The sequence below is a fragment of the Gordionus sp. m RMFG-2023 genome, chromosome 1 (genome assembly GCF_954871325.1).
Source record: "Gordionus sp. m RMFG-2023 chromosome 1, tfGorSpeb1-WG-v2, whole genome shotgun sequence".
Taxonomy (NCBI): Eukaryota; Metazoa; Nematomorpha; class Gordioida; order Chordodea; family Parachordodidae; genus Gordionus; species Gordionus sp. m RMFG-2023.
This window is the reverse complement of record NC_088775.1, coordinates 18,794,056-18,938,234: the sequence shown is the minus strand read 5'-3', so window position 1 is coordinate 18,938,234 and position 144,179 is coordinate 18,794,056. Positions and strand designations below refer to the sequence as shown.

Genomic DNA, 144,179 nt, shown 5'->3' with positions numbered 1-144,179 from the left:
ATATTTTTTAGTGGTAGACTCGTATTCTAAATGGATAGAATATGCAGAAGTACATGGATATACCACAAAAATTGTTGTGAAAAAATTAAGAGAATTATATGCTCGGTTCGGTTTTCCGGACAAGATAGTGTCTGACGGGGGTCCCGCCTTTGTCAGCGAAGATTTTAAACAGTTTTGTGTTGAGTCACAGACAAAACACATTCTAGCTCCACCATATCATCCCAGCTCGAATGGACAAGCTGAGAGGATGGTAGCCATTGTTAAAAATTGGATCAAAAAGGCTGGAGCCCATAAAGAGGAGGCTTACATGTCTCAATTATATTACCTCAATTCTCGTAATCGAGAGGGAGTTACGCCTGTCGAGTTATATTTAGGTAGGCGAACACGGGGTCCTTTGGACTTCTTAAAACCAAAGAAGAAGACTATTACCTCAATGGAAGTAAAATTAGGGGTATGGTTTGCCGTGGGACAAAAGGTTTGGGCCCGATTGTTCGACAATCGGGCAACCAAATGGGAAAAGGGTCGGGTCATATTGAACCGGGGTTCGAAATTAAGTGAAATTTTGTTAATAACTGACCGTGGTTCGTCATCACGATCATATGAGATTGGGATAAATAAGAAGCGTCTTATTTGTTTGGGGTTCATATGGGTTCGGTTTCCGAATATATTTAGTCATATTGAAAATATTTCAATATAGACAGGTTGTTGGTCATTTGCAGTTATAATCATAGTTCTATTAGACGAGTTTAATAAAATCGGTTTCTGAATATATTGGTCATATTAAAAATAGGTCAATATAGACGGGTTTAATAAATTTGTCAACATGGTAAAGATATATATATTTGGTCATATTAAAAATAGGTCAATATAGACTGGTTTAATAAATTTATCAACATGGTAATGATATGGAAAGTTTTCTTCAGTTTGGTTCGTTAAGGAATGTCTTTGTCTGTTTTGTCAAATGAAGATTTGTGTTAATGTTGTCTTGTATTAAATAAAGTTTGATTTTCAAAGTAATGAAAACATGTTTGTATATTGTCCGTTATTAAATGAATAGAAAGTTTTTTTTCTTTTGTGTAAGGAAAAATTGTGTTAATGTTGTCTTGTATTAAATAAAGTTTGATTTTCAAAGTAATGAAAACATGTGTGTATATTGTCCGTTATTAAATGAATAGCAAGTTTTTTTTGTGTAAGGAAAAATTGTGTTAATGTTATCTGGTATTAAATAAAGTTTGGTTTTCAAAGTAATGAAATAATGTTTTTATCTTTCATTAGATTAATAGAAAGTTTTTTTTTTTAAAATGTAATGAAAAGATGTTTATCTTTTATTAGAATAATAGAAAGTTTAGTTTTTTTTTCTGTTAGTTTTAGGATGGCAAAATTTTTTCCTCACTTATTTTTATTGGGGGATTCGCGTGAATAAGTTAGAAAGTATGTTATTTGTTTCAATTGACGCTCCCACCAAGGGATATTATAATAATATTATTGAGAGGAATATTTTTTTTTGTTTTGATACAATATGCTTGCGCCGTAAATCGTGAGTATAAAAATAGTTTTTTTTTTATTAAACATAAAATTTTTTTTTAAAAAATAAGTTAAAGTAAATTAGTTTTATATTAAAAATTTAAAATTTTGTAAATTAATTTTATATTAAAAATTTAAAATTTTTTTTTAAAAAAAAAAGAGGTTAAAGTAAATTAACTTTATATTAAAAATTTAAAATAAATCTCCCGTTGCAGCTGATATCCACATATTCCGGACGATAAGATAAATGGAAACTACCAGTCGATTAGTCGATCTGGGATCATGCTACATTCAGATTACCTTGATACCCAAGAATACCGGCATGACGATACCAGCCACGATGGTACTAGATAATTCGATGATGTCTGGGGGTCCCCGTACCAAGAAATGCTTCCATTGTCGAAGCAATGACCATATTCGAAGCCAGTGCCCAAGTTTAGGAAGAGACGGGCGATCGCCTCTAGCCCCTATCAATGACAACACCATTGGACTATCAACCAGGCAGTATCGAAGGAGAGTGGAGGACTCAACGCGGGGGACCGCTCCATTTGCTCCTATACGACAAGCGCCGTCAGCCAACAGGGGTGCCCTGATTGGTACCTCCAGCGGAAGTTCCAGCAGCACGTCAAACCCCCCCCCCCCCCCCATCGACAACATTCTTCAGCGAGCGGTCGATAGCATTCAAGGGCCTACGCCGACGACGTCAGCTTTTTCTGCGGAAGCTCCACGTATAGATGACATGGACTTGTGGGAGAATCAATTACTCTCATGAGGGCTCCACAAAATATCCGCTGCACCCAGACACCTGTTAAATTTATATTTTTTTTTTGTTTGGCGTGCCACAGCCCATAAAGGGGTGGCATGTCATAAATAATACATTTATCGGATAATGTCAATCATATTTTTATCTATGTTTTGTATTTAGTTAGAAAAATGTCAGTCATTTTTCAAATATTAGAAATTAATAGATATCATATTTTTGTGAAAAAAGAAAATTACTTTTAATTTTTATCACTTTTAAAATTTTATTAATTTTTGATTTTTGTGACTTTTCAATTTTTGATAACCTTTTTTTTATAATTTAGCCAATTAAAAAATAAATATAAAAAAAACCATATAATAGTGGAATAATTTATGATTCCAATCAATCTTACCCTCTTAAGTAAAATATTTTACTCTCTATATACCTTTAAATACTCAAATAACTAAATTATGTAACTATGCCATAATATGCCAATCAAAATCACTTTAAAATATATTTAGCCAATCGAACATTAAAAGTCAAAATAAAACTTTTCTCTCACCATTAATATGTGATCTCTGGAATACCAATTTAGCACCAAGTGAAATCCTCTATTCTCCCACCTTTTGTTATTACTATTAATAAAAGTCAGTGTCAAACCTTCGATCATGTAGACACCTCAATTATTTAAAAAATAATTATCTTAATTAACCTTCAAATTTATTGGAATTAAAATGCTCAAATAACTACCCCAAGTAATTATTAAAATATTAACTAAAAAAATAAAGATTTATTTTATTTAACCAATCAAAAAATAAATATATAAAAAAAACATATAATAGTGGAAAAATTTATGATTCCCATCAATCTTACCCTCTCAAGTATAAGATTTATCTTTAGATAAACTAAATTATTTTAATTATAATATTTCACACATTATTATTTAAAGTCAAATGGACTCTATATACCTATTTATTTCATGGAATTAAAATACTCAAATACCTAAACTATGTAACTATGCCACAATATGCCAATCAAATTCACTACTCCTTAGTACATATTACATTTTAAATTTAACAAATATATTTAAATTATATTTAGCCAATTGAACATTAAAAGTCATAACAAAACCATTCTCTCGCCAGTAATATGTGATCTCTGGAATACCAATTTAGCACCAAGTAAAATCCAACCTTTTAAATTAAAAGGTAGTCAATTTCCTATTCTCCCATCTTTTGTTATTACTATTAATAAAAGTCAGTGTCAAACCTTCGATCATGTAGACATCTCAATTATTTAAAAAAATAATTATTCAACCCTCAAATTTATTGAAATTAAAATGCTCAAATAACTAACCCAAGTAATTATTAAAATAAATATCTATTAAAAATATTTAAATATTTAAAAAAACCATATAATAGTGAAAACATTAAAATTCCCATCAATCTTATCCTCTCAGGTAAAAAATTTATTTTTACAAAAAGTCAAATGGACTCTCTATATACCTATTTATTTCATGGAATTAAAATACTCAAATACCTAAACTTTGTAACTATGCCACAATATGCCAATCAAAGTCACTACTCCTAAGTACAAATTACATTTTAAATTCAACAAAAAAATTTAAATTATATTTAGCCAATTAAACATTAAAAGTCAATATAATACTTTTCTCTCACCATTATTATGTGACCTCAGGAAATGATATACAATACCTATTACAAATTCATATATTTTATGTTCATATATTTTATCATATATTTTATGTTCATATATTTTACATTCATATATTTAACATTAGATTTAATAAAATCTATATATATTCACAGAAGATTCTCCTTTATTTTATAAAAAAAAAGGTATTAAAAAAAAGATTTCTTATGAAAGTTCAAGATTTTTTTATTCCCGTCATACTTGACGGGTTATCCACTAGTTACTATATAACTATCATAGATTAATTTTAACGTTTTATTTTCATAAAACGAGAGATATTATTTTATATCGATCCTGCGAACATGGATGGGGAAAAAGCATTCATAAATGAAAATTTTAATCATTAGTTTTCATGATATTTTCGAAATTATTTAATATGTAAATAATTGCAAATCAATAGACGAATAATTTACCTGTTTAAATAAATCATTATTTTTTAAAATAAATCACAAAAAAATAATAAAAAGTACATTCACTTAGTGCAACACTTACACGGACCCCAAAAATACACAACTAACTTAAGATGATAACTTCAGATGATATTTTTATTTTTCAATTCAAATTCAAGAATAAATCATTATTTCATAAAAAAAAATATGTATTGATTGACGTTCATTAAAAAAATATTATTCTTCGCAGTACTTTATTAAACAACGGAGACAGTCTCCAGAGTATTTATTAATTAATGGATAACAAACCCTAATGCATAACCCAACACTATTAGTTATGTCGGCTCAGTGGCGTAGCCAGGATTTTATCATGGGGGGGGGGGTTGTATTTTTTTTTGGGGGGGGGGGTTTCACCCCCCAAACCTCCCATTTTTTTTGAACACTTAATTGCTTATATTTTTGGATTTGTAAAATTGTTTTATATTTTCATAACAAAATTTTAGGGTATTTTATTATATATTTTACATTTCTTTATTTAATCATGTATATATTTTTATTAATTAAAATATTTTCAAAATGTTGATATTTTATATAATACAGATTTTAATATTAAAAATTATATTGTATAAAGACTCTATTTAAAAAAAAGTAATTTTTTACAATTTATATGTAATTCTTATGCAAATAATGGTATTTAAAAAAATATGATGATATTATCTTATAAATAATATTTTTTTAAAAAAAATTGATTATATATTAAAACTAATAAAATTTTATTGCTATTTTTTGATTTGAATTTAAAAAGAGAGATCTACTTTTCTCTGAGATTTTGCTAATTCATCTAGAATCAAATTTTTATCTAAAATAATCTCCTTATAAATATTCAATAGGGCTAATCCATTTAAACGTTTTTCACCGGTTGTGTTTTTTAAATAGGTTTTAACTTTTTTAAAGTTAAAAAAGACCTTTCATTAGTGCAGGTACTAATTGGCAAGGTAGCTAAAATAATTAATAATGTTTTGATATTAGGCAGGGAATCTAAAATGCTATTACACATGGAAAGGGCCTGCAGAGAATTTTTTGGTCTCAAAGAATAACCTATTCTGTCAAGATTTTTATACAAATTCGACATCACAAAGTAACTTATCATATGAACCTACTAAATCATCAGCATAAAACTCTGAGATTTTTTTAATATCCTCTCGTATTTCAAGTGAAATCAACAGTTTAGACTCAACCGGCAAAAGAAAATAAAAGCTTTTTAAAATATAATTATGACTAATAAATCTTTCTTTTAATTGAAATAAAAATGTATCAATAAGGGGAATAAAAATGTTTAAAAATCCTCAATCGTAGATGCATCAATATTTGATCGATTGGATTGTCTAGAGACTACTCTAGGTTTAAAAATTTCAATTCCAAACATATTAGCAATCTCCTTTACTTTTTCATATATTTCATGAAATTTTTCATCCACATTCTCTCTGATATTTGTTAATATTTCAACAATATCCTTTGCTCTATTCATAATCTCCCTTAAATCCAAATCAATTTTTTGTAGCATTTTGCTAAAATCATATGTATAATTAAATAAAAAATAAATACATTGAATTGAAATTAAAAACTGTGGCTTAATAATAGCCTGCAAAAGATTTTCGGCATCTGCTGAATCTTTTTCCTTGCTTGATATATAAAATTCTAGTGCTGCAAGGACAACATCATATAGTTCAATAAAGAGTTTCACCGACTCTTGTCTCTCGATGAATCTTGTCGGACAAAATCTTTTTAGTTTTTTTTTTGATTTTTTGAATCAATATCATGATACGTTTGAATTAGGCCTATTCAAAAACGAATTCGAATCGAATAGTGCATTATTCATATTCGATTCGTTTAAACGAAACGAATAATTTACTATTTGAATTCGTACGAATAATAAAATCTACTATTTGTATTCGATTCGAATTATTCGAATAATTCGAATTAATTTTTTTAATAAAATAAATCATACTCAAATATATTGACAAACTTTTTTATTACAAATTTGATTTTAAACAGAAAAAATTATAATAATATGTAATCAATAATCTGATAATAAATAATATATAATCAAGTTATAAACAAAATTAAAATATATATTATTAATTTAATTTATATTTAAGCCAATTTTTAAGGCAAAAAGTTTTTCTTATATTTTCTTCCTTATATGACATGCGGTTTTTTGACAATAAATTAGTTCCAACTGAGAAAAGCCTTTCACAAGCAGTTGATGTTCCTTGTATAGATAGATAATCCCTTGCCATTTTCGAGAGTATGGGGATCCGATATGCATTTGCCTTCCACCACATTAACGGGTCAGTATCACTCTTTGCTCTTGGTTCACTCAGATAAAAATCTATTTCACACAGTTGAATATTATTTTGTTTAAAAACAATGTATAGCCTGTTTTGTTGAATTTTATCCTTATTTGTTTGACAGTTATAATTATGAGCTTATAAAATAAAATCATATTTAAATGGGGGTAAATTAAATACCTGTATATCTATCTCTTTAAATTTGTCCATTAACTTGGATATATCAATATCATAATCAACAGATATTGATTTAAAATATTCTACTTTAAGCCTGGGATCTAATATGTGGTTATTATTGCATCATCGGCAGTTAAATTATAATAGCCCAACAATTTATCACTGCTACTTTGAAACTATTGTTAAAGGATTTATGGAAACCAGGTTTTTCATTTTTTAGATGTTCAAGAATTAAAATATAATAAGGTATAACCAAATTATAAGTAGGATAATTCTCCCCACATACCATATTTGTAGTTTCATATAAAGGCAATAGTATAGCTTTAATTTTTATAAGATCCTCCTTCTTCCTATGACAAATGTTAGATTTATTAAACAATTTATTAAATATTACGAATAATTCGTTTTATTCGAATCGAATAAATGATTATTCGTATTCAGATAAAACAAATAATTTATTATTCGTAATTATTCGATTAGATTCGAATTATTCGAATCGAATATTCGAATTATTTTTGAATAGGCCTAGTTTGAATAAAAACTCCCTTTTTTGGGCGGTGTGAAATTCATATTGAAAATGAGAAATATATATTTTTATAAAATGGAATATGACAAACTAGACAACTTTTATGAAATGCAAAATAATATAAAATTTATTTAATAAATATAAAAATAATCAAATGTGTATATCTATTATTATTTATAATAAATTTAAAACATAAAAATCAAGCGTTTATTAAGAATTTATTAAATTAAAATTAAAAAATTTTAAAAAAATTAATTTTTTTTTTCTTTTTCATAAGGGGGGGGGGGGGGTTGCCTACGCTACTGTGTCGGCTAAAGTATGGGAATTATTTTTGCATTGAAGAATCTATTAATTATTCTTTATTTTATTAATAAATTCATTGAAATTTAGACATTCATATAAAAATATTAACTTCTTACATCTTGAATTAACTTTTAGGCCTAATTCTATTACCAATATCTTATTATTTTAAAGCGGACTGTCTGTGTTGGACCTATAAATTTTTAAATAAAATTAGGGATAGGTTTAAATTTTTAACTATAATTGTCAATTTTGCTAAATTTAATAATATATTTTAAATATTTTGGAATTTCGAGTTGGGCTTTTCGGGACAGATAAAAAATTTGTTTCGGTCCGCAGCCCGAACAAATTTTTTTAAAAAAATTTCAAGTCAGACTTGGAAAATTAGCCCCGATGTAGATCATCTTACAATACATATCGATATATTAGATTTGTAAGAGTCACAACTTTATTTAAATGGTAATATAAATATTGGGATAATTATTACATTCATCACAAACATTTTAAATTTATTTGATAAGGGTTAACAAAAACTATCTCCAACTTTGCCACCTTGTGTCGCTGTTTCCAGAGGCAACATTACTCTGCGCCAGAAAAGGAGTAAGATACCCTCATAGTAGAACTAATATAGGGTCTATAAGGCATTAACTCGCTGGAAATATTTCCTCTATACTCTTCTCTCTGTCTTATCTAATTAAAAAATGACGTGACTGTCAGGGCACTGCCTCCAAGAGCAAATAGAGACGGCATTGCTTTTTTATGTCACACTTGGGTGATCCCTACACTATGTTTAGGGGCCACTCAGCTAAAAAATAGGATCTCTCCAATCCACATATACAAGGACCGTTGCACATACACGCAGTCAGCATAAAACTGGCCAACAACGCCAGTCGCAACTGCTACAAGCCCACGTTATCAAGCAAGCCCAACTAGTTTTATTTTTTGAAAAATTATATATCAATATTATTTTGATTATTAATGTATTAATTTTTATTTATCATATAAAAAGGCTGAAATTTGCCTAAAATTGTAATCATTTTATTTTATTTAAAATAAACCAAAAAAATGCAGAGTGTAAAGTAAAGTATTCTACAGGAACAGGAATAAGTAAGAGGCACAAGCAATTGAAGAATAACTATTTGAAATAAAGGCAATAATTTAACTATGATAACTCTAATTTATTCTAAAAATATCAACAAACTTATTTACAGAAAAATTGGATCAGTTATAATATTATATCTTGACCATGTAATTATAAAAATGAAAGCTAATAATTTATCTGTCAGTTACTAAAATACAGGGGTTTTTTGATGTTTTCGAACAGTTAATCACACTTCGAAAGAATGGTAAAAATAAGAGTTATTAACTTTTCTTTATAATTTTTTTATCTATGACGTTCGAATTGGAACGACTCAGAACTCAGGTTCTAGTCGTAAAAAACGGCTTAAACATAAGCCGCTTATGGAACCATGTTAGCAGACTAATGTAGTCACTAATGAGACTTCCTTTGTCAGCTCACATAGGTTGTATTGTTTTTTTTAAAATATATTTTTATAAGTGATTGAGTTGTTGTTAAACAACTCTGGTTAAATTATGAGAATCATAACTGTGGAAATTTTAAAATTGTCGATAAACATAATAGATTCGTTTGTGGTAACAAGTGACAATTATGAGAATCTTGATTTTAAATGATGTTGAAGGACATTATGTTAATCATATATAGTAACAAGACAATAAAGTTGCAATTGAGAGAGATATCATGAGTTAGGATTATAATAATAGTGAGGGTGATATATATATTGTTATACATGTATAGTTATATTCGTTTATAGATGGCGTCGTATTTTAGAATTGGGAATAAGATCATTAAAATAGAAATTAGAGAAATAGACGGGACGGTGGAATCCAGAAGATGGTTAGACGCGGCTAGGGAAGAAGCTCAGAATCGTTACGGTGAGATGTTGCAAGAACCAACAAGGGTAACAGAGAGACGATGGGTGCCCGAAGGTTCCAAGAAAAGGAAGATCGATTGTTGGTCATGCGGAGGCAATCCCTAATGCGAGTTTGCCCGTCACTATATGTAGCTAATGACAGTTCGGTAGTATCCCGGCACATTCAAGAAGAGGTGATTAAAGGGAATTTATCTGAAGAGTCAATAGAATAGGAAGGACAAATTTAAGGAGGAAGGTGTCGTGATTATGTAGGTAGTTAGACAATATTATTTTATTTATGCAAATATTTCTTGTTATGAGTTCGTTTAATTATATTATAATACTTATCGATATATTCAAATTTTTCTTATTATAAGTACGTTTAATTATATTATAATATTTATCGATATATTCAAATTTTATTTTGTGTAATTTTCATGTTTAACGGTAGATTATATTTATGATAAACAGAAAAAAGCAAATTGAAAAGAGATGAACCAGCATCTACCATAATAAAGTACTTTTTCCTTTCAAATTCTAAAAAATCTACGTGTATTCTTTCACATGGCACATTTGTCTCTGGCCATTTATCTTCCTTATTTTTTGCCGGTAAATTAGCACACATATTACATGTTTCACAGCTCGTAGCTAATTCTTCTATTTCCTTATTCATTCTTGGCCACCAAATGTATTCTCTTGCATTATTCTTCATTCTTTCTATGCCTTGATGTCCTGTATGTACTGCTGTTAAAAGGTCTCTTCTTAACTTACTTGGTATCACTAAGCGATATCCTCTCATTAAATAATTGTCTTCTATATTCAGTTCACTCTTAATGTTTTTAAAAAACTGATCTTCATCTTTCCATTCTTTATCTCCCTTCAGACAAGCTCTAACTCTCATTAATTCTTCATCTTGTTGAGAAATCTTAGCTACCAGCTCTAAAGTTATCGGCCTTTCTCTTGTATCTATCTTTAAAGCTCTTATAACATTACTATTAAATTCTCTGCTTCACTATATTCTAAACTATATATCATTGGCTCTTTGTCTTTGTCTTCAAAGTCCTTATCAAACAATCTCGATAAAATATCTGGTAAACAATTCTGTTTACCTGCTCTGAATCTTATCTCAAAATCAAAATTCCCTACCAATATAAGCCATTTCTGTAGCCTTGGTGAAATCATCAACTTCTTATTGTTTTTCTTAAAGAGCCCTACTAAAGGTTTGTGATCAGTATATAACAAAAATCTTCGGCCTAACAAATACTCTCTACATTTGGTCAAACCAAACTTGACAGCTAATGCTTCCTTCTCTATTGTTGAATAATTCTTCTCAGTATTGCTAAATTGTCTTGACACAAATAAGATAGGCTTTTCTATATTGTCAACTATTTGTAATAAAATTCCTCCTATGCCTTCATTAAAAACGTCTACTGCAAGAAAAATATCTAATTTCTCAGCGAAGCAATTTAGTATAGGTTTACTTACCATCTTTATCTTCAATCTTTCAAAACTTTCTTTTTGGGCTGTTCCCCATTCAAACTTATTATTTTTCTTCAATACATTATATAATGGTGTAGGAATTTCAGCAAAATCTTGTATAAAACGATGATAATAATTCGTAGCCCCTAAAAACGACTGTAATTCAGATTTATTATTTGGCGCTCTCATATTCACTATCTTGTCTATATTCTTCGAAATTGGAGTAATTTCATTTCCTTTAATAAAATGACCTAAATACCTTATTCCTCGTACTCCAAGCTCTTAAGCCATTTTCTAATATTATATCTAATACATTAACTAATCTAGTATTATGTTCTTCTTCGGTTCTACCTGATATTAAAACATCACCTAAATAATACATTATTCCATCTAAACCTTGAAATGAAGAAGCCATCGTTCTTTGAAATATCGTAGCTGATACTTTCAATCCAAACGGTAAACGACAGAAAGCAAATAATCCTCTATGAGTTGTAATAGTTAATAATCTACTTGTTTTCTCATTCACCTTAATCTGTAAATATGCATTCGAGAAATCTATCTTCGAAAAAAAAGTAGCTCCTCTCAGGTTCGCTAATAACTGTTTTATCCTCGGTAATGGATAACTTACTGTGATAATCCATGGATTTAACGAAACTCTATAATCTATGCATAGTCTTAAATTATTATCTGCTTTTCTTATGGGGACTAACGGTGTCGCCCAGTCGCTATGCACTATAGGTCGTATTATACCTTTCTTCAACCAATTATTTAATTCCTTATCAACCTCATCTATCCAAGAAAACGGTAATCTTCTTATTCCGCAAAATTTAGGCTGGTAGTCTCTTAATAATCTTATATCTACTTCAACATCTTTTAGCGTACCTAACTCCTCTTTAAAAACCTCCATGTATTGATCTAAATTATACTTATTTCATGGCTGCATTTATCTTCAACAATCTCTTCCTGTTCTGTTATCTTCTTAATTCTCTGCTTGCAGATTTCAACTGGTGTTGCCTCAATAGAATATATACCTCTAGAATATTCTCTTCGTCTCTATATTCAATTAAAAACTCTGGAGTTCGATTTCCAAGTTTATCGAGAACTACATCTTGTTTATCTACTATATTAGGCAACTTAAGTTTATCGAAATCACTCTCTATCGTTTCCTTATTTTCATCATTCATTCTCAAGATATTTTCAATAAAGACCGGATCTAATATTTTTACATCTCCCCAACCTAAAATTGGCTCAATATTCAAAGTAGTTAACCATAAAGTTATACCTCTATTAATTCCAGGTAATCTTATTCTGTAATAACCTAAAATTTTCACTACGCTACCATCTAATTGTTTGTATCTTATCTTTTTTATAACAAATTCTTTTCTTGGCCAAAATTTATTAAAATCTTTTATACTCATCAAACTAATTTCTGCTCCTGTATCTAATAAAAAACATATTTCAGCTTCCTCAATCTTTATCTTTATTCTCGGGCATCTATTTTTCATTAAAAAATCCTCTTATTCAACCTTTCGTTCTACCAAAGTTGCATCTTTCGATTTATATATATCAAAATTTCTCCTCTCTATCTTTATGTCTCTCATTTTATCTCTACTTCTCTTAATACCTGATTTATAATTAACAAAATTAAAAAATTTATTATTATCACCAAAATTATCAATTAAAATATTATTAAAATTATCATTCAAATTATCATTACAATTAACATTTCCTTCTACTAGTCATTTCTTACATCTCTCTTGTGTGTGTCCATCTTGACCACACGTATTACATCTTAATATCAAATTGTCTAATCTGCATCTAATAGCTACATGGCCATTCTTGCCACATCTCGCGCACTTTAAATCTTTCGTTAAATCACATTGTCGCGACATGTGACCCGGCTGACCACAACTAAAACAAATTATTTGTCTATAATTATCTGTCCGTCTGTAATTATCTATATTTATCTTCTTCTCTACATCTCTCAATATATTCTTAACTTTTTCTAATTCTATATTCTCTATATTAATATAAGCTGTACTTCTCCCTATGATTAAACCTAATGTAAAAACTAAAATCATAACCACAAAAACTATTAAAATTATATTTTCTAAAAATAAATTCCAAATACTCATCTGATTAATATACATTGTAACGTGCTTAATAAAAATCTAATTAAAAATAATTTAAAAATCCTAGCAAAATTAATTAAATATAAAACAATTATTAATATTATAATTAAAAAGTAAAATAAATATATCATGAATATAATTTTTTTTTTACCTTAAATATCCTGGTATAAATTAGATTGAATTTTCTTAACGCTTTAGTTCCCCGAAATATTATGTAATGGTTTAATTATTAGACTGAAGATCTAAGGTACAGGGTTCGATTTTTTTCTTCGGCACCAATTGTTGCAAGTGAGTGTAAACTTGAGTTGAAGTTGTGTATAGAAAGTTGATTAATTTATTATCGATGTTAATTAGATCTCTCACTTAGAATTCTTATTATAGTGGAATCTAAATAAAGAAAGAATAAAATATATTTAAATAAATTAGGATAAATATATATAATATAAAAAGAAAACGAATTAATGAACTTGACGATTTTATTTCGATAATGAATAAAATATAAAATTTAGAAAAAATTATAATAAAAAATTTAATGATGTCGAATGGTAAAAAATTAGAGTTTTTATACTCATAAATAAAATTATTTACAGTTATCGCTATTCAAAAATATATTTAGACAATTTATAAACTAAAAAAAAACTAAATATCAAATCTCTTTTCAATTTGCTTTTTTTGTTTATCATAATAAATATAATCTACTGTTAAACATGAAAATTTCATAAAATAAAATTTGAATATATCGACAAATATTATAATATAATTAAACGTTATAATAAGAAAAATTTGAATATATCGATAAGTATTATAATATAATTAAACGAACTCATAACAAGAAATATTTGCATAAATAAAATAATATTGTCTAACTATCTACATAATCACGACAATAAGGTGGTTTGTTTTCTATATTATATAATATATAATACATATATATATATTTAAAATTTTACAGGTTTTCTTTATTTATTTTAAAAATAGCAAGATATAAAAATCAAATAATTTTTTAAAAATTATATTTTTATCCATATTTTGAGATAGGGAAAAACAAAGAATTCAAAAATTTGACCTCCAAAACTTTCCAATTTAAAAAAAATAAATAATATTTAATATCTTTTAATTTTAAAACAAACTGTTATTATTAATATTCAATTTTTTTTTAACATTTACAATTTTCTAATTAAATTTATTAAATAAAATAATTAAGTTTTTTTGGAAGAAGGACCTTTTTTTATTATTACATTCTATTCCTTCCTTTGCTATACTCACTACTAACATATATATAAGGCTCGTATGTAGTTCCCTTCATATGCTTCATACCTGGGTTACAAGGTTTGTTGGTATCCTTGAGTAAAAAAATCAGCATAATTATATGCAGGATGGGCCTACATATAATTCACGTACGCTCACCTTTGGGCAGGTCTATGACCAATGTGCAAATAAAGATAAAGATAAATCATGCAATTGTTTATTCTGATTCTGATGATGAAAATGATTCTTATGTGAATATAAAGAAGTATTTAACATAAATTTTGAAATCAATCTATATAAAATGATCGTTTAGATGTTTAAAGCAATTTATAATTTAAAATTTTAACAGATTTTTGATTAATTAAATAAAGTTTTTCCTAATATTTCATTTCTTTCAATTTTGTTCCATTAATTTAAATTATATATAAATTTCAGTTTAACCCTTTGACGCCCAACTTTTTAATAATTAAAAAAAAAAATCATTTTCTATAAATTATTTATTTATACACTCCATAAATGCCCAAAATGTTTTCAAAATTTTATTTTTAAATACACAAAAAAAAATAATGATGCAATTTGACATTATCAGGCTTATTGTAATACAAAAAAATACAAATATCTATTTATTATAAAAATCACAAAAACAATTTCTATATTGATTAAAATATAAATTTATTTTATATTTTGCACATTTTGTTCTGGAGTATGCATTTATGCATAACTTGTATCTTTGCTTCTTTTCGCAGGGATTCGGTCAATGACCAATGTTGTCATATCTGATATCAGATATAGGAGCCATTATAGAAGAACTTTTTTATTATTGTTTATTCAAAGGTATCTACGATTTTCTTTTACAATTTTGCCTGCCGATAACAATGCGTTGACAATATGTGTTTTAAATTTGATAAGTTTCATGAATTTATTCTCTTTTTCATGGCATATTTGCCGCCTATACAAAAAGCCATGAATTTACTACATACATATCAATGAGATGAAAAATGATTCTCAGGTAGAACCTTTTACCTTTAATATCTATAGCATTCAACAAGCATATCATGTAAATCGACTCCTCCCATACCTTCATTATATATTTTTAATATATTTGGTTGGCACATCAATATATTTTTTGCTACTTAGTGCATCTTTTTACATTTTATATCGGATGAACATCGACAAATGATGAGATGACGTGCACAAACTTATTGTCATACCATTTGGCAATTAATATATTTTCTTTTTTATCAACTTTACATACATAGCTCCCCACTTATTTCTAATTCTGATGATGTTGGATTAGTTTGATTTCCCGCATAAATCTTAAAATCATATACAATCCCGTATAAATTTTGTTCACATATATTATTTAGTATATTATCTGAAATAAATAATTTAAAGTAGATATGGAATTAATATATTGGTTAAAGTGGAAAATGTATTAGTATAATTTGTGTCCAATTGATGGATATAACCTGCTCTCCATTTCATATTATTTTGGATGATAATATTATCATTATTTTCTGGATCTTCTATATCGACTTGAAGATTATTAAATGTTGGTGTTGATGAAGTTGAAGGAGAATCATCGTAAAAAGTGTGCAATATCTTCTTCATTGTCTGATTCATTGATGTGGGCTTCCGAAATGTCTCCCTCGACTAGTATTAAATAATTTGTCATCTAATAATTATACAGATTTATTTAAAAAAATATAATAAATGTAAAATTATATTATAAGTCAGAGGAAATATGTCTTATTAACGTCAAATTCAAAATTGGTGTGGTCTGGTTGGATTAAGAATAATTATGGTGAAGTATAATTATAACTTTATTATAAATATAAAATAAATGTTTAAAAAAGGTATTCTAATATCACAATGACTTATTTTGGCATCATGCACTTTAGGCTGTGTCCTAAATCAAAAAAAAAATTTCTTAAAATTTTTGCGAATAGCAAAAATTACGGGAGATTTGGGAGATACGAAACATGTCCCGATTCATACATTTATTTTCAATTTTAAAATGTTTGATATGAATGATTTACAATTTCTATTTTTTATATTATTTGTTGATACGACTGAGCGTAGAAGAAGGCATAGATTTTTAGAAGGCCGGTATATATGATATTATTTATATTATATGTATTAATTCTAGAGATCAAGGACTTTTTAAAATATTTGATAGTATTCCATCTTATCCTGACAAATTTCGTCAGATGTTCCACATGCATGTGGAAACATTCAACTACATTCTTATAAATTTGGAGTCTATAGACACCGCTATAGTTAAACATAAAAACATAAATTTTATTAAATTTTGCCTTTATTCCAGAAAATTTTTTCTTTATTTCTTCATATGTAAGATCAAAGTTCTTCCCAATCTCTTCTAATTTGATTTTGCTAGCAGCGGTGTCTATATTTAAGATCACCAGTGCACCATAAATATCTATATCTTCTAATATTTTCCATTAATAAATATTCGGTTGCCATTTTAATCCCTCAAATTGTAAAAGTTTAAGGAAAAAATGATTAAAGTTTTACGAATCGTATAACTTTTAAGAATCATGTGATTTGCGCAAAATCGAAAAAATCATTTAGGCCATCATTTTAATTTTCCATTAAAAATGGCTTATATTATTTTTTTCGTTAAATTCGCGCAAATTGCGCGAGATAATTTTTATGCAATTTTTGATATTTAGGACACAGCCTTAAGTTGATATAAAAAAGAGCATATTCATTTTTAATAAAATAATTATTCATAATATTAGGTATCGGTCCGATTCGTTTTTCTTTCTTTTGTCATCAAACTATTTGGAGTCAAATGGCAAATTATTTTTCCTAAAATTATATATATTTTCTAAAAGCTAATCTTAGATATAAATATCACTACCCCAAGGCAAAGGTATTTGATTTTAATTATTATTTACATACACATTTTTGTAGAAAATTATAAAATTAAGACAAAACCAAGCTAATATTAAATATAAATATCACTATCTTAAGGCAAAGGTATTTGATTTTAATTAATATTTACATACACATTTTTGTAGAAAATTATAAAATTAAGACAAAACCAAGCTAATCTTAAATATAAATATCACTATCTTAAGGCAAAGGTATTTGATTTTAATTAATATTTACATACACATTTTTGTAGAAAATTATAAAATTAAGACAAAACCAAGCTAATCTTAAATATAAATATCACTCTCTTAAGGCAAAGGTATTTGATTTTAATTAATATTTACATACACATTTTTGTAGAAAATTATAAAATTAAGACAAAACCAAGCTAAATCTTTTAGAATTTTTTAAATAATGATACCTTCTACATATAGAAGGTCAAGTTGTTATAAAAATAAAATATATTTTACCTGTATTTCTCCAACCTGTCTCGGGAGAGGTTACACAGTAAATAACCTATTTACTGAAACAGCAGCATGCAACGGTAAATTATTTAATATATAAGATGTGATTTATTGTTTTCTAGATATTTGCAAATATTTGAGTGGAAAGGAAGTATTTTACAAAATTATTTTTAAATTTTTTTATAAATATTTAATCAAATTTTTCTTAATATATTTTCTTTTTAATTTTATCATAGTTAATCAAAATTTTGTTAGTAAATTTTCTTTTTAATTTTATCATAATTAATCAAAAATATTTTTTTCCTAAAGTATCATTGGGAAGAAATGTAGATAATGTGACTTCTGTGAATATTCATGAACAAGAAGATGGAAGTGCTGTGGGGATTTCTGGGATCCTTGAAGAAGGTCCGGAGTCGATATCCTTGATGATCAATCCTATTCGAGAAGATGCTGATTTTGGTTAATAAAATTTTGTTAATATATTTTCTTTTTAATTTTATCATAGTTAATCAAAATTTTGTTAGTATATTTTCTTTTTAATTTTATCATAATTAATCAAAAAAATATTTTTCCTTAAGTATCATTGGGAAGAAATGTAGATAATGTGACTTCTGTGAATATTCATGAACAAGAAGATGGAAGTGCTGTGGGGATTTCTGGGATCCTTGAAGAAGGTCCGGAGTCGATATCCTCGATGATCAATCCTATTCGAGAAGATGCTGATTTTGGTTAATAAAATTTTGTTAATATATTTTCTTTTTAATTTTATCATAATTAATCAAAATTTTGTTAGTATATTTTCTTTTTAATTTTATCATAATTAATCAACAATATATTTTTCCTTAAGAATCGATGGGTAGAAATGAAGAGATTGTGACTTCTGTGATTAATCATGAACAAGAAGATGGAGAGGATGATCTCCATGTTTTACCATTTTTGGACGAAAGTTTTATAGATGAAGAAGTTGTAATCGATATCTCCATTGCAGCTGATAGCTCTGTAACTTTACCAATATCAGTTAATAACATTCAATTCTCATATTTAAATGTAGAACAGCCATATAATTTTATTCTTTCCCAAAAAAAACTTAATTTGTTATATTCAAATAAATTTCTATATGTTCATCATAAATTTGGAATTTTATTTAAATGTAGACTAAGTCATTGTACGGCAAGAGGTACATTATTAAATATGCAGTTTACATTGACACATATTCACAACCATCCTTCTGAATCTGAGGAAGAGCATTATGCAATTTTAGTCACTATGAATAAACTTAAAGAACAAATTCGAGCGTACCCCTATCAAAGCAAACGCAAAACATATAATCAAGTTATGCGTATTAGAAAAATGGATCCCCTTGTTCAACTCCATCCTAATGCTCTACCAACATTTCTATCTGTGAAAAGTATTATGAATCGTGTTATTAAATCATTGAGACCTCCTTTACCTCTTATAAATTCTGATATCCAATTAGACGGCGATTATACGTTAACACTAGATAATAAAACATTTTTAATTTGTAATGAAAATAATGAATTATTAATATTTTCTACACATGGATTACTTGAATGCCTCTGTAATGCTGACAAAATTTTGATGGACGGTACATTTTTTTCGTGTCCGTTATTATTTAAGCAATTTTACACTATTCATGTAATGATTAATCATACAATAATTCCTTGAGCTTATATATTATTGCCAAATAAAAACAAAGAAACATATTTAAAAATGTTGGATCTTTTAAAAAATAATTGCCTATCTATAGGTTTTTTATTTTCTCCTCCTAAAGCACTTATAGATTTTGAAATGGGAGCACTTAGAGCTCTCGAAGAAATGTTTCCAACCATTTCTGTCAAGGGATGCTACTTTCATTATTGCCAATGTATTTTAAGACGTATACAGGGTAATAGATTGACAGCATTTAGTCGGCTTAATCCTGATTTTAAGAGATTTTATCGCAGACTCATGGCGATACCCTTTTTAACTGAAACGGACATACCATTGGTATTGTCAGAATTAAATCTTGAAGTAGAGGCCTTTAATTTAGATCCCATAAGAGATCTATTTACATATTTTAAAAGTACTTGGATTAATTCAAGCGCTAAATTTAAATATAAGATGTGGAACATGTATGATGTTCAAGGTGTAAGAACAAATAACCATGTTGAGGGATTTCATCGTTCTTTAAAAGAGTATATAACATATTCTCATCCTAATTTATATCTTTTTATTGATATATTAAAACAAATACAACAAGATATGGACATCAAATTCATTCAATTGCCTAATGGGAAAAAAGTTACTGAAAGAAAAAAAAAATACTGTATAATAGACGAGAAAATAAGACGAGAAACATTTTTATATTATGCTACTTATACACCAATGCAGTATTTAGATAAAATATCAAGATATTTAATTTCAAAAAAAAATAATGAGATACCTGCTGACTAAATTATTTTTATATTTATACTCAGAATTAGTGTTGTTAAACGGCTCATTTTGAGCCGATTTTTTAAAACGGCTAACTCAATATTTTAGCCAGAAAAATATTGCCTAAGTCTCGAGATTTCGAAAATATATGCCTAGACCTTTGTTCCTTCTATGAGCAAAATCTTGAGAATTGCGTAATATTTTTCTGGACGAAATATTGAGTTAGCCGTTTTTAAAAATCGGCTCAAAACGAGCCATTTAACAACACTACTCAGAATAATAATACATATTCATATTTTTAAAGAAATTATTATATTTAAATACTAGATTGGGTATAAGTTTCATAATATAAAAAGTTTCTATCAATGAACAGATATAAATTAGGATGAGAATATGTTATATACTCTTTTTAAGAACGATGAAATCCATCAACATGGTTATTTGTTCTTACACCTTGAACATCATACTTATTCCACATCTTATATTTAAATTTAGCACTTGGGTTAATCCAAGTACTTTTAAAGTATGTAAATAGATCTCTTATGGGATCTAAATTAAAGGCCTCTACTTCAAGATTTAATTCTGACAATACCAATGGTATGTCCGTTTCAGTTAAAAAGGGTATCGCCATGAGTCTGCGATAAAATCTTTTAAAATCAAGATTAAATCGACTATATGCTATCAACCTATTTACCTGTATACGTCTTAAAATACATTGACAATAGTGAAAGTAGCACCCCTTGACAGAAATGGTTGGAAACATTTCTTCGAGTGCTGTAAGTACTCCCATTTCAAAATCTATAAGGGCTTTAGGAGAAGAAAAGAATACACCTATAGATCGACAATAGTTTTTTTAAAAGATGCAACATTTTTAGATATGTTTCTTTGTTTTTATTTGGCAATAATATATAAGCGTAAGGAATTATTGTATGATTAATCATTACATGAATAGTGTAAAATTGCTTAAATAATAATGGACACCAAAAAAATGTACCATCCATAAAAATTAGGTCGGCATTACAGAGACATTCAAGTAGTTCATGTGTAGAAAATATTAATAATTCATTGTTTTGATTACAAATTAAAAATGTTTTATTATCTAGTGTTAACTTATAATTGCCGTAATCGGATTTCAGAATTTATAAGAGGCAAAGGAGGTCTTAATGTTTCAATAACACGATTCATAATAGTTTTCACAGATATAAATGTTGGTAGAGCATTAGGATCGAGTTGAACAAGGGGATCCATTTTTCTAATACGCATGACTTCATTTTATGTTTTATGTTTGCCTTGAACTGGGTTGCTCGAATTTGTATTTTAAGTTTATTCATAATTGCATAATGCTCTTCTTTAGATTTATCAGGATGGTTGTGAATATGTTTCAATGTAAATTTCATTTTATTACAAATTCAATTGTTTTTTAGATATTTTTATTATTAATTGTAAAAAATGCTAACATATAAAAATCGAATTTATTATTCTTTGGGAAAGTAAAATTATATTGGAAGTTCTATATTTATATTGAGATTGAATGGTGTTATATCTGTGAGGAAAAGATTGGTGAAATGGATTACAACTTTTCCATCTATGAAATTTTTTTCTCCATATTAATTAAGTTGTAGTTGTTTTAAAATGTCATATTACTGTTAATTATTTATTGTATTTTAATAAAGGATATTTTAAATTTTATTGTCATTTGAGAAAATCCATAATTTATAAAATTTGTAACATATCTAAACAAGTATAAGGAAGGAGATAATTGATAAAAGAAATAAAATTTAAATTTTGAATCCTTATTTTATTCAAATAATCATTTTTGAATATATATATTGCTGATTTTTTTAACTAAAACAATTGATTAATTTATTATTAGACTTTTATATGTCTTGGTCAATCATAGGTTTTAATTAAATAGATTAATAAATTAATCCGGTAACCGATAGATGTTCAACCCTAAGTATGATCAGAATAAAAATTATAAAATCTGCCTTCTATAAATATTTATATATTAATTTTAGCTGTAAAGTAATGTAAAAAAAAGTAACCTAGTTACTAACGTTGTAACCTTGAATTTTATTCATAAAAATATCTATTTCAGAGGTGATTATAAGCAGTGAATATTATATATTTCAAATCTTACAATTATTATTTTGCTTATCAAATTTTTTTAATTACAGATAAGAAATTATTATAATATATATAAATGATATATAAAAAAATAAGTTATATTATTCAAATGAAACAATATGTTCTCCAAGAAAAAATTAGGTAAGTCTCTTCTCTCTTTTAAAAAATCACATAAATTTTTCAAAATATTTTGTTTTGTATGTTATCTACGATTTTTAGGAATGTATGCCTGATTCCTCCATTGGCCGATTTGTCCATGTCGACGGCTATTTCTATCATCATCTTTTCAATTAGTTCCTATATCTTAGGTTTTTTGTGGAAAATTTATCATGTTTTCTTTCTTTTCCTGGAAATTATTTTCCTCTTACGATTATTTTTATTCATAATAAAATAGTGGCGCCACTATGGGTAGGGTGAAGAGTATGTTTACAGAATAATTTTTTTTTTAAAGTTAAAGAATAAAAAAAACATTTTTTTTTCTATATACAAACAGGCAACGCTGTCTTTCCCTTAGTTGTGATGATTTGATGAAACATGTTATCTTATCCATATAAAATTATTTTCTTTGCAAAAATAATTAAAATAAAACACTTGGAGACAATTATTTTTTTTTATGTACGATTTCATATTTTAAGAAAAGAAATAAAATTATCGATTTTCGTGTTTCAAGATAAAAAAAAATTGAAGTTAGTAAAAAAAAACAGATACATTAAAACTTAGTTGTTTGTTGTTGTAATACCTGAGTGTTGTTTTGATAGTTAAGTAACTATATATAAACTAATAATTATCATAGTCTGGAAGAGAAAAAATAGTTAAATCAAACAAACCGCCAAAATCATCATGCTTAGTTAGAAAATGGAATTAATGTAGAAAAAAATAATAAAGCCTACTAATTTATAATTAAATTTAAATGTATAATAAAATTTGAAAGATTAGTAAATGAGATTTATTTTTTCTTAGTTTACCCAAGAGTAGAACTAATCAAATTCAATTTAATTAAATCATAACTAAACCCGATTAAAAGATTTTTTATCTCGAAGCTGACTTGCTTGCAGGGCTATGCTATTTAAAAATTATAAACAACTCCGGGTCTGGACCCCATATTTGAACCTCGGGTTTGTGCTCATAGCAGGCTTGAGCACAAACTTGGTTCGTAAATTTTACGACCAAGCAAATTAACAACACTTGTGCCAATCATTTTTATATTTTAGACGCAACACGGCTCGAATTTTCTACAAGAGCTTGGATAGGAAAAGTTAAAATATATTTTTTTATCTGCCTGATTGATTAAATTTGAGGAGGCAGCTTATAATATTCGTTTTTCTCTCCCTTTTCTCATTATATACTATGTGTCCGCTTTAGACTTTAAATATTCTTAAAAATATTTAAAAATTAAAAACATTTAATTGTACTATAAAATTATTTATTTTATATTACTGTTGATATTGAAATAACGATGTACACTCTAAAATTATTTTAAAAATTACATTTTCTAAGTGTAAGCTATTATGGAATAAAATGGGGGCAATCTTCAAACTCTGCAGCCATTTTTAAGGAAAGCATGGGAAAGAAGGAAATTAATAGATAGTCATATTAAGGATAATTGCATATGACGACTCTTATGACATATCTGAATTACAAAGATTTTCAGATAAAGACAAGTCGTTCAATGCGCGTTTCTTTTTAAGGTAACCGTAACGGGTTCTCTTTTTCAGATGTAACGAGTAACTGTAACGCGTTTCTTTTTTGTAGTAACGTTTACAGCACTAGAAGTAATTAAAAAATTTTAATATGATATACTGGATTTTATTAACTTTTCAATTTTTAACTATCCACTTACAGATCTTCATAAATATATATACATTCCACTAAAAATGTAAAATTTATTTTTGGGTTCAGAAATTTCAGATTAATCTTTTATACTAACAATTAACATAAGCCAGATAGTCTACATTCTGTTATTAACAATAATCATTTATAATTAATTATTATTGTTAATATGACCGATTAATACTAACCTTTAAATTGTTTTTTTTATGTTGATATAAATTGATTTTTTTATAAATTGTGTAGATTGATTTTTTTTATATAAATTTTTATATATTAATATGAAAATTATTATATAAACCTGATTTTTTTAGTTTGATAAAAAAAATGTAAAATTTTAAAATATATTATATAAAATTAAATTAATAATTTAAAATAAAATAAACAATCTTTATATTAGAAAACTTTATGGTTACATTTTTTTATTTAGAAAACTCGTATCATTACATCATTTATCCTAAAAACTTTATGGTGGCAGAACTTTATTAATTATAAATTAACTAATTATTTTAGCGAATTTAAATACATTCTTCCTATATTTTATTTATTAGTTTATATATATTTAAGGTTTTTAATAATACTTTATTTATATATTTAAATATTACTTTTTAAATATTTTATAATATATTGCATAAATTATCATATAAATATTTTAATTATTTATATTTAAATATTTCTTTATATATAATTTAATATTACCTTATATATATATTTAAATATTACTTTATATATATATTTAAATATTACTTTATATATATTTTAATATTACCTTATATTTATATTTAAATATTACTTTATATATATATTTAAATATTACTTTAGATATATTTAAATATTTTATAATATATTGCATAAATTATCATATAAATATTTTAATTATTTACATTTAAATATTTCTTTATATATAATTTAATATTACCTTATATATATTTAAATATTACTTTATATATATATTTAAATATTACTTTAGATATATATAATTATTTATTAAATATTACATATAATTTAATATTTTAATTATACATTAAACATTACTTATATAATTTTATATTACCTTATATATTATTTAAATATTACTTTAGATATATTTAAATATTTTATATTTAATTAAATATTCATAAATATATATTGCATAAATTATAATATAAATATTTTAAAATTTATTAAATTTAAATGTTAAATGTGACTTGTTTGTATTCACCATCTTTCTTTCATTTGACTCCAAACAGCTGTGGGAATATTTCGGCCCCGAACCATAATATTATACTCTTATTTTTAATAATGAACAAAAAAGAATTATTAAATATTATCAACAGAATTCGTTATATTGTCGTTATAAAATCATATAATTCAGTAAAATGGTAAAGATAAAATTATGAAAATATGATTGGATGAAATTTAAAAATAAAACATTATAAGTTAATATTTTAATAAAATACGAAAGTATTTTTATTATATTTAATTATATGATGTTAAATTAATTCTATTGGCTTTTATATATAAAATATTTAATTATATTACATGATGTCAAAACAAATCGTGTGACGTCAAAGGATTAAAGACAAGTTTAACATCCAAAACAATTTTTAAATGGCATTTAAAACCTGGAAAGTTGTTTAAATGCAATTTGTATAATATTCAATACAAAATTTAGTATTAGCCATGGAGGAGTCCATGATGTAAAAAAACATTCAACAACGCAAAAACATATTTTCAATTAAAAAATAAGGAATCATCAAATAATATCCAACCATACTTCAAAAACAATGATTTATGTGATGATATACTGTAATCGCCAAAAGGCATTCATATATAACACGATAAAACATTCGTTATTAAATTATCGAAGAACATAAGCCTCAAAAACAGTGTTAAATATCATAAGTCCTAAAATTAAAAACACATCTTAGAGGATTCGAAGAAAAATCACCCATTTTTTCTATCAACGGAGGCATCAAATAATGGAAAAAACACTCCCAATAATGCTACGCTAAATTAAGAATTTCAAGTAAACTTAAATTTTTTTTTATCGGACTCGGAGAAATCGAAGGATATTGCTTCTTTGCTTGTTCAGAGCCTTGAAAATTCTAACCTTTCATTATCAAATGCAACAGCTTTTGTGACGAAAGTGTAATGACTGAATTAGTTTTGAATGAATACATTATCTCCATTGTTTCCTATGCCATTCAATTTACAATGCAAGAATAAATGAGCACGCTTCATTATCAATAGACGTTGAAATAATTGTTATAAAATGTTATGCCAAATTTAGTAGACCCAAAATTAGGGTGTCTGTTTTTAAAAAGAAATTTTGGATTTTCAAGATATTGTTCCGAACTTCTACGAAGTGTTCTTATGATGGCTATCTTAATACCGGCTTTCGAAAGTCTTTATAAAAATTATTTAGTTGTTAAATCTTATTTTCTATCCCAAAAAATTTCAATTCAATGTAATTTTTTGAAAATGAGTTGGCCGAGTAGGCCTAATTATTAATATAGGGACGAACTTAAACAACGTGGTTAAATAATTGTAATCCCAAATCTAATTGCGGTAGAGATGTTTTTACTAATGAATAAATTAGTCACAATACAACCAGAGATCTATAGGTCCAGTTCTAAGTTTAATTCTTTTAAATATACGTAGGCCAGATATGGCCTAAGAAATTATTTTTTTAAGATACCCAGATCGGGTTTTATTAATATTTTAAGTCGCTATTATTAGCTATAAAATAAAAATAAATATAATCTATTTAAAAAAATCCGGGCTGGGGCCTAAAAATATAAAACCCGTGCTGGGCCGAAAAAAATTTTTTTTAAAAAAATCCAGGGGCCGAAAATTATTTTTTAAAAAATCTCTGCAAGTCTCCACTTTAAAAGCTTAAGTTATCAATAACTTTTCATGTCTCTGTTGTAAGATAAAATCTTATAAAATGTGAATATTAAGATAAAATCACATCATTTCAAAATGATAATAAATTCATTAAAACTATCATTTATTTAGAAATAGATACAATCAGGCGAGTACGCAGGAATTTGGTCTGGGGGGGGGGGGATAATAAAATTTTTTAAGAAATATTAATGTTATTTAAAAATACTAAACATAAATTTATTAGGACTAATAACTTTTCTAATAAACAATTTTAAAGTAATGTGAATTACAAAAAAATTATATATATAAACCGGCATTGAAAAACTATAAAATAAATGTGAATTATAAATATAAAGTGGATATAACATCACTTAAATGACCCAAAATTGAAATTTGAATTTTTTGAGCCTTTAAAATTTATATATAAAGCATAAAAAATTTAAATGTTGGAAATATAAATTAATACACAAAAAGTTTCTTAGGAATAATTGTATTTTGTATGTTTTGAGCTAATTTTTCAATTATCTATCCTTGTTTGGCGATTAATATTCAAAAGATCCAAATCATTCAATCTACTTTCAGAAGTTGTATTTCATAGCTATGTTTTTCATTTTTTTAAACATACCGGGCCGGGCCCATAATTTTTTTTAAAAAAACACCCGGGCTGGGCCTAAAATTTTTTTAAAAAAAATATCCGGGCCGAGCTGTATATTTTAAAACCAAATATTTGAAATCGCCATTATTAGCTATAAAAATCAAAAATAAATATAATTTATTTTTAAAAAATTCGGGCCGGGCCTGAAAATCTTTTTAAAAAAAACACGGACCGAAAAAATTTTAAAAAAAAACACGGGCCGAAAAAATTTTTAAAAAAAATCCGCGCCGTGCCCTGAAAATGGTAACTCTACAGGGCTCTGTTATTCTTTTTAAAAAAGAGAGTGTTCTCTCATTTGTTTACTAATGGGAAGAGTTGATATATATATAACCATTTTAATACATTGGGAATATAATCTAAAATGTGTTTGAAATAATGCAAAGCATCCATAGCATTTTTTGGGACTGTATCAACCATAGTTAATCTTTTAATCATAGTTATTCAGCTAATAAAGCATCATAAGATACTTTAACATCTTCATGATAAAAATCTAACAAATATTTTTTTTTCTATCACCATCTGAAAAAGGTTGAAAAGGTTTTTGTGAAAGTAATATCTGCGGATTTGTAAGTGCTGCATGATGAATTAAAAACCATTCATTTATTTGGGTTATAAATGTATCTAAGCAGGGACCCGAACCGTTATTTATAACGGTTGAGTTTGATTACGGTTTAGTCTGTAAAAAATTATAATGGTTACGTTTTGGTTACGGTTCTTAAGAAAGAAATTTATAAAGGTTCGGTTCTGCTAATTATTAAGGTTTATAAATGTTCATTACGGTTAGAAATTTTTTTTTTATTGAAGCAACACCATCTTATAATTTATTTTTATTATAAGCATCTATGAATTATATATAAAAAAATATATAAGATTCAAAATAACTCATTTTTAAATATATAATTTGAACGTATAAGTATAAAAATGGATTCCTTTTGTTTGTTGTGCCGATAACACAAATTTTAGCCCCGAAAAAGCCCTTTCTACAGAAACTTGTGTTGCAGGAACCGCCAGTACTATAAGAGCAAGTTTATATAATTCTGGATATTCAAATTATTTCCATTTTTAAAATATAAAAACTGAACTGGTTTGAACCGGTTTTTTATATAGGTTCTTTTTACTCCTTCAAAAAATAATTATATCGATTCGGTTATGGTTATGGTTCAGATATTTATAACGGTTTATAATGGTTTAGCGGTTCGTTACGGTTCACTCCGGGTCCTTGTATCTAAGAGAGGGGACATTTGTTTTATAATACTCTTCTACTGATCCTATATTAATGTTTTGACAATGAGCTTGCTTGCTGCAAGTCGAGGGGGACAAATATTAAACACGTATAGCCTGCTTTTGACTCAACTATAACATATAAAATATGTTCTTCATCACATTAGCTCTAATTTCCTTGAGTTCTAATAAAATGCTCTCAGCTATTCTCATCTTCTTAATCAAGTCGTCATGTTTTTGAAAAGTATTACATAAAATAGTTGTATAATTAAATAATACATTCTAATGAGAAAAAAAAATTGGAATAAGTATTGAATCCAATAATTTCTTGCTTCTGAGGAAATATTTCTTTCAAGTCATAGTGATATTTCAGTAATAGCATCAATAATCGACCCTTCTAACCCCATAAAAGCTGTTATGCTTGATGGCGGAGACATCTCGTTGGACAAGCTTGCAATTTCTTTCTCCCTGTTGGACAAGGAGTTTCAGAGATAATTATTATTTGGCTAGAAATTTAGATAAATAATACGCCACCAAAATTTAAAAATAATAGGGAAATTACGCCAAGGAAAACTTTAAATCGAAATTAATTGATAAAATAACTTAGTAGATGAATGTGATAAATAAATGTAATTAAATATATATATGAGATATTAACTAATATAAATTAATATTAACAATAATATTTTTAAAAAATATATTTTTTGGCTTGGGGGGAAGGGGCAATTTGCCCCCCCCCCACTGCGTACGCGCCATGGAAAAATCTAAGTATTATGAGGCTTGATAATAAATTCAAATTCGAGGAACTTGAATTAATAATAATCAATTCTAATATAGAAGATATCTAATAATTATTTCAAGAATTTAAATACACTTATAGAACAAAATATATCAAATTTGGCCATGAAATCAAATGATTACATTTTTTATTAAAATTGCGCCAATTTTGAAAAATAAACAATATTATACTCTCGTTACCACATTCAAACGCTGATTCAGAGCGCATATTTACTTATATAAAATAACATCTGAAAGAAAGATCGTAATCGGATTTTTTTATCAGTTTTAAAAGCGGAATTAATAATCAAACATAATTATAATTTTCTTGTAAAGATTTTAATAAATCTGTAACAAAAAATAAAAATTTCATTAACAATATAAAATCTTCAGAAAAATGATACATAGCAGGGGCGGACTGGCGACAATGGCCGGGTTCCCTTAAATGGCTTCTTTAAATTATATATTTTTATTACTTGTTATTTTTTATAGGTTCAAACAATTTACATTTTAAAAAAAGAGAAGAATAATGACACGATAATCATATATTTTATTTTAAAAAATTGCACATCCAAAATCATATTCATTGAACACATAAAAAAATATTCATTGCACATATAAAAAAATATTCATTGCACATATAAAAAAATATTCATTGCACATATTAAAAAATATTCATTGTACATTTTAAAAAATATTAATTGCACATATAAAAAAATATTCATTGCACATATATATTTATATTAGATTTACAAGGATATTGCACAATAAAATCAAATCATACGTCACATGTTAAATATAATATAATACATACTCAATATATAAAATCAATTAATTACACATATAAAATTATAACAATTATACAATATTGCACAGAGAATAAAATTGTTGCACTTATAAAATTAGAGATCATATTGTAATAGATATAAATAAAATTTAAATAAATGAATTAATAATATATAATTTTTATGTTAATAAATCTCTCATTAACTTTGAACTTTTGCGTAAATAAACAAGAATATCTTCTATTTCAATCTGCGATAATAGTTCTCGTTCAACTGACATCATTAAAAACGCTTCTAATTTTTCTTGGCCTATATTAGCTCTCAGCCTTTTTTTTATAATTTTCAATTTGCTAAATGTTCTCTCGCAATTAACCTGCGTAAATGATAAAGTTAAAATGTATTCATACGCCAAAAATAAATTAGTGTATGCACTTATATGCATATTGTACCTCTTAAGAATTACATACACGCATATTAAACAATTGTTACATTTATCACACTTCGAGTTATTATCATATTGTAGTATTCCATCTTCTTCATTCGACTCCTCACTTGTACATAAGATATCATCGTCCGTTTCATTTAATTCTTCTATTAAATCTTTGAATACACTAGAAAATGAACACAGTTCGTTATGTAATTTATCACTCGATATATTTGCCAATTGCGCCAGTTTTCCAAGGCCATTTCAGAAATACCTTTACTATTTATGTCATCAAAATGCCTTGGATGCAAATATCGCACATTCAAAATAAGCTCTCTATTCGCAGAAAATTGTTCCGACAAACTGTTTATAATTTGATCAATTATAGGACGAAATACTTCAACCCTATAAAGGTCAATCGATTCTTGAGGACGTTTATCCTGGCCTTCATCACTATATATTCTCTTTGCTCGTCCTATTCGAAGGTAGAGCAGTCTGTACACAGATACTCTCCGTAAGCTTTAAATATGAAAGTGTATCATTTAAATCAGAAGCCATTTTTATTGCTTTATTTTGAATTGATGTAATAGTTATCGATGACACAGAAGACTTAGCATCTTCTATCATCTTCTATGCCGACAAAATATTTAAATTTTTGATTGAAGATACAATGACAATGGCTCCATTATTTCAAAAATTTCTAAATATATTACAGCTGTACTAAGAGTCATAAATTTACATAAACTAGTAGATAGCCCGTCAAAAATGACGGAGAATGAGAATTTTATTCGTTTTTTTAAGAAAGATGTTACCCTTTATTTAAAAATCATATCCAATTTATAAAATTTTTAACCCCCCCCCCTCCCCATTTATGTCAAGTCCAAGCAATGTCATTGAGTCCAACCCATTAGGACTAAGAGTGGAAACTATTATTTGAGTCAAAATATATTTAAATGAGCTTGTACCCAATACCAAAATTCTTTGTAAATATATGACTGGTTACATAAGACTAACATTTAACATTAAAAAATTTCAAGCCAGGTCCAAGCTTATAATATTTGGAAAAAATTTCCACGCGTTCAAGATCTTATAATTTATAAAAAAAATTCTCAAGCCTAGCTCAACCCATAATAATTTTGAAAATTGTTTCCGAAGCCCGGCCCATAATAATTTGTATAAGATATTCCCAAGTCAGGTGCAAGCAAATATTAATCTTGAGGAATATTTTTCAAGCCCAGTCCATCCCAAATTAAGTTTCAAAACTATTTCCCAAACCCGGAGATAGTTAAATTTCTAAATAATTTATCAACACATGAAGGGGAAATCTCGGATTTACCAATTAGTGGGTTAACTCTTTTTATCAAAAAATTTGATAAGGGCTATCTATATCTTTTGTTAAGTACAAAAAAATGCTATTTATTTAAATTACAAAAATGCCATTCAATACTAATGAAACTTATATGCAATTTATTTATATATTTTTTAAGAAATTTGTTTTTCTTGCCATATAAATTTAGGTAATTTTTTTAAAAAATGATGAGGAATAATTATTACTCTGTGTGTCTGGTAAAATTAAGAGCAAATCCTTTCAGTCGTCTTCAGAAGGAAAAATTAATGTATAATATCATCCCATTTAGGGTTGTAGGTGAAAGTAATGAATAATGACGGATTACCAAAGCAGTGTACAACACCCATTGCGTCCTGATAAAGCTGAGGCCCTGGGCTACTGGTAAAAGAAGAACGCAAAATGATATTTCTGCCAAAGTGTCAGTTTTGGTATCCCCCTCTAAAATAGAATCATGAACGACATTGTCAACTCAACCATAAAACGGTCCTAAGTATTGTTATAAAGGCCATGACAAACTACCGCATATTTTCCCATTAATAATGTTAATGAAATTGGCCGCACTACACATTCACGTTTGAACATCTCTCTAAATATTCATGAAAGTTCCTCAGGGAATCGGATAAAGTATTATTTATAATAACTCTTCTTCTTCTTCTCCGTTTTATGGCGATTTCCAGGTTTACCCGGGTAGGCCAGTTTTCCCTCTGATTTTTCTTTTCCATTTTTGACGGTCCTGAGCATCAATACTTGTAAGATTCAAGCTTCTCATATCCGCCGCTATCACATTTGTCCACGTCATCTTGCGTCTTCCTCTAGGTCTTGATCCTCCTACTTCCATCATTGTGCATCTCTTTACCCAGTCATCTCTTGTCATACGTTCCACATGCCCAAACCATCTTAGTCTATTTCGTCGCATTACCATACCAATCATTTCTATACCTAATCTTGCTCGCAATTCCTTGCTAGTTTTTCTCTCTCTCAGAGATACCCCACACATCCATCTAACCATCCTCATCTCTGTTCTTTCTAATTTGGCTTCGTGAATTGCTTTCATTGCCCATGTTTCACCGCCATAAACTAAACAACTCCTCACGCAGCTTACGTAAACTTTCCCCTTTAACTTCAGAGAAACTTTTTTATTTGTAAGAATAGATGACATCTCTCTGAACTTCTTCCAAGCTTGTCTGATCCTTGCAACAACAGCAGAATCTACACCACCATCTGCGTTTAGCATATCACCTAAATAACAAAACTTATCCACTTTTTCTAGGGTTAACCCATTGCCAATATCCAGACCACCATTTTTTAAATTATCATTATTATGTATCCCTTTCATGCATGTTTTACAAATAAAGGTCATTCTTTCTAACATCAAACTGCCTTTTTTCTAACTACATCTTTTATGTACCCATTTCTGGCTTCTGGTGCATTGGATAGAATTTCTAGCAACTCCTTTCCCACATACCTGATTCTTCTATCTTTAGATTTTCCCCACCAATCATCACCTTTGTTTTTGATGCATTCATTTTCAGGCCCTTTGCTTCCATAGTCATCTTCCATTTACTAACTTTATCCCTCAATTCTCCCTCACTGTTTGCCATTAATACAAGGTCATCTGCATATAATATCTCCCAGGGAAGTCCTTCACGCATTTCTCTAGCCACCACATCCATTACTAAGATAAATAATAATGGACTCAGCACGGATCCTTGATGAAGTCCTACCTTCACCTCAAAGCTGTCACTATCACCATGATCCGTCCGTACTGCTGTTTGTGCTCCAACATACATTGCCATCACTGCGGTAACTAACCATTCCTCCACACCGGATTTTCTCAAGGCCCATCTTGTAATCTCACGCGGCACCTTATCAAATGCTTTCTCCAAATCAACAAACGCATAATAGAGTTTCTTTTCCTTCGCAAGATACTTCTCCTGAATTTGTCTCACCACAAAAATTGCATCTGTCGTGCCTTTTCCCGATGTAAAACCAAACTGCATTTCATCAATTTTGATTTGTTCCCTTATCCGCTTTTCTAACACTCTCTCAAATACTTTCATTGCATGTTCCAAAAGTTTAATAGCTCTGTAAGACCCACAATCTAAAGGATCACCTTTCCCCTTGTATACTGGGATAATTATACTTCTTCGCCAGTCCTCGGGAATAGTACCTTCTGTGACAATCTGATTTGCTAAATTCATTAACCATTCAATCCCTAAATCATCAGAACCTTTAAACATCTCTGATACCACCATCGTTAAACCCGCTTCCCTTTCTTCATCTTTTTCACTGATCTCCTTATCTCGTCCTTGCCAAATTTACACCCTGGACCTTCTACCTTTGCACAACTAATATTATTATTCCATTCATTTTCTTCATTCAAAAGTCCTTTCATGTAAATCTTCCAGGTGTTCTTAATACCACTACTATCAATCGTCATCCTTCCATATTTTTCAAACACTTTACACCTATCACATCCTGCCTCTTTTTTGACATCTGTTTTGCCATTCTAACCATATTTCCAATTCCATCAGCGCATTTCATTTCTAGCAAACTCGTGTCTTTTTTCTTCTTGAGCCTTCGCTATTAATTTCTTAGCATTTCTTTTAGCCATCTTGTAAATATCATTATCACTATTTTCTTTGCTATTATACCATACTTTGAAACACCTCCGTTTCTCATCCACGGCTTTCGCTACCTCTGGGCTCCACCACCAAGTCTCCTTATGTCTAGGCGGCCCTTTTGTCATAACTCCTAATGAGGTAAATGATAGTGGAATTAAATGCTTTTATTTGTTAAAAATTAGGCAGAGGTGGCATAGGGATTGTGGTAGTGGTGATAGAAATATCATTTGGAGGCAACTGGGTGTATAAAATAAACATATAGATATAAAACATTAGATAAAAAACAAAATAAACCTCCAGAGGAGTTCACAGAGCCTTATTATCTTGGCCACCAGTAACTCTAGAACGGGTAAGGCGGTTGTTGAATCGCCATTTTTTTCTTTGCTTATCTTTAATAAAAGATTCATCATGTTTGGTAGCAATGTGAGGGATTAGGGTTAGCCTAGACAAATAAAGAAATCAGGCAAAAATATAAATATACTGTTGTTGAAATTAAACAAACATTAAAATAATGTAAAAACGGTTGAAGGGTCAATATTAGATGCATATTTCTAATAAGTTGGAGGGCTATCATCAAATAAAATTTTTGGGGGACTAATCAAGTCTATTATGATATTCTAAAAGTTAAAAAATAACATGATAAATGTAATGATCCAAGCATCCAAGATCTTAATATTTAAAAATATTTTCTCAAGCCCACCTTCCCTAATAATTTTGAAACCAAGCCCAAAATTTATAATTAAAGAAGAGGAAATCTCTAATTTACCAATTATTCTACAGGTAAAATATATTACTTTATAAAAATAATAACATAAGACTAACATTTAACATTAAAAAATCCCAATATAATTTTGAGAAAAATTATACTTGATAAATAAGAGAATGTTCTATTTTGTAGGACCTCGCTATCCCTAGTGCGTTTCTTTTTTTGATTGATCTGCCATCTTTTTCTTTTATTAATGACGGAATCACCACCTGTACTACAATCATTAACTGAGGTTAGGACATGGCTTGTTATCTAAAATAGAAACAAAAGAATAAATAAAAAAAATAAATGCATTGAACTTGATGAGGAGTCAATATACCACCTGTACAATCATTAAATATGGGTAAGACAGGGCTTGTTATCTAAAATAAAAACAAAGAATAATATAAAGAATATAAATGCAATGAACCTGAAGAGGAGTCAATATTAGGTTCAACTTCCTAGAAATAGTTGGGACATTATCAGAAGCTAAAATAGATGTATTCTATAATATAAAAGAGTATAAAAAAAAATATATATAAGGCTAACTTAATTTTGAGTTGTATTTTATTGGGCTTCATGTCTAAAAATATTTTCTGTAAAAAAAATAAAATAAAATCAATAAATAAAAATAAAAATAAGTACGTACCGATGACATGACGTAGCGATGACATGACGTAGCGATGACATGACGTAGCGATGACGTAGTGAGGACATAGGAAAATTATAATATAGATTATCTATCAACGACTGCGCTTCTGATGAGGTTTTTGCCTCAAATGATTTATTATCTATTATAACTCGAAGTGCACTTATCGTTATTAAAAGTAAGCTCTCTTTGCCATATATCCATTTAAGGGCTTTTTCACGTGCCCACCACCTTGTCTCACCTATTTTTTGCAGCCTTCTTAATTTATTTTGGCCAGTTGAGTTATTCTGTTTCACCCAAGCGTCCATCCTTTTATATGATTCACCAAAGAAAGTTGCTAGTCTGTTCAATAATCCAAATAAAATTTTGCCTTCAATATTATCGCATGAATCACATATACAGAGATTTAATATGTGACTATAACACCAAATATACAAGCTACCTGGAGCCTCTTGTCTAATAAGAGCTTGCAATCCAACAAATTCCCCCCGCATATTTGCAGCACCATCAAATGATTCTCCAATTATATTTCTCATTTGAATTGCATGTTTTAAAAAGCATTCACTCAAGATATCAAAAAATCCTTTTCCAGAAGAGTTCGTAACTTTTGTAAGTGCAAAAAGCCTTTCTGTTATTTTACCATTATATATGTATCGTAGGCAAATGGTTGCTTGATCATAAACGCAAATGTCTTAAGTACTATCCATTTGCAAACTAAACCGTTTGTTACCAATCTCCTTTTTTATTAAATTCCTGATTTGATCAAGAACAGCATCAATAACTTTGTTGACAGTTGTTTTTGACAACAAGGTTATGAGAGAACCTCTTCCCTTCGATTTTGATTTGTTAGACAGTTTAAGCGTATCTTTTCTACGTTTGCTTTTTAAAATAGCCTTCTCTAATGATCTCTAAGTATTTGATCATTCTTTGATATAATTCGGATCATTTCCAGGAAATTGCCATGATTTAAATTTTCATTATCAAAGAGGCTAAGTGTTTCGGTAGCATTTGATCCTCTGTATGGTAAGTTTTGTTTACCTAAAAACTTTATTATCTCAAATATTTGTTTTATTATGTGGATATTGTTATGAATTTGTCGATTTTTTTTATTTAATATTTTAACGGTAATTGAATTATTAAATGATAGTTTTTTGAAGCTCTGAGGTAGGCCTCGACAGCACTGATATGCACTTATGAATTTTCATGAGTGCATGTGGCGAAAATTTGTAGAGCCTGTTGTGAAATTGTTTTCACATACTGCAAATGGCAGTGAGCAGTACACAGCTTGGGCTTTATTGCATATAATTTTTATGGTAATCCATTTTCTAGTGTTGCATTATTCCTTTATCTTATTTTTTGTTTTTTGCATTTGAACTTTTATTATTTTTGTTATAATCTAATTTTATTTTATAAACGGCGTAACCTTACTTTTTTATATATTATTTTACTTTTTTGTATTTCGTTTTATATTCTAATTTATATGTTAGAAAATGTATAAATACCTTAACAAAAGAAAAAGAAATTAGTTAATAAAATATATTTTTACTGACTCGAACCTCGCGCAAAATAGTCACCATCCTTATTCTTTGCATGGTGCCCTTTGGGTGGTGGACTAGAAAAAGATGACTACCTAATCTGCTGAGATGACCATCTAATCTATGACGATTGCTTAATCCATTGAGATGACTCTATTTATATGACTACCTATTGTGTATCTAATCTATGACGATTGCTTAATACATTGAGATGACTCTATTTATATGACTACCTATTGTGACGATTGCTTAATCCATTGAGATGACTCTATTTATATGACTACCTATTGTGATGATTGCTTAATCCATTGAGATGACTCTATTTATATGACTATCTATTGTGTTGATTGCTTAACCTATGGAGATGACTACCTATTATGACTACCTTATCTATTGTGATGTTATGACTACCTTATCTATTGTGACTACCTAAACTACTGAGATGACCAAGAATCAAACCTTAGTACGTTCTTTCATGCAAAAAGCTTCTTTCTTTATGGTGTCCCGGCTCTGGATGTTGGACTGGAATATAATAGCCAGCACCTAACCTAATGTGACAACCTAGGAAGAACTGATATGGAAGTTGAACGATAGGTTATGAATTCTATTTTGTGAGACCAATGATGATTACTTATTATTCTAATCCACGTAAGAAGAAAAGTTATTAAAAATTAAAATTTTATGCCAGGATAAAGGCATGTTATAAATTTTTAAAATTACTAAAATGTAAAATCATAATGGATAATATTGATATTTTTTGATTTCTTGAATGATGACCAATTGTTGTAAATTAACATAAACCTAAAGATGAATTCTTAAATATAATTAAAAATATTAAAAATCCTAAACAAGAAGATAAAACTTAATTTTAAATATGTTAAAATGTAATTTTTAAATCACATGATTGATTCAAATAACCCTTATAAGTAATACTTAATATGATAAAAAGTTTTTGAAATTAAAAGCTTTGAAGACAAAAAGTTATGTAAAAAAACATTCATTTTAGAAAAATATATTTAAATTATGTGGTGAATTTTCAAAACTATCTTATGAAGAATTTTTTTTTTTTGAATTAAAATTAGGGTGTGAAATTTAAATTTTTTTTTTAAGAGAGGGAAATGTGCATAATATTTGCATATTTTAACCTCGGAGTTTGAAAATAAATAAAAATAAATTAAATATTAAAACGCTAGTAATTAAATAATGAAACGCTAAAAAATGTAAAACGTAAAAAATGTAAAACGCTAAAAGTATAAACACCTAAAAAATAATATAATCATTTATCATTCCTTATTTTGGATTTTATTCCTTATTCCTTAAATTATCATTCCTTATTACATATTATTACATATTTTATTGTTCCGAAATTCAAAATTTTATTCGTGCATATTATTCATATATTTGATTTGATCAACTATTCCAAATTACATATTCTGATTTATTCCAAATTCCAAACTGGAAAAATGATAATTAACAATTGAGTACGATCAAACAAGCTATGATTAATGGAGACAATTATATGGATATCAAGCTTGTGATTAAACAAACCAACGTGCAAAATCGATTTATACAAACCAACGATTGGACAAGCCAACGTTATGATGATTTGTGATACAACTTGATTACCAAAATTATAAACCACTTGAACAACAAACTCTCTATGACTTCTCCGATGAAATTATCAGAAGAGGGAGAATGTTGCATTATTCCTTTATCTTATTTTTTGTTTTTTGCATTTGAACTTTTATTATTTTTGTTATAATCTAATTTTATTTTATAAACGGCGTAACCTTACTTTTTTATATATTATTTTACTTTTTTGTATTTCGTTTTATATTCTAATTTATATGTTAGAAAATGTATAAATACCTTAACAAAAGAAAAAGAAATTAGTTAATAAAATATATTTTTACTGACTCGAACCTCGCACCATATCGTCACCAACCTTATTCTTTGCATCTAGGTATTTTTTGACTCATTACCATTCGATAATATAATTTATCATATTTAATGTTTATTGGTTGTATAAGATATTGCATTAAAAATCTAAGTTTTTGAGGTATAGTGGCTGTTAATTGCAACTTAAAATTTTCATGTGTATGCATATCCAATTCTGATAATCCACTTTGAGAAATATCTGAAGGCATTATTGATGTAGTTGCTTCTGACAAGTGTGAGGATAATGGCAATGATTGAACTGATGCCATAATACATGAAGATGTTGCAGAAGGTAGTTGTTTCAGGTAGTGGTGAATGGGAGGCAGTTGTTGATATCTCTAAAAAATAGTTTATTTACATGAAGTAATAGTATTTGAAATACTTGGTATTGATTTATCAAAAAAAGATAATTTAAGTTGTTTGGATCAGCACCAGCTGCTTTGAGACCAGCAGCATTTTTTTTTCTTAATTTTTCAGCTCCACCTTTAAATTTCCTTTTGGCATTTCTATGCATATATGAAAATATATCAATTCAACTAAAATAAAACTTATTATAATTTTTTTTAAAGAATTGTATTTTAATATAAAGCATAAAGTAATCTGTTATGTTACCGGCCAGTAATAATAAAAAAAAACATTACTATCTTTGGGTTATGAAATATAAATAAGTTTTTTAAAAATAGATCAATTCAACTAAAATAAAATTTATTATAATTTTTTTTAAAGAATTGTGTTTTAATATAAAGCATAAAGTAATCTGTTACGTTACCAGCCAGTAATAATAATAAAAAAACATTTAAATAAGTTTTTTACTTTTGACTATTTACACACATCTCAATTTACGTGTAAAAATAGTATATAAAGTTGATTCTTTTCTTATATTATGTTTGTTTGCTAATGATCAGTAAATTGTTGTAATACAAATATTAGGCGCACAAAAGTTTCCTCTACAATAAATTAATGTATAAAAATATAATATAATAAATTATTGAAAACTTAGCTTTCACTCAAGCCCAAGCTCAAAAGGATCAATGAATTAAGAACAAGATAGTTTCCTATATTACAATAAATTAATGTATAAAAATATAATATAAATTAATGAAAACTTAGCTTTCACTCTACTCAAGCCCAAACTCAAATGGATCAATGAATTAAGAACAAGAAATACAATCAATCACAATAGTTTCCTATATACAATAAATTAATGTATAAAAATTAATATAATAGATTAAGGAAAAATTAAATGACAATTTTTTTAAAAAATTTATCTTAGGCTTAGTTAAAAGTTTTTGATACTAGAAAGATGTTCTTACCTTTGTGTCTTGTAATAAATTGGCACTGCTGTTATATTTTACTCCACGAGCAAAATAGATTCTAAATTTTTTTAAGACGTTGTTATAAACCTAGTCTATTGTTTATGATATTAGATGTTCTAAAACCTTTGGGTCTAGTAATTATTTAGCCTACTCCACGAGGAACTCAATTATAAATTTTTTTTAAAATTTTGTCTTAAACTTAATTTATTAAAGTATATATTAAAAAAATATTCAACAACTTTTGGGTTTAGTAATAAATTAGCACTGTTATTATATTTTAATCCACGAGGAAAAAAATTGCAAAAATTTTATAAAACTTTATTTTATCCTAGTTAATAGTTTTTAATTTTAGAAAGAAGTTTTAAACTTATGTTTATAAATAAATTTATAGTGGCATTTTTTTTAACTCTAAGCGTGAAATGTAGAAATATAAAAAAATTTATTTAATTATCTTTAGAACCCAATAAAAAGTTTCTGATATTATAAAGATTTTCTAAAAGCATTGGATCTATTAATACGGTGTCACTGGCATTATAAATTATTCCACGAAGAAAAATTTTAATAAAGATCTTTGTTTTAAGCTTATTTAAATAACTTTGATATTAGAAAGATGTTTTAAAACCTTGGGTTCAGTAAGTAATTTCTAGTTCCACTACTTTTTAACTTCACGCATAAAAATCTGGAAATATAAAAAAAATTATATATTTGTTTTGAGCCCGGTAAAAGCTTTTGATAGTAGAAAAATAGTCCAATTAGGGTCTAGTAAAATATTGACACTGTTTTGAAACTTTTTAGGAGACTGACAGTTGATAAGAAAAGACGAGGAAAGTTGAGCAAGGATCCCATTTTAAAATTAATTTTAAAATATGCTAAAAATATTTTGTAATATGTAATTACTATAAATTTTTTACATCAACTTTGAAAAATTTATTTGAAACACAAGATTATAATTATTATATGATTTAAGATCATGGAAATAATTTCTAGCAAATTTTGAACTATATTTATAATTTGTGAGTTTTACAAGCATTTATTATGTTACTATTAATTACAATATAATAAAGTTGATTCTGTCATAATACGACAATTTATATATTCTATTCATTCATAATAATATTGTATTTTATTTTCATACATACAATTCTCGGACGACCATTATTCATTCATAATAAGTTACATCATAAAATAACAATGATTGGTTCCCCTATCCTATATCTGTTAGGTACTGACTTACAAATTATTATATTCATAAATTGATTTTTTTTTTCCTTTGGTAATTGTATGGATGACTTATCCAAAAGTATAATATTCGTGCTTAAGAATAATATTATAGTGAAAATTTGAAACATTTAGATCTTAAAAGACGTTACTAATTAGGAATTAAATTTTTTTTTATTTATGAACCCCTCCCCCTTTCTTTTTGGAAAATATAATATCTCTATTTTTAATTTATAAAAATTATTTATTTATCGCAAGTAGGTTCTTTTATATTTTAAAAATTTTCAAAAGCAAAATATATAATAAGCAGGGTTTCGAACCAAACCGAACCGTCAAACTGGAATGTGCCGTTATAATTTTCTGGCCCTAGCTGTAACTGAACCGTTATAAAAAAGTATAAAAAGAGCGAACCGTTATAAATATTTAAAACCGGTTTAAACCGGTTCAAAACGGTTTTAAATATTAATTAATTTTAAATTATTAACCTAAATTTAAAATTTTAATTTTCCTTGGGGGCAATTTTTAATTTATATTTCTTTTCAAATTAAATTTTTTTATATTATCTACATATCAATACAATGGCTATTCTGTCCAAATTAAATTTGAAAAAACCACTGATAGATTATTACACACGATGGAACTTAATCTATTTATGTTGGAGAGATTAGTAGAGTTTAAAAACTTTTGCCAAGAAATACCGCTCCAAAGCAATGATAGCGAAAAATGTCTATCAGAAATGAATGGAAAATAATTAATGATATATTAAAAGCTTTATATCCGAATAATATTTTGACAAAATATATACAAAGTGAACAATTGACAATGGGCGATTTTTATGCCCCGTGGATGAAATAAATTTGAAAAATGACATTTTTTACTCCATATATCTCGGCCTGATATATAATGCATTTTTAACATTTGAAGAAAAAGAGATCACCAAAAAACATCTTATTTTAATTTTTACAGAAGAAAATGTGTTTTGGCATACCAAATATTTGCAAACTTTATATTTATAAATAGAGCTTTGAAAATTTTAATATTGATAGGAAAGTTTAAACTCTATTTTTCAGTCTGACAAACTTTCAGAATCAATAAAAATGAATTAATATGATTTTGAATTATATTTATAAAGTTAGTGGACTCGATCATAGCTGGTCATAGTATAGTTGGGACTCGCCATTTGATCATTTTCATAAATTTTGCTAAAAAATTTTAAATATAGTTATTGGTTATGAATTACAATATTATTAATAAAATCCAATGTGTTAGTCTTACTGGATTATTGATTTATAAATTAGACCTCTATTTCATGATTTTCCTAACTATCACATATGTGTGTCCCATGCAGGGTTGCCATGTCTCCCCCCATCAGTGGGAGTCTCCCACAATTTTTTAGTTTACCCACATACATCTCACTCCCACAAAACTTCCACAATTAGAAATCTCCCACAAAAAGCTCCCACAATTTTTTAATTTCTCCCACAATTTTTTTTTAGCATTTTAATGTTTTTAATATATAAATAATAATTGTGAGAGACAGTATTTGATTATTTTTATATTTTTAAAATAAATTTTAAATATTTATTCGAAAAATATGTCTAGTTCTTTTATTTTATTTTTCCGCTCTAAAATATATTTTTTATAAAATTCTCCAATTCTCCACTCGACATTTCAAAATTTTTGTGTTAGAAAGAATAGAAGTTAGAACAGTATGTATAATTATTATAAATATATTTTATATATCGTTATCTAGAATTGCAGTACTCCACTCGACATTTTCAAAATTTTTGTGTTAGAAGAATAAAACTTTTAGAAGTGGATATTATTCTAATCTCTAATTCTTTTAAATAAAGTTAGTGGATGAATAATATTGATTAAATAATATTTTTCACTACTTACTTTTATACTATTCCATAAAGTATATGTCAAGCAAAAGATTATAAATATAATTGATATTTTATTCAACAATAGCTCAGTTATAACAAACGACAATCTACCAAATATTATTATTTTAAAAATATGCGTACCATCATGCAAAATGCATATGCACACCAAATAACGATTAATTATGTTGTAAATAAGACCACACGACTTGAACGATTAGTAAAGCTAAAAATTTGATTGGTCAAAATTTGAAAAAAATGAAATCTCTTTCATAAACCTTACTTGCAAGATTCTTGGACTGTAAGCATCTATACAGCCTTTATAAATGAATAAAAAACAGAAATAATACGTAATTCAGGATTCAATATCCCATATACCAAACTGATTTAAGTAATAAAATGTTATATTTTGCTAATAATTTTATCTTACTGTAAAATTAAAATAATATATTAAGCACTAAACATTGATAAAATTTTCTGAATAAATGATTTCAAATGGCTGTTCTGGCCAAATTAATAGATATTTAATATAACTTTGCAAGAATATATTCCCAGGGCATACTTTTTAATCACAATGTGGGTCGAATCTTTTCCCCATAATATTTAACGACGCCAAAATAAGTGCTAACTTTACTTGTGGTAGGACAAAAATGAGCAAGGCTATCACAAATGTGTTAGGACCTGAATCCAAGAGGTCAATTCTAAACGATTTGAAAGAAGGACATCCATATGCTATTTTAACAGATGCATCAAATAAGGGAAATATTAAAACATTTCCCCTGATCCTTCGCTATTTCAACAAGAATAAGGGCATTTCTATAAAACTATTGAAATTTTAGCTAACCACATAACGGTAAATATAGCTGATTCAGGGTTATCAATGAGTTGCATGTCAGCTTTCTGCGCTGATAATGCCTCTGTTAATTTTGGCAAAAATCAAAGTGTATTTACCGAATTGAAGCAGCACAATAATGAATTAATACCAATTGACTGTATATGCCATATACTACATGATTCTTGCAAGAAGGCAATGAATGTACTATCTGTGGATGTCGAAATAATTATGATGAGATATTTTAACGAATTTAATTCATCAACTAAAAGAGTTAATGAATTAAAAGAGTTGGTGGAGTGGTCTGATTTGGAATGGTGTGAGTTGTGGCGATATGTTTGCACATCTTTCAAATCGTCAAGAATTGACCTTCTGGATTTATATCCTAAAACATTGATGATAGCCTTGCTCATTTGTGTTCTACAAAGTATACTTTTCATTTATATTAGTCGTTAAATATTATGGGGAAAGATTCTACCAACATTGTGATGTTAAGTAGCTCTCTGAATGTTGTACTGCATGATAGGTATTTACCATTTCCGCAACTGTAGTTGCATCTGTATTATTTCTTATTTTTGAAGAATATTTTTGTTTTGCAATAGATGTTGATAGACTGCCCTGTACTGATTTATGCTTTGAAGATTTTTGATGCCTCAAAATATCATATTCCCTTCCCCCATTGTATTAAATACTGTAGAACAACTTCCCCGCACTGATTATAATTATTTTTTACATTGTAAATTTAAAATTGTTTGTTTTTTTTATAAAATCTTATTTATACATTAGCATAAAATATATTTTTTTACATTGTAAAATTACAATTTTTTTATAAAATTTTATCTTGTTTACATTCTTTTGTATTTAAAAAAGATCGTTGGTTATTATTTTTAACAAAATTAATATATTATAATAAATCAATATGTTATTTTAATAATAAAGATAGTATTTAAGAAATTTTGTGTCGTACTCGTATAATTACCTATTTTGAAAAATAGTTGCATATTTTATTTTGGAAAATTGTTACCTATTTTATTTTGAAAAAGAGTTGAATATTTTGTTTTGAAAAATAGTTGGCTATTATATTTTGAAAAATAGTTGGCTATTTTATTTTGACTATTTTATTTTGAAAAATAGTTAGCTATTTTATTTTGAAAAATAGTTGGCTATTTTATTTTGAAAAATAGTTGGCTATTTTATTTTGGAAAATAGATTCGATTTTATATTTATAAGGCCCGCAAATTTTTTTTTTTTAGCAATTTTCATATTTCTCCCACAATTTTTATATTACTCCTACAAAATACCGAATTTCTCCCACAATTTGAAAATTTTGACCTGGCAACCCTGGTTCCATGTACACATAGACTGTCATGGTTAGGACAAAAAAATCTTTTAAATCCAATTTTCTAAAAAAATATTTTCTTTATAAAATATATAATAATTATTTCAAATATCTTATACTTTTTGGATTCAGAAGATGTTTCACTTATTCAGATTAGTTTATTAATATTAAAATTATTAAGGTTTGAAAGAAAAATGTCCCAACCATCCCCGGTCTCCCCTAATTCGGTCATTTGAAATATAGATTAGAAAAAAATACTAATCTTTTGAATTATTGGGAAACTGTTAATAGTATGCCAGAAATTTATAAGTTAGCTATACCTATCCTAGCAGTTCCAGCAAGTATCCGTAGAAAGAGCATTTTCTAACCTTAAGTTTATACTCTCTGCGCAGAGAACTAAATTAAATCCTGAAATATTAGAAAATAATTTCGTTTTCCTTTCTATATCTCTTTAAACATAAATAGTATGAATTTTATTATATTTATGTGTTATTTTATTCCTCTTTGTATTTGCGCATGTTTAGTTTGTTTTATCTTATTTATTTATATAATAAAATTAATTAATTTGTCTAATATATTTACTAAGTTTTATAAAAATATCTATTAGATTATCATAGTTAAATTGAATAAGAAAATAAAAATACAAATTAAAAAGATTTTTCTCTAAGATTAATATATATGGTTTATGATTTAAGATATTTTTTTGGCATTTATTACAACCCTATTTATTTATAGATATTTTATAACAAATAAAGAAAAAAATTTAAAAAATAAAATTTGGTGATGCCAGCCAGTCGGCACTATTTTTTTTTTGAAAATAAATAATTTATTTTTAAGAAAATATCTCTAATATTATATTGATTTTAGTTTTATAATAAATGATATCTAGTTTTCTAAATGAATGATGACTGCTAAGAGGAAAATATTTTAAGAAAAGATATCTAATACTCTAATGACTGTTAGTTTCTAAATTAATGTTAAGTTTTCCTCTTACCGATATAATTTTGTTTATGTTATTTTATAAAGTATGATAAAGAGAGATATAAATTTGATTATTAGTTAGAAATAAACTATGTGAGAAGCAAATAAAACTATAAATTTTCTGATAAAATGAAGTTAAAATATTGTCTTTTACTTATTACATTTAAATGTTTACAAAATACAATACCTAAACGGGAAAATTTTTTAACTAGATAATTAATAGCAATTTTGTATTTGGAAGTTATAGTTTTTCTTTTTTTTTACCTTTTTCTCCTACCTCACTCTAAAACTACAAATTGGATAGGGCATGATTTCACTCATTTCGATAAATATACATCTGTATTACAAGGTTTGTTGGTATCTTGAGAAAAAAAATTAGCAAAATTATAGGGAGGGTGGGCCTCCTTATAATACACATTCGTCCACTTTCGGCAGGTCTATGACCAATGTGATAGATAAGATAAGATATAAAAAAATAAAAATTTACTTATAAATAAATTTAAAAAATTAAGCTGACCCAGCGAGTCGATGATGTGAGTATTTTTGATTTTATCTTTTATATAAATGATTTTTTCTACAAATTTTAAATTATAGTCATTATTTCAAAAATTACAAATTCTTCAAACATTTTTGAGAGAAGAGGTTGCGAAGGGAGGGATGGTTTAGAAATTTTTTATTAGCTTAAAATAAATTTTATTAATGTTTTACCTGAGTTTATTTTAGGCTTATTAAGGAAATGCAAAGATATAATTTCATTTGCAACAATTTTAATAAGTGATTTTAAAAAGAGGATGTCTAAAAAAGTATAGGGATAAGGTTAATAGATTTAATTAAAAGAGGATGATTTTATTTTTTAATGCTAATCGTATCTCGGTCTGATATATATTAAAAACTATATTATGAAATATTATATATATAATTTTATGTTTTTATTTTTGTTATCGCCTCGGGAGTCGACTCGAATCGGAGTAGTTTTTTCGACTAGAAACTAGGCTCGAGTCGCAGCTAAGTCGACTCGGCGCCATTTAACAACACTTAACTGCACATTTAAAATTATGGATTTCACTTTTTAAATTATTACATATAGTACTATATATAAAATTTAAATAATACAAATCATATTAAACGTTTAATAAGATTGATTGTATAAAATCACGCATTTCTCAAATAGAATTTAAATAAATAAATAAATTAAAAAAATGATAAAATTCTTAAAACTATTATATCTCATTAATTTAGAACTTTAGCCTAAATAAATAAAATTATTTCTAGCAACAATTTACTAAGGAATTCAATAAAAAATGTATTGTAGTCTGATCTTGTGTTGCATAATTGGCGAAAAACTATGCTAATTAGGCTTGGCTTAAAAATATAAAAATTTAAATCATGAAAATTTCCTTTCAAAAGTAATGAAAACAAGGATTATGTTAAGTGACACACAATATATTGCCAACAGAAGCTCTTCGTTAGATTTTAAAAAATGGGAAAATAAATATTATTAAGGTATGTAATTTACGATATTTTAAATTTTTTCCCAAAATTTGCACACAACTGATTATAATAATCTAGATTATTTTTATGAATATTTTAACATTATAATTTACACAATTGAATTGTGAAAGAACGTTTAGTAAATTTAAAGTAGGCTTAGCGCAAATATGAGATACAATAATTTTAAACTAATTAGGCATTGGCTAAGGTTTTCAGCTAATTATGCGTCAGCATTACACAATTTATATTTATAATATAACCCTGAGGGTGATTAGCAGAAATCCCTATCCGATGTATAATTTTTTATTAATTAGTTTTGATTATTTTTATCTATAAACAAGGCTGAGGTTAAACAACTTTGACTAGAAATTTTTTTTTATCATTCAAAGATTGGATATTTTATTTCCATCCATTTCTTCTAGAGAGTCTGACCTAAGATCCTCTCATTTCATGCAATATCTATAATTTATCTCTCAAAGCATCTACTTGGATTTTTTATCCATTTTTATTATATTCATTTTAAATATTGCCTCTACTTTTATTAATGGAAAAATATTTTATTTTTCTTTCGGTTAACAAATATTTTAATGAATTCGAATTAATTAATATTTTAATAATTGATTTTTTTTTTAATGAAACATATCCATCAAGTAATAGGCAAACCATAGATATGCGTTTTTTAAATCATTTCAAAAAATTTATGATAATTGGTGGATTGTTAATTGAAAGAAAGTAGATTTTAAGGCTTCATACATTTTAAGAAATGATATAAGAAAATAAAAAATTGATCATATTTTTATGATAATAAGTTGTTTATAATCAAGCTCAATGAATTCAGAAAGGTACATGATAGGGATACATAAAAAAAGAGGACAAATTTAAGTAAAATTAAAATAGGTACAGTACATCTTTTGGGGGATTTATCGTTATTTCTAAAAAATTTTACCCATTTCTCCAATGCTTTTAGACCATTTATTTTGGAGTATTCTGGAGAATAGAAAAAAATAGGGAGTATAACAATCTCCCCAAACAAGATAACAAGATCTTTTCCTTATCTTTCTTTTGGAAACTATTTTTGTCTAACTTTTTTTGACATCATATATGTTTGTAAAATTCATCATAAATTTTTGTAAAAATCACAAATTACGATAGTTCAAATTTTGCTAAAATTATTTGTCTTACATACATTTTCCAAATTTGATATTAAAAATTTGTAATAGTTAAATATTTCAAAATATTTTTAGTATATAGATGGACAATTTAAGATCTATTTTAGGATAAATTTATATATCCAAGTGTCTTAAATTTTAAAATGGGATGACTGGTCAACTTCCCCAATCTTTTCTTTTCCACTACCAATCCCCTAAAAAGTTTCAAATGGTAACTCATTTCTAATACCAAATTTTAAACTAATTTCAAGTTAAAAAAAATAATAAAAAATAATAGCAATATTAAATTAATTTATACTAAACACTAGGGCTTTGGAGCTTTTTTTTTAAATCAAAAACTTTTTATTAGGCACAAAACAAAGTTCTTAAAATTTTTCAAATTTTTAATTATCTCGTGGATTAAAATAGAATGATATTGACAACTTATTACTACACCCAAATTTACTATTGGGCTCAAAACATAAGTATATATATTTTTTAACATTTCTAAATTCTAAAGTAGGGAATTATAAAAAATAATGTCAATGGGAATCTCTCTATGAAATCAAAGGTTTTAAAAAAATTTTCTAGTATCAAAAACTGTTAACTAGTCTCATAACAAAGTTTTTAAAAAATTCATATTTTAACCTTCCTCGTGGAATGAAATGGAATAGCAGTGTGGATTTAATACTATATGAACCTTGCTCAAAACATAAATATATAATTTTGTTTTTACATTTTACATGGGGGTTAAAAATATTAGCACTAGAAATTCATTTGTGAACTCAAATGTTTTAGAACATCTTTACAGTAACAAAAACATTTAACTAGGCTTAAAATAAATTTTTAAAAAAATTAAAGAATTTATTTTTTCTCGTAATAATTTTTTTTTTCTCGTGGGGTAAAATATAATGGCGGTGCCAATTTATTATTAGAGCCAAAAGTTTTTGAACATTTTTTAGTATCAAAAATTTTAACTAAGCTTAAAGCATAATTTTAAAAAATTTTCGTGATTTATTTTTTCTCGTGGAGTAAATTAAAATGCTAGTGCCAATTTATTACTAGACCCAGAAGTTTTGAACATCTATGTACTATAAAATACTTAAGTAGGCTTAAAACAAAATTTAAAAAGATTTCATAAATATTTTTCTTCTTTGGGTAAAATATAATGGCAGTGCCAATTTATTACTAGAGCAAAAGTTTTAGAACCTCTTTCTATTATCAAAAATGTTTAACTAAAAATTTAAAACAAATATTTAATAAATTTTCGTAATATTTATCCTCGTGGACTAAAATATAATAACATGCTAATTTATTACTAAACATAAAAGTTTTTGAACACTTTTTTTAGTATCAGATACTTTAAACTAAGTTTAAGACAAAATTTTTAAAAAATTAATAATTTAGTTCCTCGTGGAGTAGAATATAGTGAAAGTGCCAATTCACAAAGGTTTTAGACAATCTTTCCAATATCACAAACATTTAACTAGGTTTATAACAAAGTCTTAAAAAAAATTCACAATTTTATTTTCCTCGTGGGTTAAAATATAACAGCAGTGCCAATTTATTACAAAATCCAAAGATTTAAGAACATTCTTCTAGTATCAAAAACTATTAACTAGGCTTAAGTAAATTTTTAAAAAAAATTCAGAATTTATCCTTGTGGAGTAAAATATAATGGCAGTGAAAATTTATTACTAGATCCAAAGGTTTTATAACATCTTTAATATCATAAACATTTAACTAGGTTTAAAACAAGGTCTTAAAAAAAATATAAATTTTTTCCTCGTGGAGTAAAATATAACAGCAGTGCCAATTTACTACAAGACCCAGGGATTTAAAAACATCTTTCTAATATCAAATTTTAACTAGTCTTAAGATAAATTTTTACAAAATTTTCACAATTTATTTTTTTCTTGTGGAGTGAAATATAATGACGGTGCAAATTTATTACTTAACCCAAAGGTTTTAGAACATCTTCCTAATATAATAAACATTTAACTAGGTTTAAAATAACGTCTTAAAACAATTCACAATTATCTTTCTCGTGGAGAAAAATATAACAGCAATCCAAATTTATTACTAAACACAAAGGTTTTAGAAATCTCCTAATATCATACATTTAACTAGGTTTAAAACAACGTCTTAAAAATAATTCGCAATTTTTTTCCTCGTGGAGTAAAATATCAGTGCCAATTTTATACAAGACCTAAAGGTTTAAGAACATAGTAACATAAATTTTAACTAGGCATAAGATAAATTTTTTAAAAATTTTTACATTTATATTTTCCTAGTGGAGTAATATAATGGCAGTGCCTATTTATTACTAGAACCAAAGATTTTTGAACATCTTTCTAATATCAAAAACAATGAACCCGGATTAAAACAAATTAGTTTAATTTTCTATATATTCAACAAATTGACCCAGCAAGCCAACCAAGCAAGCCAACCAAGCAAGCCAACCCAGCAGGCGACTCAGCAAGTCGACCATGGTTGCCAGGTCAAAATTAAATTGCGGGAGAAATTTGAAAATTGCGGTAGAAATATAAAAATTGCTAAAATAAATTTTTTTGCGGGCCTTGAATTAACTTAATTGTCCGCCTATTATTTTTTATAATTAGTTTATATAAATACAAAGTCTGTAACTATTTTTCAAAATAAAATAACATCTTGATTAAGTAAAATATATTAATTAAAATAAACCAATGATCTTTTTTAAATATAAAAGAATGTAAACAAGATAAAATTTTATATAAAAAAATTTTTTTTAATTTTTAAAAATATATTTTATGCGAATGTCCCGTAAAACGACCGCAATTGGAAATCTACCGTGTGTGTGTATAACATTATAGTGATAGGCGCTTAATTATGACGTATCACGTTTAAATACATAATAAGGTACTCCAAAAATAAGAAATAATACAGATGCAACTACAGTTGCGGCAATTGTAATCACTTATTTTGTAGTACAAAATTCACAGAGATACTTATCATCACAATGTTTAGAATCTTTTTCCCATAATATTTAACGAACTCTAATATAAAAACTATTGTAGAACAAAAATGAGCAAGGCTATCATCAATGTTTTAGGATCTAAATCCAGAAGGTCAATTCTTGACGATTTGAAAGATGGGCATACATATGCAATTCTAACAGATGCATCTAATAAGGAAAATATTAAAATATCTCCCTTGATCCTCCGCTATTTTAACAAAATTAAAGTCGTTTCAATAAAACTATTAAATTTTCCCCTCAAATAGTGAAAAATTCAAAAACATAGCTAACCATATAATGGTAAATATAGCAGATTCGAGATTATCAATAAATAGCATGTTAACTTTCTGATCTGATAATGCCTCAGTGAATTTGATAAAAACAGTGTGTATTTACAGAATTGAGTCAGCACAATGTTGGTTGCGATATGTTCCTAATACCCGCCATCGATAGAATTTTAAAATTTTATAAACCTTTAAAAAATATTTAAATAAAGATTATAAAAGCTGTCCTAACATTTAGAAATTTTTTTTCAATAATAAATGGCAGAGGTATATTTAGGAATGATTTCACATGTATGAAATCTACTACATGTTGTTAATGTGTAGTTGCAATCAGAAGAATCTTAATAAAGATTCACAATGCTGTAGATGTGTTCATCTTTACAGTTAATAATTGACAATAAATTTTATAGCGCCATTGCTAAAACTTAATTATATTTTATTTAAGATTTAAATAATAGAACTAAATGTTTACCGTCGTTATTGAGATATATAAAATTCCTGGCATGACATATTATATATTTGTTTAACCATTAGCTCGGCCTCTAATGTTGTTAAAGCAATCCGATTTCTCTTCTTTTTCCAGGCAGTCCTCATCAGTCTAAAAATGCGCTCGGATGAGGCATTAGAATGAGGTAAGGAGAAGACTGTTGCAGTTTTACTTTACAAAAAAATGCATTATGCAAATCGTAAACAAAAATAATGTTTTATTAAAATATCCCCGTCTATGTAAATGAGAAAAAAACGCGTGAGATTTGTAGATTTTTTCATACTTTAACAGTTTTAACAAGTGGGATGTAGAACTTGTTATTCTTCGCTAGGGAGACTATGTAAATGTTGATTAAAGAAAAAGGATATATAATGGAGAAATTATGATGCGAAAAGGGGATTATTATTTTAACTAAAATTTACTTTTAATTTTTTAATTTAATTTTATTTTTTTTATGATGTTTACTATTATAATTTTGAATAAAGAATTAAAGTTGATTTTATGATTTCGTGATTCCTAATTATTATTAATTTCCTTTATATATATATATTTGTTTTCTATTTTTATATTTAGGTTTTGATGCACAATGACAAGTTTGTCGTTGTGACAGTGGTGCCGAAGAGCGGAGGAGACCGGCCCTTAATAACCTTCAGTCTGTGACCGGCAACAAGGAGATGTGTCAAACTGTATTCTAATACAAAAAAAAAAATTCCAGAAGAACGTAAGAAAAATATGTAAATAAAGATGAAAGGGAAAAATTATGTGGTTAAGATTATGTTTATGTAGGAATATAAAATCTAAAATTAAAGACAAAGGTTTTGAAACTAATAAAGACTATGATATTTTAGATTTTAGAATTATTATCAAGTGATCACTAGAAATAACTTTGACAAAGAAATAGAAACATAAATTGCGAAAGTTAATATTTAACTAATAGGTTGCTGAGATATAATAATTAAAAAATTCGGTGAATAAGATTAGAATATAACTTTATTGTTAGGAAATAGTTGATTAAATTCTTATTGAAGATTTACGTTTAACTTTTATTTTAAGGGCTGCGAGAGATAAAACAGCCTCAAGGATTAATGTGAATTAGTATATTAGGTTGTAGATTAACCAAAAAATCTTCATAGAGAGAATCGGCTTTTCGTCATTAGAAAATTTATGCCGCAATCGAGCTCAATTTGAGATCGGATTTTTATTTTGAATCATGAATAAGATTTAAGAAGAATCATACAATATTATTCTAATAATACAAAAGGAAAAACATGCTTTAGAAATATACATATCAGTTTTCAACAACGGTTGTGCGAAAAATTATAATGATTAGATTTCATAAGTTCTTCAAAGACGTGGGGTGAAAACCATAGTGATTAGAAGTAAGAGGTTGTTCATAAACGTAAGTATGAAAACTTTTATGATTAGGTCATTGATTTCTCAACAACGTATGTATGAAAAGAGATTTATATATTTCAGCAGTTTTTTAAAGACTGAGTGTCAAAGAGTACATGAGGAAATAAATACACAATGATAATTTTTGTAAAAAAAAGTTTTGATATATATTTTAGAATAGGATTTTTAGATATAAATTTAGACATGGCTGAAAAGAAGATGAGATCAATAGCTAAATACAAGTAAATTTTTCATGAAAATATGGGTCTAGGCTTCATTAAGGGGAGAGGGGTGATAGAATGTGATATATTTATATAATTTATTATATTTTGCTACGTATTATAAAATTTAAGATTTAGTATAATTTACGCCATTTATTAAAGGCAGAATTAGTTTAGAGGAGATAAATTATGTAAATAGATTATTTTAGGTAGAAGTAGATTAGATGTGATAACCCGATATCTCAGCAAGGACAAACTGTCGTAGAAGACCCGAAAGTCTGAAAGATAGATACGATTACAAGAATTAGAGGCAACAACCAATCAATTACAAGAGAAAGGGGGAAAACAAGCAAATTGATAGAAAAGAGGGTCAAGACGTTATGCTGCAATCGTTAATCGCTGACCAATAATAGCCAATTATTCCGAGACTTTAGTCTTGATAAGAAAGCTACGATAAATTGTAAAAAAGATTAAGACAGACTAGCAAAAAACCAGAGAGGAAAGGAAACTGGATGTCATCGATAATCGTTATCAATCGTGGATAGTGGAAAACAGGCGTGTATCAAGTTCGTCAGTGGCTTACAGCGATAAAAAGCTGATCGTTTCACAGGGTGACAAGCGACAGATAGAATTCAAAAATTTCAAGCGACAAAGCCTTCGTTAGAACTTAGAAGACAGCAAAAATTAAGAAGAATAAGTCGAGATCGAAAGAAGATTGATTATTCGCAGATTGGTGGGTCTAACTTAAGTGGAAGGGTGTTGCAGTTTTACTTTACAAAAAAATGCATTATGCAAATCGTAAACAAAAATAATGTTTTATTAAAATATCCCCGTCTATGTAAATGAGAAAAAAACGCGTGAGATTTGTAGATTTTTTCATACTTTAACAGTTTTAACAAGTGGGATGTAGAACTTGTTATTCTTCGCTAGGGAGACTATGTAAATGTTGATTAAAGAAAAAGGATATATAATGGAGAAATTATGATGCGAAAAGGGGATTATTATTTTAACTAAAATTTACTTTTAATTTTTTAATTTAATTTTATTTTTTTTATGATGTTTACTATTATAATTTTGAATAAAGAATTAAAGTTGATTTTATGATTTCGTGATTCCTAATTATTATTAATTTCCTTTATATATATATATTTGTTTTCTATTTTTATATTTAGGTTTTGATGCACAATGACAAGTTTGTCGTTGTGACAAAGACATACTCGCATATTTTTTCCAAGCATGGGGATTTATCGTTATTACAAAAAATTCTACCCATTTTTCCTCTGCTTTTAGACCATCTAATTTAAATATTTTGGCGAATCATAAAAAATAGAGAGAATTACAATCTCCTCAAACAAGACAACAATGTGTTTCGGCATTTTTAATATATTTATTAAATTATAAAAACCATCAATTGATGGTTTCTGTTTCAAGGTCATAATATTTATACATTTGTAAATAGAGTTATTAAAATCAAATTTTGATTGTAAATATTCTAAAATTGTCTTAATAAAAATACCTGCATCATTTAAAATGTATTAATTAGAGTATTATTTGAACATTTTAATATAATATTTTTAGCACTAGCTCCATAAAATTTATTATCAATTTTTAACTGTAGAGATGAATAGAGCTGTAGCATGATTTTGTGAATCTTTTTTAATAAAGAATATTCTGATTGCAACTGAATATTAACAAGTAGATTTCCTACATGTGAAACGAATCCCAAATATGCTTCTGATTTTTCAAAATTTTAGGACAGCTTTTAAAATTTCTATTTAAGAAGTATTTTTTTAAGGGTTTGTAAAATTTTAAAATTATATCGATGGCAGGTATTAATGACAACCACCTGATAGGTATATATCGCAACAACTCACACCATTCCAAGTCAGACCACTTCACCAACTCTTTTAATTTATTAACTCTTTTAGTTGATGAACTAAATTCGTTGAAACATTTCATCACAATTATTTCGACATCCACAGATAGTACATTCATTGCCTTCTTGGGAGAATTATGTAGTATATGGCATATACAGCCAATTGGTATTAATTCATTATTGTGCTGCCTCAATTCGGTAACTTTGGTTTTTGCCAAAATTTACAGAGGCATTATCAGTGCAGAAAGCTGACATGCAAATCATTGATAACCCTGAATCTGCTATATTTACCATTATGTGGCTAGCTACATTGTTGGATTTTTCACTATCCGAGGAAAAATTTTTAACAGTTATATTGAAATGTTCTTATTCTTATTGAAATAGCGAAAGATCGAGGGAAATGTTTTAATATTTCCTTTATTAGATGCATCTGTTAGAATTGCAAATGGATGCCCATCTTATCGTCTAGAATTGATCTAGGATTCAGGTAATACTTGTGATAGCCTTGCTCATTTTTGTTCTGCTAAATTAAGGTTTACACTTATATTGGAGTCGTTAAATATCATGAGAAAAAGATTCGACCCACATTGTGATATAGCTCTGATGTTGAGCTACATGGTAGATGCATACGATTTCCCCAAATGTAGTTGCATCTGTATTATTTACTATTTTTGAGAATATTTTTGTATTGCAATCGATGTAGATTTACTCCCCTGTATTGACTTATATGAATGAAAAATTTATTCTTGGATAAAAATAAAACAGGATGGAAAGAAACAAACTAGACATGTTTTTCGAATAAATATTTAAAATTTATTTTAAAAATAAAAAATAATCAATTAATGTCTCTCAAAATTATTATTTATATATTAAAAACGTTAAAATACTAAAAAAAAAAATGCGGTAGATTTTTGCTGGAGATTTCTAATTGCGGTAGTTTTGCGGAAGAGAGATGTCTGCGTGTAAACGAAAAAATTGCGGGAGTCTCCCACTGATGGGGGGAGACATGGCAACCCTGAAGTCGACCCAGCAGGCCGATCCAAGCCAGCCCAACAAACCAACCCAACAAGTCGACCCAGCAGATCGACCCAGTAAGCCAACCTGGGTCGGCTCAACAGACCCAATGAGTCGGGCTGGGTCGTGGTCGATTTTTCGACCCTGGCTCAGAGTTAGGCCAATTTTTACGACTTCGACTTGGGGTCGTGGTCGAAGAAAACCAACCATTTAACAACACTAATCCAGGCAAATGGTAGTAAGTAGAGAGTATAAAATTAGTCGTTTTAGTTACAAGAGATCGTTATCGTTACAAGAAATCTATAGTTATAAGATGCCGTTAAAATATTAGTAGTAGTTATTATATAAGAGATCTTTATTATATGAAATCGTTACCTTTACATAAATTGTTATCGTTACAAGACATTAGTATCGTTAGCATCATAGAGGTCAGTTTTGTTACAAGAGAACGTTATGGTTAAGAGATCTTTATCGTAGGCAATTTGACAAGAGAAGTATTTAATAGTGGCCTTCGCAAAAGATAGGGATAACTCAAAAGTCATCACGTATAGCTAGCTATCCTGTATGAGCAGTTCAGAATGGATTTAGGCGATTTAAAGGAAGGGGTGTCTAATACGTGTATTAAAAAGATAAGTTAATTATAATTTAAACAGTTAATTTGAATATAAAATTGTAAGTAATGGAAATGTTTAAATTGTAAGCAAATTAAATGACAATTATAATTATTGATAGTATGTAAATTTAGTAGTATAAATAGTCAAATTGAAAATGTAATATTTGAGGAAAGAAAAAGAAAAGGAACTTTTTATAATTTTTTAGTTTGATTTTATATTTTTATGTTTTAGTTTATTTATGTTATTTTAGAATGATTTTGATTAACTATATATTTTAATAAATAATTTGTCTTCAATTCTGGATCTTAATAATCACCTGTGTTAAACAGAACTCTTTCATACTTCAACTTACTTCCTTTTATTATGTCTTGAAGAATTGCATTAATAGGCTTACAAAATGAAATTATTTAAAGCCATTTTTTTATATTATAATAGTTAACGTATGAGTGAGATTTCCCAAATGCATTTTTTCTTCTCTCTCTAAAATCGAAGAGCCGTAGGAACAGGTTCCATAACCTAAAAAATCATATATATAGGCATATACAATATTCATATATGAGCGACTTGTCATTATCTAAAAATCTCTGAAATTTAGATTTATTATAAGATTTGTCATATTTGTGGCCATTCTCCTTAATATAACCATATTTATTTCACGAAGTATTCGCAATTTATATTTTGATAATATTTTATAAAATATATTGTCAGCAATAATTTACCCGCTATTTAAATCAGATTGACCCGCGTAAAACTACATTCAGCGCAGGAAGGAAGCTTACACTCAGTAGCGTACGCAGGAATTTGGTGTGTGGGGGGGGGGGGATAATTAAAATTTTTAAAAAAAATTTATTGTTATTTAAAAATATCAAGCACAAATTTATTAGGACTAATAACTATTTCTAATATACAAATTTAAATTAATATGAATTATAAAAAATTAAATATATAAACCGATATATAAAAATAAATTTGATTTAAAAAATATTAAACGGATATAACCGGCGGCATATAAATACTTTAAATAAATCTGAATTATAAAATATTAAGTGGATATAACCAGGATTGACTATAAAATAAATAATCCATAATAGAAATTTAAATTTTTTTGAGCTTTTAAAATTTATATATAAAGTATAAAAAATCTAAATGTTGGAAATATGAATAATTATATTTTTTATGTAAAAGAAAAATATATAAGACATTAAAAAATGATAGCACAAAATATATTATAGAAACATTATATTTTTATAATGTAAAATCCAATCTTCGTTGGGAGTGAGCTAATTTTTCAATTATCTCATCCGTGTTTGGCGTTAAATGCCTATGAATATTCAAAAGGGCCAGACCATTCAACCTACTTTAATTCTTAGGTACGTTTTTAATCTTCTTAAAGAAGAGAATATTCTCTCATTAGTTGCAGTACTAATGGGAAGAGTTGCTAATATATATAATAATTTCAATATATTGGGAAAATAATCTAAAAGATGTTTGAAATGATGCAAAGCATCCATAGCATTTTTTGGGACTATATCAACCATAGTTAATCTTTTATACCATAGTTGGCATTCAGCTAATAAAGCATCATGAGATACATTAATGTCTTCATGATAAAAATCTTCCAAATATTTTATTTTTTTTCTATCAGCATCTGAAGAAGGTTCAGAGGGCTTTTGCGGAAGTAATATCTGCAGATTGATAAGTGATTCTTGATGAATTAAAAACCTTTCATTTACTTGGGTTATAAATGTATCCAAAAGAGGTATAAAGACATTTATTTTATAAATTCTTCTATTGACCCTATATGAATATTTGGACGAAAAGTTTGCCTTACTGTAAGTCGAGGGAGACAAATATTGAACTCGTATAGCTCTGCTTTTGATTCAACATTAACATATAAAATATGAAATTCCTCATCAGCATTAGCTCTAATTTCTTTGAGTTCTAGTATTACATAAAATAGTTGTATTTAAATAATTTATTAATACATTCTAATGCGAAAAAAAATTTGGTATAAGTATTGAATCCAGTAACTTGATTGCTTCTGAAGAAATATTTCTTTCAGACCATTGTGATATTTCTGTAAGAGCATTAATAATCGGCTCTTCTAACTCGATAAAAGCTGTTACTGCTTGATGTCGAAGACTCCATCTTGTTGGACAAGCTTTTTGCAATTTTTTTCTCCTTGTTGGGCAAAAAGTTTCAGATATAATTCTGTTCAAAATATTTTGACGCTTGGGGTATCTAAACATCTCATAGATGCTACATATTTTACCTGATATAAATATAAAAAATTTAATTTTAATAATTAAAAACCTAAGCAATTTGATATCAATGGTAAAGAACATGAATCCGATATTGCTAAGTTGAGTGAATGGGCAGCACAGTGGACATATATAGCTGTTGGGCATTTTTTTAATAAAAGCCTGAAGCCCATTGAATTGTCCACTCATTGCACGTGCTCCATCATACCCTTGCCCACGTATCATATTTATATGTAGCTTATTTTTGAAAATAATTATATAATAAGATTAATTATTACTTTTAATTTTTTAAAATTCACAAATATTACATCAGCTAAAGCAGACCCAGTCATGCTTGAAACAGGAATAAATTGGAGAAACATTTCCTTGATAATGTTGTTTTTATGAGTATCTACATATCGCGCACACAAGACATCTGCTAAATGCCAGCAATGTCCGTGGTCTCATCTGCCAAAATTGAGAAGCATGGGGCAGAATTGATTTCAACAATCAATTTTTCTAAAATGATATTGTTGCAAATATCAATTATCTCATTTTGTATCCTAGGGCTGAGATAAGTAGCATTTTTATTGGTACTAATGAGGCGCTCCATTAATACAGGATCTCCTAATGCTTTAAATTTTAAAAGTCCACGGAAATTTCGTTATCATTATTATTAAAATTTAAGCTTCCTGAATCCTTGTGGCCACGAAGTGCTAGGCCTTGCAAGCCAAAATATAAAATAGCCTCAATAGTTAGTTTTATCTTGCCTCTATTTTCTTTTGGAATTTTAACCCTATTTTTATCAATTATTGATGAAATGGGAATCATATCCCCCTTTTGAATTGATTCTTTTGAGGAAATCATCAGTTCACAGCTTTTGTTTATTAAATTATTATCCTATGCTTTTTTTCTTTTTGGCATGATTTTCACCTTCAGCGTTTTTAAAAAAAAGTCTAATATCCATGACTAGAAATTTGAAAATTATAATACCGGGAAATTTATAAATAATAGATAAATATTACGCCACAAGGAAAACTTGAAAATGAAATTAATTGATAAAGTAAATTAGTAAATGAAAAAGGTAATAATATAAAAATTTAAAAAGAAATAGATATGAATAATTATAATAAAATATAAAAAATAATATTTTTGAAAAATATGTCGGGCATCTGAATTTTGGCTTTGGGGGGGGGGGGATTTGTCCCCCTGACCCCCCTGCTGCGTACGCCAATGCTTACACTTATTTCCTTTTGAGAAAAGATCTTGACAGAGAAAAGACAGATTTGATTCCTAATCATATATATTATATTTTTAATAATATATATGTAGCATCACCACCTTATACCAGAGGAAGTCATATGTGTTGATAAGAACATGAAAGTCAAGGTCTCAAGGATGCTATTAAATAGAATATATAAATAAAATGAATTTTAAAAAGTTTTATAATACTTATTTTGAATATTTGCCTTATTGAATTTGTTTTATATTATAATAGTATTTGAATACAAAAAAAATATAAATCTAAATGCACACAAGTTTGTAAACCATCAATCTATAATATCCAGCTGGTTTAATTAATGTTTTAATTATGTGGATAAAACCTGAAGAAATATTAATAACTAATGCATTTTGGTATATTTCTCATTATTATAAAATTTTATATTTATAATTTTTATGTCTTAATTTTCTATCATTAATTTTATGAACGTTTTGTTATAATATTATGCTTCATTATTAACTTAACACATTGAATATTTTAAGAACATGGTTTTTATATTGACAATGTCAAATACTTGCATTAATTAAGTAGAACAATCTCTTATCTATGATTTTTATTGAGAAGAGGGGAGGAGGATTTAATATTTCTAAAAATATTAATTACTAATCTGAAATCCAGTATTCATAATTTTGAGGTAACAGATGTATATTTTTTAATTAAGATGATATTAGAAGATAAAATTATGATACTGGAATATAAAATCATTGTAAAATACATTTATTTATTTTTTTATGTTTTTATTTTAAGTTTTTTAGATTTAACATATTAATCATATTTATAAATAAAAGGAATTAAATTATTGGAAGCAATCATCCAGTTTATCCCCCCCCCCCAACTTCCTTAAATACACTAATAAAATAGAATGTCCCATAATATAAACAGTTCCTTATATCTTAAATGATAGTTTATGTATTTACTAAATTTTAAATAATTTATTTTCCAAGCTGTATATAGGCTAAGAAAATTGAATTTGTAGGATTCTAATGGGTGGTACTGATTTGAAAAAATGTTCTTTTTTAAATAAAAAGAAATTCTATATATAAAAATCACATCTTATTCTTTTTCATCATAATTAATTCATATTTATACCTATATAATAACTATGCAAAAGACATTTAAGATTCATTTTGAGGATTGAATGGACCATAAAATTATTATTTTTTGATAATTTTACATTGTATTTCCTTGTTTGCTAATTTTTATAATTCTTTTTTTGCTAATTTTTTTTTGAATGGGAACTAAATGAAATCCTTGACATGCCATTGATACTTTACACTATCCCTTAGTAATCAATATTTTGTTTAGCCTATCCAGGGCCTTGAATATCAAGGGCAAAACTTAAGATTTTTTGTTTTGGGTTTTCTTCTTAAGTGTATTATGTAGACTTAATTACACAAAACATTTACAAAACAAATATTATCTGTAATTAAATTTAAACTTAATCTTACCTGTGTTTATAAATAATAAATTTTATCATATTCATAATCTTTTTTAAAAAAAAATTGTAAAATTATTCTCATTTTGTTTTTTTAATTTGTAAGCAGTACTTACTATTTAAATTTATAAATAAAATATTTAAACTACATAAATTTTAGAATAATAATATTTTCCCTAAATTCACATTTTACAATAAAAATATCTTTTTTGATTTTCAGGTTTTTATTTTATAACAAAGATTTTCTATATATCAATAATCCAGCTGTTACTTATTTAGAATGGTTAGAATTTTTCTCTATTACTCTTAGAATTATTCTTCCCCATTCTCCATTTTTATCATCGTCCTCTTTTCTCCCTTACTTTCTTTTTATCATCTTCCTCCTTTCTCCCTTACTTTCTTTCTAACACTACAAAAAAATGTTCTTTTAAAAATATATTTAGGGCAAATGAACGAGCCAATCTTTATTTTAGCTTGCAAAGACGAAGGGGTGGTTCAGAGGTTCATCAGACTGGAAAAGTTGTTTTAACCAATTCTACCACTGAGAATTCTAATAAGCAGCATTTGACTGAATACAAAAATAATTTATCTGTGCACCAAAAAGAAAATAATGATGCTACCTTAATCGAAAATGCAAATTCTGGCCTGCCTCGAAAACTAGTGAAAGCCGCGGTTATCTCGGCCATTTTCAACAGGGGTTCCCAAGTGGCATCTTTGCTCTTTGGCACTCTCGATTCGGTTTTTGATACCGGAACTACGCCCCCTTTTAGGATAGTTTATCAGCACCCGGATTCCGATACCGGTTTTAAAATAGCTATAGGACTGGGGCTCGAAGAAGTAACGGATGAATATGAATGGTTAGAAAAACATGTCCTCTCTTTGCTAGGTCAGTATAATAATTTAAAAATTAAGTATAGCTATATAAATTTAGTATGAAGAATTGCATTTATTAACTAAGTATTTTTTTTTACGAGATGAGGTAGTAATATTTTTGAACTTTATTCGTTATTGCTATTTGACATGCTGTAGAATATTTAAAATTATTTTAACCATAGCGCACGGGCGATTTCGGAACAGAACAATTACACATTGTTAACTGAACCCTTTTGCCGTAAATTTCAGATTTACAGCATATTTTTATAAATAAACGACTATTTAATAAGGAGTAAAAATTTTAAGCCCCCCCCCTCCCAGACCCGATTTAAAAAAATCCATTTTAAGTCCGATATTTTTTTTTAAAAAAATTGTTTTTGCCACATACCGGGTTATTTTAAACCTAACCCGGATTTTTTTAAAATTTGACTGTATTTTAAAATCGTTATAAAGAAATTTAAAAATTTGAGCAATAAATGAATTTTTAAAACAAACTCTTCTATTATATAATTTTCCGAATAATTAATTAATATCATTTAATTATTTTTTAAAAATCGGCTCAGCTCGTTCGGACTTTAAAAAAGTCTAAAAATAAAATAGATAATAATGTTTTCGCTTTCTTTTTATTAAAATAAATTTATAAATGAAATTTCTCTAGGATTAGGACAAAGCAATTTTTTTATTTTATGTAACTATATAAAAAAAAGTATTTTAATTTATATTTCCAATTAAGAATTTCGGGCCTAAAATTAAATTTTGGACACCGTTCAGTTCTAAAAATTAGTAAAAATTTTGGTCTGGACTCGGATTTAAAATCCGAAAGCAAGGCTTAGGGGGTTTTCGGTGAAAATAATTTAATTTATATTTAGCTATATAACTACAAAAATACGAATTGGATAATTTCATATTCTTTATTTGATTAAAAAGGGATCCGAAAATTTAATTTTGTAAAATCAAAAATAAAAATGATTTAAGATTTGGGAAAAAGTTAAAAATTAAAAATAAGGAACCACTGATATATTTAATTTAAATTATTTAAGAATATTTTTGAATATTTTCGAATAATTTTTTAATTAAGAATATTTAAGAATAATTTGGAATAATAAAAGCGCTATTATTATATTTTTTCCATCATTCTCTCTTAGATTCCAATTTTCAAATTGAATATTTAAATACGAATCAATTAACGATTAGTTACATTTTCAGTATTGGTAGATACTTTTAATTTTTTTTATTATTAGAAATCATTTTAACACAGGGCTCCAACTATTTTTATTTTTTCCTAGTTTTCTCTCGTACCAATGAAGGAAGGAGTTAAATATAAATATGTTTTAAAAAATTATCATGAAATATTTTTTTGATAAAACCAACAAAAGATAGATATACTTATGAATATATTTTTACAGAAAGGATTTGAAATTTTAGGTGAAATTTGATCAAAAATCCTGCTTGAGCTTTCTCAAAAATAATAATCAGAGATCAAAAATCTTTGAAGATTTTTTATTTTGAAAGCATTTTAAATTTTGATTTTTAGGAATAACAATGTTGCTAGCTATAATTAAAAAAATAGGTGTTTTTTTATGAAAACCCTTTAGCCTTGCTTTTACGTTTTTCACTTCTTGTTATGAGAGATTAAATGTTAAATGAATTATAATTTTATATTTAGGCTTTTCCTTTGTATATAATCAAAAAACGTAAAAATTGCCAATTTATATTATCCAAAATGATATTTCAGACAATTAAATTTTTTATTACTAATACACAATCTTACAGATGAATTTATTTAATTTTAAAGTTTATAAAACAGTTGGAATAGACCAATAAATGATTGTTAATTTTTCTAAACGATGCAAAATATTATTCCATAAAATAGTGGTTTAGATATTGAATAATGATTTTAAACAAAAATTAATATATTTTATGTACTGTAAATTATATACCTTTTTGAATCAGATGCATTTAAATCACTAAGGCTAAAGTCATACCGGAGCGTTATAGTAAAAAAATATGTATAAAAAAATTACTCTACTGAAAAATTTTCACCATAACAAATTTTTTATGTAATTTCATAAAATAAAAATTTTTATGTTCAAGGGTAGATAAAAATATTTATGCCCATTTGAATATTAGATTTTTTTCTAGCAAAAATCTTTGAAGGACGATAAAATTTATGATTTTTTATGATCATAAATCATGAAAGATTTATAATGAATAAAGATTTATTCGGAAAATTTTTTTATACAATAAAATTTTGGACAAAATTTGATCAAAAGTATTAAAACCATGCTTACATTGGCGGGAGTGTAAAAATGCAAGTATAAAATTGCGTTAGTGATATTTTTTTAATATTTATTAATCCTATTTTCTATAGAACATAAAAAATTATAATCATAATATATTTTTTCTCCTGAATATTGCAGAAATTAACAAATATCTAATGATTTTTTTTAACCAAATTTAATCATTTAAAGACGGCATGGGAAACGAGGAGGATTGCACGGCTTTTATCAAATGCAAGATCGAGAGTTTAAATGCCGCAGAGTCCTTACCGAATGCTTCTTTCAAAAGTTACCTGAACGCGAGAAATAACTCTACTAATTCTTCCAGCTCCCTTTTGTCCTATTCTCAACTGTCCCCTACCCAAGATTGCAGTAATACCAATGTCAAAACTAATTATTTTACGCCTCAGCAGTATCACCAACAGCAAGCAGAGAACGCATATAAACCGTGTTTTAACGTGGATGAATACGAAGTAATTTTTCATCCTTACAATGAATTGCCGCATTTAAAATCGAATGATGGACAGGAAAAACATAGAAATCGGCTGGGAAGCGATATCAAAAGGACTAGGAGCCAATATTTAGAAAGGGATTCATTAGATGATGCCCAATATACTAAAAGGGGTGGTTCGCTGCCTCCTAAACGTAGAGTACACGCGCATAAAGACGATAAAAGAACGATACGCAACTTTAATGATCTCTCCAAAGACTTTAAAAGCTTGAATATTCATAAAAGTTTTGTAAAGAAAAGATCGATTAATAATAATGGTGGCCATAAAAATGATCGATTAATTCATAAAATCAAGACTATTCACCAAAAACAGCAGAAGGCCGTGGAAGATGCCACCCAATTCAAGATAGTAAATCATAAATTTCGCAAACTCTTCAATATGCCGACTTCCGAAAAATTAGTCAATTGTAATATATTCTTGTATATTTACTGCAGAAAGAGAGAGAGAGTTAAATGTTAAAAATACTTAGCCAATACCAATTTATATCTATTAACTGATATTTGGTTATTATATTATATTTCTGAGACCTTCCTACAGTTGCTTAAATTATAAGCTAAACCTAGATTTAAAAAAATATGATTTTAAAACCCTACCAGGATTTCAATAAAAAATTATATTTGGTCCAATGTGTTTATCGGGCTTTTTAAGCCCTGTTCATCTCGGATATTTTAAGTGTCGTTATTTTTAAAATAATTTTTAACTATTCTGCCAATTGTTTCGAAGGGAAATTGAAAATATGAGCAGTAAATAAATGTTAAAAAATTCCTCGGTTGATGAATTAACATCGTTTTGAAAAAATAGGCCAACCCAGACGGGTCCTGAAGGGGTCTAATGTTGTATATATATCTCTAGTAACGTAGCTAATTTTTATCAATTAGGCTTGATGGAATCAATACTCGTACGCTGATAAAAATATTTTTTTTTACAAGGGGCATACTTTAAGAAAAATAGACCTCTTATATTTTTTTTTCGCTTGCAAAGATTATTCGTGTTCATACTGGAAAGGATACGTACCAAAGCAAGGTTGGCTCTACTTGAGCCTAAACCACGTCTGTTTCCATTCCTATATCCTGGGTTCCGAAATCAAATTAGTTATCAGATGGACTGACGTTAACCAGCTAGAACAACAGCAAGCTTTTTTTTCTCCTAATACGATAAAATTGGCCACTAAATCTTCAGAAGTTTTGATATTGTTTATTTTTATTTATAAATTGGATTAAGATATTTTTTTTTTAAAAAAAATAGAGCATTGTATGATATATCATAGGTGTTTAACAAATTCAGGACAATACTTCATAGACCCTGTTTTTAGCAAATTAAATTTTTAAATTATCTATAGCCTTCCTTATTTTATTTTTTATTTTGGTAGATTGCCTCTGATTTTCAATTTCGCCATAAATTTTTGATTTAAAATCTAAAATTAATCTAAATTAAGGGTTGCGTTCGCTACTACAAACTCAACTTATTAAATATTATAATATTTAATCTTATTTAAAATCTAAAAGTTAAATAATAATAATAAGTGTGTGGTCTTGTTTGTTTTTAGCAGAGTATAGTAAACAACTACACATAGTCTTACTCAGAATCTGAAATATTTAAACTATTAATTATAAAAATTATTTTATTGTTTAATATTCAATGGATAAGTATAAGTACTCTATATTTTCTAGAATCGATTCCGGCATAATCACGTCTTTCAAAATTAAATAGCGCGAGTTTTAAACGATATAAGCTAGATTTAGTAAATATTCAGATTTGCTAAGCCGCTGCGACATTATATACATATTCCTTTTTTTAAAAAGATTAAAGTATAATAGAAAAAAAGGAGCTAAATAAATTAAGAGGCGATTGGCAAGTTGGTAAAATGCTTACTTAGAAATAGTTCTTTATGTCACTAGGGGTTGTCTTCCCTTTAAACGATGCTTTTATTTTTATAGTCATTTTGAAACTGATCGTTAAAATTGAAGGTAACATTTTTAGTTAAAAGACCATTAATCAATCAATGAGATTAGGTTTATAAATTAAGAATTTCAAAATTAAGCAAAACTCTTTTATATAATTCTAATATTTTAAAAGTAATTTGGTTAATTAGCATAATAAATATTTAAATAAAAATCATTCATATATAGTATACTCTTACTTTATGTAAATAATAGCTTTAAAAATGGTCTCTTGATGCGCGATAGATCGAATATTTTATATTTATTTCATGATTTGCAGATAGACCTATTCATCGAATAAGAATAGTAAATTTTAATATTCGCGAATATGAATAGTAAATTATTCTTATTTTTTTAAAGGAATTTTGAATAGGCCATATGCAGATAAGGTATTTTATTAACTTATTTTTAGTTTATATATAATAATAGTAGTTATCAGATCTAGGCGTCGGACATGCTTTTGCTACTGTCAAGACTTAGAAAAAATAACTGATTTGATTTTATTTGTTTATGAAAGGAAATATATATACACTATCAAAATTTTTTCGAAGTTAATTTTTTGAACAAAGAAGTATATTCTGGTTTGGGTTCCCACTCTAATTTTAAGCAATTGTAAAATATTTTACATCTTATACTTTCATATCTAACATGACAATTTAATTTTGTAGTGTTATTAACGCTCGAAATCTAGGTTTTAGCCAAAATACGAGATTTCGTGAATAGATGTTCGACTCTAATAATTAAAATTAATTGTCAAACAATCAGGATTCTTTTTTTTAACATTTAAAAACATTCCCCACTTAAGCATTACTTCTCATTATTCCTCAAAATTAACGAAACCTTTTCTGTCATGGAGCAACTAACGAATTTGGCTATGCGTCAATTAGTTTCCGACGATGTTTTCCAACATTTCGACACTATCTCCCTTTTTGTAAATAGTCACCGCGGCCGTAACACACTTACTTATCATAGCTGTGATTCTATCGAATTGGATATGAAATCTAATTTGGACCAATTCCTGCGAACGCATCATAATCTTACAGGTTGTTATAATCTCGTAATCTTACAAATCCCCGAGAAAGAAAAGAAGACAGAAAAAACAAATCTTAAAAACATTTAGTCTTGTAATTTAATTATCAGGAATCAGAGTCGTTAAGGAGCGGCGCTCCTTTTCAAAAACACCTGGAGCACCCCTCCTTTTTAAAAATGAGGAGCGGGAGCTAACTCCTTTTAGGGCTGGAGTGCGCCGCTCCACCACTCCTTTAAATTTAAGGTATAAATTAAATTATTTTTTAGAATATTAATAATATTAATAATATTTGTTAATTAAAATTCGATAAAAATGAAATTTTATTTTATTTAAATTTATCCATTATTAAATGTTGAGCCAAGTTTTATATTGGTTTTTCTTCTAACATTTTAAATATTAAACATCAAGTTTTTCAAATTTATATTGAAAATTTTTTGGAAAATCTTGTAAGTCAATATTCATTTTATAGATAATAAAAAATAGTTTTCGATATTATGGATTTAGAGATCATAGAAAAAGAAATCGAATTTCTATTTCCATCATGCAAAAAATATTTTAAACTTCTAAAAGATGTTGATATGTTTAAGTAAAAGTATTTCATTTTCAAAAGTGAGCAGCTCCAATATAAAAAAGCATCGAAAATTATAAAATATTTCTTTTAAATACGAAATGATAACTATATTTTTTTTTATTTTGTAATAATTTTTTTTTAAATGGTTATAATTATTTTGGGCAATTCATTATAGTTGAGCTTCGGTTGTTAGATATGATGCTTTTTTAAATATATTTTAATATTTATTTTAATTTTCACATTACTTGTTCAACCTCCTTTTTTATACCTGAATTAAAAATATCTTTATAAAATACAATACCCATCTTCTCTCTGGAGCGCTTATTTAGTATTGCAAAAGGGAGAGGCGTGAATGTTTTTTAGATTCTAATTTAGAAAATTTATTACTTTTAAAGGCTAATAAAGTATTATAAATATTTTGCGAGATCATTTAATATAAATAAAACTTTTTGAAAAAAAATATGATTTTGTTTCGTGTACCTTCTAAAAAATGAAAATCAAAGAAGGAGTTATGGAGTGACACTCTATTACATGGAGCGGGAGCTAGCTTCTTTTAAAAATGTAGTAGCGGGAGCGGGAGCTAGCTCCTTTTGAGAAGGTAAAAGCGGGGGCGGGAGCTAGCTACTTTTAAAAAGAAACGTTAACAACTCTGGTAGGAATGTTACATTAAATAAATATTATCTAATTTTGATTTGTGATTGGTTGTTTATTAAGATATTTTACTTAGATAAACAGTATCGACTTGGTTGTTTATTAAGATATTTTATTTAGCTATACAGTATCGATTGGCTTATCCAGAACCAGCTATTTTACAAAATTTATAATATGAAAAACATAATCTTTGTTAGATCAAAGACTAGTGTCCATCGCCGACACGCCTAATTTATCGCAATCCGCTCAAAAGTATGAATCAGAATTAACTAGAGCTTTTCCGCAAACAACTTTGAAGAAAAATCATGAAAAATCAGAGGAGAGGTATTTTTATTATTTGAAATTTTAGTTAATAAACAAGAACCTCCAAACCTTCTCCCGAGTTGTTTCAGTTTAACACCGGGGCTGTAAGCCTCGGGTTTAAAATTGAAATTATCGCAAACATACTATCGGTGCGACCCAAATCTTGATAAGCTCATGACCATTTATTTTTTTATAAATCCAATACCAGGTTGTGTTAAATTAATTTTTTTTTAGATTGCTATTTAATGCTTATTTTAATTCTTTTCTTATATCCATCTAGCTGTCTTTCCAAATCTGTGAAATATAAAATAATACCAGCAATGATCACATAAAAGAAATCTTATAATGTTTTTACCCTTTTTAAATTTCTTATATTAATTATTGAAAATACAAGTAACTATAATGAATTGTTAGGGAATCATTTGACCAAACTTAAATTATCTGAAAAAATATTTTGGTGCAAGCAGGGAAAACATAATAATTCGAAGTATATTTATTTTAACTAAACATTACAATATAAATTACATTACGACTGTAAAATTTAAGAAAAAGAAAACCGATTGTAGAATTCATTGAGGAAACGAGATGGAATATGAATTCCTATATTTAAAATTTTTGAGATTTTACTTAATTTAAATATTTAAAAATATTTTTATTTTCAATTTAATATTATTGCCGCTGATGGAGATAACCTATAATTAATTTTTAATGATATTCTTTTTCTCTTCTTTTTATTCTTTTAAAATAAAGTAAAACATTCAAAAAAGTGATCATTACAATTTTTAAATATATTAATAATAATCAATTAGCTCTTTCGAAACTAATATATCTTAAAAGAAATTATTTAATCAAAATACGAGTACATATAAAAATATATATAAAAGTTCTAAGTATCGATTATATTGGCCAATACCTTAAGGTTTCGGGTTATTTGGTCATTGTCTTAAAAAAAGTAATATATTTGACGTTATGAATTTACGGATATAGAATACATAACTCAAATCTATAATAAATGTTATAAAGTATTATGCGGCATCACTCCATAAGAATATAGTTATTTTATTGTATTTATTAGTTTATAACAGTGATCCAAATCTTTAAACTGGTATTAACCTTCATTTTTTTTTTCGAACCTGAACTGTTAAATTATCTTCTATCCAAATCATGAATGCTTATGAACGGTTTTCATTATTTTATGTTTAGAAAAGAATATTAAATCAAATTTATTACTAGAATATTGCCAAAATTCTACATCTGAATTGTTGTAAAAATTATTATCATTCCATTTTGATTGATAAGTATCAGTCACAATTTTTAAATTTTTGTTTGATGCTATTTTACAGCATTTTTAAAAAGTTTCCTTTTTTTATATAAAATTTTTACAAAGCTTATTAATGCCAATGATGTATATATATGTCGTATTGGGATATGTTGAATCCCCACGTTTTATTCGGAATCTTTTTTTTTAAATATTTTTTTTTAAAATATTCCGAATCCCCATAAAAAAAAATAATTTAATTATTTTTTCTTCTCTTTTTTTTGCGGCTGGCACCATATAATTAAAAGGCCAAAATAAGGGATTTAAAAAGGGAATTTTAAAAAAAGTAAATAGTATAAAATTAAGGCATATAATAAATGAAAAGGGATGAGGTTGACTTTTTTGTTTTAAAAAATATTAAAAATATATTTATAAAAAATCCGAATTATTGCAACAATTATTCAATGCAATATGGCATTTCGTTGAACATTTAAGTAGGGACCCAAATCGTTATTTATAACGGTTCAGTTTGGTTACGGTTCAGTATATAAAAAATTATAATGGTTTATTTTTCTGGATGTAATATTGAGTTAGCCGTTTTAAAAAATCAATTATTGTTACATCTGAATATTTATTATTGTAAAGGTTAAGATATATTTTAAAAGGACGTTATTTGTATATTATATTATAACTTTCCAACATGTAATATTATATTATCGAGGTTAATCAAACTGCATATTATTAGAAGTTAAATTGGATAATTATATAAATGTATATATACCAGAAGAATTACAAATAAAATTCATTATCGTTTTTTAAACTTTAATCGATTTAATAATTATGAATAAGGAAAAATACTATGTATCTTTAGGTTGAGCCAAATAAGGTCAGACTCATTTAAAGATTGTTAAAACTAAATTATTTATAACAACGAACAAATTTTAAGTTGAGATTATCAAAATGTTTTTTTAAAAAAAGGCTAAGGACCAATATATATTTTTATTTAGTAATTTTATATATTTTTACATATTTTTATATAGTTGTTTTAATATTTTAGTGTTTTATCATTTTTTTTTAAATTATACAAAATAAAATTTTAAAAAATAAAACAAATAACAATGGCAATATTTTGAAGTTTTGGAAGCAGGAAAATTTATTTCCTTTTTTGAGAAAATTAGAGTAAAATTTTGTCAGCCCTGGCAAATTCGGCTTCTAGTGAAAGGTTATTTTTTATAGCCAATCGCCAATTAGAGGAAAGGCGTACACAATTGAAATAAAAAAAAAATAGACATTCTTCTTCTTCTAAGTAAAAATTTGGATTTATTATGTATTTATTTTTATATGGATAATGGAATTAAAGAAATAAATAGAATAAATTCAAAAAAGTGTAAAAAATTATAGCATTCAAGTTTTGAAAAATTTAAAAACACCGTGAATTTTCGGGCGTGAAACAAAATATTGCCTTTCGTGAGCGGTCGGGTCGGGTCGAAATTTTTTTAGTGGTAAGCGTGAATGGGCGTGAATATTTTCATTGCCACATTTTTTTTTACATTTAATTTATATTAAAACCATTTTTTCGAGTATTTTATGATTTAAAGCATAAAAGTAATACATAATAAATATCTCTAAAAAATTAAATTTTCTGGTTCCAGCCAGCTAGGCGGCAAAAAAATATAATTTAATTGTTTTTTTTTAAAAAAAATTCCGAATCCCCTTAAATATTTTTTTTTAAAAAATTTATTTTTGTTATAAATATCTGAACCATAACCTTAACCGAACCGTTATAATAAGGATTAAAAAGAACCTTTATAAAAAACGGATAAACCGGTTCAGTTTTTATATTTTAGAAATGGAAATAATTTGAATATCCAGAATTATATAAACGTGCTCTTATAGTACTGGCGGTTCCTGCAACACACGTTTCTGTGGAAAGGGCTTTTTCGGGGCTAAATAAATGAGTTAATTTGAATCTTATATATTTATTTTATATATAATTCATAGATGCTTATAATAAAAATAAATTAGAAGATGGTGTTGCTTCAATAAAAAAAAATTTCTAACCTTAATGAACCTTTATTACCTTTATAATTAGCTGAACCGAACCTTTATAAATTTCTTCTCAAGAACCGTAACCAAAACTTAACCATTATAACTTTTTATATACTGAACCATAACCAAACTGAACCGTTATAAAACGGTTCGGGTCCCTGTTTAAATGTTCAACGAAATGCCATATTGCATTGAATAATTGTTGCAATAATTCTTTATAAATATATTTTTTATAACAAAAAGTTTTAACCTCATCCCTCTTCATACATTATATGCCTTAACTATTTACTTTTTTTAAAATTCTCTTTTAAATCCCTTATTTTGGCCTTTTAATTATATGGTGCCGACTGCAAAAAAAGAGAAGAAAAATAAAAATGTCTTAATCTCATCCCTTTTCATTTATTATATGCAATTTTATACTATTTACTTCTTTTTTAAATCCCTTATTTTGGCCTTTTAATTATATGGTGCCAGCAGTGGCGTCGCTAGGGGGAAGCGCAGGGGCTCGAGCCCCCTGAAAAATTTGAATAGCCCCCTGAAGCAAAAAAAATTTTTTTTAATGGCTACTTATAATATCCCCTTGAACTAAAAATAAATTTTTTTTGATTGCCCACTGAATGATTTCTTTTATAATTCCATTAAGTAATATATAGATATAATTTTATTATTTAGAAATTAATAAGACTATTTAAATTTTTATTAAATGAATATTATTTTAATTTTTAGATTAGATTAATACATATAAATTATATTTTCACTATGTCAGCTTGCAATCAAATTCTGTATTAAAAATATAATATCAATAACTCACTAAATATTATTTTAGCTTTAACAGTTGAAGCTTAATTGACTTTTATTATTTAAATTATTATTTAACCCTAATTAAATAAATATAATCATATATTATTTGAAAATTAACAAATTTAATATTGTAATTAGCCGAGTTCAAAATGACTAATCAACTGTATATTTATTTTGAAATTTTATTATCATACCTTAAAAATATTTTCAAGGTCCAAATAAAGAGATTTCTTTATAAAAAGTAAGTAGACATATAGTTTATAATCCTCTACTATATACAGTTGTTTATAAAATATTAGATATACTGCCACTTTTATAGACGTATTTGACAGTTACATGATATATTACAGTTAATATTATAATAAATTTTACTAATAAATGGTTTTAATAATAAATATATTAACAAATTGCATTCAAGTATTTAAGGCCATCTATTTAGTTATAAATAATTTTTAAAATTAAACATTTTATTATATATCCTGCAATAAATGTAATAAATTTGATATATTTTCTTCTCTTTTTTTACGTGTTTTTAGGAAAGCTATTTTTTTCTTTTTCGAAAAACAGTCTTGAGTTAAATTTTTAATACAAGTATATTTTTGATATTATTACAAACTACTATTATTTTAAGATATGGTGGTGCGACAATATATAAAATCTTAATTGTTTCATCATATCATTCTGGTCCTTATTTTATAGTTAGAAAATGTTTCATTTCTAATATGGTATTGCCGTGTAAATAACTCCAGGCTTCAATATATATGCATAATTATTTCTTCCAAAGATTTTTAGTGTTTTTATTTTATCAATTTATCCAAGATTATAAATTCTAATATTAGTTTACATAGTGAGTGCCATGGCTATTACTGCAAATAACCAGCATCTATTATTTGTGTTGCTATGTAATTTAAGATTATTACTATAACGGCTGAGAGCATATAATTGCATATTTTAGATAAACAATAATGGTCAACAATGTAGTCGTTTATATACCATTTAAAATGGAAGATAATCTTTTAGAAATTTAATATCTCACAATAATTTTCTCGATTACCTATCTAGCTTCCATAATGTCATCTAAGAGGAAGCTCTAACCACCATATAGTTTTATGATTTGGATTGGTCGTTTATACTCTCTCCTACAAAAATTGTTGATTTGGTTTAGGCCTATAAATTTTTCCTTATTAGTCCATTCTATAAAACATTGTCTAAAATGGTTACAGAGAATTATACTAGTTTGATAACCTTTTGTCAATGTAAGTTGCTAAGAATTATATTATTGCATTATGTGATTTTTTATATGTCAGTTTATTTTGTATGCATAGTATAATAAATGGCAAAATATGAAAATCAGAATAATTGTTCAGAATTAACAAATTTTAAAAAAGTATAATATATTAATATAAAACCCGGTCGAAGGCCGAGCAAAAGCGGGCCAAAGGCCCGCAAATTGGGAGGTTGGGGGGCGAAGCCCCCCATAAAAATTTTTTTAGTTGAGCCCCCTGAGATTGTGAAGGCTAGCGACGCCCCTGGGCTAGGTGCCAGCCGCCAAAAAAGAAAAGAAAAAGTAATTAAATTATTTTATTTTTTTTTCATGGGGATTCGAAATATTTTTATCCCGAATAAAACGTGACGTTGGGATTCCCAATCTCACATGATTCCATATCCCAATACGACATATATACTACTAGATTAGCGATTCATGCATTAAATATATAAAAGCTTATATACAAGAGAGTCAGCTATAGCGCCATTAATGGTTTTACAAGTCAATTAAATGACATTAATGTGCCTTAATATAATGATCAATAGGACAGCTATTTAACCTACGTACAAACCCTAAAATGTGGCTTAACTGACTCTTATGTATATACACCTTAATTAATAAATCACCAATCTAGTAGTATATCATTGATAATGCCTAATTTACGTATATATAGTATTATAAATGATACATTCAATTATAAAGTTACAGATTGTGATAAAATTATGAAAGGCCATCATGGTGAAATATTGAGCCTAACATCAGAAACCACTATCTAAAACTCAAAAAGCAAAGGAAATATAAAAAGGACTAGGACATCAAGCCAACAGACTCTTGAAAAAGCATGAACAAACATGATCATAATTGAAATCTATTATAAAAATCAGAGAATATTAGAAATAGTTAATTTTTCTAAACAACCTCGCCTAATTAAACAAATGAATATCTTATACTATTGACAACATAGTATATTGACAGTGGCAGCTTACTTGGTGTAGAGACATGTTTCTCAACAATAAAATTTTTACTTTCTCCATATTGAGATGAAATTTACTAAAGTTAAAAATATTTAAATTGTACGACACAATACTATTTTAAGTAAATAATGTTCAATATTAAAGTATATAATCATATTTATTTGTTATAAATATGCAATTAATAATAATAAACGTGTTATATATATTTTTTTTGATAAAATAAAATAAATATGCTTTTCCATACACAATTCTAATGTAAGTTTATATATAAAAGAGCTTAAGCCGTTTTTAGAAGTTCGAATTGAATATTTTCGAACAGAACCTGAACCTTTATTTTTATCTGAACCCGAATCTAACCGAACCCATATTCGTTTCTGATTAGATCCCTGGTTTATAAGTCATAATAATAATAATTATAACTAATATTTTATTTGGGAAATAGTTTCTCAATAAAAGCATTGAATGAAGGAGACCGGAAAAGCTACTATGTACCCATCCCTACTAAGAAATGGACACAACCACCTGTATCATTAAAACGTAATCTGGACTCAAGAATGCGATGCCAAGCATATAGGTTAAGTATATCATATTAATGAATGCTTATAAATTATAAAAAAATTATAGATATAGGTAGAAAGATAGTAGTTAGTTAAGTAATAGGTAAAAATAGAAGGAATTAGATAAATAGAAAAATTTAGATTAAAATTGATAGAAATAGGAAAAAATTAGATAAAAATAAATTAAATTGAAATAGAAATAGAAAAAATTAGATAGAAATAAAAGTAGAATTAGATGGAAATGAATCAAAATTTAACAAATTAGTTAGAATTACATAAAAATAAAATGATTTTTAAAAAAGATAATAATAGATAGAAATAGACAAGAATAGAAATAGATGAAAATAGAAATAAAAAATTAGAATAAAAATTTGTGGAAATAGATAGAATTAGATAAATGGATAGATATAGATAAAATTGTAACTTTTATGTGATGGGTAGGAAATTTTTGTTTATACTTAGTATAGGGAATCAAAATAGTTTGTTCAAATCATTTTTACCTTCTATATAAAATTTACCACGTATTATATTAATTAAATACATCGTCTAAAAAGTTATCCTGATACAGATACCATTTTTAGAATTTATCTAGATATAGATATATTTTTTTAATACTCTTATATAAGTTTTGCATAAACCTAAATTAGGATTCTATTGTGAAAATTTATGAAATGAGCTAAAACATTATTGACTAGATATCACATTTATCAAAATATAAGTAAAATAATGATTTTTAGATTTTAATATAATATATGATAAATTATTATAAATAATTATTAGGTTTCGGTATAAAATATTTTCAAGATTTTGGTCATTAAGGCATCCTCGTTTATATGTAAAGACATTTTTAACTACACTAAAAAGTCTTTCTACCAAGGTGCTTGAAGGGATTGTGGTGTTATATTTTGTGAATAACAATATCAGGATATTCTTTAAAAATAAACTCGACATTCATTTTTGAAAAAATTATTTAAAATTTGTTGAGTATCAAAATTGAAATCATTATTAACAATCATATCTATTGCTGTGGAGTACTGAAAAAAATCGGATATTCAATTATTTGTTTTTTTCACAGGTTATTTGTTTGCAATCGATAATTCATCAACTAATCTTTGTATTAATTGTTTTTTTCATTCTCTTAAAGTTTAAAATTACAAATGTAAACATTTATTTAGTATCTTAACCCTTAAATGTTTTACAATGTTGCAAGTTAAGGTAATGCTAACTAAAATTCGTATTTTTTTGTAGATATGGCAAACATACTATCAGAGATCTGTTTTCTTTATATTGAGATATTATTTTAAAATATGCTCTATAAATTGTTCACGATAAAACAATGTCTGTACTTGTTGATGCTTCATTGATTATTACTTCTTCCTCTTCTTCACTTTTAATATTAATCTAAAATAAATTTTTTATAGTATAGTAAAATAAAATTAACCAATTCCATTGAAAATAAAAATGGCAGATTCTTTGAGTTGCATTATAATATAAAAATTTGTCTGGTATTTAATGAATATTTATATATATATATTTAAATTATATGCTCATATGAAATAAAATAAATTTTGCATTCAAGTTTATTTATATTATAAAAAAGCGTTAAATAAAAGTATATCTAAATGTATCTTAAAAAGTATCTAAAACAGATACAGATACGTCTAAGATAATATCTCGATACAGATACTTTAATTAAAAATCTATCCAGATACAGATACCACATTTTTATATCTAGATTTAACAACTCTGATAATTATTATAAAATTGTTGTATACAAAATAAGAATAAAAATATATAATTAATTTAAATAATATGTTATTTTTGTTTGTTTATTTGGTACAATATGCTTTATTTGCATGACGTTGGATAATGTCTTCTTTAAATTTATCAATATTGTGAACAGTTTTTAATATTTCATATATTTTAAAAGGTTATTATATTTAATATTATATAAAAGGTCAGTTAAATTGAATAATTATAGAATATTTTACATATACAAGAATTGAGAATAAAAAGTTACCATTAACCATATATTATGAGTTTTCTTCAAGTTATAAAATTGGCAACAAGATAAAAAAAAGATGTGATCTTCGGTCAAGTTAAATATTAAATAAAATTGTATAAAAAAAAATTTTTTTCTTTTTTTTTAAAAATATATTTTTTTTCAGACATTATGGGTGATATTTCAAAAATTACATTAGCGAATTTCGTAAAGAGCAAACTTCCCTATTATATTAAATATATTTTGAATAAAGAATATTCCTCGAACAGACGCAACTTTGAAAAAATTATCCATAGCATATGGAAGGATAAATATAATAAAAGATATAAAAAAATTACTATTTCCAAGGAAAATTTATGATGTGGTATGGGCGATTTATATAAAATGCAAAACTACTTTTTAAAGACGAAAAAACTGTCTTGGCATCAAGAATTGATTTCATTAGATTGAGTCGCGGGCCAACAGAATCAGTAATGATATTTAGAAAATATAAAGGAACTAGCCCGTAGATGTGAATTTGAAGATAATATAGAACTACGATGATCAATTAGTCGCTGGATTAAAGATGCCGCAACTAGATAAAGAACTACGATTAAGATACCCAGATACTAGAGACGAAGAGCAACCGTTAAGCTTAAGCAAGGTTATAGAAATGGCTTTAGCAATTAGAAATAAATAATACTAAAATGGTTTATAAAATCAAAGAGACGACTAAACATAATGATAATAACGATTAAATCAAAATTATAATAATCGGCAGTATCAAAATGATAGTAAAACATACGTAAAAAAACCAGTTCAAGGTTATAATAACTACCATACGAATAATAATAATACAAGAAAAAAAAATGGAAGAAAGTTTACGGTACAAATTACAATAAGATTTCTCAAAGTCTATAAATATGAACAACACCCAACAATTATGGTATTAATAAACAACCACAAAATGAAATATGATACAGTTCATCACCATCATTAATGCAACAATATGGAATTAAATTGGGAGGCCAAAACTTAGAATGGTTAGAGCTCCATCTACATATGGAAACAATACAATAAAATTTGTGGTAGAAGCTCATGTAAAAGTCCAATAAGACGATTAAATAACATGGCTACCGTTATTAGTGACAAAAACAAATGATGCAGCACTATTTGGATTTCCATGGATTATATAATTTGATCTATCGTTGACAACAAAAGTAAAAGTCAATATGATTAGCAAAAAATATACTAGTAATGATAATGGAAACAATGAATATTGAAAAACTATTAAAGGTTTGCTACTGTGTTTGATAATAAATTATGATTAATAAAAATGTAGAATCACTAAAACTACAATTAGAAGAAAATACAAAACCAATAGCTCTACCAGCAAGAAGAGTACCGTTGCCTTTAAAAGTAGAAATTGAAAATGAACTGAAACGTTTGGAAGAAAATAACATAATAAAGAAAATAGATCCATCAACAACAAGAGTAACCTGGAGTACTCCAATGGTAGTGGTACGTCGTAAAACTTCAGGTGAACTACGATTATGCAAAGTAACATTGAATAATTTTTACTAAAAGACTAAGTATACAACATTAGATCTAAAAGATGCATTTCTATAAATGAGTATTGACGAAGAATCGCAAGAATTAGTAATTATGGTAACACCATGAATACTACCGCTATTTACAATTACCAATAATATTTCAACGATATATAGGCGATTTACTGGTTGACTGTAAAGATACAGCAGTTTATTTAGACGATTTTATAATCAGGAAAAAATGATATAGAACATGTAGAGAATATAAAACAAACCCTCAAAAAATTACAAAATGCGGGATTAAAAGTTAAAATAAGCAAAATAAATTTTATGAATGAAAGTATCATATTTAGGATACATATTAGATGAAAATAGAATACATCAAGATAAAAAGAAAATAATAGTATAATACAAAAATATCTAACTCAAAAGATAGACATGACATAAAATCATTTTTAGGTATATTAAACTATCATACACGGTTCATACCAATTTACATGCGCCGAATTACATAATAAAACTAGTAAAAATGTTTAATGGAATTGGACTAAAAAAGATCATACATTATTTGAAAGAGCAAAAGGAATAGTAATACAAAAACTATACATTTTATAAAGTGGATCTCGAGTTAATATTAGAAACAGATGCATCTAACCAAAAATTTGGAGCTGTACTTCTTCAAAAATATATTAACAGAGACGAATTTCCAATAGCTTAAACCTCAAAAACTTTACAAAACACTGAGAAGAATTATTCTACAATAGACAAAGAAGCTAAATGAATAATAAACGGTTTAGAAAAATTTCATAACTATTTTTCAGAGTTGTTAACGCTCTTTTTAAAAGTAGCTAGCTCCTGCCCCTACCTTCTTAAAGGGAGCTAGCTCCCGCTCCAAGTAATGAAGTGCCACTCCATAGCCGCTCCTTTGATTTTCATTTTTTTTAGAAAGTTATCAAAAAAGTTTTATTTATATTAAATGATATATCAAAATAGATATAATCTTTTACTTTTAAAAGTATTAACTTTTCTAAATTTGAATCTAACAAACATCCACGCCTCTCCCCTAAACCTGTATAGCAATGCTAAACAGGCTCTCAACATGAACACTAGAAGGAAGCGGGGTATTGTATTTTATAAAAATATTTTTTAATTCAGGTAATTTATCAAAAATAGTAATTTTGATATCATTATTTTAAAATATTTGTTCAATATATTATCTTCCTGATAATCAATTTCATGGAATCCAAAAAAATCTTCCAAATCATTGCAGTGTTCCCGTAAACTAGTAGCTACTTTTGAATCAGGAATTTGTTTTCTTAAAAAATTAATTAATTTGTATTTTAGTTCGATATTTTATGGATTTTTTTATCCATTTCCAATTTAATTTGGATGAAGGATGGATAATAGCGGCAATGATATTTTCATCAATATAAACATTAAAATCTGCAATAAAGTTATTTAAATAGATAATTAATTTTTTATTTCGATATGATATCTGGAACCATGATATCAAAAACTATTTTTTTATCATATATTTATATGAATATTAATATGACTTACAAGATTTTCCAATTTTCAATATAAAAAGAAAGAAAAACTTGATGTTTAATATTTTAACTGATTAGATGAAAAACCAATATAAAACTCGGCTCAACATTTAATATTGCATAAATTTAAATTAAATAAAATTTCATTTATTGAATTTTAATTAACAAATAAATTGATTTATTAATATTTAAAAAATTTAATTTATACATTAATTTAAAAGAGTGGTGGAGCGGCGTTCCTCCACTCCAGCCCTAAAAGGAACTAGCTCCCTTTCCCGCTCCTGATTTTTAAAAGGATGGGCGCTCCAGGTGTTTTTGAAAAAGTTTATGGCATATAAAGAGATTTAAGTTTATTAACAAATCAAAAATTATTACGTTGGGGCTATAGATTATTCGCATATGATACGATATTATGTACAAGAAAGGCGTTAATAATATAATTGCAGATGTTTTATCACTAAATTCATTATAGAAAAATGATGATAGAATAACAAGCGAAAATAAAACAGTGATTTATATAAGAAATCTTAATTATGAAACATTAACTCTATCTAGAAAAGAACTTAGAGAAGAAACCGCAAAAGATCCAATCTTAAGATGAGTATAAATATTAATAAATGGTAAAAATATACAAAATCAAGCGCCAGAATTACAAGATTTTAGAACAAGAATAGATAAAATAGTAAATGACCATGGGTTGTTTTGGAATGGAAGATTGATCACGTACTCACTTCAAAAAAGAGTTTTACATATATTGCATACTGGACATCCGAGTATTACATCAATGAAACCCATTACGAGACATAATATATGGTGGGAACAATTAGATAAATATGTGTAAAAACTAGTTAACAGCTGTATAGAATATCAAAAACAACACAGAGATATACCAGGTGTTGCCTTATACCCGTGGAATCCGTCATCGCAACCCTGGGAAAGGGTACATCCGGACCACTGGACGGATTTTATTGGATGGTAGGAATCGATGTATACTTAAAATGGATCGAGATCAATAGAATTAAAGATGCAACAAGTAAGAATTTAATAGATAAATAAGAAAAATGGGTTACTCGATATGGTAATCTATTTCAAATTGCAACCGACAATGGTCTACAATTTATTTTGAATTTGATAAATGGTGTAAAAAACAAGAATATGATAAAAACTACACCGTATCCGAAAAGTAATGGTTTAGTAGAAAGATGCATTCATATCGATATTTCGCAAATAGAGAACAAACAAGGGGAAAAATGCCTAAATGAAGTGTCATTTACATATAGAAAATCAGAACACTCATCAACAGGGTGAATACCAACAAAACTGGAAGGAGACTAAATACATTATTGGACTCAAACATTCTATTATTGAAAAATTAGAAACTTCTTTAGTGAAACCTAACCAGCTAGACAAAGGAATACATAGATATTTTGGAGAAAACGATTTAGTGTAGATAAAAAACCCAATTGAAAAAGGATGGCATAAAGGAAAGATAATAAATCAACAAGCTAAATTCTCTTTTAATGTAGGCGAAAAAGAAAAAATAGTACAAAAACACGCCGACCAGCTACGAACAAGGGAAGAACTAATTGAACACGAATCAATAATAATAGATGACAATATAAATTTAGGAGAAGATAAAAGTAGAAACAATTAAACCAAGTTAATAACGGGTCCGATTGAGAATATATAGGGCTACTTTAAAACGACATGAAAAAACGGGAATCTGTCGAGTGAATATAAGAAAATATTTTATACCTAAAGGTGTCAAGACTTGATTGAAACTCTGCCACTGACAATCAAAAAATTTTAACACGCCATTTCTCATCCTCAGATATTAATTTCAATTATTTTATACCTCGTGGTATTTCTTTATATTAGTTATAAATACCAAGTAAATTACTTAATTAAATCTAAGCAATATTTTACTCGAAAAATTTATATGGTAGGTAAAATTGTTTGAGTGAACTATTCACAATTGTCCTCGTACAGGTTATTAAATACTAGTTTAAAAAATAATATTTAATTCCTATTTTTTTCGATCTTTAGGACATTATTTTGTCTACCATCTGAAGAAAAGCTAGACGGCACTGCTCAATGTTATTTACTAACTCCGTACAGGAAGGCTCCCTCAAATGCCTCTGTTTATGGCACATTTTATCTGTCTCATAATTACATTTGTTTTGACAGCAAAGTATTTATTTTATTTAAATATTTTATTGTGTTGGGTAGATATGATATTTTAATCGGAATTAAAAACTATTTAAAGGTACTTGGTATAGTTCAAATCGTTATTCCCCTCATCCATATACGTGATATTAGAAAATTAAGCAATGAAGAAGAAGAACAAGACAATGCAAAAAACCATGATCAAACCAGTTTTTTCTCAGCTACTACGACTCAATCGTCATCACCTATGACGGCGAAAGCAATGAATTTTATTCATAACGTTGGTATGTAAACATTTACTTTTTTTGAAAGATAGTAGAGAGAAATATAAGGCAATATAATAATTTTTTGTTTATAATATTATTTTGTCTTGTAAATTAATCTTTAAGTTCGAATTTTCATAAATCTGTGCACATGGGCATAACTTGTGTTTTACAATGTTTTTTTTATTTATTCGAAAAATTTGGATATTTTGATCGCCTGCATAATTATTTTTTTGACTGTATATTAGTTGTATTAATTCCGAATAATTTTCCATATTTTAAAGTAATAAATGTATATATAAAGTTACTCTATACAGATCATTCTAGTGTTTGCCAAATTAAATATTTAATAAAATATATTATATATTCAACTATAAATTTTAAATGTGAGAAACCTATTACTTTAAATAATGGGAAATTTGGGGAATTAATTCATCTATTAAGTAAGTGATAAATATTGTAATGTACAAACGTGCGAAATAGCTAAATTTTTGAAATCAATTTTGCAACGTTTGATTTCTTAATTTTATTACCGAGTAAAAAAACGGTATAAATTAATAATCAAATTTGTAGGGATATAATTTTTTTGAAATGCTTGAAGGTTAGAAAATTTGGTTGGCCAATCTTTAAGGATCTCATGTATTGTATTCCTAACTTATATAAGTGTAAAATATTAAAAATAATAATATTTATCTGAAAAAATTAAATTATATGCATAAAATAAAATAATTCAGCTACTAACAGTAAATTGGTAAGCAATGCTAAACTCAGGCGCTCTAAGCTGGAAGACGATATCAACGATGAAAACGATTTCGTGATAATAACGAAATCCAAGATTGATTTTAATGTCCATGAGGGTATCGAGATTACCATCCCAGCGAATTATATCCCGATGGGTGATAATACCGCCTGGTTTTCCAAGAAAGAATGGACAAATAACGAAAAGGGTCAAAAAAATGCCATCGGCCTAACGCCTGTAAAAAAAATTTACTTTTACGATTTTGCCAATGCCGATATCATCATCAACAAAGTTCGCGAGTTTTTGATCAAATGTCGAGAAAAAAACAAAACACGTGGATCATACAAAAAACATAATGACTCTATAGACAATTATATTATAAATGATTCCAGGTAGAATATATAATCTCGATATTAATAAACTTCTTTCTTATAGAAATGAACATTCCAATCCCATGCAATATGACCACGGAAATACTATATTAGATAAGGGTATAAAATTAAAATATTATCTTAGGTGTTGGGAAATTACCTATCTGCATTTGACTCACTGAGTGATTAGCAGAGTTTTAAGCGATTTTTTTTTAGCTTAATCTCGAAATGGCTTAACTTCAAGGTTCAAGACAAAACCAGTCGATTTCCTAACATTCATTCTATTTTAAATAAAGATGTTTAATTTATCCACAACCACAAATATAAAAAAAAATATCCACAAATTATGTACTCAATTCTTTTAATTTTTCCCCCCCAATTTTTGGATATTTAGAATTACTAAAATTTTGATAACTTTTATAAATTTGCACTTATATTGCCCCATTAAATAAATTCACAGATTCGGGGTTTTTATCAGACAGGCCAGGGGTAATTTTTTTTAATAGGGTGTACCTAACAGAGTTGTTAAAAGATACTTTTCAAATGGATTTAGACACCGACATTGTCTAAAACTTATCTAGACACAGATACATCACCCAAAAATATATCTAGGTACAGATACATTCTTTCAAATGTATCTAGATACCAATATAATTTTTATTATACTTATGTAAGGTATGCAATATGCCTAATTTAATATCCATTGTTAAAATTCAAAATTTGAGAGTTGATATCTCATCTATATACAAAATATATAATTTAATGTGTATAAATAATAATTGTTAAATTTCAATAATAGAACATTCTCGAAATTTTCTTAATGGAGGCATCCCCTTTTATCTGTAAAGACAGTCTTAGTCAAACTAAAAATTATTTCTATCGAGGTACTGACAGCAGTATGGTGTTAAACTTTATGAATAACAATTTTATGTTGGGACAAATATACAAAAATCCCGACACTCATTTTAAAAAAAATCATTCAAAATTTGATGAATGTCAAAATTTTATCATTATTTATAATCATATCCTCAAAGAATGCTGAAAAAAACTACATATTAAGTTATTTTTTTCTTAGGTTAGCTGTTTACATTTAGTTGTAAACTTTGGTAGTTCATCAACTAATCTGTATTAATTGTTTTTTTTAATTTAAATTTTACATATCGAAGTCCAGTCAAGTTTGAAATGAGGTGAATTTTGAAATAGGCTTTATAAATTGGCCAAGGAAATCCACTATTTGAACCCGCTGATGCTGGATTAATTATTTATTCTGCTTCTTCATTATCACTTGTAATACTGATCTTATATATAAATTTTTTTTAAATTAATTTAAATATCAAATATCACTTACTATGTTGACGTCTAAAATAACATTTGTCTGGTTTGTCTTTATAATGAAATAAACTCGGATTTTTTTTAATATAGAAAAACGGAAAATAAAATTATATTAAAATGCATGAAAATATATCTAGATTTTTATAAAAGTGTATCTAGATAAAGAACATATGATAAAGGCTTATCTAAACACAGTACCACATTTTTTTATCAAGATACTTTAACAACTTTGGTGTCAAAATAAAATAAGATGGTCTTTTCTTTTTTTGTAACTTACCCCCTTCATCATTCTCTCTTAAGGTTTAATTTATTATTTAACACTCATTTTTCTAAATTTTACTTTACTTATAAGACACGGATAACTCTACGAAACCAATAGATGCCACCGACTCATTACCATCTTCTGGGACCAATACGATGCGTCTTGGTAGTTTGCCTGTGACTGATGTGAAATTATTGACAAACCAAGAAATAAGTGAGTTCTATCTAGTTAAATTAATTAAAAATTTTATCGGTAAAAAATAATATAAAATTTTTTATATCATAAAATAAATAAATAAACAATCATAGCTGTCATTATTCAAAATAACTATCAAAAAGTGTCCTAACCACTTTTTTGATTATAACGCTGTGTTATCGGTCCTATGCAGTTCAGACCTACACAGATCTTTTTTTAAAGTTGTCTGCAGGATGCATATTGATTCGAACCGATCAAAATGAATCTATTTCATTTTAGGAGATCCTGTTTATAAAGAAATTTTAATTTATTTTTAAACCCCACCCAGATTTAAAAAATATATAATTTTAAGATTCGGATCGGGCATGTAGATCTCTATTCAGTGGTCCCTATTTTTTTTGAGCGATGGAAGCAGAATATCTCCCTGAAAAGTATCCCATCCCACTCGAAATAATGGTTAATTATTTTTTGACCCATAAATTTAAAAAATAATTTTTATTGCATCAATCTTTAATATATAATACAAATAAAATGTAAAAAAATTATTTACTTTAAAAATATTAATTTATAATTTCATCAATATTTAATTGTTTAAAAAAAAAATTCCCATTGATAAAATAGTTAAATTATAAATGGGTCTTTCATGGTACTACGAAGTCTTGTTTTAATTAACTTAATTTTACTCATGACTCTTTCGGCAAGACATCAGGTAGTAGGAATGGTTAATAAATATTTATATAAAATTGTTAAATTAGGGAAAGCTGAAAAATTTTAAAGTAGACGATAAGGTAAAATAAATGAATAATTTTTCTGGTTTGAATCATAAGTCTCAGAATTATTATCATATAAAGAAGAAGCTAAATATTCGAAGTATTGTAAAAAGTGGTTAATAAGACGCTACTTTATTGAAAAAATAGCGGAAACTCTTATAAAAACAGGCTTTGAAATACTAATTATAAATAAAATCAGTTTTCCAAAAATAAATAAGTATTTATATGAGATAGTTTGCCACCATGAACCTTTTTCTCGGGTTCTTCTACACTAAAATATTAATATAACATGTTTTACAAATAAGATTTTTACTATTTGATTAAATAGAGTTTAAAAATAATTATGACTTTTATCACTTTTCTATGGCTTTTATTGAAATTTTAATTGACTAGTTTTTATATTTTAACCATTTTCTTCAAAATATTCCAAAAAATTATCAACATGGCTATTTTAATTTTTTCAAGGTTTTTCATCACTGAAATTGATTTAACATGTTTACAGTATATATTTTTATCTATCTGCTTCAATTAAATTGAAAAAGTTCAAAATTGACGAATATGACAATTGTCACTTTCCTATGGTACATCTTCAACGATATTTTAATTTAACATGTTTGCAAAATATATTTTTACCCATTTGTCTAAAAAAAATTCGAAAAAGTTAAAAAATGATGATTATGATAATTGTCACTTTCCTATGGTACATCTTCACTGAAATTTTAATTTAACATGTTTAAAAAATATATTTTTACCCATTTGCCTTAAAAAAAATTTATAAATGACGATTATGACAATTGTCATTTTCATGGTACATCTTCAATGAAATTTTAATTTAACATGTTTACAAAATATATTTTTACCCAATTTCCTTAATAAAATTCAAAAAAGTTCAAAAATGACGATTATGACAATTGTCACTTTCCTATGGTACATCTTCAATTAAATTTTAATTTAACATGTTTACAAAATATATTTTTACCCATTTGCCTTAAAAAAATTCAAAATGACGATTATGACAATTGTCACTTTCCTATGGTACATCTTCAATGAAATTTTAATTTAACATGTTTACAAAATATATTTTTGCCCATTTGCCTTAAAAAAATTCAAAAAAGTTCAAAAATGACGATTATGACAATTGTCACTTTCCTATGGTACATCTTCAATGAAATTTTAATTTAACATGTTTACAAAATATATTTTTACCCATTTGCCTTAAAAAAATTCAAAAAAGTTCAAAAATGACGATTATGACAATTGTCACTTTCCTATGGTACATCTTCAATGAAATTTTAATTTAACATGTTTGCAAAATATATTTTTACATACTTGCCTTAAAAAATAAACTTCAAGTCTGAGTCGGAAAAAACGACCCAAACTTCAAGTCTGAGTCGAAAAAACGACCCATATTTTGGGTCGAGATCGTTTTTTCCGGCATGGACTCGGGTCGAGGTCGGAAAAAAGACCCATATTTTGGGTCGGGGTCGCGACTCGCGGCGTTTTAACAACACTATAGGGTATTGTAATATTATATCAGAACGACTTTTACTTTTTCAATTTGAAAAAAAAAATTATTTCATAGATTTTTAATGCTTATAATAATTGTGTAAAAACATAAGTCTGAGGGGCATCAAAATTTTGTGAAATAAAAAAAAATATATAAATCCAATATAAAAAAATAAATTATCATAATTTTGTTGTTGGAAAAAAAAACATAAACATAACTTATGCATAGAAAAAGGAAAAAAAATTTTATCCACAAGCACAAACAAATCCCTTCCCCTTTAAAGCCAATGTAATTAAAGCCGTAATACAAAAAGGTCATTTATCAGCTTTTTATATCCTAATCTTGAGGTGATCGTTATGCCTCACCACAAGAACCCCATTGTCCAACCTGATATAACTCAATTTCACCCCCATATTCTGTACTATGCTTCTATTTCCCATTTTTTTTTCTTATTATCGAATAAACGTGCCCAGACCTTTTGTTCCACAGAAAACTTTACCTCTGCTTTATCTACCAATGAACATTGTCTTTTGATTTCAAGAAATCTAGTTCGTCTACCTAAAAATAACTCCACAGGCGTAACCCACTCTCGATTGTGAGAATTAAGGTAATATAATTAAGACATGTACGCCTCATATTTATGATTACAAGCCTTTTAAATCCAATTTTAACAATCTCTACAAACATCTCAGCTTGTCCATTCAAGCTGGGATGTTGATGCACAGGTATTACATGGAACACATTTCCTGGTAATCTTTTCAATATCATTACCCATACCAGGCCACCATGCATATTCACATGCCCAAGATTTCACCTTATCTCGACCCTGATGTCCAGCATGTAATAAATTAACAATTTTACCACGTAATTTAAAAGGAATTACGGCTCTATTTCCCTTCATTAGCAATCATCCACCACAGACGATTCATTTTCAATCTTTTTTAAACTTTTACAAATATTTCTCCACGGATTTTTTCCCGTTAAATAATTTTATCTGACTCAATTCTTTATCTTTCAAAGTACTGAATTTAAGGTCTTCCCAATTGGTAGGACCCCCTTTCAGCATATGGGAAAGAGAACAAACCAATGCTTTCTCATTAGCCATTACTTGATTTTTATTAGATTCGAGATCATCTTCACCCGATCCCAACCTGGATAAAATATCAAGCAAACAGTTTTCTTTGCCTCGACTATATCTAATTTCCACATTGAAACTTCCCACTAATAACAACCAACGTTGTAATCTGGGAGATAACTTTAATTCCCTATTATCCTTTTTGAATAAATGGATTAAGGCTTTATGATCGGTATAAATTACAAATTTTTCCCGATTAAATATTCCCTACATTTGGTTAAACCAAAAATAACGGCTAACGCTTCCTGTTCAATAATATCGCGTTTCCACTTCCCTAAAAAAAAATAAAATCGGTCTTTCCAAACCATCAACTAAATGCAATAATGCCCCTCCAACACCTTTGTTAGATGCATCCACGGCTAATATTATTTCCAAATCATTGTTAAAACACCAAAATTAATTCTTTCCCGTTTCAATGTTTCAAACGCAATTTGTTGTTCCCATGCCCAATCATAAGAACTACCTTTTGCAATAATTTATATAAGGGTACGGCAATCCTAAAAAATCATCCAAATATCTATGATAATAATTAACCATACCCAAAAACGATTGAACCTCCCCTTTATTGGTTGGCTGCTTCATGTTCGAAATATTTTTCAAATTTTTGTCCAGAGGTTTAACCTTCATCCCATTAATTTGATATCCTAAATAGATAACCTCGGTTACCCCAAGAACACTTTTTTCTCTATTGGCCCTTAGACCTTTATCATTAATCCTCTTGAAAACTTCATTCAATCGTTTATTATGCTGTTACGACGTTACTCCAGTAATCGACACATCATACATATAATACAAAACTCCTTCTAGGCCCTGGAAAACTGATGCCATAATACCCTGAAAAATCGGCGCAGACACACTTAATCCAAACGGTAACCTACAAAAGGCAAATAATCCTTTAGAAGTCGTTATCTTTAACAATTTACTAATTTCCTCCCTCAAAGGTAACTGTAAATAAGCCGAAGAAAAATCAACTTTGGAAAAATATTTTGCACCCTTTAAATTGGCCAAAATTTCTTCAATTCTAGATAATGGATACTTAACTTCCACAACCCAACGGTTTAAGGTGAAAATCAGCACATAACCTCAATTTTCCATTGGATTTCTTCACGGGGACCAATGGTGTTGCCCATTCACCATATTCCACCGGAACAATAATGTCATCTTTGACCCAACGGCCTAATTCATCCTCGATCTCCCTTTTCCACTCAAAAGGAACTCGTCGACATGCTAAAAAATGGGCAAAAATCTCTTTTTTAGTTTCACATTCACTTAATAATCATTAAGACATCCTAAAGTGTCTTCAAAAATTACCTCATACTTCTCCATTAAAGGAGATATATTATCTTCACACATTTTATGTAATTCATTAACCTCAATAGCAGCCTTTCATTAATTTCAATATTATTGTCAACCAAAACATTATCGGCCATAATTTTTCGGCTAACCTTATTTATTGCCAAATCATTCTTTATTGCAAAAATATTCCAATAATTATTGGGAGGACCGAGTTTGGTCCAATCCCATCCCATAATAGTTTCAACATTTTTCTTTTCCATCCATAAATAAAGAAAAAATGTGGTATCATTGAGAATCACTTCCAATTTGGTTTTCCCCAAAACCACAATTTCAGACCCATCGAATTGTCTGACACATTGACTTTTTTTCGAGTGTACCTCCAGGCCAATACTTATAATACTTTTCCCTAGACATTATCGAAATGCTAGCCCCCGTATCAAACAACATATCAATGTCCCTAGGATCAACCCTTACTTTAACCCTTGGACAAGGACATTGCTTGATTACTCTCTCAGTCATTAAATCTCATATGTTCTAAATGACTGATCAATATTTATTCTATTTGTAACATCAGTTTCATAAGAATTTTCCTTCAAACATAAATTCAACTCGGAATTTAGAGGTTTTTTAATAATATTGATACATTTTTTAACAATATCACTAGGATATTTCTCCCATTTGAAATTATTAACATCCTTTTTATCTGGATATTTAACAATATTACTAGGATATTTTTCCTATTTAAAATTATTATAACTCCTTTTATTATTATAATTATAACTAACATTTTCAATTTCATCATGATAAAAAAATTTCTATTAAAACCATTGCTTTCATGAGAATTATTATCTCATTTTAGCATTATTATATAATTTACTAAAATCACCTGCAATCATATAGTCAGTTTTCGGCACAATTCACGGCCACATGTCCCGGTTTATTACACTTAAACACAAACGAGATTTACCATAATCTGATTGTAACTTCATATTTATTCGTGGTAATACCAGAAATTTTTCTAACATTAGAATTTCCCAATATCAATTTTCTTAACGGAAAACCTTCACGGAAATTTTGTTCTTTAACAGTACAAGTTTCTACCTTGTGCCCCTTACAACCACATCGGGTACATCTCAAATCTTCATTAATTTTTTTGTTCCCTGAAAAACCATTCTTGCCACATATCTGGCCTTTACCATCATTACTATTTAAATTAATCTATTTATATACATCCTGATATATAACCTTGACACATCTTTCATTTCTTTCAATTCCTGAAGGTTAACCACAAATCTCTCCACAAATTCCGAACGATCATCGTTATTATACTTCACCGTTTTCACCATTTCTGGTCCGCCGTTCTTGATTTCATTTAAAACCCCGTTTAAAATATTTTCCAAGTCCGAAATTTTCTTCAAGCAGTCAGCCGACACCAGAGTGTCTCTCTTCAAATTACCATATACCTTTGTCACAACAAAGGTACATTTCTTTAGTAAAAATTTAACTATAATAAATAACCCATAGATTATGACCAATAATAATATTGTCACTAACTGATTATTTATATCAATTTTACTAATATTTTTATGCATTATTTTATGACCCATATCCTTATATATGGAAATTTTATATAAAAAAAACTAGGCTCATTATCAGGGTTGCCAGCTCCCGCAAAATATCAAAGTTCTCCCGTAATTTGAAAATTTTGACCTGGCAACCCTGTTGTTGCGGTAGAAATATAAAAAGTGCTAAAATAAAATTTTTTGCGGGCCTTGAATTGACTTAATTATCCGCCTATTATTTTTTATACTTACTTTATATAAATGCAAAGTCGGTAACTATTTTTTAAAAATAAAATAGGTAACTATAGTACGAGACAAAAAATTTTTAAATACTATCTTTATTATTATAATAACATCTTGATTTATTAAAATATATATATTTTATAAAAAAAAACACGATCTTTTAAAATATAAAAAAATGTAAAACGATTTTAATTTTACAAATGTAAAATATATATTTATTTTATGCGATTGCATAAATAAGATTTTACAAAATATTTAAAAAAATATGGAAAATTAAATAGAATTATAATGTTAATTATATTTTATTTGAGATTTAAATACTGGAACTAAACGTTTACCGTCGTTATTGAGATATTTATAAATTTTTGGCATGACATATTATAATTTTGTTTAACCATTAGCTCGGCCTCTAATGTTGTTAGAGTAATCCAATTTCTCTCCTTTCTCCAGGCAGTCTTAATTAGGCTAAAAATGTGTTCCAATGAGGCATTAGAATGAGTTAATAAAAAAATATACTCGCTATTTTTTCCAAGCAGGGGGTTTTATCTTTATTACGAAAAAATTCCACCCATTTCTCCTCTGCTTTTAGACCATCTACCTTGGCGAATCGTAAAAAATAGAGAGAATTACAATCTCCTCAATCAAACAAGACATCAATGTATATCAGTATTTTTAATATATTAAATTAAAAAAGCCATCAATAGATGGTTTCTGTTACAAGGTCATAATATTTATACATATGTAAATAGAGTAGAGTTATTAAAATCAAATTTTGATTGCAAATATTCTAAAATTGTCTTAATAAAAATATTTATTTCATTTAAAAATATATTAATTAGAGTATTATTTGAACATTTTAATATGGATATTAACAGCATATAGTAGATTTCCTATAGTGAAACCATTCCTAAATATGCTTCTGCCATTTGATCCTCGAAAAAATTTTTCAAAATTTTAGGACAGCTTTTGTAATCTTTAAGAAGTATTTTTTTAATGGATCGTAAAATTTTAAAATTCTATCTATGGCAGATATTAAAGATAACCACCTGTTAGGGACATGTCGCAACAACTCATATCATTCCAAGTCAGACCATTCCACTACTCTTTTAACTCATTAACTCTTAATTGATGAACTAAATTAGTTAAACATTTCATCACAATTATTTCGACATCCACAGTTAATACATTCGCCTTCTTGCAAGAATTATATAGTATATGGCATATACAGCCAATTGGTATTAAGTCATTATTGTACTGCCTCAATTCGGTAAATAGACTTTGGTTTTTGCCAAAATTCATAGAGGCATTATCAGCGCAGAAAGCTGGCATGCAACTGATAACCTTGAATCAACTATATTTAGCTATATCATTGGATTTTTCACTATCCGAGAAAATTTTTTTTAACAGTTTTATAGAAATGCCCTATTGAACTTGAAATAGGAATTAATTAGAGATTGTTTCTTCATAACTAAAATATTCACCGCTGTTTTAAATGACTTATTATATTATTATAATAATGTGATTGAACTATAATAAATAAAATAATTTTCAGAATAATATTATTTTCTTATATATTAAATTTAACCTTAACGTGATAATTAAGCGCCAAGCTCTAACACTGAAAATGATAAAATAAGAATGTGATGATGAATGATGTTGATTTATTATTGGATTAATATAAAACAGGAGGATAGAAATAAATTTACAAACTAGACATTTTTTTCGAATAAATATTTAAAATTTATTTTAGAAATTTAAAAATCAATTACTATCTTTCAAAATTATTATTTATATACTAAAAACGTTAAAATGCTTAAAAAAAATTGCGTAGATTTTTGCGGGAGATTTCCAATTACGGTAGTTTTGCGGAAGTGAAATGTCTGCGTGTAAACTAAAAAATTGCGGGTGTCTCCCACCTATGGGGGAGACATGGCAACCCTGCTCATTATACTTATCAAAATACATACCCATCTCATATTAAAAAAAATAGTACAAAAAAATTTTTCATAAATATTTATATATAAAAAATTTTTTTTACCTTTATAAGCCAAATTAAACCACACTTTCGATTCTGCGTCACGGTCACCACTAAAAAAATACTTAACTTAATACACTTACAAAGTTCTTAACACTCTAATAAAGTTATCTTAATCTCTTAAATGCAAGGTTTTCAACTTATAAATATAATGGCAAATGAATATGATCCAGGAATACGTTTGCTTTATTAATTTAATCCAAAAGTAAGAATCATATAATATTTTTAAAAAGAATATAAATTTTTTTTTAAATATAATTTTCAAAAGTATAATTTAAAAAAATATAAATTTTCAAAAGTAAATTTTTCAAAATGAATTTACAAAAGCGAATTTTTTCAAGTGAATTTACAAAAGTGAATATTACAAAGTGAATTTTTTGCGATGAAAATTATTTACAAAAAAATCAAAGCAAAATAATTAATTGGCATTTAAAAATAAATGGTATGTGGCGCCATACATTTAAAACATAAATAAATTAAATTTACATATATTTTACGTGATACGTGATATATAGCGCTTTGCCCTCTGGCGTTGAAAAATCGACAGAGCTACGCTAGGTTTACCTCATTTCCATCTAATTGGAATTAATTAATTTGGGTAAAGTGGGCAAGCCGCACATACTTGTACGCGCAACATTACGAAAATGTTGCTTAAATGTCTATAGACTTTAGGAAAAAGATCAGGACAAAAAAAAGAGCCTATACCCAAGAACTAAGTTTAAATTTAATTTCTTTAAGAGGGGGGGGGGGGTGGATGATTTTAATTTTAAAATTTTACTATATTAATACTGGTTTGCTGTAAGGAAATTAAAAGAAGAATACTTCCAAAATAAGAATTGATTCCCAATAAAGTCAAGCAATTTTGACATATAGTTATTGAAATTAGAATCGTTTAGATAATGATATATAAACAAATATTTCCGAAAGTACACTTTCATTTGAAGTATCTCTTTAATGCGAAAAAGTTTTTTATAAATCTTTTACCATTGTTAGTTTTATGAATTGTTTCATATTAATATTTAATTTCATCACATCTTTTATTGTTTTATAGTACCATAATGATTTGTATTTCGTATATTGTTTCCCTTTATATGTGTACAGCCATGCTATGGCGTCATGTACTAGATTATTTAGAGTTGCTTATTATGTGAGCCAGGAACTGAATCCGGCTTTTTTTTAAAGTAATGCTTATCGGCGTGTGATTAGACTTCTTCTAAAAATTTGAGTTTGAGATAACTTTTGGGTAAAAAATACCATTTATCGTTCGTGGGCAATTATTTATAAATTATTGGAGTCGTCTCATCTGTCTTATTTGCTTCCCAAATATTGCCTCCATAGAATAAGATATGAATTATCGTCGAGTTAAATAACCTCGATCAGCTAAATACCGATATTTCTCTCGATTCCATATTTTCATATACATATAAAAACGCCTTTCGCTTTTTGTATTCTAATCTTCATTTCTTCTTTACAATCGCCTTTATTATTTAGAGTGACCCCCAAATACTTAATTTTGTCGACCCTACTATAAGATTATGGAGTGGAGGTGTTTTGGGAGAAGGAAGAATAACAGTTTTGTTAAAATTTATCCTCAGTCCAACTCTAGGACTCAAGGTCCCAATAAGATAGAGCAATCTCATGGTCTCTTCAATGATTTTTGATATTACGACTGTTTTAATAGTCCAATACTAATATAAAATTATAATGTTAATAAGTTGATTAATATAAAATATTATTGTTCTTACTTGATACCTTTTTTCTTATTCTATAACTTTTTCTTTTTTGTTTTTAAGATCAAATGACTTTCTTTTATTTTATTTTCTTATCAATCTCAAATAATTTTTTAACATAAGACAAAAAAATGAATTAATTAATTTATTTTTCTTCGATTATATATATTTCTACAAAACAAATAATATAATAATAAATAATATCTAAACAAAAACAATTATCGATTTTTTTCTAATATTATTATTTTTCTTTTCTTCGATAATATAATAATAAATAATATCTAAACAAAACAATTATCAATTATTTTTTTTCTATAACTATTACATCTACTATAATTTTCTACAATTAAATATTCGACCCGGCTATAACACGCCCTCCCTCACGCTAGCATTCCTCCGCTCCCTCCGGATCGGGCCCCAATAGGGACTCCAATTCATCATTGCTCACCTGGCACTCCAACCAATCTAAAAACTCCGGGGTCAAATATTCCCCCAATCTTCTCTTTTCTTCCTGAGAGGCCTCTGCCTCCTCCGCTGCACCCAACTCTTCTCCTCCCGGTTCGTTACTTCTTTGACCTCGTTCTTTATAGACTTCTTCATAGCCTTGATTGATCTCCCCTTCACTCCACCCCCCCCCCCTTACAGTGCCATCATCTTTCCGCCACTCAATCTCGCCCCCGTGCACAACTGTCTCCCCCATCGATACCACTTTGTCCCCCGCTATTTTATTATCCCAGATCGCTTGCTCCCACGTCCTTCCCAAGCCAGCCAAATGAGGGCACTGGTTAGCGAGATGCCCCCTCCTGCGACAGCAGTAACATTTTCGTCTTTCTATTAGTACCGGCGCTCCCTGCCAAAATACCCCCATTCTCGCCCAACAATCCGATCTCCTGTTGGGTCTCACTGTGACATACACTTCAAAATCCCTAAACACCCATAGATAATGCATACCCTATTCATTAATTATCGGTAAGTGGATATATATATATATACTACATTCATGTCCCGGTTTCCCTATTTCCCCTGTCCTGTAACACAGTCCATATTTTATTTCATTGCACTTCCGTGTACTAGGTTTAATATCTAAAATTTTGGGTAAATTTGTCTAACAGATTTATATTTGGAAAAAGATCAGCACTTCCGTGTACTAGGCTTATTTAGTAAAAATTGGCGCGAATTTTTAATAGATTTATTTTCGGAAAAATTTGGGCAGTACTTCCGTCTAACAGGTTTTTACTGACCACAATTTTGGGCAGCACTTCCGTATAATTTGTCCTTTTATTTAAAACCCAACAAATAGGCCAACAAAATCTTACTCAATGAAACCTACCCAACAAATGGGTACTAACTCTTACCGAATATAACTGCCCAACAAATGGGTCACTACACTCTTAATAACTATAACCGCCCAACAAATGGGTAAATACACTCTTACTTGCTATCACCGCTCAACAAATGGGTAAATACACTCTTACTTGATATAACGGCCCAACAAATGGGTAAATACAATCTTACGACTCTTACTTGCTATAGCCTAACAAATGGGTAAATACAATCTTAAACTTAACGCGAAGGTCACGAGTTATTGGCCACCAGTGTTTTAAAAGTCCAATATTAATATAAAATTATAATGTTTATAAGTTGACTAATATAAAATATTATTGTTCTTATTTGATACCTTTTTTCTTATTCTTAAACTTTTTGTTTTCAAGATCAAATGACTTTATTTTCTTTTCTTATCTATCTCAAATAATTTTTTAACACAAGACAAAAAAATGAATTAATTAATTTATTTTTCTTCGATTATATATATTTCTACAAAACAAATTATATAATAATAAATAATATCTAAACAAAAACAATTATCGATTTTTTTTCTAATATTATTATTTTTTCTTTTCTTCGATAATATAATTATAAATAATATCTAAACAAAACAATTATCGATTATTTTTTTTCTATAACTATTACATCTACTATAATTTTCTACAATTAAATATTCGACCCGGCTATAACAAATGTCATCTGCGTATGATATTATCCTTACGAAATGCAGCGTCTCACTTAGCCCAATGTCAACCAGATCAGCCGTGCTAATTACATCTTTTATTACTTTATTTATTATAATATTGAACAGAAGTGGGGCATGCTCAACAACAGAATAGTGTAGAGCAAAAAATTTCTCGATTACTGCAGTAAAAATTTCAAGATTGAAAACACTTTTTTTGCCATCGTGAAATAAACATGTACACCTTTGCGAGAGGTAGGCAGAAATTTCAAATTACTTTTTATCTCCAATGTTCACCTTTGCAGTGGCGTAGCTAGGAATTTTCCTTAGGGGGGGTCCATACATATAAAATCCTGGGGGCTTCGCCCCCAGACCCCCTTTAACAGGACTTCGGCCCTTTGCCGAGCCTTCGGCCGGGTTTATCTTAAAAATCATAACCATATCTTCGATAATATATAATAAATATATTTTTTAAATGCATTAATAATATGTTATTATAATTTAGTAGATTATTCTCAATGACTTTATAATAATACTATCCAGAATAATTTCAATAGTAATATAATATCCTTCCACAAACATCAAAACCAGAAAAATATAAATATTAATGGTATTTTTGATATAAAGTCACTTTTAAATCTTTTGAACGTATAATCTTAAAAAAAAATTTTGCTCTAGGAGGGGTCCATATCCGAAAACCACTCCCGTAGATACGCCACTGCACATTTGGTTTGATGATATTAAAGCATCTACGAATATAAACCTATCAGATCACAAAATGATTATTGCTAATATTAATATAAAAAACATTTGGGGCTATCATATTAATAGAAGACTAAACTCGACGGTACCCAGCACAAATTCTTTAAAAATTAATTTCCACAGAAACTAAATAAATTACAAACGCAGGGAAACAAAACACTTTTTTGATCAAGCACTAAACTCGAAAAAAGTTAACTTTTTAAACGTTACCAGATATGGAAATGTTGGGAACTATTTAAAAAGGAGCTTGCTGAATCTTATAAGGGCCTCCCACTCTCTTCAAGGAAAGAATAAATGTCGGGTGAGACCTTAGAAAAAAAAATCAACTAAGAATAGTGAACGGCTCAAACAGTGACTTATGGAAGAATATCATGAGGTTATTACGGAGTGATAGAAGAATTTACATAGCGAAAAAAGGCTGCGGATATTGACAAAGATATGAAAGAAAATAGAATCTACGATGCTTATAAAAAACTAAGATACTTCTGCAAACATGAATACACACCCCACCCTATCCCCGCAGGTTTTTTCTTAAATGAAATTTCAAATATAGTCAAAAAATTACGAAACAATAAGGCTCCGGGACTAGATAATATTACTGCAGAATATTTAAAAACATTCTCTATGACAATTTCCTTTTTCCCATTTTAATAAAATATGGGAAAGTGGGAAGACTCCAGAAGAATGGAATAGATCTCTCTTATGTAATTTCCCGAAAGTCAAAAACCTACGGAAGTTTACTGACTACCGTGCAGTAGCTCTTACATCCTGTGTCTCGAAAATTTTTATGGTCCTCAAAAACAGAATTTTAACATCTACGCCGCATCTCTTCCCAAAATACATTTGTACATACCGGCCCAATAAAAATATTTTGGAACCAATTTTATCGTTGAAAATTAAAATGCAGAAGTGTTGGAAATACAAGATCCCCTCATATTACACATTTATAGATTTTAGTAGAGCCTTTGATAATGTGGACCACGATGCTCCATGGAATGTGGTATTGAATCCAACATTATTTTTATCTTAAAAAATCATTATTCCAAGCTAAATGGCATGTTTTATGACCAACGGTAAATATCCCTGTACTTTAGAATAAAAAAGGATTAAAACAAGGTTGTACATCTTCACCACTTCTGTTCAATATTATAATAAATAAAGTAATAAACGAAGTAATTAGCGCGGCTGATTTGGTTGACATTGGGCTAAGTGAGACGCTGCATTTCGTAAGGATAATATCATACGTAGATGACATTGTCGTAATATCAAAAAGCATTGAAGAGACCATTTTGCTCTATCTTATTGGGACCTTGAGTCCTAGAGTTGTACTGAGGATAAATTTTAACAAAACTGTTATTCTTCCTTCTCCCAATGCACCTCCACTCCATAATCTTATAGTAGGGTCGACAAAATTAAATATTTGGGGGTCACTCTAAATAAAAAAGGCGAATGTAAAGAAGAAATGAAGATTAGAATACAAAAAGCTAAAGGCGTTTTTTATATGTATATGAAAATATGGAAATCAAGGGAAATATCGGTATTTAGCTGATCGAGGTTATTTAACTCGACGATAATTCATATCTTATTATGTGGAAGCGATATTTGGGAAACAAATAAGACAGATGAGACGACTCCAATAATTTATAAATAATTGCCTACGAACGATAAATGGTATTTTTTACCCAAAAGTTATCTCAAACTCAAATCTTTGGAAGAAGTCTAATCACATGCCGATAAGCATTACTTTAAAAAAACGCCTGATTCAGTTCCTGGCCATAATAAGTTTCCTATTACTATATATTAAATATAACAATTTTTTATTTCCTAATACTATATATAACAATTTTTTTTTAAAAGAAGAAAAAAAGAATAATAATGTGTTATAATTTCTTCTTTTTCAGGGTTTTTATAACCCACATAAATAATAAAAAAAATAATATTGATAAAAAACAAATAATATCGATTAAAAGAAATAATATTGACAAAATTATAATATTGATAAAAAAAACAAATAATATCAATTAAAAGAAATAATATTGATAAAAAAAACAAATAATATCGATTAAAAAAATATTGGTAATAATAAAGAAAAACAATACACATAAATTTAAAGTAAGCATGCCTATCACAATAAGGATCTCTAATCATAATCTAGTACATGACGCCATAGCATGGCTGTATACATATAAAGGGAAACAATATAAGAAATACAAATCATTATGGTACTATAAAACCATAAAAGATGTGATGGAATTAAATATTAATATGAAACAATTTATAAAATTAAACAATGGTAAAAGATCTATCAAAAAACTTTTTCGCATTAAAGAGAGATACTTCAAGTCAAGTGAAAGTGTACTTTCGGAAATCTTTGTTCATATATCATTATCTAAACGATTCTAATTTCAATAACTATGATATGTCGAAATTACCTGACAAATTTTTTATAAAATATTATAATTTGTTATTTAAAAAAATAAATATATTTTAATAAATGAAATTATTTTGTAAAAAGATGATTAGGGGAGGCCGGGGTTATATTGTCCATTAAAAATTTAGGTGCTATAAAAAATAGATTAGCAAATTCTATAGGGTATTAATATTTAAGAAAAAAATAATTTTAGTTTTTTATTTATAAATATAAAAAATAAAAAAACGCCCGGGGTACCTATTTTCCTTAGGAATTGTGGTGTGTCATAGCGCATCTTTCAAAAAATTATAAAACTCAAGAAGTAAATAAATGAAAATAAATTGTCAATTTACCAGGTTCATCTATAATTATATATATCACCCGGAAGAACATGCCACTTAAAACTGTCATATAATTTACAAAAAATAAGTCAATCATCTATTATTATTCGCACCCCTAGACAATCCAGTGGCTTCTATTATTTTTATAATAGTTGGTTTTTATTCAAAATAAACCCTGCTTTAAAATGGCTAATAAGTGCCCCGCCAAAGCCTCCACTGGGCTTCTGAATTAATTAAAATTTGATTTCAAGATATTAAATTACTAAAAAAATATTGTCACTATTTTTTATACATGATAAAATTTAGATTGGTTTATAATTTCGAATTGATGTCTAGGTATTGAATCTAATAATATATCTTTCAGATGAAATTTTCGGTTAAGCTAATTCTGATATTTCTCTAAGAGCACCCATAATAGGCTAATTAGATCCAAAAAAGCTTGTTAAAGCTGATGTCGAAGGTTACATCTTGTCGGGCATGTTTTTTGCAATGTATTTCTTCCTGTAGCACCTTAGAAATAATTTTATTTATCATTCTGTCTATTTAGATATATAAATATTTCATACATTCTAAAAATTTACATAATCATAGTTATTAATAGAGATAAATTAAATGATTTTTTTTTTATTGATAAATTTTTTTATTTTATATCATCAGCGTTTAAGGTTTTAAAAAAATTGTAAGAAAATAAACTTAAAACTTTTGTGAGAGAAAATTTAATAAAGAAAAAATATTTAAATTAATTTTAACTTTCTGCTAATATAATCTTATTTGAAATAGATTACTTTGCAATTAACATAAAAATCTTTTATATTTTTTGAAAAATTATTGCTACGGTGGGGGGGGGGGGGGGGTGGGGGATTTCTCTCCTTGCTGGCTACTCACATGTTAATGATCTTTAAACAGGCTATTTCAGACTTAAATTTAAAGTCCATTAAATTTGTCTTGATTTATAAATCGACAAATTATATTTTTATTAAAATTTATTTTGCTGTTTATAACTTATTTAATATGTGAAGAGTTTAAAAATTATTTAACCCGCACACTTGTCCCTTTTATAAAATTGTTTCTTCCGCCCCTTAGATGGCAAGAGTGAGCAAAATTTCACTCGTTTCAGCAAAAAAATTCAATAAAGCTTAAAAATAACGATTCTAACAATTGTCACTTTAATATGGTAATCTTCATTAAATTTTAATTTAACAAGTTTACACTTTATATTTTTACTCATTTCCTTCAAAAAAATTCAAAAGTTTAAAAGTAACGATTTTGACAATTGTCACTTTTTCTCTGGTACATCTTCACTAAAATCTTATTAACATGTATATGATACATGTTTTTATACATTTGCATCAAAAAAATTAAAGATAACGATTATGATTGTCACCTTTCTATGGTTGATCTTTCACGAGAATCTCAATTTAACATGTTTAAAGTTTATATTTTTTAAAAACGTTTAAAAATAACCTTTATGACAATTATCACTTTTCTATGGTTCATCTTCCCTAAAATCTCAATTTAACATGTTTATAATTTATTTATCCATTTGCGTCAAAAAAATTTAAAAAATAAAGATTATATGATAATTGTTACTTTTTATGGCTCACCTTCATTGAAATCTCAATTTAATATATTTACAACTTATATTTTTACCCGACAATTCAGTGATAGACTCAAGAATTCAATTTAATCTACGAAATGGATCAACTTTGTCAACTAATCGACTAATTATGTCTCGAGTTTTTAGTCTAATTTTTACTAAATTTAGTCGATTAACTATACTAATTTTGCTAATAATTACTATTTTTGAAACATTTTATGATCATATTAATTGAATAATATTTTTAAAAATTAGATACAAGATTGATTCAATGATAGAGTTTTTAATTTTCTTTTAGCCCTAATAAACTTATAAAATTTATTGGAATAAAATATTTTTTCTTCGAAGTTTTATTTTATAAAACGCGTAAAAGGAACTCAGGCTTTATTATTATATTAATCATTGAGTTCATTAGCTAAACCACCTTCATTATTGGCGAAATGGATATCTGGTTTGCGCCAATATTTATTGTCTGAGGAACTTAATATGTGAATTCATCAATCAGTTTTGCCAGTCACTAATCAAGAGTTATAAGCTATTTGACTACCTTCATCGAATTTTTAATGGTGATTCAAAAATAAATTATATCTAAGTGAAATAAGGGATTTCTTTAATTCAAAATATTTTGAATCTTATGATTTTACGATCTTTATAGATATTTTTTTATCTTTTCTTTAAAATATTAGTTCAAAATTTAATAGGAATCTGAAATTAATATTGAGACATAGCCTTAAATAGTTTGCCAAACTTTTCATACATTAATTCTACAGGTTAAGCTGATATGTAATGTTTAACTTAGGTTAGTGCTACAGCATTTATTATTTTTTCCTTAAATTACTCAGCAAAAGATGATTTGGCTAAGTAAAAATTTTAATTTTCTCAGAATTGAATTTCTTAGAAAATATAATATATTGTTCAGAAATATTTATTTTATTTAAGTATATAATATAAACATGTTTTCTTGGGTTTTCAAATTAATCATTATTTTTTGTCTTTTGAAAAAATTACTTAGCAAAATCTTCGATGATTTTTAAAAATAATCTGAGAAAATCAACAAAAATTCTTAGCTTTTACTATTTTTACCTTGATTGGAAAAATTTCAAAATATTTGTGCATAGTTACTTTTAATGACATAAAGCACATTTTAAAAATTTATGTTGGAAAGGGGGGGGGGTGAATTTATTGGGGTAAAAACCTTAACCTATCCTCTCCATACTTACAACCATGCGTGAGAAGAACCCAGAAAGATATGGTTTATTTTTTATCATATCAGATAAAGGTTACATGCTTATTTAATAGACAATAGGTAACAAAGGATCCATAAAACATTTCGCATTTATGATTTAAGGAACTTTTGTGAGTAAATTAATATTCAATATGTTGTTTTCCTTTAAATAAATGCATTCGCAATATATTTATTGTTTCGCGATAATGACTTCGCACATAAACACTATGTTCGCGATAAAAGTTTCGCTAAAATATATTCGCTCTAATGAATTCGCGGTTAAGGTTTTGCGGAAATAAATTCGTGATAATGGCTTCGCGATATTACCTGTGCTATAAAATTTCTTCACGGTAAACGACATCTCTGAATTGACTTGATACGATAAGATAAGTATAAACAATTAAATATTTAATAAAAAAAATTACGTTGCTATTCGTCCATTGAGAAATATTCAAGTTTTTATTTATATCGTTAAAACCCCACCATGTCTTTTTCTAATGTGGTTTGTCCATTTATCATCTCTTATATTATTCCATGTGCAATTATTAATTAATCATTTGTATTTTGGGGGCATATTTTGAATTTGGAAAAATAATTTTATGACAAGAGATTTCTAATAACAACCTAATTTGTTAAACATCGACCAAAATTTATTAAAATATAGTAATAAGACGCCCCCCTCCCCACACACTTATTATTTAATTTAATATGTATTAACGGAATCACGTATTCGAGCGGACCCCCCCCCCCTTCGTTGTAGGGTTCACTCTCTCTGCTATAAATATTTTCCATGCATATATTCAGATAAATTCTTAATAATAACGAACAATACAAACTCAATTTTTGGAATCGAGGAAGCTCTGAAGGAAAGGCTTTGGGCCTTGCATTTTGCAGATCACGGGCGGGGGGTTAGCATGTACCGCACGCACGAATTGCACGAACTTATAACGAAAGGCGTTCCCGACATTCTTAGAGGAGAGATGTGGGCACTCTTCGCGGGCGCTCAAAATGAGGTTTTTAAAATGATGAATTTAATTTAATCGCTGAACTTTTGAAACTGTCTAAATAAATGTTTTAAACGCTTCTATTATAATTTAACAATTTATTTAATCAGAGCTGGGAAAATAAATAATTGTTGGCCTGAATTTATAAAAATAATATATTTACAAATTATTTATTTCAATGTATACAATACCATATATATCTTATCATTATTTGCTAATAAAATATAAAAAAGATGGACAATAACCCTGGTTATTACACAAATTTAATCGCTTCGAACGCAGGGAAGATTAATTTGGTAACGGATGAGATAGAAAGAGATCTACATCGGTAATTCATTTGTAAATATAATTTTTTTTTTTAATTATTATACTCTAACATTTTTAATGTATTTATATTATTATAACATGTTTTGATTAAGTTAAAACATCGAAAGGAGAACACCTAATAGTCAGTGTCAGATCTTACGATTCTCGGTCCACTCTTTGAAATGAAAAATATTTTTGCAAATAATATCTCGTCCAAAAACTTAAAGAAAATAAATATAAATAAAAAATAAACATTAAAATAATATTTACTAATCCACATTTTATAAGGATATAATATCTATAGTTAGCGCCTTAATCAATTTTAGTTGGTTTCGTCCTAATCAATTCATATTTACCATTACATAAAATATTTTAAAATATAATTAGCCATCTCTCCAAAATTTTATTTCAACCTTGAATTCTGTAATGCAATCATTTGTTTTAAAAATAAACATGATATAAGATCAGAATTCAAAAATTTAAGTTGGCATACTCTAGAGCCATGTATCTGCATAGATCGGTCTAATTGAAGTCTTCTGGCTTTAGACTTAGTCATACTGAGCTGTGATTTAACAAATATTATATACAATTCGGACCCAGATCTCTGCAAAAAATTTAGATTATTTTGTTTCTAATACTTTTTTATAAATTATTATTTCCAGGAAAAAAATATTAATTTTTTTTCTGGAGTTGATGTTTCAACTTCACTTGAAATGTAAAGTTGGTGCATATAAGAATAATAGTTCGGGCCGGATTGAATTTTAATATTCGGTAAGATGTCTATGCTAACAACAAATATAAAAAATTTCTCAAGCTGGGCTAATTTTAAAAAAAGTCCAATACTTGCAATTCTACTATTTTTTAAAGTTTTTTTTTATTTAGATCTCTGCCGGAACATCCAACATTCCAAACCGACTCTGGTATCGATTCCTTAAGAAGAATATTAACTAGTTACGCATGGCGAAATCCGGCTATAGGATATTGCCAAGCTATGAATATTATTACCTCAGTTTTAATAATATTTACACCTCAAAATGAAGAATTAGCTTTTTGGATTTTGGTTGCAATCTGCGAACGACTTCTTCCTGAATACTACAATACCAAAGTATCTGTTATATATTATATTATATAATAAATATAATATTTTGTTTAATTTTGTAAGTAACATTGCATTATAATGTTTCTTCTCCTAACCTAATCTTCCTTATCTATATTTCTGCTGCCATTTGACGTATAGATAAATGCTTAAAATATGGAATATCCGGTTTCAATTTAAAATATAAACCTTGGTTAATTCGTTTCTAGATTGTTGTACTGCCCAGGTTCATCTTAAGTTATCATCAAAAAATTATTTCCTTTGCTTATTCATATTTTAAATTTAAAAATAAATTCATTTGAACTGAATCAATATTTATTATATTTGATTTTAAATAAAAAAATTATATGTAATATTACTAGAGATTAAAATTTAGGTACAAATTGTTCATCTAATAGGTATTTATAATTTATGCAAGAGTCGGAAATTTAGGGAATATTCTCGAGAACTTTTTCTGGAATTATATTTATTGAAACATTGTATAGAAAATGCTTTAAAATTCATCGAAGTCTTACAAGAGATTATCCATGTCGTAATGTTTTGATTTTCAATAGTAGAAATTTTACATTTTATTCGACATTAAAAATTTCCAAAATACATGTCAAACCAATATATGTATGGATATATATTTTTTATTTTGCAGGGAATTTTTTAAAATATTAGCATAGTTTCCCTCTCCCCACATATCAAGGGGTTCTAATTTGTATAACAAATCGAATATCATAATAGGTGCTAGGAGCTTTGGTGGATCAGGGTGTATTCGATCAATTGCTAAAAGATTACCTACCCGATTTACAAGGCAAACTTCAATCCTTCGGCCTTTCGCGTATGATTACCTTGTCATGGTTCTTGACCGTTTTCCTTAGCGTTCTCAATTTCAAATCGGCACTCAACGTTTTGGATTGCTTTTTCTACAGTGGCGCCAAATTTTTGTTCCAAGTTTATTATATTACAATTTAACATAGGGCGTCGCCAGTTCAAAATTCGTATTTATGACCCAAGCTCGCCCTAAATATTTATAGAATTTTAAACCCGGCCCAGATCACCCCGAAATTTTTGATTTAAAAATATATTTTAAACACATTTCTCTCTAGAATAATATAATAAAAATCACTCATTACTTTGTCTTTATCCCCGAAAAATTCTAATTTATCATTTTAAGTTTAAAAGAAGTTATACAACATTTTCAATTTTGTTTTTTGGAATTTTTATCCTGAACTCGCACGAACTCAATTTTTTTTAAATGGGGGGGGGGGGGGGGCGGACCCAATTAATAGACTCTAGCTTCCTAGCTACATTTGATAAATTAACCTAAATTTTAGTAGATATTAACACCATTTTTGGTTGTCACTCAGTAAAAAAATTGGCTTGAAATACTTAAAGTTTTAAAGATCGGAGCGAACTGGCCCGTTAAGATTTTCGAAAAGGTTTCTAAGACCGGCTCGTAAAAATATTATTCAAAAGTTTCCTCCTTCCCCCCCCCCCCAACTTTTAGCCCGGGCAAAACTCCGGATTGTACCATTAAGATCCCTGGGAGTTATACTGGTAAATTTTCACTGAGGCCCACTCACCCACCCCTTTCACCATATTGTGATAGGGATCCATCATAGATCTAAGCAACAGGACTCTTCATTAATTAGCATCGGTGTTATTTAATTAGAATTTGTTTATTATTTTTATAATAAATTTGAACAGCTATTACAATATATAAATTTGTAAGTATTACATATTTTCGAAAGAAATTAAAATGATACTTTACTTTCAGGAGCATATTATAAATTTAACTTATGTTTATACCACAGCTCTCCCTCACCATTTTCGAAGTCAATAAAGAAAACATCTTGAAGTGTAAAGACGACGGGGAAGCTATGCTTATTTTGACTCAATACTTAGACGGCATTGTTAATAATGGACCACAAAACGAGAATTTCCATATCTCTTCAACTGGTGGCCTCAAGTCAAAATCGCTAAAACATAAGAGGCCTGTGCAGGTAAAATAAATTTATATATTTTTTAAACGAGTGTTCAATATCATAATCTACTTTTACAATTAATTAAAACATTTGTTCTTAGGCCGCGGCCAAACTGGGTTATATTTATTACCGATTGGGCGTTTTTATGTTAAATTTCAAAATCGCTCATTTATTAAGCGTTGCCGTTGGATATGATATAAATTATCGAGTGAAGCATTTTTAAACTAATATTTAAAATATCTCGTTTTAGAGTGACTAACTTAAAAAGGTAATATTAAAATCGTTCATTTTATAGCCCAATCGCTCCAATTAGGACATAACATTGCTTATACCTTAATTGCTAGAAAACTCTAGTTAGGATCAACCTTAGATGGTAAGGAGACATAAATAAAGCATAATTTTAGAATGTGTGATTATCCTTGGTATGAATAATAATTAATATATTTTTTTATGTATTTAATTTTTTAGGAAACAATAGATATTGTTAAGCTTATACACGACTCCTATTTTAAATTCGGGGATATTACCAATGACAAAATAGAAAAATTACGTTTGAAATATCGATTATCAGTTGTACAAGTAATTAATTTTTTTTCGGAAGAAAGAAAAAAAAATAAATAAAGATGTGTAGTAGATACAAAAAATATTCTAAATTTATCTTGTTTTTAAATTTTTTTATAACAGAATTAACTTTTCAAATCCTCTCAAGAAAAAAAAAGTTAAAAGGGCCATTTTTTGAAAAATTTATATTGGATGATTTGTATTACATATTAGAAAACTAAACTTTGTAATAAAAGATTTAAAATTACTAATGTGGGAAATCTGTCATATGTGGGCTTTTGATTTGATAAAATACATTCAAAAATTCAATACAGATCAAAAAATCAAATACCTATTTGATAAAAATAATACATCTCTGTGATAATTATTTAAGTTCTGATTTCATTTCCAAGATATCTAGTATTATTAAATTTTACTGATATTTTTAATATGCAAATTATATGGTTTATTTCTTACATTTTCCCGGGATTTCTACTTAAATTAACATGGGATTTTATTTATTATCCATATATAAATATTTATAAATAAATTATTTTTAAAATGCGATATTGAAAAGTGACCTTCAGAAATAAGGCTGAATTTGTAGTATATTTTTTATTTTAAGTTTCTTATAAATAAGTTATAAAAATGGTACTCTAATGCAATTAGTTATTACACCTATATCTTTAAAGATTCCTGCATTATATAAGATAATATTATTTTTAAAAGGGTATCGATGAAGGCAATATTAAAACGATCGTTAGAAGTTTAATAAAGGATATTCCATGTTTTAACAAGAAAGAAATCGAGGCTCTTTTTATGATATTTAAAGTATATCCTCAATATAAATTTTAAAGATTTAAATCATCATAGCACGTTTTATATATATATATATTAAATGACCATATTTTGCTGAATTTTTTTCCCAAGTAAATTTATAGTACATAGCCTGTTATAATTTCAAACAATTTCACAATAATTTTTTTAAATTTATATTATAAATAAAGGGGTAGTTCAAAATTTCACGGTAAAATTGTCTGATATTCATGGATAAATACGGCATAAATCATGTCTTTCAAAATTAAAAAATGCGCACTATAAATTCTTTAAGCTTTAGAGATTTGTTAAAGGCCCACAGTTGCTAAGCCCCTACGAGATCGGTATATAATTTAAGTAAGGGTCTCAAATTCAATAGATACTCATTAAAAAACATCTGGAATTTTGAATAAATGGCAAAAGAAAATGAAAAAAATTGTTCTTATTTTTTATTGTTACATATTTTATTTCCTTAATTTATAAAAAATTTAGCAAAAAATAGAAAACTTGATTTCGAATCTCGTTAAATTTTTTATATACTTATTGGGTTGCCTTTAAACTTTGTAGAATTTTTTTTTTGATATTATTTTCAAGAATTTAATTTATTTTTTTAAACAAATTTAACTAAAATATTTTTTAGGCCATGTCCAATGCTTAAACTATAATTTTTTTTAGTTTCAAAAATTTTACAAATTTAAAAATGTTAACGAATCGAATATTAAAATTTTATTGAAATTAGTTTTGTACTTGTTATTATTTTTCGATTAAAAACTTATTTATTTTATTTTCATAGAACAAAATATAATCCATTTTTCGCTAAACTTTACACAAAATAGGAAAAATTAAATTAAATTAAATCCTTTTTTTAAAACCAATTATTGAAAAATTTTTACTTTCTTGGATAGCTTAGCTTTTAAAATTTGTTATCAAATAACGGGTTGTTAATGGTTAGATATTCACTATCTATGTGGTTGATTGAAATTTAGTACCTTAATTTCATCTTTCATGAAAGGTGTACCCCTGAGCTTTAATGTACTTTATAGTGCAATATATGTCATTTTTATTGCATTATTTTATAGAAATAAAGTTAATGTTTAATATCAGAAAATTAATTTAATCAATATATTAAAAAAAAATTTCTTAGGAGGAACGATTAAGCTGCTTATGTTTTAGGGGACTCTACATTGATCCATGGGAAAAATATGACTCCTCGCTTTCGAATTATGAACTCTACAAAATAGATTACGATTCGTTTGAGCATTTATTCTTAAAACTCACTCCATGGGGTAAAGGATGTCTGGCATCATCTTTGGCTAAAAAGATATTTCGAGTTTGTTTATAATAACTTTTTTTAAAAGTAACACTTTACTCTGAAAACCAAGTAAATGTTCAGATTTTATAAAGAAAAGCGCTATAATCTGAAATCTATATAAATAAAATTTTAAATATATTCTACATTATTTTGAAAAATAGGATGTTACTCAAAAAAGTAACGAATGGAATTTTTTTTACCAAATAGGAAGGCCGTTACTTTACAGCACTATGAAAAACTGTATTTTAAGTATACCTGCAAAGTCGTGCTTTTTTAATTAGTTGTTATTACCTTATTATAATATGAAAAGTTGTTGGATGATAACCGCGATCACCTCATAAATTTCAAGCAATTCATCGCTATGTTTAAGATAATATGCCGATGCGGTCTGGAAACCAAATTAGAATTTTTGTACAGACTTCATTTACCCCCGTTTTCGAGATTTAAAGACTCTTACCATCACACAAGGGCGTATAAGAAAATTAACAATCACACAATAAAATCGGAGCAGAAGAAAAACCAATTCTTGATTTCATCATCACACTTTTTCGTTTCAATGGGTAAAGCGGATAGTGATAAAAATATGGAAAAGTTTGGGAATCAAGTTGACAAATATGTACCTCATGGTAATTAGTTCTTAAAACTTTATAGTAATTAGATTCGAATGAATGTTTTTAAATACTATCAAAAAAGATAAATAAAATGTATGCCTATTATTTCATGTGTCCACTTGGCAGAAATTCTTAAAACTTTTTAGTAATTGGATTCGAATAAATGTTTTTTAATACTATCAAAAAGATAAATAAAACAATGTATACTATACCTATTATTTCAAGTGTCTACTTGACAGATGTTAAAACGTAAAGTTTTTATTATTTTTTTGAGTTAAGACGTACCCTAAATTAGTTTTAAATAAAAAATAAATATTTAATATTTCAAGACTTATCTGAGCCTGCCATTGAAGCTAATGAATTTTTTAAAGAGGACCTAGTGGATACCGATATCACCACCCCTATTAATGGTTAACTATATTTTAATTTATTTCCTCCATTTAAAAAAATTTTTTTTTAAAAAAATAAGAAACCCCCTATTCATAATATATTAGGTAGTGCTAACCATTTTATATGTTAAAATCAGTGATTCGGGTTCAAGAATTTAACTATTCAGGAAAATTTTGATATCAGGCTGGTTTTCTGATCCCCCCTCCCGCGTTCAATACTTGTCCACAAATCAATTCCTGTTAGGCCTGTGTTCTCAAAATGTTCGAACAAAACGATTTTTAATTTCTGAACTGGAATGGGTTTGAATGTCCAATAGTAAAATTTTTGTTTTATTATCATTATTCATTAGTAATTAAATAATTTTATTTAATCTCCAGATGAGAATGCTAAAGAACTGAAAGAAAATATAAATCGCTTAAATGATCTATTGTACGAAAAAGATGTTTCTAATTCAAATAATCAATTGCTCAAACACAGTGGTTCACAAAATGTAACATCCAATATTTCCTCCCCAGACCTAAAGCTGTTAATTAACGATGAAAGCAACATCATAGCTCAAGATACAATATCTCCTGCCAAGATACATCCTGCTATTATGAATCAAGTTTTTATTTTCTTCAATTTTTTTCTCATTCATTTTTTTTAAATTAGTATGCCTTACTGTTATTTTGAATACCAAGTTGAATAAACGCGACTTTCTATAAATTAAGCTTACTATAAAAAAACGGTACTTTATTTAAGGATTTAAAATTATTATAATAAAAATAAAGGAAACATTCTCCAACTTTTGGAATACGATATTTGATTTATTCGAAGGTAGCCCTAATCAAACTCAATTAATTCATTACGCTGCCACCGTTGGCACTCTTTTACTAAAAATAGGCGAATCTTGCTTAAATTCTCAATCTAACAACAAACTTTTAATAACTAATATGTGGAAAATTACATATGAACAAGTCCTGGCATCCCTGCTGACCGAACCTTTGTTGAACGAATTTTTCGAAATCAGGATTGATGTTTTAGAAATTGTTGACAAATTTCAAAAAGAAAAATTTAGAGAAACATGAATGTTTGATCTTTAAAAAAACACAATTATTCCCACTATTAACCAATACTTGGTTATGAACCATGAATAGTATTAACAGAGCAAAAGAGAGGCATGATCTCGTATACAAACTATATTTAATTACCGAATTTTTTTATATATTAATTATTAATAAATGTAATAAAAAATAATAATATTTTTAATATGCATCGTCTTTATTTAAATATAAAAAAGGAATTATTTTAAAATAATTTAAGGGAAACCCTCATTGCAGTTTAATTTAATAAATTTCGGGCCTCAGTAATTTTAGGTTTAATTTTTAAAAAATAATTTGCCTCGTAAATTTAATCAAAAGTCATTAATACAATTAAATTGCAGAAACGTTGCAATCCCGGTACTTAATAAATTTTATTAAATGAATTTAAACATAAATATAAGTGAATTGGTTTACAAAATAATAAAATCATTATAAAATATTACATTCAAAAAATAAAATAAATACAAAACAAACAAATTATGAGGATTGAGAGTTTATATTGTGGAGATTTCGCCCCCCCCCCTTATTTAAAGGTCATTAGCCGGATCTGAATTACGCCTTTGAAATCGCTCTAATATTTATTCACTCTATGAAGTGGAGGATACGTGATCGTTTTCGACGTATCTACATATAATAAATCGTCATTCTCATCTTCGGTTAAATGGAATGACTCATCATCTGTTGACTGCTCAGAATCAATATCCCTTAAATAATCCCCAACCTTTTTCCTTTCCCTGTAATCTTTGAAATTTACGGCGTTATTATTTCGACCGGTAGTGACATTACAGGACCGAGCCATCCTTAGCACTTTTCTATTTGTCAAAGGGGAATTGATGTCGTTTTTAAGAGTAAAATTCGAATTTAAATTTCTGGAGTTGCGTTTTGATAGATTTAGCGGATAAATATGTTTATCTAGATATTCCGGGGAGCGGTAATCGTTGGTAAAAGATGAGGATTGATGCAAAGGAGGGGCGCTAGGTTTCTTTGCCAATTTACTATCCTGATCATTGTCACCGATAGACGAATAAGAAAATTCTCGGTTAGAAAATGCATCGTTATCCCATTCGGCCGCCTCTTCTTCACTGACATGCAACGAGTCTCCCTCAATGAAAGACGCAAATCTTATTTTATTTTTTTTAAAAATTTCATATAAAATTTGAAGAAAAAAAAATGTTTAATATAATATACCTTTTAGGATTTTTAAGCAATGTTTAATATAATATACCTTTTAGGATTTTTAAGCATCTTGGCTAATTTCCATGGAGTACAGTTTGGGCCTTGACAATACTTTTTTAATTCGTTTAAATGTTTTTCTGTTTCTAACTCACCTTGTTGAATATATTCTTCTTCGGTTAACAATTTAATTTTGGGAGGAAATTTTTTAAGACTATATACAATTTAATAATTTTAAAATACTATTTATATTTCCCCTTATATTATATAAAAAGTGTATAAATTTGAATTAATGTGATTAAAATTACTTTATATTATATGATCATTTTATTTTTTTAGTAAAGTTTAAAAAAATATAATTAAATATTGATATGTTCAATTAGAGACCTATTTTTTGTAGGGCTGTGCCAATCAACAAATATTTTAACGATCCAATATTTATATTGATTTTTATTTACAATCTATCCTTGAACTAATTTCATATAAAATTAATTTTCTATTCAAAAAAAACCAACTAACTTTCACGAATAATTTTGTTGTTAAATGCCTTGATTTCGCCGTTTTTAAAAATCGGCGAAATCAAGATTTTACCCAAATATTATTATCTCTGCTTAGAAATTTATATATGTCCAAACTTTTTACCATCTGTTAGCAAAATCTCTTAGCTTAGATATATTTTTGGCTAATTTCTTTATCTAGCCTTTCCTTAAATTAACTATAATGAGCCGTTTAACAATAGAGGCGGAATATCCACTAGATATCTTAAAATCATTTTCTTATTGTAAATAATTACCATCATATCTTTCTTTTAAATGATTTTTTATAAACATTATAAATAAATTAAGTTCTATTAATTTTTATTATGAAATTAATTATGTATATAAAAGTATATGATATATACAAAAATAAAATAACCAAAAACAAAATATCAAATAGGGTCAATTTTTGAAAATATTGAGCTGACCCGATATTTTTTAAAACATCGATCTGACCCAGATACAGTTTTGAAGACATTCTCTGCTTTCTGTAGAGCCATTTTATTACAGTATAAGTATTTACTGGTGAAACAAAATCAAATAATTAATTATTCGATTCGTTTAATATGAATTAAATAACTAACTATTTGTATGAATAATAAAATTTACTATTCATATAATAATGTATCTTAGATACAGATACAAATATTATATTAAAAATATACTTTTTTATAACCCCACGGTTCATAAAAAATTAATATCATCGCTTTCCCACCCGAAGGAATTATTTGTGGCAACAATAAGAGTGGAAATGGAGATTTATAAACCAACCACCAACAGAAATAGAAATATTTTTTCCACCAGCTGAAAAATAACATCAAATTCTAAGGTTTATTTTAGGAACTTCGATTGTTTGTATTTTTTATAAACACCAGCAAACACATGTTATTTCAAAGAATAAAATAGTGACATCATTATATAAAAAAAATTAAACAAATATAATTGAGAAATCGAAATTATCCAAATATTACTATTTGCAATTCTGTGTCTAAATAGTAATCCAAAATGTTGGACAGTGATATATAAATATGGAGGAGAAATCATCATAAATTATAATTATTTAATTTGCAAACCACGGTAAAGTTGGTATGCCAAATAAATAATAATGAATATTAATTTAAAATATAAAGATAGGAAAGAAAAGCAATAAAATTAATGCAAGAATCCACGGAAAATGTAAAAATAAATATTAAAATTTTAAACAAAAATCTAAAAAAATACTATCTTTTGTCAAGAAAATGAAAAAAAATCCTTTGAAAATAAAGTATCTTAGGTACAGACTATAAGTATTTTATTTAAAATGTCAAAAAAGATATAGAGTACAAGATACAAAAGAATCTTGTATCTTAGATAAAAGTATTCGTGGTGCTATCTGAACTAAAGTCTAAAACACAGTCACTTGTGTTGCATTATATGGAATCACATTATAAACGTCAATCATATATAAGATAATCATGATAATATAATCCAAATAAATAATATAAAATGTATGAAATATAATATCTTGCATTTATCACATTTCTTTACACTTAGGATTTTAAAACTCCTCAATCAAACGATGTGTAGTAGGCTTCCTCGATCGTTGTGATTTCTGCCTCATTGTTGTTATTAGCCCTCGAGGTATTATATTCTACATTTTCAAATTGTTAACTATTTCCGACATATATTCTTACTCTCTCCCTGACATCTCCATTTCTTTAGCTACATCCCGTTTTCGCAGTTGATCCGCATATCATATCGTTCTATCCTTACTTTCTACCAAATAGGAAGGAATATCTACCAGTTCTGGATTTTATATTCCTTCTCTCTAATCTGAATTGATTTCATTAGGTTGTAACCTCGAATTCCTTCATTTAAGTGTTCATCATGTGCTGTCTTTTGTCGCATATTAAATCGTTCCGTCTCATCCTTAACATTTGGATTGTAACCAATCTAATCCAGTTTTTAGATTACGCCCCAATAATTTTGCCGGTGAATGTCTGGTTGATTGGTGCTCGCCCATTCTGTATACTGTCAAAACTTTTCCCATAGCTTTCTCTGGCTCCTTAATGTCTTTTCTAGTGGCAAAATATCGACTCTGTTCGTATTGTTCTTTCAACTAATACATTCGTTTTGGAATGGTAAGGTGTTGAATGTATTAATTTAATATTTTTCTCTAAACAGAATCTTCGAAATTCTCCAGAAATAAACTGATGGCCATTATCTAACACAATATATCATGGCGTTCCAAACGTGCGAACCATTTCCTTAGCACCTTGTCATTGTTGTGGCCGTATTCTCTCATCAACTCGACCTCAACCCATTTAGAATATGCATCAACTCCAACCATCCATGAATATGAATCGATAGGTCCCGCGAAATCTAAATGAATGTGTTCCCATCGTGTATCAGAGATGTTCCGAGAATATAAAGGAACCTCCATTATATTCGACCGGTTACTTTGACTGGAATACATTGACGAATATGTTGTTCAATGTTTTTATCGCAATTAGGCCACCAACAATATATCCTAAAAATTGATATCATAGCATTTATTCCTGGATGCCCCTATGTATGATAGTTAATATTGATTTCCTCAATACGGTTGGAATTCCATTCAATATCTCGATTTACTGATAATTCCTCCTGGCGATTAGTAAAACAAACTAACTCTAAATCATTTTTCGTATCAAACACCATCATCCTCGCTTCATGTTTTTAATTTCTTTATTTAGCAATCTATCTTTCCTTGTTTCATTCTAGAGTTCAACTTGACAAAGATTTATATCGAGCAAATTTATAGCTCTAATTTTTAAGTTATTCGGCACCTTCTTCTGGAAGTCTAGATAATGTATCAGCCATTATGTTTTCTTTTCCTGGACGATATTCAATTTTAAAATCATATACGGACATTTTCATGCCCAGCGCGTTAATCGACTATTGGATATTTTTGGTTTCCGTTTATCACCAAATAATTTTTCCATTCCAAACAAGCTTGGATATATAAATGACCTCAACTCTACCAAATTACTAATCCCATTGTATGCAAATATTTTTTTTCTTGGTTTCCTAATCCATAAATGTTCCACTTATCTCCAAAACATCATCAATATATTCAATATAGTTTTGAAAATTATTTTGTTTATCAAGATTTTCAAATTTTACTTGAGTTATATTTATTGTTTCAAAATTTATTTTTACTTAATTACCATTGTTTGTTTCACTTAAAATATTAATTTCACCACTCTTATTAATTAGAATGTTTGATTCATCACTTTTTACCAATTAGAGTAGTTGATTTTTCTTCTTTATTCATAATATGAGAATCCTTCATCGCTATTGAATCTAAGTCTAAAACACAGTCACTTTATTTGTTACATTATAAAGAATCATATTACAAACGTCAATCATATAATTCATAATATAATACAAATAAACTGTAATATAAAATGTATGAAATATAATATCTTATAAGGCTGGTAAAAATGATTAATTTTGGACCCCAATTTTCAATTCATGAAAATGATTGAAATAGCATCATAGATAACTTAAGAACCAGATTATTATAATATATCAGTTATTAAACATCAATTCATTACAAAATTCAAAGTAATCTGTTTTATCACTTTTATTCAGTATTTTTATCACATGAGAGATGTCATAATTTAGAAAAATTGGATCTTTTCATCTAGAAAAATTGTATTCACTACATGTATACCATGAAGTGTATTTTCCTTAGCTGGGCATTTTAAACTATGGGATCTTATCACCTCAAATAAAATAATTTTAACCTAATTAAGATTCTTTTTCAATAGAAAATAGTTTTCTGATTATAAGTTTCTATTATACCTAATATAGCCATCATCAAGGAAATATATTTAAAAGGCCTACAGGGTTTTATCATGGGAGGGGGGGGGAGGAATTATCATTGAAATTGAAGGGGAATATGGGATGTAGGAGTGTATTATCATTGTCTGGAGAAGACAAGCCTCTAGGTATTTTGTTTATATGTGTGATTAAAAAACATATGAAAATTTACCAATAAATGTGAATGGTATGTTTTAACCTTCCAATAGGGTTATATTTTGAACATTTGTCTGTAGATTGGTGACTTAACATTTTTTGAGTCAGTATAATAAATGTAGATAATAGTATTGATGTTTGTTTAAAATTGTTGGATGCTTGATATATCAAATATAGTGATATTCCTTGGATGGTCCATTGAATCATTCTTAAGGTTTTTGGATTATTTGGTGGGCCTTTATAATAGCAAATTAAAAAACTAATAAAACCAGCTATTATGATATATCCAATAAGATAATTTGTGTATCTCAGGATAATAAATTGTATATTTTCCCACAAATACTGTAGTATAAATAATGAAAATGACCATCCACCAGCCAATAATAAATAGGTGGCACCTTTTCTCTTTAAAAAATATTTAAAAAATTTATAACTATATAATTTACTTGTGGTATCAGCCGACTGATTAAATATACAATTATAAGGAAGGAGGCAAGAATCCCAAATATAATTCCAAAAGTATAATAAAACAATAGATTTCTATAATATAATAATTTTTTGTCAAAAATAATTGTAATCACCTGCTTAATGAACTTGCAGAAAAAAATAAAAACACCCCAACAGTTAATAATATTAATTTTTGGTAATCAACCAAAAAAAAATTAAAATGAACATCATAACTATCCTTAGTGTATATACCAACACAAGATAATTCAAATGTATCCAAATTAATTTTTGATACTTTCCAAGAAGGAATTAAGTTATACCAATTAGTAATGGTTTGCTTATATTGCCTGTAAATGTCGCTATAATTTGATCCTTTAAAAATGAGAAAATGATTTTTGTTTTCATTTTTAAATTTCCACCTAAGCTATGATTAATTTATAAAAAAATGCAACTCATATAATACTTTTGCACTGCTCAATAAAAATTTAATATTGGATCTTTTACCACCAAAACAATACACATCAAGAGAATTCTGTAATTTTGTAGGAACGGGGGTAATGGATTCTTTCTTTAGCCATGTAACTAGTTTAATAACTAATAATCACACTCTTATAAATTTATTTACCATGATCACGATTAGCATTATTTTCTTCACACTCAATACTGCAAACATAAATATAACAACAAAAAATATTAAAAAATCGATGAAGCATTATATTTATAAAATCATATAGTTGACACCTTCATGCGTAACATGTCAAATATGATATGATCGAATACTAAATCTTGGCTAGTGGTCATCCAATACTTGTATTATGTGGTAATTATTAGACAAACTATAGCAACTACATTGCTATCTTATTTTATATTAATATTTCATATAATTTATCATTTTCCATATTATTTGTTTTTATTCTGAAAAGTAAATCTAGTACAATAATGATTAATACAGATAATTTCGTGGTTAACTTTTGAATCATTTATAATTTATATGAAAAATCTATAAAAAAAAACCTAATATATATTATATTAAGTAAAACTCTTTGGCTAGTAACTACCATTGAAGCTGATGTAATTTGCTTTAAGTGGCTATGCCCAACCTTTGTCGAAGAAAAAATACTCACGAGGTTCTTCTGAAAGTTTGCTATTTGTGATCCTAAATTTTTGAAATGCTAGGGCAAGTTTTCTAAAGGTGGCAAGTGTGGTTGAAACGATAGGAATGAAAAATGGTCATTTGAAATTTCTGTGTATATGGTGATATTAAGTTGTTCCTTCTGGTCAATGATGTTTAAGGCTTAGTTAGAGGGCCAGGGGGTATATACATAAATAGTTCCATACAAATAATTGGTCTCTCCTCGATGGAATTTGACCCGTCAGGATGTTTACCATCTGATCTAAAAAGACCCTGGGGTTCCAGTATGGATGGTATTTGAGCTGATTTCAAGGCATGTTGAATAATTGAATTACATTGTGTATATCTGATGAATCGAGCATTGCTGGAGCGACAATATTGTAAACTGTCTTTCTTTCATGTCAACGGGCGAGTTACACTGAACAGATGTGAGGGTGGGTGATAGTGCAGTTTAGACGAATACCTATGGAGTGAATAAGTTCGTTGTTGGAAAGTTGAAGCTGAAAATTAACAGAAGGAATGGCCTCGAGAAAATCATGCCCAGTACCATTGAACAGGGAAAAGAATAGAGTGCGGTCAGTGGATTGCATGCTAGATAATAGTGTTCCAAAGCAGCGAGCAACTACCGGAGCTTCCCAATCCTTCTGTGTTGGTGAAAGAGAGTCAACTGATCCATGTCTTTTAAATATTTATGGCCTTAATTATGGAAGAGTCTTCTTTAGAATGATGGGCATTGCTATTTGTTTTGACAAGAGGCTACTCTATATGAAAGCGGTTATTGCTAAGTCGTAGGGAGATCTAATGTCAAGTCCACCGAATTTGGTTAGGAGCGAAGCTTGGGCCCAGCGGTTTGGTTGAATCTGAGGTTTATCCTTTATTCCATTTTAGTATGTTTTGAGTGGAAAAAGATATTTAAAAATCGGTGTTGAGCGGAGGGCATAAAGAATCCGTGGAATAAAAAAGAAATTTATTAACAAGAAAAAGGATTTTGTGTGAAGGAAGAAGAGTAAAGATGTCCCCCAGTTTAAGAATAATGTGAATAGTGGAGTGAAGAAAGGTGCAAATGGCCTCATGTTTTCCTATAGGTAATCCTAGATGTGATAATTCAACAAGTGCAATTAATTTGAAATCATGAGCGTTAGGAGCGCTAAAATTTATAGATGAATTCTGATTTACTCGGGTTGGAGTCCAATAGCTGTGCCCATTTTGTTAATTATGTTAACTGCTTTGTCAATTCACAGCAGGAACCACTCAATATTCGGTCATCGATATATCACGCATGAAGCGATAGATTGTTGAAAAGTTTATTGATTTTATCATGTCATTAATTCCAAGACTAAAAAGAAGGGTCCGAGAGGGTCTCTCTGTTGAATGCCTTCGGGTGAAAATATTTCATCGGTATTGAATTGGAAGATTATTGGAAATATGTAGCAAGAGAAATGAAATTTGGTGTAAGCGGAAAAATGGGAGCAAGTGGAATGCAGTAGTTGCGGGAAAGGTGTTATATGCATTGGAAAAGTCGATTTTAACTAAAGCTTTGTGGTAGGGTTATTTACGACTTAAATTCTTATTAAGTGTGCTGCAGCTTCACGTCCAACAGGTACGCCTACACAGAGGCGTCGCTAGCCTTTACAATCTCAAAGGGCTCAACTAAAAACTTTGAGGGTCTTTGGCCGGGTTTTATATTAATATATTATACATTTTTAAAATTTGCTAACTCTGAATAAATATTCTGAATATTATATTTTGAATACAAAATAAACTAGGATATAAATAATTAAAACAATATAAGACATTTTTAAAAATATTATTTTTAATACAAAATCTATTTATTACAGTATAAAATATTTTCGATTGCTGATATAAAAAAATTTCCCATCTAAAGAATTACAAGTGATAAAAAAGGTTAATTAATTCATACATATGTCTCAATTGATAAGTTTTTAAAAACTACATATTATAAAATTAGCAACTTACATTGACAAAAAGTCAAGAAACTAATATAACCCTCTGTTACCATTTTTAGACAATGTTTTATAGTGGACTAATAAGGAAAAATTTATAGGCCTAACCTAATCAACAATTCTTGGAGAAGAGAATATAAACGACCAATCCAAATCCAATGACATTAATACTATAGACTGCCGATCGTAATGCTAAAATCAAATTTGAAGTGGCAAAAATTGAATTGAGTAGCAGCCATTTTGTGTTTGGATCTATAACGTAAGAAACATATGATAATTACATAAATTTCAGGTTTATTTTTATTATATATTATAATCATATTTTTTTACTAGATGAATAAAAAACATTTTATAAACATTTGCAGTTTATTACTTAATGAATATCTTTAATATTTTATATAGACTAATCAATATAAAATCAAATCTGTAGAGTAATAAGAATATAGTTTAAAATTTTGTCATTTCTAAAGAAGTGAGGATTTGTTTTCTTTAATACCTCATGAATATCTTTAAGTTTTTCAAACTTATCAAGTTAGAATGAATATTTTTTATAAGAATAAATTTTATATTTATATATTCAATAACAAAAATCAAAGTGAGGAAAGATATATTATGATTTGAAATTTATTATAAATTTTAATATATTTTTTATATTTTAAGAAAATGATAATATATTGGAAGCAAAATTTCCTTTCATAAGTATGATATCTCAAATTAAATATTCAGAATTAAATCTAAAGATGCAGCTTATATTAAAAACTTCTTGTAAAAATTATTATGTCAGATTTGCTATGAAAATATTTAACATGTGATTTGGAATTTTAGAAATTACTTCAAAAACAAAATTGAATATATATGATTTTATTGATAAATATTTTGAATTATATAAAAAAAAAATTTGATATAATTTCTTTTGTATTTATTTTTTTAGCAAATAAAAAGATGTTATATTTTATAATTTGTCTTTTTATATATTTTTGCTTTGAATTATGTTATTCCTTAATAATTATAACTATCCATTTCTAAATATATTTATTTAAATTTAATTCACTTAAGTACAAAAATCAATGAAAAATATAATAATCTTATAAATTTTCACAATAATAAATACAAATAATATATATATTATATTTACATCTCATAAAATAATTGTATTATTATAATGAATATGTATATCGCGGGAAAAATAATCTTTACAATAATTAATACAATATGTATATATATATATATGTTATATTTATATCTAATAAATTGTTTAATTATAACTAAATAAAGTAAAGTATAAAGTTCATATTTTCATACAAATTTTCACAATAATTTTTCCTTCACCTATAAATATTTATAAATAACATATTTTTATATTACCTGATTTATTGCCCTTGAAAAAGTACTGCTTGCTTTGTTAAGTTTTTGTCTAATATTTAGTTTCAATTTTTGATTAATTTTATTGCCATAATGAAGCATACGTATATGTAGGTATCTGAAATAAATTTTATTAAAATCAAGTAATGATTATATATACCTTTTTATAATAAGTCTTATTATAATGATAATGACTTAATCCTGCCTCTTGATCATACATATGTTCTTGCAGGTCATTGAAAATATTTGTGCCTAATATTTTTGATAATATTAGACATTCTATTTTTTAACGACATTTTTTTTTAGTTATTTCATATACTTTTTCAAAAGCCCTGATGAGCTCTCAGTTATTTTGCATAAATTTGATACGCTTTGGGATGGTATTACCAATCCACCATAATTTTTAATTTTTATTAAAGTGTAATTATAGTTGTTTGAAGAATTATCTATTAGTGAATGCAAACAGATATCACATCTCACTTTTTTTTCTTCAACAAGTTTACGGATAATGTGTCAGGACATAGGTAGATACATTATCAACGTAGGGAGATAGTCGTGGAATATTAGGTATATCATAAGAGTTGTCCAATAAAGGTGTGAAAATGATTGGGTCTTTTTGGAAATCTCCACAGATTAGATTGGTGTCATCTAAGGGGATGCAATTTCCAGTCAATCAAGCTCCCAATCTGGCATATAGAACACCTCTAACAGCACACCACAGCTGGAATGCAGATGGATTATTATTGAAGCCACCTCTACTATGTAAACATGAGAAGAAAAGTTCTAGATGGTCTTGTGATAACTTATACGTTAATAAATATCTACAAAAATAGGAATAAAAAAGGTTTTAATATAAAAAAAAAATAAGGTTTAAAAATATATGTTTTGTAAATGAAATTTAAACTTCATTTTTGGGTTAGGGCCTGTCAATAATTTATTCCCCATAGCTAGCACACTTTTCATAGAGAGAATTAAACCCTCAATGCATGTTTTACGATTCGATTTATAGACATAGTTTCCCTTTTCAAATTTTAAGGCTAATAAAGTTTTAATACACTTTTCAAAAAATATATTATAATCTTGAATTGATTTTTGAAATAAAGGGGCTTTATTGCCTTTACCATAGATGTGACGTAAATTCAAATAATCAAACATTCTAGAGGAATTTAAATAAAAAATAATCTATTAATATTATACTTGTCTATCATCATAAAAAATTCAATGGTACCATCACAGTTTTCAAATACAGAAATGTACAGACTTTTAGCAAAGGCCAGAGCCTTGCCCACAGAAGCACTGAATACTTGTACTGACAATTTTACCTTATAAATTATTTATATATATTAAATATTGTTAATAGTGTTGTTTATTCAAATTTGTAAAATAATTAATTGAGTATTAATTTAAATGTTTTGTTACATATTGTGTTGTTTATTCAAATTTGTAAAATAATTTATTGAGTATTAATTTAAATGTTTTGTTACATATACCAGTTTATATACCAGTCGATGATATACATATTATGATTATTATTATTTTATTTTTTAAATTAGAAATAAAATTTATTTAAAACAAAACACAACTTAATTATTTCTTGTTTCTTTCATGGCGCCCCGTTACGTTTTTGTAAAAAAAAAAAAGAAGAAAATATAGAAAATTTGCCTAAAATTAAAATAAAAAAGTATAAATTAAATTAAATTCGAAATTGATGACTACCTTATTTATTGATTTGACTACCTATTGTGACGATTGCTTAATCCATTGAGATGACTCTATTTATATGACTACCTAATGTGACGATTGCTTAATCCATTGAGATGACACTATTTATATGACTACCTATTGTGGTGACTACCTATTGTGACGATTGCTTAATCCATTGAGATGACTCTATTTATATGACTACCTATTGTGGTGACTACCTATTGTGACGATTGCTTAATCCATTGAGATGACTCTATTTATATGACTACCTATTGTGGTGACTACCTATTGTGACGATTGCTTAATCCATTGAGATGACTCTATTTATATGACTACCTATTGTGATGATTGCTTAATCCGAGATGACTCTATTTATATGACTACCTATTGTGATGACTACCTATTGTGTTGATTGCTTAATCTATGGTGACGACCTAGAATCAAACCTTAGCACTTTCATGCAAAAAGCTTCTTTCTTCATGGTGTCCTGGCTCTGGATGTTGGACTGGAATATGATAACCAGCACCTAACCTAATGTGACAACCTAGAAAGAACCAATATGGAAGTTGGACGTTAGGTTATGAATTCTATATTGTGAGACCAATGATGATCACTTATTATTCTAGTCCACGTAAGAAGAAAAGTTATCATAAATTAAAATTTTATGCCGAGATAAAGGCATGTTGTAAATTTACTTATTAAAATAACTTAAATGTAAATAAATAATGGACATATTTGAACATATAAAAGCCTTAAAAAAATTATTTACTTAATTTCTTAGTGAAATTTTTATATTTTTTTGATTTCTTGTATGATGACCAATTGATTAATTAAACATAAAGATGAATTTTTAGATATAATTAAAAATAAATTAAAAATCCTAAACAAGAAGATAAAACTTTAATTTTAAATATATTAAAATGTTATTAAAACATAAATTAAAAGGTTTAAATCACATGATAGATATACATAACCCTTATAAGTAATACTTAATATGATATAAATGTTTTTGAAATAAAGCTTTTGAAGACAAAAGGTTATGTAAAAATTAAACATCATTATTTTAGAAAAATATTGTGTGAAATTTAAATTTTTTTTAAGAGAGGGAAATGTGCATAATATTTGCATATTTTAACCTCGGAGATTGAAAATAAATAAAAATAAATTAAATATTAAAACGCTACTAATTAAATATTAAAACGCTACTAATAAAATATAAAACGCAAAATTTAAAATAAAAACGCGAAATTTTATATAATTTTTTTTGATTTATCATTCTTATGGAATTTTATATATTCATCATTCGATATTACAAAATTTTTATTTTACATCATTCCCTATTCCAAAAATTTTATTCCAAATTCTTTTATTCCAAAATTTTATTCTATTTGATCCTTATAATAATGATAACGTACAGCAACTTTTCTAACCTACAAAAACGTATGGACTCACGACATCAGACAGACTTATGCGCCCTCTGAGCAGCAACTTGATGCTTTGTCGAGGAGGGGAATGTTAATAGTGTTGTTTATTCAAATTTGTAAAATAATTAATTGAGTATTAATTTAAATGTTTTGTTACATATTGTGTTGTTTATTCAAATTTGTAAAATAATTTATTGATTATTAATTTAAATGTTTTGTTACATATACCAGTATATATACCAGTCGATGATATACATATTATGATTATTATTATTTTATTTTTTAAATTAGAAATAAAATTTATTTAAAACAAAACACAACTTAATTTTTTCTTGTTTCTTTCAAATATATTATAATTTTACCTTCATCTTTTGCTTAGAAAATTGAATGTGTGATAGGTTCAATTTATTCCCTGCTCTCAAGCCTTCATTTTCTTGTAAATTATGTAACTTAGTTATATAATCCCAATTTATGATCTATAAAGTTTTAATATAACGTGAGAAATTTTATTTTAAAAGTTACGCTTCCATCATTGATGAGTAATTTGGCATCAGCTAGCAAATTTCTTAACAGTTTCATCATGTGACACACATCTAGAAGCATATAGACTTTTTTATCTTTATTGACTATATTCTTATTACTATACAGATTTTATTTTATATTGATTAGTCTATATAAAATATTAAAGATATTCATTAAGAAATAAACTGCAAATGTTTATAAAATGTTTTTTATTCATTTAGTAAAAATATGAGATTATAAATATAATATATAATCTTATCTTATCTAGCACGTTGGTTATAGACCTGCCCAAAATGAGAGAACGTGAATTTTATGAAGGCCCACCTTTCATAAAATTATGCCGATTTTTTTTCTCAAGGATACCAACAAATCTTGTACCCAGTTGTAGTTTAACTAAATAAGTGGAACTTACCCTTTCCTATATTGTAATAGTAATTTAATAATAATTATTATAAAGAAATATATATCTTATCTGTTTTTTAGTCTTGAATAACCATATTCATGATAAAGAGTGAGTTAAGAATATTTGAATCCATAGACATCAAAATTCCATTTCATTTGTTGTCATATTCTTCCAAAAATGAACCGAAAAATCTTCGCCATTTAAAATCAAATTTGAAGTGGCAAAAATTGAATTGAATAAAAAATAAAAATAAACCTGAAATTTATAAAATAATCATATGTTTCTTACGTTATAGATCCAAATACAAAATGGCCGCTACTTAATTCAATTTTTGCCAATTCAAATAATCGGCAGTCTATAGTATTAATATCATTGTCCAAGTCATAAAACTATATAGTGGTTAGAGCTTCCTCTTAAATGACATGATGGAAGCTAGATAAGTAATTGTGAAAAAAATTGTGAGATATTAAATTTCTAAAAGATAATCTTCCATTTTTAATGATATATAAACAACTACACAGTTGACCATTATTGCTTATAAAATATGCAATCATATGCTCTCAGTAGCTGTAATAATAATCTTAAATTACATAGCCACACAAATAATAGATGCTGGTTAATTTGCAGTCATAGCCATGACACTCACTATATTAACTTATATCAGAATATATTATGCTAGATAAAATGATAAAACAAAAACGCTAAAAATCCTTAGAAAAAATTATGCAAATGTATTGAAGCCTTAAGGTATTTACAAGGCAGGGATGACATATTAGAAATTAAACATTTTGTAATTATAAAATAAGAACCAGAGTGATATGATATGATAAAAGAAATTAATTAAGATTTTATATATTATTGTCGCATCACCTCTAGTTATATTATATCTTAAAATAGTAGTAGTTTGTAATAATATCAAAAATATACTAGTATTAAAAATAACTCAAAACTGTTTTTCAAATAAGAAAAAAATAGCTTTCTTAAAAATATGTAAAAAAGAAGAAAAGTTATCTAATTTATTACATCCTTTCTGAGATAAATAATAAGATGTTAAATTTAAAAATTTTAAATAAATAGATGGCGTTAAATATTTGAAAGCAATTTATCATTGTATTTATTATCAAAAGCATTTATTAGTAAAATTTATTAAAACTAGTAGATAGCCCGTCAAAAATGACGATGAATGAGAATTTTATTCGTTTTTTTAAGAAAGATGTTACCTTTATTTAAAAATCATATCCAATTTATATTATTTTTAAACCCCCTCCCTCCCCATTTAGGTCAAGTCCAACCAATGTCATTGAGTCCAATCCATTAGGACTAAGAGTGGAAACTATTTTTTGAGTCAAAATATATTTAAATAAGCTTTTACCCAATATCAAAATTCTTTGTAAATATATTACAGATTACATAAGACTAACATTTAACATTAAAAAATTTCAAGCCAGGTCCAAGCTCATAATATTTGGAAAAAACTTCCAAGCTTCCAAGACCTTATAATTTTTAAAAAAAATTCTCAAGCATAGCTCAACCCATAATAATTTTGAAAATTTATTCCTAGCCCGGCCCATAATAATTTGTAAAATATATTCCCAAGTCAGGTGCAAGCAAATATTAATCTTGAGGAATATTTCCCAAGCCCAGTCCAACCCATATTAATTTTCAAAACTTTTTCCAAAACCCGGAGATAGTTAAATTTCTAAATAATTTATCATCACATGATAGGGAAATCTCGGATTTACCAATTAGTGGGTTAACTCCTTTTATCAAAAAATTTGATAAGGGCTATCTATATCTTTATGTTAAGTACAAAAAAATGTTATATATTTAAATTACAAAAATGCCATTCAATACTAATGAAACTTATATGCAATTTATTTATATATTTTTTAAGAAATTTGTTTTTCTTGCCACATAAATTTAGGTAATTTTTAAAATAAATGATGAGGATTAATTATTATTTTGTGTCTGATAAAATTAAGAGCAAATCCTTTATGACATTTTAATTTTTGATGGAAAAAGCGACAAAATAAATCTGGGTAGTGGTCTGCAGTGGAAATAATTAATGTATAATATCATCCCATTTAGGGTTGTAGGTGAAAGTAATGAATAATGACGGATTACCAAAGCAGTGTACAACACCCATAGCGTCCTGATAAAGCTGAGGCCTTGGGCTACTGGTAAAAGAAGAGCGCAAAATGATATTTCTTATAAAGTGTCAGTTTTGGTATCCCCCATTAAATAGAATCATGAACGACATTGTCAACTCAACCATAAAACGGTCGTAAGTATTGTTGTAAAGGCCATGACAAAACTATCGCATATTTCCCCATTAATAATGTTAATGAAATTGGTCGCACTACACATTCACGTTTGAACATCCCTCTAAATATCCATGAAAGTTCCTCAGGGAATCGGATAAATAATTATTTATATTAACTCGTAATGAGGTGAATGATAGTGGAATTAAATGCTTATATTTTTTAAAAATTAGGCAGAGGTGGCATAGGGATTGTGGTAGTGGTGATAGAAATATCACTTGGAGGCAACTGGGTGAATATAAAATAAACATATAGATATAAAACTAGATAAAAAACAAAATAAACCTCCAGAGGAGTTCACAATTCCTTATTATCTTGGCCACCAGTAACTCTAAAACGGGTAAGACGTTTGTTGAATCGGCATTTTTTTTCTTTGCTTTTAATAATAGATTCATCATGTTTTGTAACAATGTGAGGGATTAAGATTGGGTTAGCCTAGATAAATATAGAAATCAGCCACAAATATAAATAAAGTATTGTTGAAATTAAACAAACATTAATATACTGTAAACCTGTAGAGGAGTCAATATTAGAAGTATATTTCTAGTAGTTGGGAGGGGGGGCTATAATCAAAAAAAATTTGGTGACTTATCAAGCCTATCATGTTCTTCTAAAGGTTTATTTTGCATTACTTCATTATTAATGACTGATATATCAATATTTGAACAATTATAAAGAGGAAATAAGATGGGGATAGTTAACTAAGGTAAAAACAAAACAATTCTTAAGTTATTTTTATAAGGTAAGATTACATTAAACTACCATTGGGAGAGTCCAATTGGCAAATTAAAAAAAAATAGGAACCTTGTGAATAGATATAGAATAATTTAAATAATATAAATACCCTAGTATGTATTTTGTTTTGGAATAAATGTAAAATCCTAAAGATAGAAAACCCCTTTTTGTCTTTTTTATTGAGTTATACAAAAAAATTAGTAAGAATAAAAAGGAGTATTGTTAGGTCTGCTCAATTTGTTTTTTTTATAAAATCTGGTAAATTGGTAAATTTTGGGTTATTGATTAATGTGAACAAAATTATAATAAGAATATTCATGTCGTAACTAAAAATGGCTCAGGACCCGAATTCGGCTTCAGATATTATATACCTATTTTTTATAACACAAGAATGTAAAAATATAATTTATATTGTAAAGATGTTAAATTAAAATTTCAGTAAAGAAAAAATGTACCCTAGATAAGTGACAATTGTCATAATCGTTGTTTTTAAAGTTTCTTGAAATTTTTTGACGCAAATGGGTAAAAATATAGATTGTAAATATGTTATATTAAAATTGTAGTGAAGATGTACCCTAGATAAGTGATAATTGTCATAATCGTTGTTTTTAAAGTTTTTTAAATTTTTTTTTGACATAAATGGGCTAAAATAGGTATTGCTAACATGTTAAAATAAAACTTCAGTGAAGATGTACCATAGAAAAGTGACAATAGTCATAATCGTTGCTTTTAAAGTTTTCTAAATTTTTTTGACGTAAATGGGCTAAAATAAATATTGCTAACATGTTTAAATAAAATTTTAGTGAAGATGTACCATAGATGAGTGACAATTGTCATAATCGTTGTTTTTAAAGTATTTTAAATTTTTTTAACGTAAATGGGCTAAAATAAGTATTGCTAACATGTTTAAATAAAATTTTAGTGAAGATGTACCATAGATAAGTGACTGTTACAAGTCCGAACTTAACTCATGGTGTTAATGTTGTATTGGGAGAGCTAATTAGGAATCAAAGGTATATTAAATCTATATAAATAAAATAAAGGATTAATTTTAATAATAACGATTGCTAACCACTTACTTTTGATCACACATAAAATTATATAATGTGAACTCTTTTAAATAATTCCAATTTATTAATTATAGTATTACTTTTCTCTATTTAGAAATATTTATAATCTCTCTGTCTATAATTAATTTCAGATACTATAATTAAGGTAAAACAAATTTTTCTTTTTTATAAAATTTCCCTCTAACTTTATTGAAAATTGAATCATATATATATACATAATTATTTGCATATTAAATATAATAATTTTTCGAAGAATAAAAATATAAAATTAAAATATTATCATTTAAATATAAAAATGTAAAATCTAGTACAACTATTACTAATTTTTCGAAGAATAAACATATAAAATTAAACTATTATTATTCAAATATAAAAATGTTAAATTTTGTTCAATATTAAATTTACATATTACCACATCTCCCTCCTTCAGTTCTCCCTTACCCCCATTGTGTTCGCTGCTTCTACCATGTTCCTGCTCGGTACACTTGAATTATTATTCGTTGTTAACTCCAAGCTGGGAAAAACCGTAATTTATGTTCTCCACTACAGGCCCAACAATCTAATCTCCTTCTTGCACCATATGGGGTTGTTCTTCGATCCCCTCTTGTTCTAGTCGGAACTTCTTGTAACTACTCCCCGTATCTTCGTCTGGCTTCATTCCTTGCCGCTTCTACCCATCTGTTTGATTCTTCTGAACCGTCAACGTCTCTTATCTCGATCCTCATTATCTTGTTACCAACTCTAACATATGAGGCCATCTAAATAAAATACTTTATACCCATATATATATATTCTTCGAACTCTTATTTCTCTATACTAGGTTAAAATTTCTTCTCTAACTCTTTAAGTCTATCATCCCTTTTATTTCCTTCAATTATGATTCTCCTACTATGTATATCATCAATTTATTCCTTTCTAAATTATGAATCTCTTAATTATGTCTCATCAGTAAATCTGATTCTCATAATTACGTCTTTCATCAATTTATTTCTTCTAATCCTTCGTATATTTCTTATTTCTCTCTAAGGCTCTAAGCTTCTAAGCCTTAATTGCTTCAGGTGCCTTGTAAAAACTCCTTCTTGTCCTTCAATCTTTACTTCTACTTTTTTTTTTCCTATATTTTTGCTTCCCCCATTTAATAGGCCCATCAAACAACAATACCCACACCAAACTTCCTACTGGAAATCTTTCAATCTCTACTTGTTCTCTCCTTATCACTTTTTCCTTTAAAAAATCTAATTCTGATCTCGTCTTTCTACCTAAAAATATTTCAGCTGGTGACTTTCCTTTTGCTGTTTCAGTACTGTTGTATGCTAACAATGATAACCACCATTTACCTTCTCCATATTTTTCCTTTTTCAACCAACTCTTTACTAACGCTACCATTCGCTCAGCTTGTTCATTGCTTCTTGGGTAATAAGGTGGTGATAATAAATGTCTAATATTCCACCTATCACAAAATTTATCAAATGCTCTACCTTTAAAAGCTGGACCTCCATCTGATACTATCGTCTTCAATAATCCATATTTGCCTACAAAATCCTTTATCTTATCTAAAGCTACTCTTGTTGATAAACCTGAAACTTGCTGACAATCTATCCATTTTGAACCTGCATCTACCATGATAAAATATCTTTTCTTCTCATATTCTAAAAAATGTACATGTATTCTTTCGCATGGAATGTCTGTCTTTGGCCATTTATCTTCCTTATTCTTTGCTGGAACATTAGCCCACATGTTACAGGTTTCACAGCTCCTCGCTAACTCTTCTATTCCCTTATTCATCTTAGGCCACCAAATATATTCTCTTGCTTTATTTTTCATTCTTTCTATGCCTTGATGACCTGAATGTATTACATTTAAGGTTTCCTTTCTTAATTTATTCGGTATCACTAATCTATATCCTCTCAATAAACAATTGTCTTCTATATTTAATTCACTCTTAACTTTTTTAAACGCTTTATCTTCCTTTTTCCATTCTATATCTCCTTTTAAACAAGCTTTAATTCTTATTAATTCTTCATCTTGTTGGGATATTTTTTCTACTATTTCAAATGTTATAGGTTTTTCTCTTGTATCTATTCTCACAGCTCTTATAATATTACCATTTACATTTTCTTCTTCTTCTATATATTCTAAACTATTGATTACTGGCTCTTTGTCTTCAATAACTTTATTAAAAAATCTTGATAAAATATCCGGTAAGCAATTTTGTTTACCTTCTCTGAATTTTATCTCAAAATCGAAATTACCAACTAAAATTAGCCATTTTTGCAGCCTAGGTGAAATCATAAGTTCCTTATTTTCCTTCTTAAATAAATCTACCAACGGCTTATGGTCCGTATACATTAAAAACCTTTTTCCTATCAGATATTCCTTGCATTTCGTAAGTCCAAATTTCACTGCTAAAGCCTCTCTTTCTATCGTGGAATAATTTTTCTCAGAGCTATTAAATCGTCTCGATAAAAACAAAATAGGTTTCTCAACATTATCGATCATCTGTAATAAAACTCCTCCTATACCTTCATTAGAAGCATCGACTGCTAAAATAATATTTAAATTCTCATTAAAACAACTTAAAATAGGCTTCTCTACCATCTTTAATTTCAAATTTTCGAAACTTTTCTCCTGTGCTTCTCCCCATTCAAACTTTTTATTTTTCTTGAATAAATCATACAACGGTGTAGCAATTTCTGCAAAATTTTCAACAAACCGATGATAATAATTTGTTGCTCCTAAAAACGCTTGTACCTCCGCTTTATTATTCGGGGCTCTCATATTCATGATCTTATCAATATTCTTTACAATTGGCGTAATCTCATTTCCCTTTATAACATGTCCTAAATACTTTATTTCTTTTACTCCAAAAACGCTCTTCTTCAAATTAGCTTTTAAACCATTTTCTAATATAATATCTAACACTTTAATTAATCTCGAATTGTGTTCTTCTTCTGTTCTACCAGATATCTAAACATCATCTAAATAATACATTATTCCTTTTATTCCTTGAAATAAGGCCGCCATCGTTCTTTGAAATATTGGCGCAGATATTTTCAAACCAAAAGGTAGTCGGCAGAATGCAAACAAACCTCTATGTGTTGTAATCGTTAGTATCTTACTTGTCCTTTCACTCACCTTAATTTGCAAATAAGCATTCGAAAAGTCAATTTTAGAAAACATGGTGTCTCCTCTTAGATTCGCTAGTAGTTGCTTTATTCTAGGTAGTGGATACTTTTCATTTATTACATACTTATTAACTGTTACTCTATAGTCTATACACAATCTTAAACTGTTATCTGGTTTTCTTATGGGCACTAAAGGTGTTGCCCATTCACTATGCACTATAGGTTTTATTATTCCGTCTTTTAACCAATTATCTAATTCTTTATCTATTTCTTCTATCCACGAAAATGGTAATCTTCTTATGCCGCAAAACTTAGGCCTATAATTTTCTTCTAATCTTATATATACTTCAAAATTTTTCAGAGTACCTAATTCCTCTTTAAAGACTTCCTTATACCTATTCAAAATAATCTTTATTTCTTTGTCAAAAATATCCTCAACAACATTCTTGTCTACCATATTATTAATTTTTTGTTTAATTTCGACTGAATTTACCTCTATTGTCTTTATATCTCTTGTTTTCTTATTTTCTTCTAAGTTGCTTCTATATTTAATCAAAAATTCTGGTGTTCGATTTTTAAGTTCATCGAGAACTATCTCTTGATTGACTTTTAAACAAGGTAACTCAGTCTTCTCTTTATCCTCACTTCTTATTATATCTTTAGTTGTTTTGTTGTTCTCTTGTATATTTTCAAATAAAGACCACCACTTATAATCAGGACCTATCTTCTTAATGTCATTCCAACCTAAAATTGGCTCCATATTTAGTGTCGTTATCCATAACTTTATTTCCTTCTTTATATCTATCAATTTTATTATATAAAAACCAAGAATTTTAATCATGCTCCCATCTACCTGTCTCACTTTTATTTTCTTTGTGATGAATCTATCTTTTGAAAAATATTTATTAAATTACACTCATTAAACTAATCTCGGCTCCTGTATCTAATAAAAAGCTAATTTCCATTTCACCTATCTTTATTTTAATCCTAGGACATCTATTTTTCCTTATAATATTTTCCAAATCAATCTTGCATATGTTTTCTGTTTCCAAAATTTTTTTATCATTTATCTTATATTTATTCGAATTTTCTAAATCATTTTTATTATTATCATTTATTCCTAATTTACAATTAAAATTATAAAAATCAGATATACTATTACTATTATAATTTATATACTTATTCTCTCTTTTATATAGTCATCTGTTACATGTTTCCTGAACATGTCCTTTTAGTCCACATTTTAAACATATTAAACTATTATCTGCAAAACTTCTACAATTTGTTACTAAATGGCCTTTCCGTCCACATCTCGTGCAATTTAAATGTCCAATTAAATCACATTGCCTCGAAATGTGTCCGAACTTTCCACAACTGTAACATTTAATTGTCCCTACATTATTTATTTGACTTATCTTGCTTTCCTTTCTTATAGCGTTCTTTATTCTTTCTAAATCTTTATTTTCCAATCTTGTTACCGAAGTATTTCTACCTATGATTAATCCTACCGAGAAACTTAAAATTAATAACAAAATTATAATTATACCTATGTATTCAAAAACTAAACTTAATAAATTAATCTGTGTAATATACATTATAAAGTACTCAATAACCACTTAATTAATAAAATTTTAAATAATTTAAAAAAATTGCATACATATAAAATTACTACTATAATAACTAAAAGTAATAATAATTTATATAACATAAAAATAAATTTGTTTTTACCTTTGAATTCCTAAGTGAATATCTAACAGGCCCTGATTTACTTCGGTCCAATTTGTTACAAATCCGAACTTAACTCAGGGTGTTAATGTTGTATTGGGAGAGCTAATTAGGAATCAAAGGTATATTAAATCTATATAAATAAAATAAAGGATTAATTTTAATAATAACGATTGCTAACCAATTACTTTTGAGCACACCTAAAATAATATAATGTAAACTCTTTTAAATAATTCCAATTTATTAAATTATCGTATTACTTTTCTCTATTTAGAAATATTTAGAATCTCTCTGTTTATAATTAATTTCAGATACTATAATTAATGTAAAACAAATTTTTCTTTTTTTATAAAATTTCACTCTAACTTTATTGAAAATTGAATCATATATATATACATAATTATTTGCATATTAAATATAATAATTTTTCGAAGAATAAAAATATAAAATTAAAATATTATCATTTAAATATAAAAATGTAAAATCTAGTACAACTATTACTAATTTTTCGAAGAATAAACATATAAAATTAAACTATTATTATTCAAATATAAAAATGTTAAATTTCGTACAATAATAAATTTACATAATACCACATTGACAATTGTCATAATCGTTGTTTTTAAAGTTTTTTTAAATTTTTTGACGTAAATGGGCTAAAATAAGTATTGCTTACATGTTTAAATAAAACTTTAGATGCCATAGATAAGTTACAATCGTCATAATCGTTGTTTTTAAAGTTTTTTAAATTTTTTTGACGTAAATGGGCTAAAATAAGTATTTTGCTAACATGTTTAAATAAAACTTCAGTGAAGATGTACTCTAGATACAGGGTTTCCTATTCAAAAAAGGAAAAGTCCCAATCAAAAAAAGGAAAATCGTAATTTTTTAAAATTTTTTGTCAATTTTTCTTAAACCTTTATTTATTTTTGTTATTCCTTCTTAATTTATTTCTAAATTTTTGCGATTTCTTTACGTTTTTTATTCTTACTGTATCTTTTCTCAATTTATTTCTAACCTTTTGCCATTTTCTTTACTTTTATTTATCTTACTATATATTCTCTCAATTTATTTTTCTTCTTATTTTAATAATTCTTTTATATTTTTAAAAATAATTTATAAATTTAGGTCCATTTTTTTCACAATTCTTTACGTTTTTTTTCCAATATACATACAATATTCTTTTTATAATTTTTTCATTGTAATTTTTTACATACATTTTTAACCATTTTAATCTAGTCATTTTAATCTTTATTTTTTTGACTTTTTCTCAATTTTTTCTTCTCATTTTTGATAATTATTTTTGCTAGTTTAGTTCATTACAAAATTCTAGTACATATAATTTTGTTTATTAAATACCATTTAAAAAAAAAATATGGACGCATTTTTTTTTACTATATATATAATCTTTATTTATAAAATAACCTACACTTTATATTATAATAATGTATAAAAATAATTAAAATCCATGGAAATATAAAAAAAAATTAATTTTATTTAGTCTGTCTTTCTCTCCTATTGTTTTAAATAATAATAATTTCTAGCGTTGTAAAAATAAGAATTTAAAAATGATTATATTTTATTGATTTAAATATCGTTTGGTATTACAGTTAAGGTAAACCAAATGATTAATTTATAATTTAGCAATTGTAATTATATTGTCTGCCAAAAATATTAAATATAATTTTAAAAAATAATTATCAAAAATGAGAATAAAAAATTGAGAAAAGGTCAAAAAAATAAATATTAAAAATGACGAGATTGAAAAGGTTAAAAATGTATGTAAAAGATTACAATGAAAAAATCATAAAAAGAATATTATATGTATAATGAAAAAAAAACGTAAAGAATTGTTAAAAAAATGGACCTAAATTTATAATTTTTTTAAAAATACAAAAGAATTATCAAAATGAGAAGAAAAATAAATTGAGAGAAGATATAGTAAGAAAAATAAAAGTAAAGAAAATCGCAAAAAGTTAAAAATAAATTGAGAAAAGATACAGTAAAAAAACATAAAGAAATCGCAAAAATTTAGAAATAAATTAAGAAGGAATAACAAAAATAAAAGGTTTAAGAAAAATTGACAAAAAATTTTAAAAAATTACGATTTTCCTTTTTTGAATAACCCTGTATCTAAAGTACATCTTCACTGAAGTTTTATTTAAACATGTTAACAATACTTATTTTAGCCCATTTACGTCAAAAAATTTATAAACTTTAAAAACAACGATTATGACAATTGTCATTTATCTATGGTACATCTTCACTAAAATTTTACTTAAACATGTTAGCAATACTTATTTTAGCCCATTTACGTCAAAAAAATTTAAAAAACTTTAAAAACAACGATTATGACAATTGTCACTTATCTATCGTACATCTTCACTGAAGTTTTATTTTAACATGCTAGCAATACCTATTTTAGCTCTTTACGTCAAAAAAATTTAAAAAACTTTAAAAACCACTATATGACAATTGTCATTTATCTAGGGTACATCTTCACTAAAATTTTATTTAAACATGTTAGCAATACTTATTTTAGCCCACTTACGTCAAAAAAATTTAAAAAAACTTTAAAAACAACGATTATGACAATTGTCACTTATCTATGGTACATATTCACTTGAATTTTATTTAAACATGTTAGCAATAATTATTTTAGCCCATTTACGTCAAAAAAAATTTAAAAACTTTAAAAACAACGATTATGACAATTGTCACTTATCTATGGTACATCTTCACTAGCTTCTGTATATAATTACAGTTAGTTGGGGCAACTATATTTAAACATGTTAGCAATACTTATTTTAGCCCATTTACGTCAAAAAAATTTAAAAAACTTTAAAAACAACGATTATGACAATTGTCACTTATCTATGGTACATCTTCACTGAAGTTTTATTTAAACATGTTAGCAATACCTATTTTAGCCCATTTACGCCAAAAAAAATTAAAAAACTCTAAAAACAACGATTATGACAATTGTCACTTATCTATGGTACATCTTCACTGAAGTTTTATTTTAACATGTTAGCAATACCTATTTTAGCCCATTTACGTCAAAAAACTTTAAAAACAACGATTATGACAATTGCCACTTATCTAGGGTACATCTTCACTAAAATTTATTATAACATATTTACAATCAATATTTTTACCCACTTGCGTCAAAAAATTTCAAAAAACTTTAAAAACAACGATTATGGCAATTGTCACTTATCTAGGGTACATCTTTACTGAAATTTTAATTTATAGGTATATAATATCTGAAGCCGAATTCGTGTCCTGAGCCATTTTTAGTTACTACATGAATATTCTTATTATAATTTTGTTCACATTAATCAATAACCCAAAATTTACCAATTCACCAGATTTTATAAACAAACAAAAAAATTGAGCAGACCCAGCGAGTCGACTTACATGAGCCGACTAAG

General features: G+C 27.1%; 2 protein-coding genes across 2 annotated transcripts; one reads left to right on the top strand and one right to left on the bottom strand.

Moving 5' to 3' along the window:
* The first annotated feature begins 62,709 nt into the window (after positions 1-62,709).
* Positions 62,710-118,454, top strand: LOC135922620 (TBC1 domain family member 9-like). The gene is made up of 25 exons (XM_065457028.1): positions 62,710-62,796; positions 64,322-64,764; positions 67,223-67,948; positions 68,524-68,723; positions 70,288-70,525; positions 71,932-72,058; positions 78,829-78,960; positions 86,068-86,212; positions 86,288-86,471; positions 87,185-87,581; positions 87,625-87,680; positions 89,245-89,367; positions 108,775-108,983; positions 109,208-109,302; positions 110,163-110,385; positions 111,106-111,315; positions 112,179-112,367; positions 112,818-112,928; positions 113,619-113,720; positions 114,850-115,035; positions 115,328-115,643; positions 115,958-116,038; positions 116,396-116,622; positions 116,789-117,185; positions 118,017-118,454. The coding sequence occupies exons 1-24, from the start codon at positions 62,753-62,755 to the stop codon at positions 117,083-117,085; spliced, it is 5,061 nt and encodes a 1,686-aa protein (XP_065313100.1). The 5' UTR covers positions 62,710-62,752; the 3' UTR covers positions 117,086-117,185; positions 118,017-118,454.
* LOC135922471 (nuclear envelope integral membrane protein-like) lies at positions 117,461-124,980 on the bottom strand. Its single transcript, XM_065456840.1, has 9 exons — positions 124,854-124,980; positions 124,581-124,692; positions 123,884-123,999; positions 123,722-123,840; positions 123,393-123,682; positions 123,258-123,351; positions 122,828-123,216; positions 118,326-118,487; positions 117,461-118,221 (listed from the first exon to the last, which is right to left on the bottom strand). Exons 1-9 carry the CDS (start codon positions 124,978-124,980, stop codon positions 117,672-117,674), a joined length of 1,959 nt encoding a protein of 652 aa, XP_065312912.1. The 3' UTR covers positions 117,461-117,671.
* Between the last annotated feature and the right edge of the window lie 19,199 nt (positions 124,981-144,179).

Coding starts and splice junctions, on each gene's coding strand:
- LOC135922620 (XM_065457028.1), top strand. CDS start 62,753: ATGTGGATAAAACCTGAAGAAATATTAATAACTAATGCATTTTG. Junction 89,368..108,774: donor ATTGACAAACCAAGAAATAA/GTGAGTTCTATC, acceptor GCATATATTCAG/ATAAATTCTTAATAATAACG. Junction 109,303..110,162: donor ATAGAAAGAGATCTACATCG/GTAATTCATTTG, acceptor TTTTTTATTTAG/ATCTCTGCCGGAACATCCAA.
- LOC135922471 (XM_065456840.1), bottom strand. CDS start 124,980: ATGCAATCCACTGACCGCACTCTATTCTTTTCCCTGTTCAATGGTACT. Junction 124,693..124,853: donor CGAACTTATTCACTCCATAG/GTATTCGTCTAA, acceptor CCTTGAAATCAG/CTCAAATACCATCCATACTG. Junction 123,841..123,883: donor TAATGCTAATCGTGATCATG/GTAAATAAATTT, acceptor TTATTAAACTAG/TTACATGGCTAAAGAAAGAA.